The sequence below is a fragment of the Gossypium raimondii genome, chromosome 8 (genome assembly GCF_025698545.1).
Source record: "Gossypium raimondii isolate GPD5lz chromosome 8, ASM2569854v1, whole genome shotgun sequence".
In the NCBI taxonomy this organism is placed as follows: Eukaryota; Viridiplantae; Streptophyta; class Magnoliopsida; order Malvales; family Malvaceae; genus Gossypium; species Gossypium raimondii.
This window is the reverse complement of record NC_068572.1, coordinates 44,227,324-44,371,502: the sequence shown is the minus strand read 5'-3', so window position 1 is coordinate 44,371,502 and position 144,179 is coordinate 44,227,324. Positions and strand designations below refer to the sequence as shown.

The following is a 144,179-nucleotide window of genomic DNA, read 5'->3' as shown; positions in this document are numbered from 1 at the left end:
TGTCTCCTATCTGTATGAATAATGCTACTGTTTAGGCTTCTTTAAGCCTCTTTTACTACCTCCCAAAAACAATATTAACTAAAAATAGGATGATTTCAGTTTGATTGGGTTGGATTTATCAGATATTTTAAATATTCTCTTGAATCATTTGTAATAATTTGGTTCTATTCTATTTTCAGTTTCTTATGGTAATTTTATGTTATGAGATTTTAGATTTATTTTAATGAAGTTTAGAGCTTATTTGATAAGAATTTCAAAGCTATTTCATTAATATTTATGAATCTTTTTCAAGTAAGTAATATTTTTATTATTTTAATAAAAATAAAATTAATTATAAATTAAGGATGTCGATAAACTGAAAATTATAAATGCTAAATTTATATTAAAAACTTATTTGATAAATTAGTAAATATAAGTTATGAAATAAATAATAAAGCGAATAAAAATAAGATAATTAGAGAGCAAAGAGAAGCACATATATTATTAATGAATCGGATGTTTACGATGTTTCTCCAAAATTTATATTTATAAACATAAGAAAATAAATGAAAAAAAACTCTACTTTTAATGACTATTAGAGTCCTAAAGTACATCAATCTTATCTCGAGCTTGATGAATATCCATTAATGATAAGATATTCGTAACACTACTAAATATAATTCTTGATTAAAGTAAATATTGATTTTTAAAAATATTTATTTTAATTTAATCTTATTAATATAATATTTTACATTATTTTTATAGTTTTGAATGAAAGATAAAGATGGAAATTTGAATATCTCTTTTTAAAATGATAATTTATTTTAAAATTTTAATAAAATAAAATCAACTTAATATTTTATATATCTAGACTACCTACCGCTTATCTTATTTTGTTGAAAATTTTATATTAAGTAAAAATTAAAATGATTATTTTTTATGAATATCTTATTAAGTGGATGTCTATCAAGATTAAAATAAGTTTTGATATACTTTAAATTCTAATAGTAATTAGAAGTAGACTTGTACTTCATTTATACTTCTTATGCCTATAAATAGAGACTTTGGAGAAACATTGTAAATATTTCGATTGATCAATAAAATACGCTCTCTCTTTACTCTCTCATTCTCTTTTTTCTTTATTTTTTATCTTTTATTTTATAATACTTTATCAGTACAATTCTCTTTTATTTTATAATTCAATCACTCCAAATCTATTGCTCAAGTTGTTGTCGATTGCTTTCCAGAGCTATTGCAATTTCAGTCTTCAATTGAGGCCTGTGCTATGGGTAATCATTAGAGTCTTTAACCACTCATCTTCCAGTATATTTTACTATGATTTATTTATTATATCATGTTTATTATAATTAGAGACTAATTATGACAACATGAATAGATAGATTTTGATTTAAAATCCCGCATGTTTGCGATAGTGATCATGAAATAAAAAATCTAGTGGGACGATTATAAGTTCGTCCTAGTAAATCTGTTGCATTCCTCGAACTGAACGCAAGCATAAAAGAAAATAAAAACCAATATTATTCCAATATTTGGTAGTACAAAATTACTCGAAAGCTCCAGAAGAGCTAGTATATTAATATCTTGAGATGGTTAATCTATTGGTTTTAAAAGATATTCATAATGGATCTCATATTGAGATTGTGAATGAGGAAAATATTTATTTCATATGAATCAAAAGAGGATTGAATTATTGATTACTCTTATTATTAAATTGAATTGATTGTAACTATTTTTGTGATCTTATTTTGTCATTATCCACATTAAGGGATTGAAAGCAAAATATTTAACTGTGAAAGATCTATTTATGAGCAATAGAATATAATAATTATATCTAAAGCTCGTTATGGTTGGAAGCACCTGAAGTTGCAAGTATTTTTTTAAGCTGTGAGTATAACTCTATAGTATTCATAATAAGCTCTCAATTAAAATTACGTGGAAAAATATTATTGATGAGAACTTGCAAGAGAGAAAACTTATGTATGAAAAGTCATTGGTTATGTACATGTTGTACACCTAGAAAATAAGATCCACTTTCAAAGTTTACCATTAATATATTTTAATTGGATTCAAAGTTTACACTAGAGTTTAATTTGCTTACTTCTTGATAAAATCGTCAAGACTCTACGCAGCAAAAAAAAAGATTTTGGCATATTCTTTTAAACGAATATTGCATATAATTGTTTGGAATTTATATTTATTTTGTTGACTCAGTGACATAGACTTCACATTGATTTAGACATTTCCAGTAGTAAATGTCACAATAGTACTTATATGTGGATGCAAAGTAAAATGAATGACAGTAAAATTATCAATTTGTCACAATTTATATTGACATTATTAGTACAATTGAAATGCATGTTAAAGTAAACTAGAAGTTTATTAATACAAATGCATTTACTACTAAGCGTGACCAGTTAGACCATCCTAGATCATATATGATGTAAAATTAATTTAATATTCATATGGACATTTATTAAATAACCAGAAGATTCTTTAATTTAAAAAATTCCCATTTCTTGTATTTTTTAAATGAATGTGGGCTCATTCATTCACCATGTAAATAGTTTTGATATTATATGATTTTGGTAGATGCATCTACAAAATAATCACGTATGTGTTATCAACTTGCAACCTATCGTTTGCAAGATTGCTTGTTTAAATAATTAATTTCAGACCATGCAATTAAGATAGTTCATCTTGCTAATACTGATGAGTTTATATCTCAGTCTTTTATTGATTGAGTTTGAAAAACTTTTGTAAAAGTTTGTTATTTATGCGCATAATGGTTTAGAGAAATTATTGATTGAATGCATTTAATTAATATCTAAACCATTACTTATGAAAACTAAACTTCCTATTTCAACATGAGATTATGTTGATTTACGTGTTGTACGCATTAAGCCAATAAGTTATAAATACTCTCCATTACAATTGGTTTTTAGTCAAGAGCTAAATATTTTTATCTTTGAATTTTTGTATGTGCGTATATGTTCCAATTGTTCCACCACAATGCACAAAGATGAGTGAATCCTCAAAGAAAGTTGAGAATATATATTAATTACAATCTTTTGTATTATTAGATGTTTTGAATGTATTGGAGATTCAATTATGACATGATTTGTGATTACTATTTTTATTTGATAGTTTTTCCGATATTAGGGAGAGAAATAATAGTTGAATGAAATCACTACTTGTAATGAGTTATCATTATCCGGATCTTTATAGAGAGTAATTTGAACTAAAAGTTTAAAATGATAACTCACTTTATTACAAGTTAACTATTAGATGTATTCACAAACTTAATGAAAATAACCAAGTGTTATATACCATCCAATATTTTAAATCAAAGTCCCAGTAGGACAATCAGTTAGAATAAATGATAGATTGATCAGTTCCAAAGATGAAAATTCTTCTAGATGGTTATATAGTGGAGGTAGGTACTCGGAAGAGACCTAAGACATAACTAATAAGTAAAACTCTAGAAAAGATTCAGGTACCTAAAATTGATGATTAAAATAGTGAAAATAATATATCTCAATAAGTTATGTCAATTCAAGAAAATGTCGAACCGATAATAAAAGGGGTCGACAATGGTTTTGCATGCAATATTATTATTGAAATAATGAAATAAAAGGAGAATCTTGAATAAATATATTGAGAAATATAGATATGAAATAGATTGTTCAAAATAGAAAGACACAACTCAAGTACAATTAAATTTGTGGAGTTTTTATACCAATAATCCAAATACCTAAAGGTATAAAGTTAGTGAGGGTACAAATGAAGTAGTTTTGCAAAAGCGGAATTAAAAATATGAAGTTTTCCGCTAAGCCCTGGAATTGATTATGAAAAGATATAATATTCTTTTGTGGTGGATGCAATAACCTTTAGATACATTATTAAACTAACAATTCATAAAAGATTTAACTTGGTCTAATGGTTGTTAGGGTGAGATAATGGGGTGAGCTTAACAAGCTCAGTGTGAGACTAAACGAGTATTAAACATTCATACAGGCAATTTCATAGAGGTACCAATAGCACAATTAAACATTAACAATAGTAATTTTGAAATGCACATGATCATGAAAAATGCATATGTGAGATCCTACTTATACCATCCATTACACACCACGAGTTCCCTAGAACTCGTTTGCCAAAATCCAACGTATTTGAGCAATGCTCAATATGGTAAAACCACCAATAATCAATAATGCAGTGAAACTGCCAAATAAATAATGCGATATAATCACCAATCCCCTCGATACTCCAAATGCGGTGCATTGACTAAAAATATATGCGGACTTACTATGCCGCCGGTACTCCACAAAACTTTCCGTCAACCACAAAATAACATGCAATATGTCATACAAATTCATACACAATCACATTTTAATACTTTTCACATTTATTAAACATTCTCAACATGTTCTTAATAATCACATACTTTCAGAGAAAGGAAACAGTGTACCAATTTTCATATTACTATTAAGATGGTATCTATCAATATCATTCAATTCACATACTTTATGAATTTCATTATGCACAAATAGCAACCTTACATGTATATCATAGTAAATATTTCATGCATTTAAATCATGCATAAAACTAATATCTCAACATTTCATACCATTCCATCAAACATTCTCATATCACATAATATAACTATGCATAACAATCTCAATTACACATTCAGAGAGTCAAACTAGCAAATTTGCCAACACATCAATCTTTTAAGGTTCGAAACGTACTTGGTTCGGCCACTCACAAAATTAATATTTGGCTACTATTCCAAACCAATTAGCAAGCTAATTATCAAATATAACATAACATAACATTTATCATTATCAAACAAATTTTACAAGTTTAGGACCCACACCTTATTTTTCGCTTTCTCGCAGCACCCTGGTGAATATTCTAATTTTCCTTAATAAACCGTTATACGATCCTAAACCGAAATTCAGTATAAATTAAATCAATTTACCGCTTAACCAAATCCCAATTACCCACTTATGGGTTCCATATATTCGGTGTGTTCTATAAAATCTACTTTGGGCTAAGAATATGATATAGTAAACTGAAAATAGAATGTGAAATATGTTGTAAATACATGAAATACACGAGTTATATATTCATAAATTGGTTGTGGAATGGATAGTGTCATTGTTTAAATGATACATGAATAAATTATGGAAAGGTATTATATATAGCAAGTGATGACAATTGAGTATTGTGTGATTTTAAATGTTCAATTGTGCTTAACATTTTATTATACATATTTTATTGTTTTATCTTTTTTAAATATTCGGAATATAGAAATACCACTGAGTTTTTACTCAGCGTACGGATTTGTTTTTCGTGCGCAGGTTAAGTACTTAAGTTTGATCGCTGATTTAGCATCTAACAATGATCCCGAACTCAAATATGGTGATATTTATTTCTTTGTGTCGGCATGTACCTAAAGTGTCTAAATATTAGTTATTTTGTGGTTTGATTGTAAATGAAGTTATAAGGTCTATTTTGGAGAGTTTATAATTTAGATTAAAATAATGCTTTGATGACTTGTTTTGATGATATAAAATGTTTGAGATTTTTGTCTGTTTGATCTATAATCTCCGGTAATGCTCTGTAACCCGATTCCAGCGAGGGATACGGGTTGGGGGTGTTACAATAATAACCTCATTATTCTCATCCGTCCTTAGAGTAACTTTCTTAGATGCACAATCTAGACTGACCTGATACTCTACGAGCCAATCCATTCCCAGAATCAGATCAAATTCATCAAAAGACAACTCCATTAGGTTTGTCGAGAATACCATACCCTGAATCTCTAAGAGTACTCGTCTATATACCCTATCAACATGAACCAACTGACTCAAAAGACTAATCACAGAAAACTCTCTAGCAGTTTTCTCAGTAGTTATACCCAGATTTGTAGAAACAATACTAGCTATATACGAGTGAGTAGACCCAAAGTCAATGAGAGCAAAGTATGAAACATAATAAATAAATAATGTACCTAATATGACATCAGCATCATCACTATCCTCTCAGCGTCTCGCCGCATAAACCAGTGCAGGCTTTCGTGCCTTAGTCTGACTCGTACCTCTACTCAGTGCCCTTTGACCCCTACAATAAGCATTACTTCATCTGCCATTACGACGACCTCTAGGTGGTTGCTGACCTACCCTCAGGGGTTGAACAGGACCCAGAATGGAATTTTGTGCCACAACTGACGCCTGATCTGGTCGACGGGGACAATCCCTAAATCGATGCTCCACCGACCCACAATGGAGGCATGCTCCTAACTTTCTCCAACACTCGCCCAGGTGGCGCTTTCCACAGTCACTACAAAGTTGAACCTCGGTCACTAGGGCTGGTGCCTCGAATCTCGGAGGCTTATCAAACCTTGCCCGTTTCTTAGGGCAATGTCCAGAACTAAAGGGGATCAAATCCCTTTTAATTTTACTCTGATCTCTCTCATGTTCATGCCTTTCGCGCTCACTACACCTCACCACTTCCACTATCTTAGCCTTATCAACCAAGGCCACAAAAACCCGTTCTCTCTAAGTAGCTATAAGAACCCCCAGATCTTATCGTAACCCTTCCTTAAATCTCACGTATTTATCATAACCGGATGCTACTAGAGCCCGCGTATACTTGCTCAGTTACAGAAACTCGACCTCATATTTAGCCACAGATCGATCACCCTAAATCAGGCTCATAAACTCGCGTCAGCGAGTCTCTACATAACTCACCTCACATACTTGCTCTGAAAGGTATTCTTGAAATAGTCCCAATTAACCTGTTTGGGTTGAGCACCTTGCTCAACCGTCAGCCACCACTGATAGGCTTCATCTTAGAGTAGGGATACAACACCCCTCAATTACTGAATGAGAGTGCAGTCAATGTCGGTCATGATACGCTCAGTGGCCTCGAGCAAATACTCAGCAACATAGGGGCGACTCCAATAACGCCCCTGAACAACTCAACACCATTCGACCAGAGTCGTTTAGTAATTGACCCTCGACCTCTAGATCTAGAATGGGTCCTGGTGACCCTTTCCAATACCCGAATCATGGCCTGAGACAGTGCGTCGTCCCTAGCCATCAGAGTCTAGGACCCCATCTCAGCAGTAAGAGTACCAATTGTCTAGTTGGGCTCTAAATTGGGCATACTGCCTATAGAGGATGACTCCGCTTGAACTCCTCCTCATCGTTCACGACACCCATGAGTTCTACGTCCACAACTACCGCGCAAACTCATAATGTCAGTTTATCTACAATTTCAGAATGCATAAATTAGTTCAGGGTTTCCACATAGTGCCTCTACCAGTTCCTATCAAAGTATTTTACCCAATAACAGTTTAATCACTATAGTTTTACCACTATTCATGATAGTAAAACATAAATACTTATATGTTCGGTGTTAGAGGCTCGGTCATTTATAAAAACCAACTTTCAAAATGATACAGATATTCTATTTTCATTTAGCTATCTTCTAACACACATTATGAGCCCAAAGTACAGTCCGAGTGTTGACTAATCTGGCTCTAGTACCACTAAATGTAACACCTCAGACCTAGCCTAGACGTCTAAACCAAGTCTAGAAAGTTACATTAACATTATTAAGGAAATCCACTTTTATAAGTATAGTTAAAATTATTTAACAGATCATGACAACCATTAAATCCAACAGATAGTTCGAAAACTTTAGAACAGTCGTAGTACTAAGAAACACTGGAACTATATGATAAATATATAAAGGATGACAAGAAGATTGATCGAGCTTCCCCTACGCTGACCCGATCAAGCTTGTGAGTTACCTGAAATTCAATCAACAACACAGTGAGTAGAGAACTCAGTGTATAACCAATATAGACTCAACTAGAAGCATAATTTTAATAAGAAGTTCTCAAATCTCAAGTTCCAATCAGAATCAGAGAATATTCTGTATAGGTTTAACGTATCAGTTATATGGCAGAATAATTCCAGTTCAGATATAGAACAAATCAGAAACATATGCAGTTATTCCTAACCCCTATCTGCTACACCATCTCCTACCATCCCAACATACCGTTAAGGGCATTTAATACCCATCCAACCCTACACACCATATAGTGTCAGTTAAACACATTTACTGAGATGCAGACTAGCTGCTAGATCGAATTGCGACAAAGCGCCAGATTCACATATAAATCGTGGCTTAGCCACTGAATTAGAACATATTACTTCCACCTTTACATAATTCCCAACCAATGCAAATGCAGATTATAGATGTCAACAATATATGCATAGTTATTCAGACTCAATTCATAAGTAGGTGATACAGCTCAATATCATCGGCAATCATCATAATACGTATACATTAATGTAATCAATACCTCAGTCTCGGAGCATCAGATAGCACTCACACAATCTAATTTAGATTATATATACATTTTGGAAGGCCAATGTTCGTGTTAAATGATGCTTACGACCTCAGGGATAAGTTCCAGATTTTTCTGCACGCCACACAGCCTAACACGTCTGTGCGCCCACCGATGTGACTCACACGACCTAACACACGTCTGTGTCGTCTGCCTATGTGGTGTAAATCATAAACAGTGAGTCACATGGCCTAAGCACACGTCCGTGTCTCTGGTCCATGTGGTATCTAAAAATAAAAGTGAGTCACACAGCCTGGGAACATGCTCGTGTACTCATTGTCTTATACTGAGTGAGTTACACAGCCTAGACACACACCCGTGTCCTTGGCCCATGTGAACTTTGCACTAACATAACCACACACGGCCTAGATACACGGTTGTGTCCCGTGCCCATGTGGCTTATATTTAGTGAACAGTGTGTTACACAGTTGTGTGGTTCCTACGACCTACCACACAGCCTGGCACACGGCCGTATGACGTAGACAACCATGTTTTTCAGTGTCCAAAATTCGTAAAAATAGGGGTTTTTGTTACGCAGCTGAAGTGATTTCGAAGTAGTAACAACGTAGAGTGCTTTTAAAGCCTAAAACGACCACGCAATCAATCAACCTACTTTAACAACAATAATGCACAGTTATATAAGGAATACGAATGTTGAAAGTTTCAACATGAAACCTTCAACGAAATCAACACTCACTAAAAGATTAAAAATGATTACTCGAATTGACGTTTTGAGGTTCGTTACTTCCGATATCCCCGCCTAAGAGGGAAACCAAATGACTGATTATCAGAAAAATCATACAATAAACTCGAAATGCCCAATTCAGAATATGCCACAAGAACAAGAAAAAAACCATGCATTCAAATGAATTAAAAATGAAACTTACTTAATAACCTTTCGACCGACGCAACTAACAACATATAACTTCGATTAGTCTCGTATTTTCTTACGACAGTAACCTGAACGAAAAAGAATAAAAGAACCAAAAAAGAGAAAAAGAAAAAGAAAAGGGAAAGGGAAAGGGAAAGAACGATCAAAAGAAAAGAAAGAATCAAAATAGAGTATGACTAACGTTAGATCCTAATTTAGCCACCAATCAATTTCTAGCATTTAGCAAAATGTTCCCTAACGCAAACTCCGGGACTCAAACACAAGACCATTGTCATAGACAGTTGCTTAACCATTGAATCAACAAGTTTATTCTTGACACCGGTTTACCCTGAATTAAACTTAATCAGGAAATTCAAATATAGAGGTTGTTTAGAATAAAATAGCAAAACTTCTAAAGATGTGACTCAAACTCCCAACCTCAACTACATAAACAGAGCACATAACCACAGATACAAAGACTTAATTACGACAGAATCCAATATTCTAACATTCAAATTTTTTGGGCGTTACAACTTTCAAAAGAATGGTGATATAAATTTTTAGCAAATACATTCAAATAGTCATTTGAAAAACTAGTATTCAAGATTGAATGCGTAGGATATGAGAAAATATGTGATGTTTTAATAAGGGGGAGTAAATATGCATTGTACTCTTTTTCCCTTAACTGAGGTTTTGTCCTATTGGGTTTTCCTGATAAGATTTTTAACAAGACAGCATATCATGCGTATTATAGATATGTGTACTATTTTTCCTTCACTAGGAATTATTTTCCCCACAGGGTTTTTATCTTAGTAAGTTTTAACGAGACACATTATCTACCAATAGACATCCAATGGGGAGTGTTATGAATATCTTATTAAGTGGATGACCATCAAGATCAAGATAAGTTTTGATGTACTTTAAATTTTAATAGTGATTAGAAGTAGATCTCTACTTCATTTATACTTCTTATACCTATAAATAGAGACTTTGGAGAAACATTATAAATATTCTGATTGATCAATAAAATACGCTCTCTCTTTCCTCTCCCATTCTTTTTGTTTTTTATGCTCTATCTCTAATTTTATAACATATCTAACATATTTAAAATATTAAATATTAAAATTTGTAATAATTTATCAAACATACTCTAAATAAAAATAAAATTGAATTAGATTGGATTTAGGTAACCATAATTTTTTTTACTTGTATATTTCAAAAACAGTTTATTCGGATATAGAATCTTTTTTCCAACCTCACCCGAAAACACTACAAGGACAACTGTTCTTTGGACTTTAATGGAATAATAAGAGGGTGATGGTGTAGGTTAGAGGACTTACTATGTATAAAAAGTTTTGGATGGTCGACGATTATCTTTAATGCTCACTTTCCATTTCTGGCCATGGCCATCAACATCACCTGAGCTCTCAGCTATTACATTTCGCACTACAAATTTCACCTTCTTTTTTTTATGGTAGAGAAAAATCAAGGCTTAAATATTAAAAAGAATACTAGTAAAATAATTAAAAACTTAATTTGGATCTTAATTAGAAGTTAATAATAAACTATAAAAAATATATTAAGTTTTTATGCAATAATTAAATGAGTAATTTGTTCTATAAAAATTCAAGTAAATGTAAGTAAAACATGTGTTGGGCTGATTTTTTATTATTAAATTTATTAATTTATTTTATTTATAAAAAGTCTATTTTATTTTAATAATTTTTAAAAATTGATATTCTCTTAGAAATTTTCATATTTTATAAATAAAAAATCTTTTTCAGCTTGAATTTTATATGTTTATAACTTTTGAGTCTTTCAAAAAAAATTAAAATTTGTAGCACTCTTTTAATTTTAAATAATTTTATCTAAACGCTAAAAAAACTTTATAAGATAATTTTAAAAAATTAAGTTCCTAATCGAAAATCGTTATCACGTAACGAATTGTGAAAGGCTTGGACGAAAAATTGATTTGAATGACTTGATCAATCGCTAACTTATTATTAACACCCAATTTTAGTTTAATTGATTTTAATTATGTTACGAGTGTTTTAAGCATTTAAACCAAAAATCAAAATATGAATATTTAAAATAGTAGTATAACTAAGTTTATAGGTCTAAAAGTTATTAATAAAAATCAATTAATCCGCACTTAATTAAGTTGTTGTTGTTAATCAAAAAATTCAAAACATCTTCTATTAAGAAAATTATCACTAATTAAATCAATTGATAAATTACGATAAACATAACATTTATACGGAATTGATGCTAATGTGGCATATAACCACATTAGCAAATATTAAAGATTATAAAATATTTTCAAAAGTTGTAAAACATTTAAAAAATTTATGAAAAATCCATGAAATACTTGCACAATAATAATAAGAAAGGCAGAAGAGTCCACACATCAATTTTGGAGAGAAAACATTGTATGGCAACTTATACATAACTCTGTACATTTATTTGCCTCAAATTTGACATCTTACCAAATGAATAAACAAAGCTTTTCCTTTTCCTTTTAGATTTTAAACGAATGGTCTCATTCCAGTTCTAGTACTTACAATATGCTTAAATTTTAAATTTTATTTTTATATAATTTGATATTTTAACTTTTACAATATCAAAGTTAATCTTCTTTTGAAATAAAAGGTTGGCAAGCACGTGTTCGTCAATTTTTATTTTGATTCTTATATTATGTTTAAATTTGAAATTTAATCTCTATCATTTAATTTTGACATAATTTAGTACCTCAACTTTTAGAATATTATTCATGTTTATGTAAATATGTCTAAATACATAGACTTTTACTCTCCTTTATGAGATTATATAACAAAGATCAATTTTCAATTCTAATCCTTGTACTATGCTCAACTTTGAAATTTAATCTCTATAATTTACCAATCAATCTTTGAAATGTCATTAGTTAGTCTCAATACCTTATTTTGATTAAAATATTGACGTAAATTTTAAGAATTTCCAATACTATTAAAATTCTCTATTAAATTTAAGTCTATTAGATTGTCATTTTTTATTATATGGATACCAAATGAGTTTTTTTTAAATTTCAACATATCACTCCAACGAAATTAACAAAAAATTTTAATAATATTAACAATCAGGCCTAAATTTTAAATCTAAAAATGAAAATTTAAATTCCTAAAAGATTATTGAGATTAAATTTAAAATGTACAAATAGAATAGAAGTTTAAAACATATTTTAATTTTCAAATTTTTACTCTATAATTTAATAAAAATTTAATTATGATTAAAAACATACTAGTTGCATAAGTATTTTAATGTTCCAAATGACGGTACGAATGTTGCTCAAACAGTAGTGACTCTTTTAATGCACTAATATAACTCAATTTGAATAACAACTTCAGCTATATATAATATGAAGATTGGTGTAAATGCCAACACTCTTGTATTCCCAAATATTATATTAGGTGATTTCATAATACTGTATTTATAAAATTTGGTTGTACTCAGAGCACCTCGTATGATAAGTTTAGCCACATCAGTTTTGTTGTTTGAAATAAAATTTATCTCTGACACATGCTTCTCAAGTTGCAATTTCACAATCTTTAAATAACAATCATTTGCTTTTAGACAACTTGTAAATTATCCAATCATGAAATCTTTTTCTACTTTATTTCTTTTTTCAAATTTAGATAAATGTCAGATATAATTTTCTTTCCGCAAGTCTAAGAAAGAATATTAAAGAGTTTGAAGAGTTCGTAAGTCCTTATAATTGTATGTAAACCATGAAACATATCCTCCATTGCATCCAAATAACCTCGAAATCATAAGTTACCATACCTTCATACCTTAAGACGAGTTCATGACATCTACATGTCAATTAGAAACTTCAGATTAGTCCACACCTTAAGAACTTCCAATGCCTAACTCATTACTCCTATCTTACAAGCTCTCTTCACCACCCATAGTTTCTCTCCTCCCTCGAAACTTTAGGTCAAAGTTTAAGTCCTTCATCCTCAAGGAGTCTAAGAAATACGCCCCACTCGTCTCTCCCACACTTTCAAAGTTTACCTCCCTCAAATACTACAAGAATTGATAAACCTCTCGCCAACGAGTTTGGGAATTCAAAATCATAAAAAACAAAGCTTACTTTATAATAAATAAATTGAAAAACTAAAAACAAAAATTTAATATAAAAAATTAAGAATCAAATCGAATTATTATTAACTGTTAAAAGACCTAAAAAAAAAAAAAACCAATCCAACCAAACCAAAATCACCCAAATTGCACCTCTTCTGAGAAAACAAGAACTTAAATTTTTTCTTAAGCCGAAGAAACTTTGCAACTTAGCCATGTCAGTTGAATGATGTAAGTGGATATGGACCAAAATCCTTGCCAATTGTAAATGTGGGCTATGCACCAAAGTATTCTCTCAATGACCTCAAATCCCAAATCTCACTGGCTTCGAGTCAGTCTTTCAACTAAACTCTAAAAAATGTGTAAAAAGTATGATGGGAAGAACACACGCTTTTGAAAAGGTTAAAAATATGCCGTTAATCTTTGTCTTTTGGCAAAAATTAAGATTTAATCTTTCTATTTAAAAAGCTAAAAATTATTTTTTTTATTTTTTTATTTTAAAATTTTAGTTCAATTATTAACATTGTTATTATTTTTGTCAAAATTTGTTAATTTGGCATATTAATTAGGCTGTTCTCATATAATTTTTCATATGACTATCAAAAATAAACATATTAAGTTGACAAATTTTAACGAAAATTACCAATGAAGAATTAGACTAGAATTTTTTAAATTGAAAATATAAGAAATTTGAATTTTTTAACTTTTAAAATATAACCTGTTAAAACCTACATGTTTTTTATATTGTAGTGCTGTATAAAAATTGAAATGCAAAAAATCTTTAAAATAATTGTTTAGATAAGTAAGGAAATAAACATTTTTTCCTTTCAAAAGTCAATTTTGCCTTTAGGTAAATGTATGGTAGAGACCTATTTACTAAGAGTTAAATTGTATTTTGTCTTTTTAATAAAAATAGATAAATTAATCATTGTACATTAGATCAAAGAGCAAATTGATCCTTTCTGTTAAAAATTTCATTCATTTGTACTGTTAAAAACTAGTGTGGTTGACAGAAGAACCAGACAGTGACATGTGGCGTACCACATATATCTCATGCTGACGTATAGGGACCAATTTTTAACATTAGGAATGGATAACATTTTTAATAGAAGGACTAGTTTGCTCTTTGATCTAAAACGCAGGGATTAATTTGCCTACTAGAGGGGACAAAATGTAATCTGACTCTTAATACAAGAGCCTCCATCATACTTATATCTCAAAAAATACAATTTTACTAAATTGTTGATTTGATTTCTCAAACCATAATTTTAACGGTAAAAGCAACAATATTTTACTTATACAACAATTCTATACTAAACCATAGATAGTTTATCATTACTTTTGAAATTTACTACAAAAATGTGTTTTTAAAATATTTCCATTTAATATTATTGACTTGAACCAATTGTAAACATGCAAGAAATAGAATATGAGCAGAAGTGGTAGTAGAAATGGGCACTTCTTCTATATTTGTGACAGGCACAATGAAAATAGAGACAACAATATTGTTTACGCAATTTGGTTTCTTTATATCTTTGAAGCCTAGCTAAGTGAAATGAATATATTATCTTCGTAACAAATACAACCAGTGATCCTAGTTCTAACACACCCCAGTGAAGAAACCGATCACTTTTGTATCTTAAAGACTAGACCTTTCACCATTAAATTCTTCTTCTAAAAATTTAGCTTGTAAAACCAATGATAAACAAGTTTTACAATGAAAATGCACTCTCACAAATAACATTCCTTGTTGAACACATAAGTAATCTAAAAATATGTTTTATGTTTGAATCTTAGTTACATCTACTATAAAAAAATATATTAAGTTTTTATGCAATAACTAAATAAGTAATTTGTTGTATAAAAATTCAAGTAAATGCAAGTAAAACATGTGTTTGGTTGATTCTTTTATTAAATTTAGTAATTGATTTCTCATTTCTAAAACAATATATTTTTATTTTTAATAATTTCGATTTTCTTTTAGAAATTTTCATATTTTATAATTAAAAATATTTTTCAGCTTGAATTTTTATAAATCTTTATATGATTTTTTGAATCTTTCAAAAAAATGTTAGAATTTATAGCACTTGTTTTTTTTAATTTTTAAATAATATTTTCTAAATTCTAAAAACCTTGTAAAATAATTTTAAAAATTAAGCTCTAATCAAAACCACACTCATTTGTTTCGTCATCATTTAATTCGCACTATAACTATAGGTCTAAAAGTTATAAAAAAATTAAACCCATATAATTAATTCGCACTTGATTAGTGTTTTTTTTTGTTAATGAAAATTCAATTAAATCTTCTATTAAGGAAAAATTGTCACTAATCCAATTGATTGATAAAATTTATCTTTTATGTTAAGACGTAACATTCACATGAAATTGATGTTAATGTGACATATAACCCCATTAGAAAATATTAAAAAGTTAAAATTCTTAAAATTATAAAAATATTTTCAAAAGTTGTAAAATAATTTTAAAAATTATGAAAAACCCATGAAATACTTGCACAACCAGGAATGTCTACGCATCAATTTTCGAGAGAAAACATTTTATGGCAATTTTTACATATATAAGGATAAAAACTCTCTGACATTTATTTGCCTCAAATTTGTAATTGATTTGTACCTGATATTAGAGGTGCTCATGAGTCGGATCGGGTCGGGTCAGATTTGGGTCGGGTTTAAGAATAATATTAACATATTTTATATTTGTTCAAGTTCGATTCGGCCTGAAATATGTGTTTAAAATTTTGCTCAAACTCGTCCATATTTACAAAAGACTAATACAAGCCCATTTTAGGCCCACTCATATTATTTTTTAAATTTTTGTAAAAAATATTTGTATTATATTATTTTAATATTTAATAATTTCATACATTTTTTATTTATTGAATTTTTTTACATAGTCATCTTAACATTATTTTAATGTTTACATTAGAGTAGTATTATATACTTAGTATTGATTTATATTTTCAATGTGTTCTAAATTAAATAATATATAGAAAAAAATAATATAAGGTATTATAAACTTAAAAACAGACCGGGCCGAACTCGAGCCTTGAATGTTCAAGTCTGAGCTCGACCCATATTTTAAACGGATCTAATTTTTTTCAGATCTAATATTTTTACCCAAATCCTCCCAAATTTTGGGCAAACCTTCGGGCCTAGACGGGTAACTCGACCTATAAACAGGTCTACCTGACATGTAACGCCCCCAAAATCATAGGGTTAGAATTAATAAAATTATCATAAAAGTTTTTTGTATAGGTGGTAAAGAACTTAGGATATTGCCTAGAGAGGTAAGGTTCAAATCTCACTCTTTTCATTTTTTACCTCTTTTATTTTTCAGCAACTAGGAAACAAATTCAAGCTAGTATATATATTTAAAGTGGTAGAAAATGATCAAAAATGAGTATATTGGTTTAGTTGTAAGACCTTAGCATATTTTCCCCTTGCACTAAGGTTCAAATCATGCCAATTCCCTTCCATTTATATTAATTTTGGTAGAATGGTTTGATTACCAAATTAACCCTCTAAGGTTTGCTTAACCTAGCCATTTAGTCTCTTCCTAATCATAATAGAAATTTGATTATATTTTTCAACCCAATTTAGAATTTTTTTTCTCTCTTCTTTAAATACATCTTTTTTCTTTTATTTCCCACTTTTCCTTTTCTTAAATTTGCATATTCTTTTGCTGGAAATTTATTGTTGAAATCTCGAATTTGAATTACACTCCGTTCAATCCATTATTTGTATTATTTTAGTGTAACAATGTCAAAATCCATTTCTAACGTGCCAAGATCTGTAAGAATTCTTATTTTTAATTTCATAAAACCCTAGCATTTTGAAATATATAGCGTTCTTGACAATCTTTTAATCAATATCGAATCTTTTAAGAACTTTCCCAAAAATCTTGATAAATTCAGTAAATCTTGGAAATCAATAGTAATTCTTGTGTTTTTGTTAATCAAAATACCTATTGTAGGTGACTCGGATCAGATTTAGGCATAAGGATCGTCGTATGAGACCTCAGATGTAACACTCCAATTTTGGCGGATTCAAGGTTCTAGCGCGTAGTCCTAAATAGTCGATTTGGCGTGGTAGTATCCGCCCAAGTATTTTTTTTGGCAACCAGGATAGGCGCATTCCATTACATGTGAAAGTTAATGGTGGTTCAGTGTTAGACTTCTATGTTATTTGAAATAAGATGTAAGCCAAGTGAAAGGGGTAAGTATGGAATAAGTACAAATCGGAGGTGTAATGCGCCTTACTTGTCTAGAGCATTGTACAAGTGAAGTTACAAGTTAAGTTGGTTAAGAATCAACAGGATGAATAATCAAGTAAATAAAATATTAGATTTTCACTTACAGCTGTAGACCATTAATAAAGGTAATCCTGTAGGAATGTGACACATGTCTGTTTATATTTTGAGGACATAAGTCTTGTATATATATTTATTTATGAACTTAAGAAAAGGGGTTTTTCTTTTTCCTTCCTTCTTTCGTTAAAAATGCTATTGTGGTTTTCTTTTGAAGCTAACTGGAGTTTTCTATCGTCAAGCTAGATTTAAAGATCTAAGCTTAAGCAGAAGATTATTTGTCACATCCTAGAAATTGGGTTGGAAGAAATTAGGTTAGTGAAACCTAGAGGGGTCACATTGTGATTTTTAAGTTAAGATTCCGAAATTATGCTACGTAATTTGTTCTGGTTAAGTGGTTAGTGGTTGTGCTTGTGTAAGGAAGGTTCTAGGTTCGAATCCTTTCGCTTGTATTTTTTCCAATTTTCTCTAAATCCCTAGTTTTTAGTATTTGGCTTAAGAAATATTTGAGTGCATTTGTTGACAAGAATGAGCCTATTGGTTTGGTGGTAAGGTGATTATTAGCTTAGCTTTTGGTCCCGTGTTTGAGTCTTTGTGTAGGCAAGTGGAAATTGTTTTTGTTTTGAACTATGAGGGAATTTGGTGAGTGGTTATTTGTGGGACTTAGTGGGGTGTGGGTGGTTAAGAAATTATTCCAAATTGCCTCTCCCACTCTCACATTTTTTTCTTCCCATCTTCTCCATTTTTTTTCTTTTCTCCGTTTCCATTTTTTTGCTTGTTATCGTTTCAATTTTCTTCTGCATACGTGTGTAAGATTCGCTCTTAGATTGTGGTTCAAAGCATGGTGTAAGTTTGTCAAGCTATTTTTTGTTATTTTAGGTTTAATTTTGTTCTTGAATAAGATTTGAGGTATTGGTGTTTAGTTTTCATTCCACGTTGTGTTAAGTGTGTTTGTCATTTTGATTAGGCAAAAGGTACGAAAACTAGAACCCTTCAGTGGAGTATATACGGTTTCAACGTTGTTTCGGAGAAGTAACTATCTGAATTTCATATTAGGTGTTGAACGTTTAATTTATGAACGTTATTTTTTAGATGAGTTTTAATGATTAATTAGTGAGGTTTGATGAATGATTGTAGGTTTTGGAGTGCAATATTTGCGTGGTTTATCAAAATTATCATCAAGTGTGTGATTCTAACCCGAAGCGTCATTTAGAACTAAAAAAACTCAAGAAAACAGAGGCTATTTTGAGACTGTTATTCGTCATACGGCCGTCTGGAGCACACGGGCATGTATGATTATACGGTCAACTTGGGTAGGCCATGTGGGGCACACGGGCGTGTGTGATCACATGGGCTGGTTAGGTAGGTTGTGTGGGCCCATTTGTAAAAAATTTTTCACTTAGGCCTATTTGACTTAGAAATGTGTAATTAGATATGTTGTGGGGTCCGTTTGGCTTAAATAAGAGCCGAAATGTGACAGTTGTCAATATGTGTCAGTATGTGAAAAATGTAAGTACGATCTGTGTTCTAGTAACTTTGAAAACGTAATTATGTGTTTGATTATGCATGACATCTTTATGTGGAATAAATGTTTGTATAAGAACAAATATATGATACGATCTGTATAAGTTATGTGTTGTGTTGTGCTATGTAAAATATATGTTTTGGTATGCATGACATACCACCTATGTGTTATGTATGTAAGTTAATATGAATTTTCATTTTCATTGTGGTAGGTTTTGATATGATGAAGGAAGTATTTTCTAGCAGTATTACTGCAATTTTGGCGGTTAAACCGTAATATTTGTTTGGCAGCTTAGCTACATCATTACGAGTGGTATACTACTACGACTCGGTGTGATTGGATGGATGGAATCTTGTAGTCCTATTTGGTGTGATTTTTTGGATGAAGTTAGTGTGTAGTGGATGGGGGTAGGATTTGTTCTGTTCTGATATGACATTATGATTCGATATATATAAATTTCTAAAAATTATGACTGTCCAAAACGATATATGCTTCTGGATCTGTTATGAAATTTTGATATGTTATTTGCATATGTGCACATTATGAGTAAGAATCTGTTTCGAAACTTGTATATGATTATAAAATATATATATATATATATATATATCTGATTTTGTATGTGAGTATATGTCAAATCTATAACTGATAATGTGTCTGTTATTTATGGACATCTGTTTGTGGGTCGGGCCACACATTGGGCTTCTAACTTACTCGTTTGTTTAATTCATTTCAGGGTTACTTCCGACTTAGGACTTGGAGGTGACTTCAGAGCTCGGTTCACACAATTTGGTATAAGTTGATTTGGATTTTTTTCAATTTTAGACTTTACGGTCTTTCAGATTTTAACTTTTTTTGGAACGTTAAATTCTTGGTTTTGGTATTTGTTTTCATAGACATTTTATTTAAAACTCGTAAACACACCCAAGACGATATAAATAATGGATCTTATGATTTTAAAGGATAATAATTTTAAAAGTATTTTTTCGCTGTAAGGTTTTGAAATTAATTATGACTTTCTACAATTCAATTGTTTATTCATTCGAGAATTTTTTTTATAAAATTAATAAAACAAGATTACACACGTTCTTTGAAAAACTTGTGTTTTCGATAAATTAAATAAATTTATTACTCTAGAATTAAAAATAAGTTTTTTTTGCGTAAGTTAATCAAAAATGTTTTTACGAGCACTGTAACCTCCATAATCCGACCTTAACATCTAGGTCAGGTTTAGCATGTTACATTATTTCATATCCTGGTGAGCAGTAGGTGCTACTGATTTCGTGTCAGATATTCAAATCTGGGGTTTAGGTTGAGATAAGTGATCCTCAGGCGAGTCTCTACTCTGACTCTTAATTCTTAATAGATTACGTAGGATAATTTTGAAATGTCCAGTAAATGAGTAAAACATAGGAGATATAATGCAAGAATAAAGAAAGTATCTGCGAAAATTTTCATGATTTAGAAGTGGACTGATGAGTATGCAAGTGAAATCTATCTGTAGAAAAGTATGAACTTTCCAAGTGAATCCCTAAATTGATTCTTACATGCATTGCATGCCTTCTAGAAACTTCTATGCTAATTGGCCAAAGCATGAGACTGAAACTAGTAATGTATGATGTGACGAATCTGATAAGAAAAGTAAGACTCATGAATCTGAATGACTACGACATGCTTTTAATTGAAAATAAGAATGATTTTGATAGGAAGTGCATGTGTGTTTGATAAGTGTAAGAATATTTGTCATGAGTTAGTCGATGCATAATGAGTCTGTGTCTGTCTCCAGAGTCATCAAAGGGGTTCGTTGGGATTAAAAACACGAATCTCTAAAAGGACAAGTCCATAGCCATGACACCAAAGAAGACCATATCATGTAAGATTGTATCTAGTGGGTTATGACATCATATGAAAAGAAGATCATATTATGTAAGACTGTAATTGGTGGGTTATGACATCATATGGAAAAATTTAAGGAAAGTTATTACCTAATATGGTTTTTTGTGTGTCTGAGAATGATGTGGGGAAAGACTCACTAAGTTTGAGTATAGGGAACTCCCTATAGCCTAAATCACCAGGAGAAGAACAACCTTTGGGACAAAACTCTAGAAAGGTAAGCCTTTTTGGTGAACCTATTAAAGGACAACCTTTGTGGCAAAACTATGGAAAGGTAAGCCTTCGTGGCAAACCTCTTAAAGAACGAACCTCTAAAGAACTCCTTTGTGGCTAATCTCTAAAAGGAAACGCCTTCGTGGTGACCTTTATCAAAGGAAAACCTCTGTGGTAAACTCTAGATAGGAAAGCCTTTGTGGCAATCTCCGTAAAGGAAGCCTTCATGGTTATATCTGAAAGGAAATGCCTTCGTGGCACAACCTGAGAACAAGATGCCTTTGTGACAGCTCTGTAAAGGAAAGCCCTTGTGGTGAATAAAAATGAAGCCTTTGTGGCTATTTAAATAAATGAATGCCTTCACAACAAATTTTGAATGAACAGTGTGTAAGGAATTAGGAAAGAATGGCATGACCAGTCCTCTAAAGGCAAAGTAAAGATAGAACTCTGATGATATGGTAAGTGTAAGAGAGAATGTATGGACAAGTAGAATAAACTAAGTATCTAACAAACTTTGAAAGAAAGACACTGTATGTAAATAAAATGACGAACCTTGCATAATAACAAGAAAATAAATTTGAAGCTAGAGCGCTCCAGAATAGGTGGCGAATCTGATATATGTGTTATAGACATGTATAGGTAGCACCCTGAAGTAAGGAAGATCTGGGCGAATTCTATGCTAAGTAATGGGCGTAGTCTACCTTGGTCTAAGTTAGTGGTGAAATCAGTAAGTATGAAATAAGATTTTAAGTTTGCTAATAAGGAAAATGAAGTTGTTAAGGAATATGTTAAGATAAGATTTTTAAAAGGGACATAAAAAGTGATGAGATTGTAAGTATAGTACACTCAAAGGAAAGAAATGGTCATTTAAGTTTGGACCTTGAAGTTGGAGCCTAGTAGAGTGAAGGCTTAATAAATATCAAAGGAAGATAAGTCCTTAAAGACACTGAAAGGAAGACAAAGGTCTAAAATAGAAAAGAGTAATTACAGTCTGTTAAAGGAAATCTTAGTGAAGTAACCGTCAGAAGGAACATGGAAAAGTCAAAGGACACATGAAGGACATGCGAAGCATCTATGACACTTTGATATAATGAAAAAGATATTTAAGGATTATCTCACTAAGTTTTTATGAACTTAGTAAAGTTATTTCCTGTTTCAAGTTGTAAAGGAGTATGCACCAAGGGACGATGCTAAGGTTGTGCCAATGAGTGGCGGACCGACGTATTATGTACACAAAGGAAGTTAAGTGGCATGCTTAAGTTTGAGCGTAAGTTTATTTAGGTAGCATTCCAAAATGTGTTCAGTATGTCGAGAGATAAAATAGTAATCGATGAAATTTTATTATCATGAATTGTATATGTAACCATACAATGTACACTCGTAGGAGACTCTAAAGGCGATATGACCCCTACTCGAACTCATATAATGTGGGGTGGAAAGATCACCCGAAGCTAAGTTATGAGTCAAATCCTCAGTTCAATCAACTGTACCAACAAAGTCCGCCTCCAAATCAACAGTTACCACCCTCAAAGTCATCTTTGGAGGCCATAGTTGAAAGGCTAGCCAATAGTACTGAGAAGTTTCAGCAAAAAATTGAAATACATTTGTAGGAGTTAGATAAGCAAGTGGGCAAGCTTGCACTCATGGTTAGTATTTTGGAGTTCTAAGGTTTTAGAGCTCGCACCTAGCACGAGTCGTACCCACGACGCTGGTCGAGATAAGAAGAAACTTGACACAAAGGCTCCAGTGGAGTTAACATCACAAAAATCATTTGCAGTACTACATCCGTTTCCTGGAATAATAGTCCAATGCAAGAAGGAGTGAGAAGAGAAGGAGATCCTCGATACCTTTCAAAAGGTAGAAATCAACATACCTCTTCTTGATGCGATTAAACAAATTCCACAGTATGTAAAATTCTTAAAAGAGTTATGAACAAGTAAGAGGAAGCTCTTAAGCAATGAAAAGGTGAGTGTCAGAGAAAATGTCTCCGCCATTTTACAAAGGAAAATACCACCTAAATGTAAGGACCAAGGTATGTTTTCCATATCTTGCAAAATAGGTAGTGTCAGTATTAAAAAATACATGTGTGACTTAGGTGCATCAATTAATGTTATGCCTTTGTCAATTTATAAACTACTTAATGCGGGTCATTTGAAGGAAACAGGTGTAATTATTCAGCTTGTAGATAGATCTGTAGTGCATTCGGAAGGAGTGTTGGAGGACGTTCTTGTCAAGGTAAACGAACTGATATTTCTTGCAGACTTCTACATCATCAACATGGAGGATGACAACTCGGCCAATTCGTCTGAGATACTTCTTAGGAGACCATTCCTAAGTACTGTGCGAACGAAAATTGATGTTTGAAGTGGAACACTAACCATGGAATTTTACGGTGAAGTGGTTAGGTTTAATGCTTATGAGGATGTAGGACATCCCAATGATAAGTTACAAATCGTACCTTGTAGAAATGTAGATCTCGATGTTAAGAAAGAGGAATTATCGATGATCCAAAAACCAATACGTGAAGCTATCATGAAAGCTTCGAAATTATATCTGAAACCGTTTCCAGAACGTACAAGGATTTCGACAGAGAAAAATGCAAACTTGAACGAAGAAGCTCAAAGACACCTCAATCCATTAATGATAGGCGAATCCGGGAAGGGCTTCAAGGATAGTAGGCAAAGGTCAAAACTTTTCTGCAAGAACATCCAAGTGTACGAGATGGAAAATTAATTCTCAATGAGTCAAACGGATAACATTGAAGGTCGTCGAGCTAATGACGTTAAACAAAAACGCTTTTTGGGATTCAACCCAAATTTATTTTTAATTTATTAAATTTCTTTTTGAATTTCAGTTTAATTTGGATTAAAAATAAAATGAATAATAATTAGATTATTATTTAATCAGGTTAATGTGCTATTTTTAGGTACCTAATGGAGGTTGTCAATTTTCCCAAAATCAGATACTGATGGTGGCATGGGCACGTTGTGCTAAATGCTGACAATTATTTCCCAATGCTGACAACATCGTTAGAAACACATAGGAAGTATTCTTAACCTTTCTCTTTGCTTGTTGTTTGAGTTACTGAACTTTATTGCATATAAGCTTAAGGGTAAGCATAGATTAAGTAGGGGATGAAAATGGTAAGTATGCATGGATGATTGATTGATTTTTGTTTCATGTTTCTTTTTTTGCATATGTTCAATCTTATGCTAGATTTATTTGATAGTTTATTTGACATTGAGCATGTAATCTCATTACTTAGTCAATTTGGACAATTGGGTAATTTTTGAATTAAAATGTTCAAGTATCTAGATTAATCGACATGTGTGTTTTAAAGTTGATATATGTAACTTGATTTTTCATATAAATTGATTGTTTGGAAAAAAATATTTGCTTGTACATAAGTAAATAAATAAAATGAAAAATAAATAAATTAATAAAGGCTCAAGTTATGAGTGAAAGTTTAGAAAACGTGACCGAATTTAGTAACCGATGTGAGGTGTTTGGGTTGTCATCTTATCTCGCGTAAAAAGGTTCGTGTGACAAATCGAAAACTTACAAACATTCTGCTAACCGAGCTTCTAAAAAAAACTGTTTGAACTGAGTAACCGGAATAGGGTACTTGGGTTGTCATCCTAGTTCGTGTAAAAAGGTTTGACCGTGTCCAAAATTTTTTATTAATGCATGATTAATTAATAATACCTTGCAAATTTTGGATTCAAAGTCAATTTAGTGAAATGATTTAGTTTACATTGTTCAGTTTTATGACACTTGTTGATTAAACTATATATTCTGAGCATTTATTTATTTTTGCCTATGTTGTTTGCATTGATTATGGATGCAAAAAAGAGGCTCTATTTTTAATAAATTGTACAATAATTTCTAATGTTTGAAAGTACAATCTGCTTGAGGACAAGCATGAGCTAAGTAAGGAGGATTTGATAACATGTTAATTTGCATGACTTTTTATGTTTAATTCAGATAATTTTTGAATTGATCCCTACTGAATTAGTGCTTTTATGTTTTAATCTTGTCAAGGATGCAATTGGGATGCTATAAGTAAAAAGCGAGTAAAAAAGGACCAAATTGAAACACAATCAATGAAATGAGGCTGAATAAAAAATGTGGAGAAAGCCAATGACTCATCAGATTTTTTTTTTTGACTTTGTAAAAGCCAAAAATAGAAAAAATCTTATTTTATTTTTTATTTAATTTTAATTATATGTTCAAGTGGTTAAAGCCAAAATTAGTAAATACCATGTGTATAAATAGGGCTTTCACAAGCCATCATTTAATATCATTAACCACAACGAACTTAGCACAACCTAAACAAGCCAAATCACTAAATAACCTTTTTAACCCTATTACATGTCATTTATAGCCAATTTCCAAAATAACCAAATTTTACCAAAATGGATCGATAGATAGTGTGATTGTGCTCCGACACAATTCCAACCAACCGAGCTTTTTGATGACCTACAGAAACAGAGAGAACCAACTATGTAAGCAACTAATGCTTAGTAAGTTCATATAAAGGAACTTAAACTTACCAAATGCACTAATTAAACGACCATGAATAATTCCTTTTTGTCTTAGGCCAAATTTCCTTCTTCCTAAACACAACACCTCACAAGATTAGTAGGTGAAGTAATGCACATGAAAATTCAACTAAATAAGGCGTATGACATATCAAGCTATTCACATTCATTAATCAATTTCATCATATACTATGTAGTTTCATTATTATCACCTTTCACATCTCAAAATTCATATATCATACATATTATAGCATAGTAAATCATAACATATACCTAATAAGCATTTAGGTTTTATATATATCAACTAACACATATGTATATCCATTATACATTCTTCTCATTTGAGTCCAAATAGCCAATAGATAATAAGGAAACATTACATATATTAAGAAATAAATTTCATGCATATTTCATCCATCACGTGATAAATTCTCATCTTTTTCATTTCATATATGCATATCCATCTTTTCATTTCATATGAACATTAAGTTTTTATTCATGTCTTTCCATTAGCTTTTACTTACCCGTTGAACCATCTAGAATTTCATCAGATACTTGAGAATGCTCACACATAGTGTGCCTTTTCATGTAATCATAACCTATCCTTTTCAATAATGCTCACACGAGTTGTGGGTTAGAATGTTAGCTACACGATGCTACTCACATGAGCTTTGGAGAACTCGCAACAAATGCAGGACCTCAGCCATCGGTAAGACATTCAAGACCGACACCCGATACCATATAAATCCTAATGACATGTCATTTGTATCCTAAGAATTCACATAGCTCAAACAGAACCATTTTACATATCCAAGCCTTAATTGGCATTCAATATATCCTTTTCACATAAACATTTACTTTATCATATTAACATTTGAGTACCTCACCCAAACCAAAACATTAAATCATTCAAATTAATTCACATCCCATTTTGTTCCATTTATCAAAATATTATACAACTACTAATATAATCTACTTATAATATAAATATTTATTAACATTACATTCAAAAAATTACATGATAATTTAGTCCGTAAGCGAACTTACCTCAATTAGAACGGTTGCTAAAACAGAGTCAACAACTAATTCGGAACCTTAGCTTTTTCCTTGATTTAAATCCAATTGTAACGTTTCTTGATCTAAATAATATAAATTTATTTAATTAAATAATTCAAATAGCTTAAAATAATTTATTCAAGCCTATAACACATTTTAATGTGAATTTACAAAATTACCCTAATATTTTTCCTTTTATTCAATTTAGTCCTTAGACCCATAACATGCAAATTTACCATTTGTAAAAGAGAACCAATGTTAGCCGATTTTCTTACGGGTCCAAAATAGCCCACATCTTTCACAAATTCACATTATTTCCCTTGAATTTTACTATTTAAACAATTTAATCCCTAAAAATGGTGTTTCGGCCATCCCCTTCTCCAAATGAAAAAGATAATACCTTTTCATTACTTAATTTTAAGTTAAATTAGCTAATTATCATTTTACACTTAAATATTAAACCAAATTTCACCAAATGCCAAGCCATGATCATCTACTAAACTTAAAATAGGTTGAATTACTACTTAAGGCCTTTATTTCATGCTTTTATCTCCATTTAATACAAATAAAGCTATAGTTATTAAGTTTCACATTTTTTTACAATTTAGTCTTTTTAATAAATTAACTATCTAAACATTAAAATTTCTTAACCAATTTTTAATGACCTAATAACACTCGTAAATATTTAATAAAATATTTACGGGCTCGGTTTATAGAAACGAGGTGTCGATACCTCATTTTTTAAAACCACTTAACTTTAAGGATTTACCACTTGAACTTAATTATTCGTTCAAATAACATAAATTATCAAATCAAAATTTATAATAATATTGTATTTGAATCGTAAATATTAAATAATAATATTTACAGACCTGCTCGTCAAATTTGTGGCCTTGAAACCACTTTTTTCACACCAATGAAAAACAGGTTGCTACAATGTAACTCACTGACTTGGTTCATACGGCCACGTCGCAGGCCATGTGCTAGCCCGTGTAACTCACTAACTTGAGACACACGACTGTGTCTCAGCCTGTGTCTTAAACCGTGTGAAACCTCCACTAAAACTAACAGAGCACGCACAACTGTGTTGGGTGACTGTGTGTGGCACATGGCCGTGTGATAGCCCGTGTCCCAGGCCATGTGCTTCCAAATTAACCCTTAAATAAGCTAAAATCAAGCCAAAACTTTCCCCAATAAGGTACACCTAAAACACAAACCATCCTATGACCAAAACAATCAAAACATACACTTAAAACATATCAAAATTAGTAACTTAAACTTCTAACCAATGTATCATTCATAGGCACTTCAATTATAACCAAACATTACACCAAAACTTTATCCATTAACACACCTCAATTCAACTTTCATAACCAACCACATTATTATCTTCTAAACATATTATTAAAATTTACTATTCAACAATACATAACACATTCACAAGTACTAAATAACTTTTCATATCTTCTAAAACTTCTAAACTTAACCTTCTTACAACAAAACCTATATACATGCCACAACCTAAAAAGAGATACAAAAGCTACCAAAAGTAAATGGATAATGTGAGCTTTGATGTCTATCCTTCAAGCCGTCCGCAATCGTTAACTATAAAATGTCATGAGAAAAATCATTAAGCTTAACTGGCTTAGTAAGATCATAGTGTAAATTCTATTTGACTTTCTTTAAGTAAAGGAATCACTTAAAAATTATAACATGATAACTAAAAATTTTCACTTTCTTTGTCTATAAGTTTTCAAGAATTCATCAAAACTAGAATATGTCAATTCCGTAAAATTCTTCATATCATTTAATCAAGTTCATCATTACCTGGTTCACATACTTGAACCTCACTCATTTTCAGGGGGATCATAGATGCAAAACAAGGGCACCAAAGTGTAATCAGGAGCATGAGTGAGAAATCAGGGGCACTGGAGTGCATTAAAGGGCACGAATGTACTGTCAAGGGCACCGAAGTGCGTTCAGGGGCACGAATGTGCAATCAGGGACACCAAAGTGTTTACAGGGGCACCGAGGTGCAATAAAGGCACTTCAACATTTTTGTATGCATATTAGAACTCACTATAGTCTCATACAATTCACTTCAAATCCAATAAACACTACAAATAACCACTTCTCAATTTCATATATATATGTGTGTGATACTTAAATTCCTAATGATTACATAATTAACTAAATTATATTCACATGTACATGCAAAGAGATCAAATAACAAGAAAATAACAATATAAATTACGATTGAAATACATTAAGTAGCAAATAACTATGAACTTACCTACTATTCACTTCAGGTTAAAACGCAGGGACTACTCCGTAATTTTTCCTTTCCCACGGTTATTGTCTGTTTGATTAAAATATTAATATAAATAGTAATTAAATATCATATATTAATTTCATATAAAATTCATACTCAGTTTAATGCACATGACCCTCAACTTTGCATTAATTAAACATTTTGCCTAAAATTTTTACATTTCTCACAATTTAGTCCCTAATTCCAAAATTCCAAAATTATCAAAATTTCCAAATACCCTAAGCTTGTTGAATTCATATCCATATTAGTACAATACAAAACTATTCAAAATTCACAAGAATATTACCCTAAGCTTGTTGAATTCATATCCATATTAGTACAATCCAAAACTATTCAAAATTCACAAGAATACCATGTCCACTTTTATATTTTATCAAATTACTTAATCAACAAATTCATAGTCAATAAAAAATAACTCAAATCTATTATTTAACATCATGAACATTAAGAACTCATCAATGGTACATTTCAAAATCAGTAACAGTTTTAAAAACGAAGGTTCGGGATACCAGGATCTAGTTGCAATAATCTCAAAAACATAAAAGTTACAAGAAATAGGCTAAAAATTTATACCACGCATACACCAAATTGTTTGGTCGAACCTCAAGCACCTAAAAATGGTGTTCTTCCCTACAATTTTTGACACTAAGCTCCTTGGAAGATGATGACATCTTTTTGTTTTATTTGATTATAGTTTTAATTTCTAAATTACAATTTTACCCTTAAATATATCATTCAATTAAGCCAAACTTAAACCTATTACCGTCCATCATGGATAGTGATAGTCTAATTACCATTTAAGGCCCTCAAATTAAATTTCTAAATCTATTAAACCCAATTTACTAATAGCAACTAACTTTTACAACGTCTACTAATTAGTCCTTTTTACATAATTAACTACCCAAACATTAAAATTTCTTAAGCATATTTTAATACGACTTTAATATAGCTCTATAAACATTAATTAAACAATAAAAATGACCTCTCAGATTGAAACTGTGGTCCCAAAACCACTATTTCTGACACCACTAAATAATAGGATATTAAAACTCTCCCCCTAAAGAAATTTTCGTCCTCAAAAATCTTATCAGGGAAAAGGTTTGGATATTGAAATTTCATGGTTTCTTCCGTCTTACGTTGCTTCTTTTATTCCATGTCGATGCCATAACATTTTAACTAACGACACAGATTTGTTTCTCAACTCATTTATTTCCCGAGCTAAAATTTTCACGGGCTCCTTATTGTAAATCAAATTGGACTATAACTCAATTTCGTTCATAGTTAAAACATGCAACGGATCAGAACAGTACCGTCGAAGCATCGAAACATAGAATACATTATGAATTTTATCAAGTTCTGGAGGTAATGCTAAACGATACACTACAGGTCTAATTCTTTCTAGAACTTTGTACAGCCTGATAAATCGAGGACTGAGCTTCCCTTTTCTACCAAATCGTAACACTCTCTTCCAAGGTGAGACTTTCAAAAATACTATTTCACCAACAGAAAACTCGATATCTTTCCTTTTCATATCAGCATAAGATTTCTGACGATCAGATGTAACTTTCAAGTTATCTCGAATAATCCTGACTTTTTCTTGAGCTTCTCGAACTAAATCAACCCCAATTAACTTCCTTTCTATAACACCCCTAACTAGTCTCCGTTGCCAAATTAGGTTTACAGAGCATTACTGTACAAAGCATAACATTCAACTTCAATACAAAATAATAATTCAACTAACAAAGTAAATAACAATTACACAATTTAATCATGGCAATAATACTCATTTGGGACTTAAACCGAGCATTCGGGGCCCTAAAAATAAGTTGGAAGTAATGGAGGATCTATTTGAAGAAATTATAAAATTTTGAGAAAATAAAAAAAATTATGAAAATAGGGGTCACACGACCATGTGGCCAGGCCGTGTGACATAGCCCAGACAGTATGGACAATCGAAGTAAGGTCACACGACTGTATCCAGACCGTGTGTTCGCCCGTATGTATATTCGAAATAAGGCCACACGGCCGTGTCGCAGGCCATGTGTTAGACCGTGTAACTCACTGAATTGGTACACATGATCGTGTCTCAAACCATGTGCTACACTGTGTGAAACCTGCACATAAATTGAAACGTGACACACGACCGTGTAGCCAGGCCATGTGTGTCACACGGCTGTGTGACAGCCCATGTCCTAGACCGTGTGCTCCATAATTAGCCTTTAAAACAAGCCATTTTAAAATCAAACTTGCCCAACAAGCTAATTCATTTGTGCATATACTCAGTGAACCTAAATACATTTCAAACACTCATAAACATACCAATTCAATCAACCTAATTCTCCTAAAAAATATGCCATTCAGAGGCACCTTATTTATACCAAAACAACATCAATCAAAACAAAGCTATAATGCCACATCTCAAACACAAAACATAATTAAAATAGCTACCTAATGACAACAATTGTCAGTCCATTCACCATTCAAATTAAACATACCAAAATGACCATATTCATATGAATTTTAACATATACAATCCAATTGTGCCATATGTACATATAAAAATTTATAAAAGTAACAAAAACATGACAAAATTATAAATGTCAATAAACCCTATACATGCCATTTATAACCATAACCAAGATAACCACAAACTACTAAGTGATTGTTGAATAGTGTGATAGAACTCTGACAAGATTCCAACTGGTCAAGCTTCCGATGATCTACAAAATAGAGGAAAAATAATTACGTAAGCAACTAGTTCTTAGTAAGCTCGTATAAGATAAGTTCAAACTTATCGAACCCCAAGCATTAATTCATTCAACCATGCTCAATAATTTATGTAAGTATCTTTCTTTCCTATTCATAACAACTCACATAGTTAATAGATGACTTAAAATCATAACATGTATGAAACATGGTATATAGCATACAATGAATTACATTCATTACCTTTCTTTACATGTTTGATTAGTCCCCTTTTTCCATTCATTTGCACATATCACTTTCCATTTAATTTGGTCATTAACATCAATAATTCCATATACAAGCCTTTTCATTTTACTGTACTTACCCATTAAACCATCTATAATTTCATCGGATACTTGGGAATGATCACATATAGTGTGTCGTTTCATGTAATCATAACCTTTCCTTTTTAATAATGCTCACACGAGCTATGAATTTGGGCCTGTTCACACGAGCCGTGAGTCTGAATGTTAGCTACTCGATGATACTCACACGAGTTGTGGAGTATCTGTAACAAATACAGGACATTCGTCATCGGTAGGACATTCAAGACCAGCACCTGAAAACATATAACCCTAATGACATGTCATTTGTATCCTAAGAATTCTTAAGGTTCAAACGGGATTAATTAACCATCAACATTTCGAAATATTACCATATTATCAAGTTAAACTAAATCTAATATATTACAATAAATAATCACAATTCAAAACATAAGATGGAATTTTTTAATCTTTATACGAACTTACCTTAATCACCATGGTTGTTACAGCTAAGTCGAAAGCTATTCCGAAACTTTCGCCTTTCCCTAATTCGAGTCCAGTTGATTCTTTTCTGGATCTAAATAATAATTTAACTCAATTATTATAATTCCAGTATTCTAACAAGTAATTTTACGCAATTAAACCCTTTCATCATCAATTTATAATTTTACCCCTAATAGTTTAACTTTCTTTCAGTTTAGTCCCTAAACTCTTAACTTACAAAATTCACCATTTTTCTAATCAAAACATGCTAACTGGTTTTACTAGGGGTCTTAAATAGCCCATATTTACTAAAATTTCACATTAAACTCAAGAAATTTTATACTTTTAACAAATTAATCCTTAACCCTAAATTTATCAAAAATCACTTAACAAAACTTGTGTAACAACCAAGTTTAATAATCTATCAATTAACATGAAAACACATTCAAAATCAATAAAGACAAGTCCCTCAACCTTTAAAAATTTTGCAAATTAACCCCTAGGCTAAGTAAATTAAGCTAAAATGAGTTCAAAACCATAAAAATCATTAAAAAATAACAAGGGTCAAAATCATACCATGCATCAAAGGAAGCTTGGCCGAATATTTCTTAGCTTTACAATGGAGGTTTCAAAAATAGCAAAGTGAAAATAAGAAAGATGATAGCTAATTCTTTCTTGTTTAAGCACTTATTTATTAATTTATCCTTATTATATAAACTTATAAAATAACTAAATCATGTCTATCATTGTCCACCATATTTATATATGGCATATTTACTAAATAAGTCCATTAACTCACCTTGTTAAAGCTATTTAATCCACTTAACTAATAGAACTCAACTTTTGCACCTTTTTCAAGTTAATGCTTTTTAACTAATTAATCGTTTAAACTTCAAAATTTCTTAACGAAAATTTAATACTACTTTAAATTTGCCATATAGACATTAAATAAACATTATAATATTTACGCATTAGTCGGAGTCGTGGTCTCGAAACCAATGTTTCTGACACTACTAAAATCGGGTTGTTACACTTTCACTTAGCTCAGACCAAAATAGTGGACTTCAACTTTTACGCACATATAAAGCTTCGTGTGGGACCATTTTTGTGCTCATTTGATAACTACTATTATATGCAAATTCAGCTAATGGCAAATACTTTTCCTAGCTGCCCTCGAATTCAATAGTGCAACACTGCAACATATTTTCTAAAATCTGAATAATTCAATCAGACTGACCATCCATTTACGAATGAAAAGCAGTACTAAAATTCAAATTTTTAGCCTAAAGCTTTGTGAAATTGACCCCAAACCTTGAAGTAAATCTCCGATCACAATCTGGTATAATTGACAACGGCATACCATACAGTCTCACAATTTCAGAAATATATAACTCAACCAACTTCTCATGCAAGTAATCACTTCTAACAGGAATAAAATGAGCTGATTTCGTCAATCTATCCATATTAACCCAAACATAATCTTTTCTTTTTGGAGTAAGAGGTAGCCCTGAAACAAAATCCATAGTGACTTGTTCCCACTTTCATTCACGAATCATTATTGGTTTTAGCAAACCCGACGAAATTTGATGTTCAACTTTTACCTACTGGCAAACTAAGCATCGGGACATGTATTCTGTTATTTCTTGCTTCATACCAAGCCACAAATAACGTTGTTTCAAGTCGTTATATATTTTCACCCTCCCAAGGTGAATCGAGTAAGCACTATTGTAAGCTTTATTCAAAAGTTCTCGCTTTAACTCTGAATCATGTGGTACACACAGTCGATCTCGAAAATATAAACAACCATCATTCTTAATACAAAAATCATATTTTTGGTCACTTTTAACTAAGTTAAACTTGGACAACAACTCTAGATCCATTTTTTGTAATTCACGAATCTTCAATAAGAATATCGGCTTCACTATCAACTCAGCCAAAATAGAACCATCATGTTCTCATGTCAAATTTGCATTCATAGCCCCCCAAAGCAAATAAGGACTTCTGACTCAAAGCACCGACAACAATATTAGCTTGATAGTCAATTACCAAATCATAATCCTTTAAAAATTCAAGCCATCTTTGCTAACATAAATTAAATTCTTTCTGAGACATTAGATATTTCAAACTTTTATGATCAATAAAGATATGACATTTTTCACTGTATAAATAGTGTCGCCAAATCTTCAAGGCAAAAACTACTACAACCAGTTCCAAATCGTGTGTCGGATAGTTCCGCTCGTAAAGCTTCAACTATCCCAAGGCATAGGCAATTACTTTGTTGATTTGCATCAAAACACAGCATAAACCACAAAGAGATTCATTTCTATACACTATAAATTCTTTCCCAGATTTAGGTTGAGTCAAAACTGGAGCTTCAGTAAACATACTCTTCAGCTGATCAAAACTTTTCTGACATTTATCGGTCCAGACAAAAGTAACATCTTTTTGCAATAATTTTGTAATCGGCAAGGCTATAATAGAAAATTGTTTAACCAAGCACCGATAATATCCTTGTAAACCCAGAAAGCTACGAACCTTAGAAACATTCTTTGGAATTTTTCAATCAAAAATTACATATATTTTATTCAGATCAACACGGATACCATCAGCTGAAATAACATGACCTAGAAAACTGACTTCTCGCAACCAAAATTCACATTTGCTGAATTTTGCATAAAGTTGCTGGTCACGTAAAGTTTGCAACACAATTCTCAAATGCTCGACGTGGTCTGACGCATTCAACAAGTATATCAAGATATCATCAATGAATACCACAACAAATAGATCCAAATATGGTTGAAAGACCCTATTCATCAAATTCATAAATGTTGTAGGGGTATTGTCAAACCAAATGGCATTACTAGAAATTCATAATGACCATATCGGGTTTTGAAAGTAGTTTTTAGTACATCTAGCTTTTTAACTCGCAACTGGTAATATCTGAACCTCAAATCAATCTTTGAAAACACTATAGCTCCTTTTATATGATCAAACAAATTGTCAATACAAGGTAACGAGTATTTATTCTTAACGATGACTCGATTCAGCTGTCGATAATCTATACACAATCTTATTGGCCCATCTTTCTTCTTCACAAACAAAATTGGAGCACCCCAATGTGACACACTCGGTTGGATAAATTTGTGATCTAACAAATCTTGCAACTGTACTTTTAACTCTTTCAATTATTTAGGAGCCATCTTGTATGGTGCTATTGAAATTAGAGCTATTCTGAGCACAAGTTCTGTAACAGCTCATTTTCAGTGAAATTAGAATAGTGGTTTCGAGACCACAAATCTGACAAGTAAATATTTATTTATTATTATTTTAATATATTTCGAATATTAGTAAATTTGTGTAAAAATTTTGTTAAGAAATTTTAACGTTTGCATGCTTAATTAAGTAAAAAAGGACTAAACCGTAAAATCTACAAAAGTAGAGTTCTAGTAGTTAAAGGTATCAAATGGAAATGAAACTTTAATGTGAAAGGACTTAGATGGTAATTAGACCATTAATGAATTTAGTGGATGTATATGGCTTAGTATTAATGAAATTTTGATGTTAAATGAAGGTTAAGTTAGTAAATTAATAAATTAGTTAAAGTTAAAATAAAATAACCAAAAGCATCATCTTCCTAAGTGTTCATCCACTTAACTTTTGAAGGCAGAAAAGCCATAGCTAGGGTTTCATTTTTTGGTCACTTTGATAGCTTGCATGTAAGTGAAATTTGTCTCATTTTTAAAGATTTTTATGTTTTTGAAATCGTTGTAGCTTAATCTAGCTAACTCAGGGGCTAATTTTCAAAACTGTTGAAGGATTAAGGTTTTTCCATGAACATTTTTGCATGATTCTTGAAGTTTAATGAAAGATTATGAGTCTTTGTTGATAAATAAACAAGAAAGTGATTTTTGATGAAAATGTCATTTAGGGATTTATTTGTAAAAGTAGTAAAATATCATGGTTAAATTGCGAAATGATGAATTGTATGAGTTGATGTGGGTTGATAATAAATCCAGCTAGCATGAGTTAGGGATGAAAATGCTTAGATTTCAATTTACGAGTTTAAGGACTAAATTGTAAAAAGGTTAAATATTAGGGGTAAAATTGTAATTATGTATAAATATGGATTATGGATTGAATTGAATGTTTGTGATTGATTGAAACACTTAATTGAATATAATTATTTATTTAGATCAAGATAAATCTCAATCGAATCTAAACCGAGGAAACGCAAAAATCACGGATTAGCTCAATTGTACTTTTACACTCCAGTTGTCAAGGTAAGTTCATAGTATTTCTGTACATAATTGAATTTCTTATTGTGTGTTTATAATATAGTTATGTAATTAATTGCTTGTACTTAATTATTCCTTGAATTGCACATGCGTGCCTCTGTTTGTACTTCGGTACCCCTAAATTGCACATATATGCCCCTATTTGTACCTCGACACCCCTGAATTGCACATATGTGCCCCTATTTGTACTTCGATACCCCTGAATTGCACCTACGTGCCCCTGTTTACACTCTAGTAACTTTGAATTGAGTAAAATAAGGGTTTTATTTCAATTGTTGTTAAGTTTAATGTTATATTATGTTCTTACTAAGCTCTATAAGCTTATTCATTTTTTGTGGATTGTTTTGTAGATCGTTGTCGCTGAATTTTGCACGGATCGAACCTTCGGCTCACACTATCCATCGATATTGGTAGTTCTTATGTCCCTTAGGGTAGTGGCATGTATATGTGGCTATATAGGTTTTTTGCTACAATATGGAAATATACTAAACTAAGTTGTTAGGTACTTTATTAATATTGTAAATAAGTATATTTTTGGTACAATTAGAATGGTATGAAATTGAACACTTGTGATTTGTTTTGGTTAGTGAATGAATTAAGTGCTATGTTAGAAATGGATCAATGTTTACATGTTTTAGTTGTTTATGTTGGATATAATTGTGATGTGTAGGGCACATTGGTTGGTTGTTTTTAGGACATTAAAATGGTATGTTATGTTGAGTTACTTGTGGTCTCAATTATGGTATGCTTTAATATGATATTGAATTATTTGTATATATTTTTAATATGGTAACGCATATGTTTAGATAAGTTTTTTTTATTGTGATTGAGGTTCCTTATATTGCATATTGGTTGAATGGATTTGGTCATTTAAATTGGTCAATTTAAGTATGTTTTGGTATGTTTTTGATGCATTGGTAATGAGAGTAAATTTCTTGTAGGTACACATTTGGCTTGGTGATGGAAATGACTTGATTTTAGCCAATTCCATGTCCACACGGCTTAAGACACGGGCATGTGTCTCAGCCGTGTGTGACACACGGCCATGCGACACGGTTGTGTATCCCCTATAGGTTTTAAAGGCCAGGCACATGGGTATGTGAGGCCATTTCAAAAGTTACAAGGCCTAGCGCACGAGCGTGTGGCTTGGCTGTGTGACCCAAGTCAGATAGTTAGACGGGCATGGACACAGGTTGAGACACGACCGTGTCCCTATTTCGATTGTTACATGGCCTGAGATACAGGCGTGTGAGTCACACGGCCTGGCAATACAGTTATGTGACCCCCTGCAGTTCAAGTTTTCCAAGTTTTTCTTAAATGTTCCAAAAGTTTTTGATTTAGTCCCGAATTATTTCTAAAGTGTTTCTAGGGCCTTGGGGGCTCGATTAACGGACATTATGCATGTATATGTATGAATTATTTCGATTGTTACACGGCCTGAGATACAGGCGTGTGAGTCACAGGGCCTGGAAATACGGCTATGTGACCCCTGCAGTTCAAGTTTTCCAAGTTTTTCTTAAATGTTCCAAAAGTTTTTGATTTAGTCCCGAATTATTTCTAAAGTGTTTCTAGGGCCTTGGGGGCTCGATTAACGGACGTTATGCATGTATATGTATGAATTATGCCATGTTTATATAGAGGTACTAAATGTGTGTTTTAAAGTTACGATTTCACAGTAATCCTCCATAACCTTATTCTAGCGATAGATACAAGTTAGGGGTTTTACATAGTTCAATCACAAATTCAACTTCCCGAGTCGGTGGCAACCCAGGTAGTTCTTCAGGAAAAAATTAGCATATTCTCTGACTATCTGTAACGCCCCAGAATTTGGGCCTAGAAGTGTTGGGCCTTGAGCAAGGGAACGGTTAGAAACTGTGCACAAAAGTATGCTTGTTGTAGTGGTTAAGGGTCCTGAGAGGAGTTGGAAAAGTCCTGGGCTCAAACCTGGGATTTAGTAAAAATTTTGGTTTTAAGTGGATAAAACCCTTGATGATTGGATGTAAACCTTTTAAATTATTGTGTTAAAAAAATGTCATAAGGAAGCATGTGGTCTAGTGGTTATGGCGTCATTAAGGTTACAAGGGAGCTTGGGTTCAAGTCTTGGCTCTTGCAATTTATTTTGGTTTTTCTTTTAAAAGAACCTGGACTTTGGTCTTTAGACCTTTTAATTAATTGAAGACAAAATGTGACACAAAAAGAGCTTGTGGCAAGGAGGCAAGTGGCGTGAATTGGCTGATGCGAGAGTTTGGGTTTGAGTCTCATTACAAGCAATAAGGATATTTATTTTGCTAGCATGAGGCGGTAGGAGTTTGAGGTGGTTTCGAACTCTGTTGGGTGAGAGTTTGAATGGGTCTTGGAGGTTGTTATAGAGGATATCAAGGAGGGATAAGGGGAGAGATTTGAGGAGATTTTCAAGGGATTTGGAGGAGAGGAGTGTTGTAGTCGAATTCTGCAACTTCTATGTGCAAATTTGGCTAGGGGAACTCATTTGGTGCATTTTGGCAATTGGTGAGTGTATAGGTGTCGAATTTCCTCTCTAGCATTTGGGGTTTTGGACTTCCCTTTCTTTTTCTCTAGTGCCGAAACTAAAACTGACCATTCGTGCATCTTTTTGACGGGTTTCCTCTAGTTCTTTTTGTGCTACGAAACTAACCATTTGTGTTATTTCTTCGCTGCGTCTTTTCTATGCTCCTTTTCTCTTCTTGGCCGAACCTAACATCTATTTTTTCTTACCTCTTTTCTTCTGCAATCAGATTCTTTCGTAGCCTAGCCGAACCTTCATTTTCTTCTCTTTTAACTTCTGTTCACCTTCTATTCTGAGCTGGCCGTATATCATTGTTGTTAATCCTTCTCTGTGTCAATCTACTGCAAAGGTTTTGACTATCGATAAGTGATCAAAAGCTAGTCTCTGCTTTTCTTTCTCAAAACTGAATAACCTTATTGACCGATTGTTATTTCTTTTCTCACGTACTACACTCATTACGATTTAAGAGGGTTCCTCAGGAGTGCTGATGCATTCAAGATTCTTCTTTCGTTTTTCAATTGTATATTTGAAGAGGGTAAGTTGGCTTGTCCATCAATGGTGCTGCGTTTTAATATTGGGGCCTTAAGTCTTATTTTTTTGTAAACAACCCAGTCTTATAGGTTTCATTGCTCAAGAAAATAATCGGCGAGGTCATGTGATCGATTCTTATTTGACGATCCAAGGGCATTAAGCAATTCTCATTCGTTCAAGGTGAGTAGTGAGTGATGGTATACCTTGTATGAATGTAGGCCTTGACGGCGAACTGTTCACTAGATTTCGTAGTCAGGTGTGTATCTGTACAACGTAAATCATTACTGTCGTAAATTCGAAAGAGTGTGTGTAATCATACTGTCTCTTTTGTGAATCGGCAAAAGCCGAAAGGCCAGAAATACGGCGGTTGAGGCCACATGCGCGTGCGAACACTCGTGTGGTGAACGGAGCCCACGAAACATGGTGTTAGACTGTAGAGGCCACCACGAACGTTCTCGTGCTCTTGGGCCGCTATGGGTCACGTTGGGCTGAAATGGGTCATGTGGGCCCAAAGGGCTCGTGGGCCCCACACGGATAAAATCCACCTTAAGTGAAAAATACTGGACTGGGCTATGTAGTTCGCATAGTCGTGATTGAATTTGGGCTAAATGGGCCACACGAGCGTGAGGGCAAACATGGGTCGAATATGGGCCTTGGGCACATTTGCACCGTTATGACCATTTTGGTTATCTGTGTTGCTCGAGGCGACTGTAGGCCTTTGGAAAGGTTGTTAAATGACCGAAATACCCTCGAAGGGTAAAATTATTGAAATACCCTCGAAGGGTAAAATTATCGAAATACCCTCAAAGGGTAAAATTACTGAAATACCCCCGAAGGGTAAAATTACTGAAATACCCCCGAACGATAAATTACGAAAATACCCTCAAAGGGTAAAATTACTGAAATACACCCGAAGGGTAAAATTACTGAAATAACCTCAAGGGGTAAAATTACAGAAATACCCTCAAAGAGTAAAATTACCGAAATACCTCTGAAGGATAAAATTACCGAAATACCTCTGAAGGATAAAATTATCGAAATACCCTCAAAGGGTAAAATTACCAAAATACCCTCAAAGGGTAAAATTACTGAAATATCCCTGAAGGGTAAAATGATCGTTATACCCCTGGGAGATGAAATGACTGTTATGGCCTTATCCTATGTATGACCGTTTTGTTTTATGATATTTATATGACTGTTACTAAGTATGACATATTACATACACGTATGATTTATTTGACATGTCATCCTACATGGGGTTGGGTTAATATTGACGGAGGAAGTGTATGGCTTGTAGCCGTTCTATTCAAGGCTTAGTGTCTTTCTGCTTATGGCTTTTAGCCGTTCTGTCTACGGTGCCGAGCCGTTCTATTGAGTTAGTGACGCAACCGGTGCTAAGCTTGGTGTATTGGCTGGGTGGGTCAATTTTATCTCCACATGGTTTGTTGGTTGGTACGAGTGGTGTATTGGTTGGATTGGGCAGAATTTCTGTCCGCATATCTGCATCTGATACTAATTCTGTAATGGGCTTAGGTCCACCTGGTTCTGTTAATGGGCTAAGGCTCACCTGATACTATGTCTGTGATGGGCTCAGGCCCAGTATGTCTCTACATACCGTATATCTGACAGTTCGTATTATAAGGGATTACACACTGAGTTTTCACAAACTCACCCTTCTGTCTAACTGTGCAGGTAATCCCTAGCCATAGGCGAGTTGGAGCCGCGAGAGACTCGGAGGTGGCCACACGACCACTGACGCTCTGCTGTAGACTTTTTATTTAAATTTTATATTTTGGGTTTTAATTTCATTATAAGGCCTTTGAGGGATTAATTTTTTTTAAAAAGGCTTTAGATTTCCTTATTTAAAACTGCTAAACATGAATTTGCAAACATAACAACTATTTTCCAAAAACACTAACTATTTTCCAAAAACACTTAAAAACAGACGTTTTTACATTTCAAACTTTAGTAGCTTCCGCGATTGGAATAAGCTAAAGTATCAATGTCAAAGATTAAGTAAACGTTTTTTACGAGATGATTTGCTAAACTCGAGCAAAAGGATTTAAACATAGAAATGAACCTTTAACGACAAACTCAGTTTTTGATCGATGCTTTGATGTGACACGCCAGAGTCGGCCGTAACGTTTGGGCCGGGTTTGGGGTATTACACTATCGATACTTGATTAATTTTTTATTCTGCCACTTTTAAATCACGAACTTAAGCTAAATAAGCTTCACATCCTTTTCTAATTAATTTTTAAGCTGACAATACCGAAATCACATTTGTAGTACAACCGGTCTCATCTGCCCTAACACAAATAAATTCACCATTCGGACGCTTCAAACTAACTTGCTTCCTTTGCAACTCAGTATTGCATCATGTTCAAACAACCAAACCATTCCCAAAATGATATCAAAATCATCAAAAGGTAACAATATCAAACTAGCAGGAAAGTCGTAAGCTTAGGCTTTCAATGGACACGATTTACAGATCTAGTTAACTAAAACACACTAACCCAGTGGATTCATTGCCTTAACACTGTAATCGGTGGACACAACAAGCAAATTCTTTGTGTCTACTAATGCATTACATATATAAGAGTGAGTAGATCCAAGATCAATCAATGCATATACATTAATATCAAAAAGAGAAAATATACCAACAATAACATTTGGGGCAGTAGCTTCCTCACGAGCTCTGATTGTATATGCTCTGGCTGGTGCTCTCGTTTCAAATCATTTGTTCGTACCACTAGTCTTTCCTCAACCAGAAGTAGTATTTCTACAATTTCAGGTCATCTACCTCTCTGTTAAGTTTCTTCAGGTTTGCTTGTATGATTGCCCAAATTATTTTTCTATTTTGGACAGTCAAGAAGGAAATGATCAATAGATCCACAATGGAAAAAAGCTCCCAACTTTGACCGGCATTCCCCAAAATGCCTCTTGCCGCAATCATCACAAACAGGGATAGTTCTCTCGACATTCCTCACACTTCCAACACTAGTCGCTGGAGAATTACCATACTTCAAATTGCTTTGCTTCAATTTTTCTCTACCAGTGAACTCTGAAAGGATAATTGATCGATTTGCATCACCTCTGAACTTCTTCGATGGAAACATTTGAGCTGACTTAAACGACTCTCTTTTATTAAGTTCTCGAGATCTCGCATCAAATTATCTTTTACTTTTGCAATTTTTTTTATTTTCTGAGCACGTTCCAAAAGTTTTACAAATTCATGTAACTTTAATGCTGCAATAAACATTCTTATGTCATCATTCAAGTCATCTTCAAATCTAATACACATTTCTTCTTCATTTGAAACTATATTACGAGCATACTTGCTTAACTACACAAATTCCTATTCATACTCTGCAACCGATCGATTTCTTTGTTTTAGTTTAAGGAATTCTTTCTTTTTATTATCAAGAAACAACTGACTAACATATTTTTTTCTAAATTCTACTTGAAAGAAATCCCAGCTGATAAGCTCACTAGATGTCATTGTGCTCAAAGTGTCCCAACACAAATATGCTTCATCTTTTAGTAACGAAACAACACATCTCAGGCAATCTTCAAGAGTGCACATCAATTTCGCAAAAACTCTCTTCGTATTCACTAACCAGTACTCAGCTTTTGCAGGATCATCGTAAACTTTGCCTCTATATTCTTCAACTCTACATTTACGAACTTTGTCCATAAACAGTCGAGTAACTGTCTGAAGGAGGCACAATATGTGGTAGAGGCTGCAGAGTTACAAGATTTGCTTGCTTAAGTTCATTGAACCACGGGTTCATCATACCGAAAAGCAGATTTCACATCTCATCACCAAAGGAATGTGGAACCCATGCACTATTACTTGCTTCAGGATTTGAAGCTTGGACGTTACTTTTAGCTTTATTAACTACGGCCCAATTAAACTCAGCCGACATGTTGAATATAAAAGAAAATACAATATTAGAGTGGATCAAAAGCATGACACTATCATAGGGTATATGTGTCATGTATATACTAGACTCTATACACATTAAGTTAGTCCTAAAATCGACTAAACCTGGCTCTGAAACCATTAAATGTAACACCCGTATCCCGTTCCCATTACTGGATTAAGAATCAGAGTGTTATAGAACCAACAGAACAATTTATCATAATTTAGAATAAATATTCAATTAATTTATAAACATACATCAATTTATAGAATAAATAATCACATGAGCTTTAATTCGGGTTTACGAGGCCCTAAAATTAGTTTGAAAGCAATCGGGGACCAAAATGAATCAAAATATAAATTTAGGAAAAACTTGCAAATTTGGAAAACAGGCCGTGTGACCAAGCCATGTGATAAAACTTAGATCATGTGAGCATTCGAAGTAAGGACACACAGTCGTGTTCCAGCCCGTGTCATAGACTGTGTAACTCACTGACTTGGCTTACATGGCTGTGTCGTAGGCCGTCTGCTAGCCCATGTAACTCATTGACTTGAGGCACACGGTCGTGTCTCAACCTGTGTCACAGATCGAGTGAAACCTGCATTAAAACTACCAAAGCACGCATGGTCGTGTGATAGCCCGTGTCTCAGGCCATGTGCTTCCAAATTAACCCCTTAAATAAGCTAAAATCAACCCAAAACTTGTCCAATAAGGTACACCTAAAACACCAACAATCCCATGACCAAAACAATCAAAACATACACTTAAAACATATCAAAATGAGTAACTTAAACTTCTAACCAATGTACTATTCATGGGTACCTCAATTATAACCAAACATTACACCAAAACTTTATCCATTTACACACCTCAGTTCAACTTTCATAAACAACCACACAATTATCTTCTAAACATACTATTAAAATTTACCATTCAATAAATATATAACACATTCACAAATACTAAATAACTTTTCATACCTTCCAAAACTTCTAATATTAACCTTCTTACAGCAAAACCTATATACATGCCACAACCCAAAAAGAGAAATAAAAGCTACCAAAAGTAAATGGATAGTTTGATCTTTGATGTCGATCCTTCAACCCGTCCGTAATCGTTAACTACAAAATGACATGAGAAAAATTGTAGTACTCCGAAATTTACTACAATAAGAAAGTAAGATAATATTCCTGATATAGTGAAATAAGGAAATAAAGTGATAAAAAGGGTCATTTTGAGTTATGTCAACATTAAGAAGTAAATTATGACATATTAATTCAAGAAAGGATTAAATCGCAAAAGTGAGAAAAGTTTTGTTGCCCAAGGGTAAATACTCAAAATTTGAGGGGTTAAAGTGCAAATAAGAAAAATTTAAAGGATAAATAGTGAAAATATTTTAAGGTTAGAATAATCTACAAACTAAGGAAAATGGATGAATTAGGACCAAATTGAATAGGTGAAGAATTTGAGGATTAAATTGTAATTTTACCAAATTAAGTAATGACTCAAGGATAGAATTTGAAAAGATCATGAATGGAAAAATGGTCATCTAGAAGAGAGAGAAATCTAGAAGATAATGATGATGTTGGAGATATTTTAGATTAATTAAATAAATATTAGTTTACTAATATTTTAATTTGATTTTTTAAATGATATTTTATTATTTTATTATTTAGTATATATAAGTGGAAAGAAAGATGGAAAGGAACCAACCCACCATCTTTTCCATGCAATTCACGTTAGAAGAGAAGAGAAGAAAGAAAGTTTTGCTTTCTTTACAATTTGGTCCTTCCACCAAAAAAATTCACCATTTTCACTTAGAAATCAAAAGAATTTCCATAGCCATCAAGAGAGAAAGATAACAAGGAGACTATGGGGAGCTAGAATATTAAGTTGGATTCAAGAAATTGAAGATGGAGGAGAGAGAAATCAAGTTAAAGGTTGAAATCAATAGGACAAGGTAAGAACATTGAGATTTCAATATATTTTTAAGTTTGATATTATTGAAATAGCATGGAAAAGATGTTATAGTAGAGTTTTCTTATATAAATTCTTATGTTCTTGATATATTAGTGAAGATAAATAAGTGAAAGTGATGGGAAATATTATAGAGAAAGGGAATAAGAAAGTTATAAACTTAGTAATTAACATTTTGCACTAAAACAGTTTTGGACAGCTGCAGTAGGTTAAATTTGAAAAATCACCATAAATTGTGGAAATGAAATTAAAGGATGAAAAAAATATAGAATTAAAGTTTACTGAGTCTAATTTCTCATAGAAGAAACGGTGTAAGTAATAGAATTGTAAATCATGAGATATAATAGATTTTGTGAGACAAGGTCAGAATGATTTCGGTTCCCCTGTTCTGAATTTGGAAAATCATAAAAAATTGTAAAGAAATAATTATGGGTTATAATTTATATGTTTAAAATCCTTAAAGAGTCTATTTTCAGTAGAAACAAATGAGGATATCATCTGAATTCTGTACAAGGAGACAATTAAGTGTTAGTGAAGAGGGATCGGAACTGTCAGACAGCAGAATGGAGGTGAATTTAAAGAATAAACTGTACTTATTGACTAAACCAAAAATTCTAAAAATTTTATGGTAAGAAGATATGTGAGTATAGTTTCAGGTAAAATTAGCATATCCTAATTTGGATTTCTGTATCTCAAGATAAAAATAATTTAGTGGCTATGACTCAAATGGGCGCTTTTGAATAAATTTACAAGTAAATAGTAAAATCATAGATAATGTTACTTATAAGCATATTATATAAATTAAGGATGTGGAATGGAGAGGAGGAGGAGGAAAATATATATATGAATATTCAGCTAGCATGGATAATTTTCACGTTTTAGGCTCGTGGACTAAATTGAATAAAAGTAAAACTTTAAGGGTAAATTTGTAAAATGTCAAAAGTGACCAAATTGCATGAAATGAATTGATCTATTATTTAAATTAGTAAATTGAATGAAATATTAATTTAGATCAAGATTGGGTGGAAATTTTAGAAAATAGAAAATTTCCAAAATGTCCTCAATTTTAGTATTTCTCAATTTAGCCCGGTAAGTTCGTATGAACTATATTCATATAATTTTAATTAAAGTGAATGCTATTTGGTAATGAATATTATATATATGTGTGTGTGTTTTATTATTGGAATTGAATTATTATTGGTAATATGTATAATTATTTGATGCATTGAAATGATTATCAGAAGCTCGATTGAGTTGGAAGCTTGTTGGAGATATATCACATTATCCATTGGTTCTATCGATAATTTTGGATGATTTGATTCTAGTTATAATGGCATGTACAAGTGAAATTGGTTAATGTTAGCTCATTAATGTTTTGATTTTGATTGGTTATAAATATGAATGCTTGATGAAAAGAAAAGTCTGAAAATTAATTAGTAAACTCTGGTAATGCTCTATAACCCTATTCTGGCGATAGATACGGGTTAGGGGTGTTACAAAAATCATTAAGTTTCAATGGCTTAGTAAGATCATAGTGTAAATTCTACTTGACTTGTTTTAAGTAAAGGAACCACTTAAAATTTATAACATGAAAACTAAAAATTCCCAATTGTTTTGTCTATAAGTTTTCAAGAATTCATCATAACTAGAATATGTCAATTCCATGTAATTCTTCATATCGTTTAATCAAGTTCATTATTACCCAGTTCACATAATTGAATGATATTCATTTTTAAAGGCATTATAAATGCAAAACATGGGCACCAAAGTGCAATCAGGAGCACAAGTGTGCAATCAAGGGCACCGGAGTGCATTCAGGGGCACGAATGTGCAATTAGGGACACTGAAGTGTTTACAGGGGCATAGTTGTGCAAACAGGGACATCGAAGTGCAATGAACGCACTTCCACATTTCTGTTTGCATATTAGAACACACTGCAATCTCATACAACTCATTATAAATCCAAGAAACACTACTAATAACCACTTCGTAATTTCATTTATATATGTGATACTTGCATTCCTAATGATTACATAATTAACTAAGTTATATTCACATGTACATACAAAGAGATCAACTAACAATAAAATAACAATATAAATTATAAGTGAAACACGTTAAGTAGCAAATAACTATGAACTTACCTACTATTCACTTAGGTTAAAATGCAAGGACTACTCGTAATTTTTCTTTCCTCGATTATTGTATTTTTATTCCAATATTGATCTAAATAGTAATTAAATATTGTATATGAATTTCATATAAAATTCATACTTAATTTAATGTACATGACCCTTAACTTTCCATTAATTACACATTTTCCTAAAATTTTACATTTCTCACAATTTAGTCCCTAAATCCAATATTCCAAAATTATCAAAATTTCCAAATACCCTAGGCTTGCTGAATTCATATACGTATTAGTACAATCCAAAACTATTCAAAATTTTCAAGAATACCATGTCCATTTTAATATTTTATCAAATTACTCCTTAACACAAAAGCTAACAAAATTACTTAATCAACAAATTCATAATCAACAACCAATAACTCAAATCTATTATTTAGCATCATGAACATCAAGAACTCGTCAATGGTACATTTCAAAATCTATAATAGCTTTAAAAATGAAGGTTCGGATTAACAGGATCTAGTTGCAATAATCTCAAAAACATAAAAATTACAAGAAATAGGCTAAAAATTCATACAATGCACACACCAAATTGTTCGGCCAAACCATAAGCACCCAAAAATTGTGTTCTTCCCTAAAATTGTTGGCACCAAGCTCCTTGGAAGATGATGACATCTTTTTGTTTTATTTGATTATAGTTTTACTTTCTAAATTACAATTTTACCCTTAAATGTATCATTCAATTAAGCCAAACTTAAACCTATTACAGCCCATAATGGATAGTGATGATATAATTACCATTTAAGGCCATCAAATTAAATTTCTACATCTATTAAACCCAATTTACTAATAACAACTAACTTCCACAATGTTTAGTATTTAGTCCTTTTACTTAATTAATTATCCAAACATTAAAATTTCTTAACCGTATTTTAATACGACCTTAATATATCTCTATAAACATTAATTAAACAATAAACATGACCTCTCATATCGGTACTGTGGTCTCGAAACCACTGTTTCTAACACCACTAAAAAACGAGATATTACATGTGATGTATATATGTGATTAATGAACTTACGATCGAGATATTGAATTATCTTGTTAAATGGTTAATTTACATCATTTTTGGTAAGTTAAAGTTTAAGATATATGAGCTTTCTTAGCACTATTTGCTTACGTAGTTGTTTTCTTCATCTTGTAGGTCATAGGAAAGCTCAATCTGTTGAAATCTAGTCAGAGTATATTCCCATTATCCATTCTTCATCTTATATAGGATTTAGTTATTTTTTTGTCGAGTTATAAATGGCATGTACTATGATCCTTTAAATTGATTTGTTTATGATGATGTTGTTTATAAGTTAGTTTGAATAAGCTTTGTGGTTGTATATCTATGTTTGGTATCTTTGGGTTATGTTTGAGACTTGAAGTGTCTTTGGTCATTAGCTAAATGTCTTTATGATTAGCTTCATATATGGTAGATAGATGTGTTGTAATGGAGATTTTAGTATGTCTTAAAGCTAATGTCATATAAAATTTGAGTATGGGTTTGACTGGATGTTTAATTTATGGTGTCAATGGGGGCACATTGGTTAGGCACTTAGGTTGGATTTTTGGTATATTATATGTTTTTTTTTATTGAGGTTTGAAGGCATAAAAATGGTTATTTTTTGTTGTGTCATGACACCTATGAAATGACATTGTTTTGGGCTTGTTTTGGAAAGCATATTTGGTGCACAATGCTTGACAAACGAGCTGTCACACGGTCGTGTGCCATACACGACCTACTCACATGGCAATGTGTCTTATTGATTTTCAGGTGCAGGTTGGTCCACACAATCATAGAGAGTTACACGACCTTGCAACACGGTCGTTTGACCCTTTTTCGAATACCCACATGGACTGGGACATGACCGTGGATCCAGACTTTGAATGTTCATACAGACTGGGCAATGTTATACAGCCGTGTGACCCCCGTTTCAAAAATTTTCAAGTTTTTTTAGAATTTTTTATTTGTTTCGATTTGATCCCAGATTGTTCCTAAACTGTTTTCAGGGCCCCATAGACTCAATTTAAGGATCATAAGTGTATTTTTCATTATTCGATTCAATTATTATATGTTAGCATTTAATTTGTAATATTATTCTATGGTGAAGTTAAAAGTTCCATTTTGGTCGGTAATACTCTATAACTCTAATTTGGCAACGGAGACAAGTTAAGAGTGTTAAATTTAGTGGTATCAGAGCTACAGTTTAGTAAGTTCTCAGACTGAACATAACAAGTATGGAGTCTAGAAATACATGCCATTTTATAACCTATGATAGTGTGATGTCTCTTGACTCTTGTGGATTTTTTTTTTCAATTAGATAAAAGATGTCTTCCAACCAAGCTAATTCTGATGAGGTTAAGAGCAATGCTAAAGCCTTTGACCAAGGGCTGCTCATAATGTGTTGAAATTCAAGAGTCTAAAGAAAAGGTTCGCAGTAATTTTCTTAGTAATGAATTATATGTTTAATGCGAATTTGAAAGTTAATTATGTGGCTCAATGGTCTCTATCCCCTTGTCCTTAACGATTTATATGACAGAATATTCACAGGTTTCTTATTGATAAAATTCGAAAATGCGAGGCTGAAGAGTTTAAAGGTAAAGTAGTTATGATTCAGTCGGAGCCGAGTACTGGTTAGCAAACACAGAGAGTTTAAGATAAAATGTTATATTTTTCTGAAGATTTTTTAAGATATGTTGTGTTTTTATTAAAGAGGAGGTTATTCACTGGTAATCAACTTTAACTACTATGGTGTCAAAAGAACAAATTAACTAGATTTCTTCTGAATTGATTTCCAAAAGAGTTATGTCAGCAAACGAAATCTTAATAAGATGAAAAAAGAATTTCTCGAGTTGAAATAGGGAATCAAATCAGTTACGGAATACGAGTGAGAGTTTGATCAGCTTAGTAAATATTTTCATTAGATGAAGCCGATTGAAAATGGAAGAAATTTGTTATTATAAGAAACATAATGAGCGAAAAGTTTGAGACTTCAATAAACAAAATGTATCTAGAACATTTTCTACTTCCACGCCAAAGAAAATGAAAGAACCGAATAGTCATTTTTAGTGCCATCAGGGTTTTACGTCAAAGATAGAATGAAACAGAGTAGTGTAAGGCCATCGATGATTTTAGCAGTCAATGTTCGGAATATGGTTATTGTGACCAAAAATAATTTTGGAATATTTAGATTCAAAGACAAATCCTGATCTGTTTGTGGATTTCTCGATCATTTCAAGCAAGATCGCCTGATTCGAGCTGAGTTGAACAAAGATCTGAATGTAAAACTTGTTATTACTTCTACGAGAGTTAGACAATCAGAAATTTGAGACACAACTAGAGTTAATAAAAGCAAAACAAAATACATAGCGGTTCGATTTGAAGCTTGAGTTCTCATTAGAATTTATATAATCCAAGCGTACGTGGAAGCCTCAGTTCTTGATGTTATTGCTGATACCTTTCCTACCTTCAATATTACAGTATATGCATTAATTGACTTTGGGTTGAGACACTTTTATATATGCACTAAGTTAGTAACAAAAAAGATTTTACCAATTGTGTCACAGGAGTATGTTATTAAAGTAATGAACCCTTTAGGCTAAAATATCATAGTTGAACTGGTCTGCAAAGAGTATTCATTAAGAATTCAGGGTTGCACTTTTATGTTGATTTGATGTTATTGCCTTTTTAATAATTTGACATTATTTTAGGAACGGATTAGCTTACTGCTTATGATGTTGTAATGAATTGTCGATAGAAACTAATATATTTCAAATGTTAGAATGGTGAATTGATTTTTGTTGAATTTACTAAGTCTGATTGTGTTTCGAATATGATTTCAGTGATATTTGTATAGAATTTGATCTGAAAAGGTTGTCATGTATTTTTATGCGTATGTCCTGGATTCCAGAATAAAAGTTGATAAGTACAGACTGTTTTCAAGTTTACAGAGGTTTTTCCCGAGGAATTGTTGGGTCTACTACCAAAGTGAGAAGTTGAGTTTACCATAAAATTAATGCCAGGGATTGCTCCAATCTCGATTGTTCTGTAAAAAATGTCTCCAAGAGAATTAAAAGAATAAAAATGTCTCCAATCTCGATTGAGGTTTATTCGACTGAATGTATCACTTTAGGACACACTTGTAATGTATTGTGAAAAGAAAGAAGCACTGATGAGTTTGTATTTAGATTCTAGTAGTTGAATAAAGTCACGATAGAGAATAAACATATGTTGCTTCGTATTAAGGACTTATTTGATCAGTTGAAAAGTGCTTCAGTGTTCTCAAAGACAAAGTATCAATCTGGTTATTTTCAGTCGTGAGTTACAGATATGGATGTGCCAAAAATAATGTTTAGATTATGTTATGGATATTATGAATTTTAGTAAAGCTTTACAACATAACTAATATGTCTGCAGTGTTTATGAATCTGATGATCTGAGTTTTTTGGTCATGTCTCGACAGATGACTCATTAAGAATTTCTTCATAATTGTATTGCCAATGATGAAGCTATTAAAGGAAAATGTAAAATTTGTTTAGTCAAGTTAGGTAACACCCCTAACCCGTATCCATCGTTGGAATAGGGTCACGGAGTATTACCAAATAAACGTAACATAAAAACATACATTTCCAAACATTAATATAAACATAGCATAATCCATTAATTTACATGCACATAGTCCCTTAACCAAACCATTGAGGCCTTAAAAACACTTTAGAAACAAATCAAGACTAAATTGAAAACATTTGAAACATTTAAGAAAAAGTTAGAAAAATTGAACTATAGTCACACGGCCGTGTGGCCAGGCCATGTGACTCACACAGCTAAGACACCCGCCCGTGTCCCAGGCCGTGTAACAATCGAAATAGGGATACACAGCCATCTCCAAGCCCGTGTCCGTGCCCGTATAACTTTCAAAGTTAGGTCACACGGCCAAGCCACACGCCGGTGTGCCAAGCTGTGTGCTAGGCCATGTAACTGCCTGACTTACAAACCTTAAAACCTATAGGGGACACATGGCCCTGTCACATGGTCGTGTGTTACACACAGCTGAGTCACACGCCCGTGTCTCAGCCCGTGTGGACATGAAATTGGCCAAATTCAAGCCATTTCCATCACCATCCCAAACATGTACTTACAAGCATTTTGTGCATAACTTTAAAGCTTCAAAACCTTACCAAAGCATGCATGAAATGACCAATTCCATAAAACCAATATGCCATACAAGGCACCTTAAAAGCAACATACAACATACCTAAACATATGCATATTTGACCATATTTCATTCATACACATCTAGTTCAATACCTTTCCAAATCATAGCCTATCTTGACTATTTTGAAACTATTCCCTCACATACCATATTGGCTATTAAAACATTCATCAAACTTAGTCATATTAACACATACCAACAAGGCATCAAAAGTACCAAAATTACATTATCCAAAATAACATATACATACCAAACTTATCAACTAACATTCAAACATAAGTCCACCTATACATGCCATTACAACCTTGGCCAAAACATCAAAAACTACCGATATAATCGTTGGATAGTGTGATAGATCTCTGACAAGCTTCTAAACGAATTGAGCTTCTGATTATCTATAAAATATAGGAAAGAAAACTACATAAGCATATAATGCTTAATAAGTTCGTAAAACATGAACACAACTTACCATTTCAAGCATAACATTAAAATTAAGCATGATTTAATCCAACCATAAGCTTGGCACAATCCTAAGCACCATCAACAACACATGTTACTGCATTAACACATAATTCACTTGAATTATCATAAGGTAAGCTAGGTGTTCATGAACATACTACTTTTGAATTCATCCTTTTCATGACTATAGATATGCTTTCATTGTACATTTAATTTTCAAACATTTTCATAGATTCATAGCATAGTTCATTTGAACACTTACCGTTCCTTTTCTTTTCATGCCCGTTAAACCATTCAAAATAACATTGGATACGCGAGAAAGCTCACTCGAAGTGTGTTAAACATATAACCTTTCCTTTTCCTTTACATCGTTGCTCACACGAGTTGTGAAATGGGCCTGCTCACACGAGCTGTGGGTCAGAATGTAAGCTACACGATGCTGCTCACACGAGTTGTGGAGTATCCGCAATAAATGTAGGACCTTAGCCATCGATGGGACATTCAAGACCAACACCCCAAACATGAAAACCCTAACGACATGTCATTTGTATCTTACAAATTCCTAAGGTTCAAATGGAGTTCAATAATTATTGTGACAACGTTGGACTTACAGCGTTTAGTTGCAGGGAAAATAAAATATTAACATATAGATCAACATAACATTAAAATTTTATTTAATCATACAAACTTACCTCGACAAACAAAGCATAAAAACGTAGTCGATCAATCTGAAGCTTTCACTTTTCTACGATATAAATTTGTATGAGGTCTATCTTGATCTAGATAAACAAATTGATTCCATTTAATACTTCTATTATTTAATTCAGTCCATATTTTATATTTTTACAAAATTACTATTTTACCTCTAACATTTTAACCTTTTTATAATTTAGTCCTTAAGCTCGTAAATTGAAATCTAAGCGTTTTCATCCTCATTTCATGCTAGCTGAATTCACTAGGGACACCTACCAACATATAAAAATCACCATTTCATGAATTTAACTTGAAATTTTATCATTTTTACAAATAATTTCCAAAATGCAATTTTCATAAAAAAAATCTCTTTACAAAACTTGTTTAATTAACAACAACGACTCATAATCTTTCATCAAACATCAAAAACCATACAAAAATATTCATGGAAAAACCCTAAATCTTTAACAATTTTGCAAATTAATCCTCATGCTAGCTAGATTAAGCTACAACAATCATGAAAATATACAACTCATTAAAAACGGGACAAAATTGCATACCATGCAAGTGGGATTTAGTTTGGCTGAACCCTAGCATGCTCCCATGGTGAAAATCAGTTGAAGAAGATGATATGAAGATGATATCTCTTTTTCTTTCTTTTGTTTTTATGATTTATTTACTATTTTACCAATTTGCCCTTTAAAAACATTAATAATTTCAATAAACCACGTCCATAAACATTCACTATCACTTTAATTGGTCTAATTCCCATCTAAGTCCTTTGTTTTCATGTTTCATAGTTATTTGATACCTTTAACTAATAGAACTCTACTTTTGTACTTTTTACGATTTTGTCCTTTTTATTAAATTAAGCATGCAAACGTCAAAATTTCTTAACGAAATTTTTATACGACCTTTATAATATTCCATAGACATTAAAATAATAATTTTTTCATCAAATTTGTGGTCTCAAAACTACTATTCTGATTTCACTAAAACGGGTTGTTAAACATTGTTTACCTTAACGCTCCACTAAGATAACCTTGAATTATGATGGTTTGATTATTACAGATTCGAGGGTTAAACCATATAGAATTTATGAGATGCAAAGAAAATATTCGAATATATGATTTGAACGATTCTGAGTTTATACGAGACACCTTACGAGAGGCTTATTGCAGTGTTTATTTGATTTTGTCAAGTGTGATAAACTATGAAATAACTTGAGACAAAGTTACTGGTAGCTGGGAATAAAATGTGAAATTTTAATATTTGTAGTGAGATATCTAATATGTCAAAGTTGAATACCAAGTCTTGTCTAAATTGTTATAGTGTAACACCCCAAACCCGGCCTGGACGTTATGGCCGAATCTGGCGATGTCACATGGAAGTGCGTTTGAAAACAGTATCATTGCTAAAACCATTTTCCGTTTAGAACTTATCATTATCTTTCATTAATTCTCAAACCGTGATTCATTTTCAAAATGCTATACTTTGCAGAAGCTTTTAAAATAGTTTTCATGTGCGTGGTATTTTGATAAAACATTCATCTCTTTTGAAAACCCGAGTTTTACCTACTTCTAGCAGATATAAACAGAAAACAGTATAAAATCCAAATTTTAGGTAAAAGTCCATAGAGGCCATTATTACATAAAAATAGCCCAAATTAAAACTAAAAATCGTAAATAAGTATCAAATAGAAAAAGAGAAAAAAAAAGAGTTGTGTGGCCACTGCTGAGTCCTCTGCCGCACCGATCCGCCTATGTTTAGGGATTACCTATACAGATTAAATGGAAGGGGTGAGTTTACGTAAACTTAGTGTGTAATCCCCATGCAACAAACAAACAGTAATAGATAATCTAAGTTTGGGCCTAAGCCCATTTCAGTATCAGTAAGCATTAGGGCCTTAGCCCATCACAAGACAAAGATATAAAGGATGCTTATGCGCTTATAAAATCCTACCCAACCAGCCTCTAGACTCCATCTCCGTCCAACCCTACACTCCATGTGGGGATATAATCAACCCACCCATCCCTACACTCCAAATAATACTGAATGCGGCACTAAACAGTTGTTGCAGCTGAGCTGCCAATAAGTTAAGCTTGAAGTCCTTCAGTACACTTCCTCCAATCAATATCAATCCCCAACCCAATGCAATGCATCATACAGACATGTTATGCTATCATGTATAATCAGTATAGTGTATATAGCATACTTAACATACAGACATACATATCTACCCCATAGAGGCAAATAACAGACTTTTAACCGTTTCAGTCAATTAAGGTCTATGTATACTTATCGACCCTACAGTAGGTTCATAGTCGACTCGGGTGACCCATGAAACTTTAACAGTCAAACAATGAGCATGGGCCCATAGGCTCATATTGCAAGCCCATGTAAGCCCACACACTTGTGTGGCCCACACGCTTGTGTGGCCCACATGGCTCAAAATAGCCTTGGCTGGCCTAATATTCCCACACACTCGTGTGGTTTACCCGTGTAGGGCCCATGCGCCCGTGTGGCCCATATGGCCTAATTTGACCCGACCCATGAATCGCACACGGCCAGCCTCAACGATCACACGCCCATGCTCGATCACTCGGCCTACCACACGAGCGGTCCCACGCTCATGTGGCGTCGTCAGTCCTATTTTTTAGCTTTTCGCCGAGTAGCGCTAAAACCTAAATTCAACCAAAACCTAAATTCAACCAAAACATCGTTCAATCAACTACATAATTCATTAATCAAACAAAGCCAAACGACGTTGAGGAATGATCAGCAACCGAAACCCCTCACCAAAATCAACCGAAACAGCACCCTCAATTCCTTGATGATGCACCAACCAACCATTGATCTCCACCTAGCACGAGAGCCACAAAACTCTTTTGTTTCAACCTTTAATCGCATTTCACTTAACAAGTTAATTAAACCCAAGAATATACATACAACCTTTTATTTAGCATCTCATACAACGGAACAACAAACACCTACTCACTTACCAACTTTCGATTGGGTAGAGTGCAAAACCGAAATAGACAGAGGGTAACGTAGAACTTACCTTTCAATATTCGGCCAAAGAGAGGAGCCAAAATTACGCACACCCGGCTTGAAAGGAAGAGAAGCTAGTGTCAAAAATTGGGAACAGTAAGAGGGAACCGAATTTTGAATAACGGAAGCAAGTGGGGAAAAACAATTAAAACAAAACCAAAAAGGAGCAGAACAGATGGAGAGGAATACAGTCACAACAAAAAGAAAATCGAATGACACAATCAGTACCAAAGAACTTGGAATAGATTAAAAAATCAAATGAGAGAAGAAAAAACCAATGAGGAAATTCTGCAGCAACAGAGAGGTTTTAGGGGAAGCAAACAACAGTAAAATTGAAAAAAAAAAGAGAAAGGAAAAAACCCTATCAGCCACAGAAATTTTGAAACAGAGAGAGAGAGAGAGCCAAATTCTACATCCCCAAATCAAGATAACTTCCCACATCCCCTAATTTCTACTCAGACTTTTAATGAAACACAAACTCTCGCCGTCCATCTCTGCAAAAATTTAATCCCTTCGCTCATGCAAGGATTCGAACTTTAGACCTCAGGTAACAATAGCACGCCACTCATCCCCTAGACCAACAGGCCCATTCTGACATATTTCACCAACATTTATTTATAAGCCTACTGATTGGAGATAGGGATTTAATCATTTAAAGCAAAAATTTACCCAAGCTAAGGCTTGAACCCAAGACTTCTCAAACACTTCCAGAACACATAACCACTAAAGCAGACATATATTTGTGTCACAAACATACAAAAATAAATATAAAAGATTTTAAGGTGTTACAACTCTACCCCCATTAAAAAAAATTTTAGCCTCAAAATCTCACCTAATTAGAACAGACAAGGATACTACTGTCGCATCACATCCTCAGGCTCCCATGTGGCTTTCTCAGAGCTATGATTACGCCAAAGAACCTTAACCAATGGGATGGATTTTCTTCTTAGAACCTTTACATCTTGTTCCAAAATCTGAACTGGCTCACCCTCAAAGGTCAGATCTGGACTAACCTCGATCTCCTCAACAGGAATAATATGTGCTGGGATCAGAGCGATAGCGCCTCAACATAGAGACGTGGAACACGTCGTGAATTCGATCCAATTTCGGAGGTAACTCCAACTGGTAGGAAATCGGTCCCACACGTTTCAGCATGCGGTAAGGCCCAATAAACCTAGGGCTCAACTTACCCTTACGACAAAACCTTAATACCTTCTTTCATGGCGAGACCTTTAGAAAAATGAAGTCCCCCACAGAATACCCAACCTCTCGACATTTCAGATCGGCGTAGGACTTCTGCCTATCAAATGCCATTTTTAATCTATCCCGAATTAGTCTCACTTTATCCTCGGTATCATAAACTAGTGCACGGCCCAGAACATGCCGCTCGCCTAACTCAGTCCAACATGAAGGTGTGCGACACCTACGACCATATAAAGCCTCATAAGGTGCCATCTGAATGCTAGACTGATATCTGTTGTTATAAGTAAACACTACTAGCGGCAAGTAATCCTCCCAACTACCTCAGAAATCAATCACCCAACTTCTTAACATGTCCTCTAGTATCTGAATCACCCTCTCTGACTGACCGTCCGTCTGAGGATGGAACGCAGTGCTGAAGTCTAATCTTGTACCCAGAACTTCATGCAGCTTCTTTTAGAATCAAGACGTGAAGCAATGATCCCTATCAGATATTATTATAATCGGTACCCCAAGCTGTCTCACCATCTCAAACACATATAATTTAGCCAGCTTCTACAGAGAGTAGTCAGTACGAACCGGTATAAAGTGGGCGGACTTAGTCAATTGATCCACAATGACCCATACAGAATCCTTCTTAGTAGGTGTGAGGGGTAACCCACTAACGAAGTCCATAGTCACTCTTTCCCACATCCAAAGCGGAATCTGGACTGGCTGCAACAAACCCGAAGGTAACTGATACTCAGCCTTAACATGCGGGCAAGTCAGACACTTAGCCACAAATTTGGTAACCTCTCGCTTAAGACCTGGCCAACAGTATAAGTCACGAAGATCGCGATACATCTTATTTCCGTGAGGATGCATAGCATAAGGGCTACTATGCGCCTCTTGCAGTATAGGTTGCCTAAATTCAGTATATTTCGGCACACAGAATCTCCTATGGAAACAGAGCACCCATTTGCTATCCAGTCTAAAATCCTCAGTATTCCCACTCTCAACCTGTCGGAAACGAAGACCCAATGACTCATCCTCTATCTGTTTACCCTTAATTTGCTCTATCCACCTCGGTTTAACTTGAAGTTCGGCTAACAGACTACCATCATCAAATAAACTGAGGCGAGCAAACATCGGCCTCAGGTCAGTCATAGCTCTATGGCTCAGTACGTCGGTCACCACATTAGCCTTACCAAGGTGGTATTCAATAGTACAGTCGTACTCCTTATGCAGCTCAATCCATCTACGCTGCCTAAGATTCAGCTCCTTCTAAATGAGGAGGTACTGGAGGCTCTTGTGATCGGTGTAAATGATACATTTCTCACCATACAGATAATGCCTCTAGATTTTTAGCGCGAATACCATTATGGCCAACTCCAAGTCATGCATTGGATTATTTGCCTCATGAGTTTTAAGTTGACGAGACGCATATACTACCACTTTACCCTCTTGCATCAGCACACATCCTAAATTGACAAGTGACGCATCGCTGTACACAGTAAACTCCTTTTCAAACTCTGGTTGTATTAGAACAGGGGCCTCAATCAATACAGTCTTGAGCTTCTCAAAGCTCTCTTGCCGTGCGTCAGTCCAGTTAAACGGCACACCCTTACGTAGTAGTTTAATCAACGGTGCGGCAATCAGAGAAAACCCCTCCATAAATCGTCGATAATACCCTACCAGACCTAGAAAACTACGGATCTCAAATACAGTCTTAAGCTGCTTCCAATCTAAGACAGCCTCAATCCTTCGAGGATCGACTCTAATCCCCTCAGCAGAAACCATATGTCCCAAAAACGTTACTTCACGTAACCAAAACACACATTTACTAAACTTAGCGTACAATTATTTCTTCCATAGAATCTGTAGAACTACTCTGAGGTGTTCATCGTGCTCACCCTTAGTTCTCGAATACACCAGTATGTTGTCAATAAATACCACCACAAATCGATCCAGATAGGGCTAGAACATTGGGTTCATCAGATCTAAAAAAGCTACTGGTGCATTGGCATCATTAGAAACTCGTAATGACCATAGCGAGTCCTAAATGTCGTCTTATACACGTCAGCCTCTTTAACTCTCAACTAGTGATACCCTGACCGTAAATTAATCTTAGAGAAAATTGAAACACCTCGAAACTAATCAAACAAGTCACCTATCCTGGGTAGAGGGTACTTATTCTTTATGGTCAACTTGTTCAGATACCGGTAATCAATACACATACGCATGGATTCATCTTTCTTTTTCACAGACAAAACCGGTGCTCTCCATGAAGATACACCAGGGTGGATGAACCCACAATCTAGTAGCCTCTTGAATCTAGGTCTTAAGCTCTTCAAGCTCTTTTGGTGCCATTCTATAAGGGGCGATAGACACCAGAGCTGTACTAGGAAGGAGCTCAATCCCAAACTCTACTTCAATATTCGGAGGTAACCTAGATACCTCTTTAGGAAAAATATCTGAAAAATCTTTAACCGTCCTGATATCCTTAAGCGAAGAATCCCTAGAATCTGAAAGACTGATGTAAGCTAGGTACACCTCACATCCTTTACGAACTAACTTTTTGGCCCTCAATGCAAATCACATTCGATAAGTAGTTCCGATGTTCCCCAATTATAACTACCTCGCTGTCCTCCTAAGTTCTCAGTACAACCCGTTTAGTGGCATAATCCAAGCTCACTCAGTGTTTAACTAGCCAGTCCATGCCCAGTATTAGATTAAATTCTCCAAACAGAAGTTCCATAAGATCAGCCAGAAAGATAACCCTTTGTACCTCTAAAGGGACATCTTTAAATAACTTATCAACCCGGATGAATTGCCCTAATGAACTCAATACAGTAATTTCACTCGAAGTACTCTCAACCAGAATCCCTAAGTTTTCAGTAACAGAACAGGCAACATATGAAGGAGTTGATCCTATATCTATCAATGCAGTATAAGGCACATTACGGATAAAGAATGTACTTGTGATGATGTTCGGAGCATCCCCATCCTCTCGACTATGTGCAACATAAACTAAAGTCGGCTGCCTCGCCTCAGTCTGATTAGCACCTCTGTCTGGTGCTCTCTGACCACGGCCCAAACCATTACCACCTCTGACTTGACCCTGACCTCTCGGTGGCTGATGAACTACCCTTGACGACTGCGTAGTACTACTACCCAGAGCTTGTATCTGATCAGACCTCCGTGGGCACACTCTAATACGGTGCTCTAGAGAACCACACCTCAAACATGCCACAGTTCTTCTCCAACACTCGCCCTGATGGCACCTACCATAGTCAGTACACAACGGCTGTCCAGTAGCAGCAATAGGGCCCCAATTCTGATCGGCCCATCAACTCTGACCTTTTTCTAAGGCCTATGAACGGAACTCGAGGGCTCCAAATCCCTCTTATTCCTACCGCTTTCTCGGTTCTGGCACTCAGCGCGCTTTACTTCCTCGGTGATCTTCGCCTTATCAACCAATGCAGTAAAGTCTCGCACCCTCTGTGGAGCTATCACTACCCTTAGATTATCTTTGAGGTCATCCTTGAATCGAACGCATCTCTCATACTCAGTCGCCACCATACCACGTGTATAGCGACTAAATCGCAGAAATTTTACCTCATACTCGGCCACTAATCTATCACCCTAGGTCAAATTTAAAAACTCTCTCTTATGGGCATCCACGTAACTAGCCCCCACATATTTCCCCTGGAATGCGGTCTTAAAAAACTCTCAGTTCAGTCGGTCGGGGTGAGTGCCCTCCATCACAATTAGCCACCACTGATATGCCTCATCACGTAGTAACGATACAGCACCCTCTAATTTTTGCTCGGGGGTTCAGTCCAGGTCATCCATAACTCTTTCTTTGTGGCCTCTATCCAATACTTAGCCACATTAGGGGCAACTCAAGTAATACCTTTAAAAATCTCAGCTCCATTGGCTCGGCGTCAATCCGTAACCGACCCTCGGCCTCTAGCTCCAGTACTGGCCCCAGCAACCCTCTCCAAAATTCTTAACATGGCTTGAGACAGTGCATCGTCCCCAGCCGCTCGATCATGAGGCCCAGTCTCATTCACAGGTGAAGTCGGTGTCTCACTAGTTTCTAAATTAGGTAGATTGCCAGATGACGAAAAATCAGCACGAACACCTCTACAGACTCTTGTACCCCATCCGCGAGTACCTCTTGTGCTCATTGCCTATTCGTGTTAATCTGTATTAACAGCTTTATGTATCAGTTTACAATTTTAGTATTTATTGGAAGATTCTTATGATAGGCAGTATCAGAAGTGTAAAGTTTTTTTTTGCACAACACAATGTCTAATAGTGTCTATCAGTTTTACTATAGTATCAGTGTACACTATCCTGAGTGTTTCCAGTGCAGTCTATCTATAATAGTCTCTATATTAGTTTCAGTATCAATTCAGTTTCAGTTTAAAACACATGAAAGCTTCAGAGAACTTAAAATATTGGCGCCGGAGACTCGGTGCACCACACATTCAGTAGAAATGTTTCAAATCATTCAGAAATTAGTGCTTTTTAAACCAAGTTTTAAAACCCAAATCCACAGCCGAGTTTTTGTAACACCTCTTACCCATATTCGACACTGGAATAGGGTACGAGGCATTACCGGAGTTTACTAATTAATTTTCAGACATTTCATTTTTACCTAACGTTCATATTTATAACCAATCAAAATCAAAACATTAATGAGCTAACGTTAACCAAATTAACTTATACACGCCATAATAACCAGAATCAAGTCATCCAAAATTACTGATAGAACCAGTGGATAATGTGATATATCTCCAACAAGCTTCCGATAATCATTTCAAAACTTCTAATAACTATAAAAATTCCATAAATTGTTGAACTTTCAAATTATTAACATGCTTTTATAATTCTTCACAACATAAATAATGTAACATTTCCTACCAACCACAATCAAGCTTCCGATAATCATCTCACTGCATCTAATAATTGTACATATTACCAATAATAATTCAATTTCAATATTAAAACACATATCCATATAATATTCATCATAAAATAACATTCACTTTAATTAAAATTATACGAATATAGTTCATACAAACTTACCGGTGATATGCGAAATACCAAGATACAAGGGCATTTTAGTAATTTTCCATTTTTCTCGATTTTCTACCCGATCTTGATCTAAAATTAATTTTTCATTTAATAAAACAACTCATTTCATGCAATTTGGTCATTTTTGACATTTTTCCAAAATTACCCTAAAGTTTTACTTTTATTAAATTCATCCAGAGCCCAAATCATGCAAATTAACCATTTATAATGCAAACCCATGCTAGTAGAATATCCATACACTTATTTTCCTCCTCCTCCTCTCCATTCCACATCCTTAATATATATAACATGCTTATATGTAACATTATCTATAATTTCACGATTATTTATATTCATTCAAAGCTGTCCACTTGAGTCATAGTCACTAAATTATTTATATCTTGAGCTACAGAACTCCAAATTGAGATCCGTTAATTTTATATGAAACTAGACTCACATATCTTCTTACCATAAAATTTTAACAATTTTAGTTGATCCAATAAGTACAGTTTATTCTTTAAAGTCATCCCTGTTCTCTTGTCCGACAGTTTCGACCCTTCTTCACTAAAATTAATTATCTCATCGCATGCGAGATTCGGATGATGTTACCGTTTATTTATATTAAAAATAGACTCAGTAAGGATTTAAACATATAAATTTAAGCCACTAATTAGTTTTCTCCAATTTTTATTTTATTTTCCAAAGTCAGTACAGGGAACCCGAAATCATTCTGACCTTATCTCACAAAACCTATTATATCTCATAATTTACAATTCCATTGCTTACACTGTTTCTTTTATGAGAAACTAGACTCAATAAGCTTTAATTTCATATTTTTTCATCCTCTAATTCAATTCATATGATTTTTGGTAGATTTTCAAAGTCAGACTACCGCTTCTATTTCAAAACTATTTTAGTGTAAAATGTTGATAACTACATTTATAACACTTTCCTTTCCTTTCTCTTCAATATATTCATCACTTTCTCTTATTTCCTTTACTAACATAACAAGAATATAGAACCTTATATAATGAAACTTTACCTTAACATTAATTTCCTACTTTTCAATAATATCAAACTCAAAAGTATATAAAATCTTGATGTTCTTACCTTATGCCATTGATTTCAATCTTTAACTTGATTTTCTCCTCCTCCACTTCTATTTCTTGAATCTAACTTGATATTCTAGCTCCCCATAGTCTCCTTGCCATCTTTCTCTCTTGATGGATATGGAAATTCTTTTGATTTCTAAGTGAAAATGGTGGATTTTTGGTGAAAGGACTAAATTGTAAAGAAAGCAAAGCTTTCTTTCTTCCCTCTTCTTCTCACGTTAATGCACGCAAAAATGGTGAGAATGGATGGATACTTTTCATCCTTCTTTCCACATATATATATACTAAATAAATTAATAACAATAAAATAATATCATTAAAAAAAATCAAATTAAAATATTAATAAACTAATATTTATTTATTTATTAATCTAAAATATCTCCAACATCATCATTATCTTCTAGATTTCTCTCTCTTCTAATTGACCATTTTGCCCTTTATGATCTTTTAAAATTTCGTCCTTGAGTCATCACTTAATTTGGTAAAATTGTGATTTAGCCCCTCAAACTTCTTCACCTTTTTCAATTTGGTCCTAATCCATCCATTTTTCTTAGTTTCTAGATTATTCCTCCCTTAAAATATTTACACTATTGGTCCTTCAACTTTTTCATATTTACACTTTAACCCCTCAAGTTTTGAGTATTTACTCTTGGGCAACAAAACTTTTCTCACTTTTGCAATTTAATCATTTCTTGGATTAATATGTCATAAATATACTTTCCAATGTTGACATAACTCAATTACCCTTTTTATCACTATATTTTCTTATTTTACCATATCAGTATTTTCATGCAACATTCCTATCATAATGCAACCCATGTCATAATTTTAAAATAAATTTTTTTCTTGTCGAATTTGTGGTCCCGAAACCACTGTTCCATCTAGCCCCAAAATCAGGCTGTTACAGTTTTGCAACCTGGCTCTAATACCACTAAATATAACACCCCAAACCCGGCTTGGACATTATGGTCGAATCTGGCGATGTCACATGGAAGTGCGTTTGAAAACAGTATCATTGCTAAAACCGTTTTCCGTTTAGAACTTATCATTATCTTTCATTAATTCTCAAACCGAGATTCATTTTCAAAATGCTATACTCAAACCGAGATTCATTTTCAAAATGCTATACTTTGCGGAAGCTTTTAAAATAGTTTTCATGTGCGTGGGATTTTGATAAAACATTCATCTCTTTTGAAAACCTGAGTTTTACCTACTTCTAGCAGATATAAACCGAAATCAGTATAAAATCCAAATTTTAGGTAAAAGTCCATAGAGGCCATTATTACATAAAAATAGCCCAAATTAAAACTAAAAATCGTAAATAAGTATCAAATAGCAAAAGAGAAAAAAAAAGAGTTGTGTGGCCACCGCTGAGTCCTCTGCCGCACCGATCCGCCTATGTTTAGGGATATACAGATTAAAAGGAAGGGGTGAGTTTACGTAAACTCAGTGTGTAATCCCCATGCAACAAACAAACAGTAATAGATAATCTAAGTTTGGGCCTAAGCCCATTTCAGTATCAGTAAGCATTAGGGCCTTAGCCCATCACAAGACAAAGAATAAAGGATGATTATGCGCTTATAAAATCCTACCCAACCAGCCTCTAGACTCCATCTCCGTTCAACCTTACCCTCCATGTGGGGATATAATCAACCCACCTATGCTTACACTCCAAATAGTACCGAATGCGGCACTAAATAGTTTTTGCAGCTGAGTTACCAGTAAGTTAGGCTTGAAGCCTTCCAGTACACTTCCTCCAATCAATATCAATCCCCAACCCAATGCAATGCATCATACAGACATGTTAAGGTATCATGTATAATCAGTATAGTGTATATAACATGCTTAACATACAGACATACATATCTATCCCATATAAGCATATAACAGTCTTTTAACCATTTCTGTCAATTAGGGGTCTAGGTATACTTACCGACCCTACAGTAGGTTTACAGTCGACTTGGGTGACTCGTGCAACCTTAACAGTCAAACAGTGAAGATGGGCCCATAGGCTCATGTTGCAAGCCTATGTAGGCCCACACACTTATGTGGCCCATACGGTCTAAAATGGCCTTGGCCATGTGGATCACACGACCCGGCCCAATATTTCTACACACCCGTGTGGTTTATCCGTATGAGGCCCACTCGTCCGTGTGGCCTACACGGCCCAATTCGACCCGACCCATGATTTACACATGGCTAACCTCGTCGATCACACACTTATGCTCAATCACTCGGCCTACCACACAAGCGGTCCCATGCTCGTGTAGCGTCGTAAGTCATATTTTTTAGCTTTTCACTGACTGGCATTTTCAGTGATGTGATTACACACCTAACTTCGTTGAGAGTTAAGCCGCACTCCTGGTACACCAAAACCTAAATTCAACCAAAACATCATTCAATCAACTACATAATTCGTTAATCAAACAAAGCCAAACGACGTTAAGGAATGATCAGGTACCGAAACATTTTACCAAAATCAACCGAAATAGCGCCATCAATTCCTTGATGATGCACCAACCAACCCTTGATCTCCACCTAGCACGAGAGCCACAAAACTCTTTTGTTTCAACCGTTAATCCTATTTCACTAAACAATTCAATTAAACCCAAGAATATACATACAACCTTTCATTCAGCATCTTATACAATGGAACAACAAACACCTACTCACTTACCAACTATCGATAGGGTAGAGTGCAAAATCGAAATAGACAAAGGGTAATGTAGAACTCACCTTTTAATATTCGGCCAAGCAGAGGAGCCAAAATTATGCGCGGCCGGCTTGAGAGGAAGAGAAGCTAGTATCAACAATTGGGAACAGAAAGAGGGAACCGAATTTTGAACAACGATAACAAGTGGGGGGAAAACAATTAAAACAAAACCAAAAATGAACAGAACAGATGGAGAGGAAGACAGTCACAGTAAAAAGAGAATCGAATGACAGAACCAACATCAAAGAACTTGGAATAAACGATAAAAATCAAATGAGAGAAGAAAAAATCGAGGAAATTTGGCAGCAACAGGGAGGTTTTAGGGGAAGCAAACGACAGCAAAATTGAAAAATAAGAGAGAAAGGAAAAAATCCTATTAGCCACAGAAATTTTGAAATAGAGAGAGAGAGAGAGCCAAATTCTATATCCCCCAAATCAAGATAACTTCCCACATCCCATAATTTCCTTCTAAAATCACTCCAGCCTTCCCACTACTCAGACTTTTAATGAAATACAAACTCTCGCCGTCCATCCCTGTAAAAATTTAATCCCTGCGCGCATACAAGGATTTGAACTTCAAACCTCAAGTAATAATAGCACGCCACTCATCCCCTAGACCAGTAGGCCCATTCTGACATATTTCACCAATATTTATTTATAAGCCTACTGATTGGAGATAAGGATTTAATCATTTAAAACAAAAATTTACCCAAGCTAAAGCTTGAACCCAAGACTTCTCAAACACTCCTAGAACACATATCCACTGAAGCAGACATATATTTGTGTCACAAACATACAAAAATAAATATAAAGGATTTTAGGGTGTTACATATAATTTGTTATAGTTTTGATAGGATATAAAGGCGAGTCGATGGATTCTATATCTAGACTATCGTTGTCATTGAGAAAGGGAGAATCGGTCAGGAATATTATTGTCAGACTAATGAAAATGACTCATTTTTATTTCGGCCAAAACAAATTATTCGTTTGAAAGTTAATCGAGTTGTATGTATCTAAAATTCACGAAGCTATGGCACAAGCAGACGGACAGTCGAAACGAGAAATTCAAATTCTGGAAGACATAATACAATTATATATCATCAAGATCAATGGCAATTTGGAAAATGTTTGCCATTGGTTGAATTCGTTGATGATAGCAGCTATCAGTCTTGTATTAAAACGATATCGTTTGAAGCTTTTCAAAGACAGCAATGTAAAACCCCGTTATACTGGTCAAAATGGAGTGAGAACAGGTTAGTGGAGACAGATTTGATTTGGAAAATAGAAGAGTCTTCCAGAAATTAGTAACCAAACTCATTTCAGCTAAGAAATTTTGAGAACGAAATTTTCTAAAAGGAGAGAGTTGTAACAGCATATTTTTTAGTGGTGTCGGTAACAATGGTTTCGAGGCCACAAATATGATGAGTGATTCCGTAAATATTGTTATTTAATACTTACGAGTCAAATAAAAAATTACATTGAAATTTGATTTAATGATTTTTGTTAATTGAAATAATAATTATGTTCAAGTGGTATGTCCCTAAAGTCGAGTGGTTTTAGAAAATAAGGTATCGGGACCTCATTTCTATAAACTGAGCCTGTAAATAATTTATTAAATATTTACGAAGTATTATTAGGGTCATATTCAAATTTGGTTAAGAAATTTTAATGTTTAATCGTTAATTAATTAAAAGGACTAAATCATAAAAATTATAAAAGTTAATTTCTATTAGTTAATTGATCAATTTAAGATAGGTACAGGGGTTTATATGGTAAATATGCCATATTACAAAGGTAGGTACGGTTGATATTGTTTTATTATGTTAAAATATATGTTTTATTAGTTAAAAAATTAAATTAAGTTATAATAAAAACAAAAGTAAAACAGGTTATATTTTTATGTTCTTCTTCCTCTAGCCGAAAGACACCACCGTTGAGTCAAGAAGATTCAACCAAACTTCTCCCTTTGCATGCTTGTGTGTTTTTGAGGTCCATTTTAATGATTTTTATGTTTTTGTTATCATATTAGCTTAATCTAGTTAGTCCGGGGATCAATTCGTAAATTGTTAAAATTTTAGGGACTGATCATGAACTAATTGAAAGTGTTTGTGAATTTAATTGATAGATTATTAGGGTTGGTGGTTAAATATAGGAATTTTGTTAACTGATTTTTGATGATTTTAATGTTTAAGGATTTATTTGTGAAAATGGTAAAAGTTAAGGTAAATATTATGAAATGATGGGAAATATAGGTTGCTATTATCTCTATAAAATTCGCTAACATGAATTTTTGTTAATTGTGGTTAATTTGTAAATTTGGGATTGGGGACTAAATTGCATAAATGTTAAAACATAAGGAGTAATTTTGTAAATTCACAATTGATGTAGTTATAGACTTGAATTAATTATGTAAGCTATTTTACTTATTTAATTGAATGAAAATTATTATCTATATCAAGAAACGAATCAACCGGATTTTAATCGAGGAAAAGTAAGGTTTTGGATTAATCATCGACTTTACTTTTACAATCGTTGTAGTCGAGGTAAGTTCATACTACTATTCCTATATATATAATGATTTTTACTTATTACATGCTTTATTATAATTAGATTTAATGTTGTTATTTATCTAGTGAATGATTAGAAAATAAATAATAAATGAATATAGCGAGTGCGTGATGTACCTGAATAGCAGGCTTTGAGCCGATGAGTATTTAGCTAGCCTTGAGACGGTGATTACTTAGCAGGCTATGAGCCGATGATTATTTAGCAGGCCTTGCTCCGGTGATTACTTAGCAGGCTATGAGTCAGTGTTTATTTAGCAGGCTTTGAACCGGTGTTTATTTAGCAGGCTTTGAGCCGGTGAATATTTAACAAGTATTATGTACCGGTGATACAGGCCGTAATGATGGCTTGAGATCCTGCATGTGTTGCGCATATTCTGAAGCTTGTAAGAGCAGCATCGTGAGTTGGTTAAAATTTTAAAGTTAACTCGAATGAGTGTTATCCTTTAGATTATCTAAAATGAAATGTTATTATAATGATGACTTGGTTTATGATCATTTATCATGTGGAATTTTAATGATATGAATTATCTAGGTCTAAATGTTTTGAAAAGTTGAAACGATGTATATTGGCAACAATTGTTAGTTTCATGCTTTGTATGTTTTATAATTAAGTATAAATGTTATATGATTTATATATATGAGTTTGAATATGATGGTATGAACACTTTAAATGGAAAAGTGATGCTTATTTGTTATGTAATAAATGAAATGTGGACATGGCATATTTATTATTACAAGATCTATTATATGTTGGAAATTGTATATTTCATTGTTACATTTACAAACCTTATGAGGTTTGTGTTCTATAGAATAGTAATATATATTAATGAATTAATTTATAAATAATGATTATGTGATAAATGGTTTTATGAAACGACTATATGAAATGTTTATATAAAAATAGATAAATGAACGGTTATATGAAGAGTTTATACGAAGTATTTATTGGAATATAAATATGTGAAAATGGATAATTGAAATGAATACCTGAAATAAAGATAATAAATGTTAAGTGAATATGTGAGGGATGAGTTATGTACCCAACGTGTTTTGGGGCATATATGTGACAACAGAATCAAGTTACATTTATTAAATATGAACTCACTAACCGTGTGAGATTTGTGATGTGTATAGGTGATTAATGAACATACGATCGAGATATTGAATTATCTTATTAAATGGTTAAGTTACATCCTTTTTGGTAAGTTAAAGTTTAAGATTATACGAGCTTACTAAGCACTATTTGCTTATGTAGTTGTTTTCTTCGTCTTGTAGGTCATTGGAAAGCTCGATCAATCGAAATCTAGTTCGAGTATATCCACACTATCCATTCTTTATCTCGGAAGAAGATTTAGTTATTTTTTTGTCAGGTTATAAATGGATATACTAAGAGCCTTTAAGTTGATTCATTTATGATGATATTGTTTATAATTTAGTTTGATTAAGCTTTGTGGTTGTATATTTATGTTTGGTATCTTTGGGTTATGTTTGAGACTTGAATTGGTTTTTGTCATTAGCTAAATGTCTTTTGTGATTAGCTTGATATGTGGTAAATGGATGTGTTGAAATGGAGAATTTAGTATGTCTCAAAGCTAATGTCATGTAAACTTTGAGTATGGGTTTGACTGGATGTTTAATTTGTGGTGTCAATGGGGGCACATTGTTTAGGCACCTAGGTTGGATTTTTGGTATGTTATATGTTTGTTTGATTGAGGTTTGAAGGCATAAAAATGGGTTTTTTTTTGTTGTGTCATAACACCTATAAAATGACATTGTTTTGGGCTTGTGGGAAAGCATATTTGGTGCACAGTGCCTCAGACATGAGCTGTCACACGATCGTGTATGGTCACATGGCTATGTGTCTTATTAATTTTTAGGTACAGGTTGGTCCACATAATCATAGAGAGTTACACGACCTTGCAATACGGCCGTGTGACCCTTTTTCGAATACCTACATGAGCTGGGACACGACCGTGTGTCCAGGCTTCAAATTTTTAAATGGACTGGGCTATGTCACACGGCCATGGGACCCCTATTTCAAAAATTTTCAATTTTTTCCAGAATTTTCTGATTTGTTTCGATTTCATCCCAGATTGTTCCCAAAATGTTTTTAAAGCCCCGTAAACTCGATTTAAAGACCATAAGTGTATTTTTTTCATGATTATATTCAATTATTATATGTTAGCATTTAATCTGCATAATTGTTCTATGGTGAAGTTAAATGTTCTGTTTTGCTCGGTAGTACTCCATAACCCTAATCTAGCAACAGAGATGGTTTAGAGGTGTTACATACATGGCCTAACACATGGTCGTGTACGCTCTTTTAAAGCTAGGGTTTTAAAAAAACTTCTTGTGTTTCTTCATACCCCGTGTGACCAAACCCTTACCCTCCTAACCACCGTCAAACACCCCCACCACCGATTCATCTTTCTGTCGATCGTTGTTTCCCCCCAAGATGCCTTTTACCACCTCGTCAATACCTCTCGCCGCCAACTTCCACCCTATTTTTGATTCCTATTCCACCTCCGTCCCTCATCGCACCAGCCAAAAGATCACTGTCCCCTAAGCCACAGTCGTCCCATGCCCCTAAATCCACCATCTTATCCCATAGCCAACCAACTCTCAACCTCCTTCAACAGCGTCTACGCCCTTGCCGTCATTCATCTAGTATTCCTCTTCTTTTCACTTTTTCCCATCTCAAACTCACGATTATTTTAACCCCATAACGGTCCCCTCCTTTCCCCACTCAACCTCCATAATCGTTTACTCTCTACTTATCATCTTCCCTTTCGCCACTCAACCCACGCCATCGTCAGCCTTTTTGCCGTCCTCTTCGCTATCAGTTACCCCTCTAGTTACCTTACTTGTCGTTGACTGCTTTTCTACCGCCATCATTCACCACCATATTTTTAGTATTTTTCTTAAATTCTTATTATTAGCTATTTTTATTTATTTACTTTATTTCATTTCATTTCCTATATAAGTTATTTGGTTACTGCATTCGAATAGGTAATTTGTTTTGTTTAATGTGTTTGTTGTGATTCGTTCATGTGTGGTTTTATGTTCTTATTAGTATGGGTGTTTCATTGTTGCTGGTAGTTGTGCTTTAAATTATTGTCAATGTTGAATCAATTCCTTCTAGGACATGTTGTAATATGATTATTCACTTGTTTCTACCGGAATTTTCTACATAACTGTTGGTTATATTCATTTTTATTCTGTTGACAGTTTTATGCTCTATTGGCATTTTGCCACCACTGGATTCGCTTATTCTCTCAAGTCTTGTTTCAATTGACCTTCTATTGTATTAATTTTCATGTTGACTTATTGGTACGTACCAGAAACTGATACATTTTATTACCACTCTTATTTTAGGTACACAATGACTAATACTAGAGGAAAAACCAAGGCTATAACAGTCCAATTTTCAGTGGTGTCGGAAATAGTGGTTCGAGACCATTAATCTGATGAGTGAGTTCAAAAATTTTATTATTTATTTACGAGTCAAGTGTGATTTTAGAAAGATCTTTGAATTGATGATGTGTGTTTTAGAAGGATTTATTAAGTTAAGTGGTTTCGAAAATGAGTTATCGAGACCTCGATTTCATAAACCAAATCGTAAATATTTTTAAAAATATTTACAAAGTGTCATTAAGTTAGTATTAAAGTTTCATTAGAAAATTTTAATGTTTTGATCGTTAATAAATTAAAAAGGATTAAATTGAAAAAGGTGCAAAACTTGCTAAAAGTGATAAAATAGCCTAAATGTTAAATGAGGAAGGACTTGAAGGGTGAATAAGCCTAAAACAAGAGGCTGGACGGCATGAGTGTAGAAAAATCATGAATTAGTGTGAACAAAGGGTAAAATTGAAAATGAAATAAAATTTAATAATTAAAAATATAGGATTTAATTAAATATCTAGACATTTCTTAATAATTCTTAGCCAAAAACACAATTGAAGAACCCTTAAGAAGTTGATTTTTCATGTTTCGCTACGAGTTCAATTCCTGCTCTTTTCTTGAAATTTTTGTATTTTTAAGACTTTTACAATTAGGTCCAACTATTTATTTCTTTAGTTTTTAATTCTATGGGTAATTTTGAAAGTTACCATTGATGAGTGCTGGATGTTTATGATGAACTAACATATATTTGAAGCTTTAATTTTGTTATATGATGATTTTATCTAGTGATTTCAAGGAAATTTATTTTAGGACCAAATTATGAAAAAGATTACATATTAGGGTTTGGTATTAAATCCTGTTTATAAAAGGCTGTGTGATAGCTTACAATATCTAGAAAAATTTTTAATTGAGAAAAAATTTAGCTTATTTGATAGGCTAATTGGTGATGGACTAAATTGCAAAAATTGTAAAAGTTAGGGTAATTGTGTAATTTCAAAAATTGAATGGTGTAAAATTGTGAAGTGAATTAGAATTGAATAAGATGCTAATGAATGAATAATTTTATATTTTAGATCAAGAGCCCGTAGATAATCGTGAAAAAGGAAAATTAGTAGAATAGTCCCTGAACTACTACAAATTTTACAAATCTACGGATGAATGGTTAAATTTCAAATGTTATATGTTAAATTGATGAATGGTATTATAAATTCATTCATATCATTTGTGAAAATAAAATTAATGTTAAAGTTATGAAAATTAAAGTGAACGGAACGCGGAATTGAGTGCAATCGTTCAGTGCAAAAGAGGAATTGACGGAAAATTACCCAAGTAAACCGGGGTTCAGCATTGCGAACTTTAGTGTTTACTTTCTGTTTAGCTCTCATGAGCTTCAGTTAACTCATATGAGTTTCAATTTAACCTTAATAGGTTTCAGTTCAACTCTTTCAAGCTTCAGTTTAACCCTTCTGGGTTTCCGTTCAGCTCTTATGAGCTTTCGTTCAACCCTTATAGGTTTCTATTTAGCACTTATATGCTTCTGTGCAGCCTTCGAGCTTCCGTATACGATGTACTCATATCTATAAGGCATTCACTGATTTGACAAAGGTTGGTAATTTGGTAAGTGATATATGGAATTAATGTTCGTAGACTCAATGATGTCTTTGATTTTGAGATGAAATAAGTGAATTCATCAATTAAAGTTGTGGTTGACAGGAAATGTGTAATGAATGATTTACTTAAATGAATTGTTATAGTATGTTTGGTAAGATTTATGTTTAAAGCCAACGAACTTACTAAGCTTCATTAAGCTTACTTGTATTGTTTAATGTTCTTTGTAGATTTACGAGAAGTCGGAAGGTCGGATCAACACATCGAATCACACTATCCAACTTGCCGGTAGATTTTGCTAAACATATTATGTTTTATATGGCATGTATAGGGATTGAAATGGTTGTGTAAATATTAAGAATTTCATTTTGGTTATGTTTCAAGTTAATTTATATTTGACTGGTTTTTATCATGTTTGGAATAGCATTAGTGTAGCTAGTGGATGATGGTAAAACATGTTAATAAAAATAGTTGCATGTGGGATTTGTTTGTGTTCTAGTTTAGATTGTTAGAATACATGTGATAATGTTACTATAATAATGATAGGAATTGGTTGTTTTGAAGATCTTGTTATGGCCTATTTGTATGAAATTTGAGATGTGTAGGTTGAAGTCAAGAATGGGCGAGAAAAAAGGCCATAAAATAGCCTATTTTCGTCCACACAGGTAGAGACACGGGCGTATATCTTAGCCGTATGTGACACACGGCCTGGCACATGGGCATGTGGTCTGGCTGTGTGTCCCCTGCACCTTAAAATTTCGAAAAAGAATACTCAGGTTTTAGTACATGGCCTAGCACACGGACGTGTGGCTTGACCCGTGTGACCCATGTATCTTGCACACGGCCTATCACACAAGCGTATGTGTGTTTGTGTGATCCAAGATAGAGAATTACACAGGTAAAGACACGGGCATGTCTCTTGGCTGTGTGAGCCACACGGGCGTATGTCCCCTGCTCCTAAGAAAATTTTTGAGATTTTGAGAAAAATTCCCTAAGTATTCGGTTTAGTCCCGATTCACTTCTAAGGTTTATATTAAGCCTCAAGAGCCAATATAAGGGACAATATGAGTGTTTTATGATTGGTTCTTGATGTGTATATTAAATATTGTGAAACATTAGTATTTAATCCATAAAGTTCAGTAATACCTTGTAACCCTGTTTCGACGATGGATAAGGGTTAGAGGTGTTACAAAGGTCATTGTCCCTGCCTCTAAAAAGTGGAAGACACCGAGTGCATCTTTGTCTTTAGACCCGACCACGATCACCAGACACCTGTGTCTCCAATTTGGTATGGGTTCACATAAGGACCAGTATCAACAACTGAATGAGTGACCCTTAAGAGTGGGTCGATACATTAATTGGGAGGCTCTACAAGTGGTCCGTTTAGCTGCCAGGGTTTAGGTATTAATTGACACGGCACTGTGGGACCAGTTCTTTACCATCGTGGAGCACACATATGCCATATTCACACTAGAGTTCTACTCTACCTTTTTCTTACAACCAATGATTTTCACGATGGGATGAGCCATACACTATTTCTTTTCGCCTTAGGGGTATGATGCATTACTTGAGCATCTCGGGCTTCAGAGCTGCCCTAAGATTATATTCTAAGGATTTTATAAGTACCCCCTGAGTTTCCGGCACTTTCTAGGCACATCAATCGACCGGCCCCACTTTGCTGGTCTGGTATTACAGAAACTAAGTCACAGTATAACCCAAGTCAATCAAAGGTAACATACTTACCTCCAACTTCGTGCTATATTCATGCCATTTTAGCCCATACATTGACTAGTCAAAAGGAGAGTACGGAGGTTTTTAGTACTTCAGACGCCTATTTTTCATGGAGCATGGAGGCACGCCACTTGATCGATGTCGCTTACTTCGTGGCTTATTATTGTTGCCACCAGTTCGCTCGTCACAAGAAGTGTAATAGCCCGCCTGGTGAAGTCTCTGTCTTTGGCTACTGTTTGGCTTATAGTTGGTAAAATAATGATAGATATGAGTAAGAAAAGTGTTGTCTTGGCTCAGTATAGAATTTTGTGTATTGTACCATTTGGTGAACTCCTTATTTGGTGAGCTCTAAGGTTTGGCGAACTCTTCAGTTAAGTATCCGTCCAACCTAGAGGCTTTAGGTGAACTCATTAAGTTAGCAGCTATTTAGATTTGTTTATTTTTTTAATATGGTAATTCGGTCAGTTAAGTTGAGATTTAGTTAGAACAGAACTAGACTACTGTAGATGATAAGACTTAAATTATGTTAAGTACACTTAATCGTGAGAATCAAGAGTGTTAGTAAAATTATCTGATTTTTCCACTAATCTTTGTCTTTTTGCTTAAGTATATATGGATAGCGATGATCTTTCTAAAAACGTTTTCTTTCTTGATTTCTTCTAAAACTTTCTAAAAACTTAAGTTTAGAAAACTTCTTTAAAGTGAAGGTTCGCAGTATTCAACTAACTTATATGTTAGTACCAGCTCATTGGTAATTACTAATGAACCCTAAGTTATCCTCAAAGTCATTTACATGTTTTTCGTTCTGCATACATAGATGTTAGAATGGTGGGTGAGGAAGGAAACTTCCTGATTCTAGATTAAGTGTTATTGATTCTTTCATGCATGGTCAGATTTGATAAATTGATGATCTGATATATATATATAATTATCTTTTTTTTAGCTCAAGAAGATAACGAAGGTCCAAGTGATAAAGGCAAATGACCTACTTTGTAGATTTTGCTAGAGTTTCTGGTGAGTTCGTTCTTACTTCCATGTGTTGTAGTTTTATTATTTATAATTCGTGTAAGGTAAGTATTCTTCCTCTGTAATGGATGAAAAGAGTATGTGTTAATAATGGTTATCCAAAGTCATCAGTCTAAGTTTTGTCTATGATATGAAGTAAGTGTCATCATTCATGTTTAAGCCATTACCACATGTTTCTGATATGATCAGATATGTGGTGATGAAGATGAGGAGATATGTGTGTGTAGTCTCTGATAGGGTAGCTATATTGCAAACAAAACTGGCAAATCACGATAAAACATATTATTCTGAATGAAAATGATATGAGGAGATAAGGGGGAGAATGTATGTGAATGAAATTGAATGATATGCTTCCGATTTGGAAGTATGGGTGCGTGGTTGGCATGAAGATGGGTTGTCTGCGTTATTTTAAGTTGGCGTACATTATACGCCCAAGTGATAAGTTAGTGTATTGAGTTTGTTTGTATTCTGTATGCGCCACTGGGCGTACTATCTTTAATGTGTGTAAGTCCCTCAGAAAGGTTCAGTTGTACTATTAGTAATATTTTGTATGATATTCTTTTAAGTCCCTCAGAAAGGTTCAGTTGTACTATCAATAATATTATGTATTGTATTCTTTTAGGAACTCACTAAGTTTGTATGAACTTACTCTGTTACCTTTTCCTTCTCATGTTTGCTGACTGAAAGATGATTTTATTTGAAGGACTAGAGTTCTACTTCTTGTAAGCTAAATGTTTTATTTTGTATATTGCATGACTCATGGGGGTGGCATATAAATGTATTTTGGAAATGATTTGTATAAAGAAATTTTGTTTTGTTAAGACTCTGTTTTTATGAAATCTTTATTAAATACCAAAGTTTAGACTTAAAGTTTTACCTTTTTTAAGTGAAATTGTTCTATCCGAACTTATACGCTATATGGGTTGAACGTTATTATATATTGTTAATGATTTCATTTAAACTTTAGTAAAGCAATAGTTATAATATGTTTTATATCTATAACTTTGTAAGAATTATATAAAGCTTCCGCCAAAAAATTTTGAAGTTAGTTTGATTTGAAGTAGTGACACATCATGCTTGGATCCAAATATTGGGTCGGGTTTGGCGTGTTACAAGAAGGGTCTTATTTGTATGGGCCCCTACGTGACTCATTCAGCAAAGTACTTCGGGCTTCTCGACACTTCGGAGCAAACAACACCCTTCACTCTGGCTGGACAGATGGCCCCCAAGGGTTGTCTATCATGACCCACATGCGAATGATTCGGCTTCAGCACAGAGCGAGTCCCAACCGGTATACATTGCTTCATCTGGATCCTTAGGATAAGCATGAAGAGCTCCTAGACGATGACCCTCCTCAACATGGGGACCCAGCTTGATCCACTCCTCCTGCTAGTCACTCCATTATTTCATATACAGTTACGCTTGAGGACATCTATCGCACACAGTATTAGCAGTCCAAGCAGATTGACCTCCTTGAGCAGCGGCAGTCAGAGCGAATCGACCGCCTTGAGCAGTGGTAGTTAGATCGGCTCAATCACCTTGAGCAATGACATTCAGAGCACTTTGGCCAGCTTCAGTGCCAACAAGATCGCATTAAGGCCTATCTACAATAGATGTGCCAACATTTTCATATTTCTTCACCCGAGCCCCTTAGTTTACCTACGCATCTCGATCCTAACATCCCATACGATGTCGATCAATGACTTTATTTAGTTTTATGTTTTATTCATTTTTCTTTTTATTTTTATTTTTACTTTTATTTTTTTTATTTTCCGGAGTTATATGTTTTATTTTATCAAGCACTTTACTGTTAGTACGTTTTCGACTATTTTTCTATTTTTTGTCACTTCTTTATCTTATTTTATTTTTGTTTTATTTTCTTATTAGTGTGTTCGGAACCATGTACTTAATTTAGGAAATCCTACACTTCTGAATTTCTCTATTCCGGCTCAATCATCCAAATTCAGGGCAGTTTCAGTTCTCTCCCTCCCTTTCTTATGATACTTTGCTTACTATGATTATATTTTTCTGTACATTGAGGGAAATGTACATCATAAGTGTGGGGATAATTTTATATGTTTATGCAATAGAGTCTCTGAATTGTTGTTTGTGTTTAATTACTTTTCTCAAACCTAACATTAAAGTTATTTTTTTTAATTAGGAGTTTTTATTAATTCTATTTGGGATTAATTTATGGATTTTTGTGCATTGTTTGATTTATACTTTAAGACACAAGCGAGTTAACCATGATAAGCCATATTTCAAAAATTATTATTTTAGGTTGTCTCTTTGAACTGAATCATTATTTTGAAATTTTAAATTTACAAGTTTAACATCAAAACCATAATTTTTTGTGAGCTTTTTAGCCTATAGAGCATCTATTATTTCGTGCTCATTTTATTTTTGGTTGTGAGTATGTCAACTTGATTTGTTATTCTAAAACTTGCTTCAGTTATACATTTTGAGACCACATTATTGAATTGATATGCTAAGATGATAGAGGCACTTAGGATTTAACCTACTTAACCTTTAACACAACTTAGGCACTTAGGATTTAACCTACTTAACCTTTAACACAACTTACCTATTGAATTAACCCCTAGTAAACCCCGTTGATCCTAACACTTTTTTTTTCTTATCACCCATTCATGTTAACTTGTAAACCACATTAATTTTGTAAATCAAACTTTTTATTGACTCCCTTTTTGTCGAGATTCGATTTGGTTAGTTGTCTGACTATATTTTATCATTTGCATTGCTGAATTTTACTTTGTTCTTAAAAAACACAATGAAAAAAAATTAAAAAAGATTGATTGAGCTTGAATTGTTAGTCTCATATTTTGTATACAAGCTCATATCCACTCTTTATTTCTTGTTGATGTAAATTCTTTTAATCCAGCAACTGATTTTTTGGTTTTATAACTTATCAACTCAATTCTCGATTGTAACCAACTTTTAGGACATTTTCCGTACCGTTAACCTAAGCTCCGTTACAACCTCGTAAAGACCTCTTGATTGGTGTGTCATCTCGTTATATAGTGGTGGACATTTGCTTTTCAAGCAAGCCTATTTCTTATTAGGCTATTGAGTGCACATTACTTGAACCTTAAACACCTTGAGTGCTGGAGTGAACCTTAGTGAGGGTGTTAATTCTTGTTAAATGTAAATTTTAGGTAACTATTGAGATAGGGGAGATGCCTAATGTTTTTAAGCCTTAAAAATTTTTGCTTGGATTGCTTGTGTTCTTTAGTGTCGTTTTAGTTTAAATTTCCAATGCATGATTATGTGTAAATTATCCTAAGACATTACCAGTAAAAATAATGAACTGAGGGATGTTTTTATTTTCAAGCATGAACTAATTTTCTAAATACCTAGGGGAGATGAACCATATGATGGATTCGGTAGTTTGATTTTTACCTTACACAATAAATACTTAGTTTCTTGTTCTCAATTATGTGTACTTAATTCTTGATTTAATATTTCTAGATTATTGATCCATGTTTAATATGCTTAAATCGATTGTTGAATAGCCCTTGTCTAAAGGTAGATATTGCTTAATTGAGTGGAGTTGCATGCAATCCCAAAAATAGGACAACATAAATCTACCGGATTAGAGTGAAATAAAATAGGGGAATCCATAACATGAGTTTATGTGATAATAAGGGTTTTAATTAGAAATGAATTTCAATTAATAAATCTAGGGTCAGTTGCTCTTATGCTCGAAAGAGATATTAGCATAATTTAGGGATTTCTACGGATCAAAGTGCTAAGTAAAGAAATTGTGTAATTTAGATTGATAGTGACAAATGAAATCTAGGCGGATTCTTTCCTAGGTATTGTTTCGCTTCTTGATTGTTACTCTATTATTTTCATGATTTGTTATTTGTCGTGTTCGTTAGTTAATTAATTTAGTTAATTTTAGTTTTTAATCAATCATTCGAATTATTCAATTAAATAATAGAAAGACGGTACTTACTAGTATTTTTAGTATTCGTGGGAACGATATCTTTACTTATCGTGGTTATACTATAAATTGATAGATGCACTTGCCTTAGTCAAATTTTTAGTTAGTTCGTGACACATCATATATATATTATAGATGTGTTTCTAAATAATTTAGGGTCTATTTGATTAATTATTGAAAATTTTCCATTAATTGAAAATAAATTTCCAATAATTTAAGTTTTTAAATGTGTTTGCTAATTACAGATACAAACTATTTATTAGATTTTTTAATAAAAAGTGTTGAAAATAATAAGCAGATAAGAACTACTTATCACTAAATGAATAATAAGTTAAGTTGATTTATTTTATTTATTTATTTATTTTCAAGAATATATTATCCTTTAACAATTTTGAAGATTATCTTATCAATTTTATAAACATTTAAATTAATTAATTTGTTTAAGATATAAAGTTGGAGGGCTAAAATGTCATTATGCATTTAAAAACAAACCAATTGAAAAATCGACTAGGGACCAAATCTTAATTTTATTCAAGTATAGGGACCTCATATCTAAACTTTAAAGATTAATATTATTATTAGTAGTATTACTTTAAAGGTGTAAAAAACTCTCGAACTTTTTCAAAAGAAACAATTAAGCTCTTGTTTTTTTTTTTTTACACTCAATTGGGTAATTGAACTGCCAAAATGCATAAAAAAAGCCCTTTGACCTTTAACTTTAACAGTTGACTGTTAAAGTTAACCGCCCTTAATTTTTTCAATTAAAGCTACCATGTACCACAACCACGGCGTGACATGGGGCAATAAAAAGATAAAAAAAATCAATAAAAGTTATAAATAATATTTAAATTTTATTAAAAATTAGGAAAAAAATATAAAAATAATAAAAATAAATAACTGTAAAATTTTATAAAATTATAAAATATATAGAAATATAGAAAAAATTTCTAAAATTTTATAGTCATAAGAAAATTATAAAAAATGTAAAGAAATATAAAATTGTAAAAAATTATAAAAATTATCGTACCAATAGAAGCATTTTATATTTTTTCTATAACTTTTATTGATTTTATTTTTATCATTTTTCGCCAAATGGCATGTCGTGTTGCAACACATGATATTTTACTATTTTTATAAAAAAAATTCTAATTTTTTATATTTTATTAAAATTTAATAATTTCTATAATTTTTATTGATTTTTCTTTTTTATAAATTTTTGCCACATGTCACACTATGATTGTGTCATGGGGTGACTTTAATTGAAAAAAATTAGGGGTCGTTAACCTTGCTAGTGAAAGGGTCTTTTTGATGCATTTTAATAGTTCAACTATCCAATTGAGTATAGAAAAAAAAGCAGGGGTTTAATTATTTTTTTTTGAAAAATTTTTAGGGCCTTTTTGAGGCATTTTGAAAGTTCAAGTGCCCAATTAGGTGCAAAAAGAAATACAGGGGCCTCATTCCTTTATTGGAAAAAGTTTGAGGGCTTTTTACACAATTAAACGTTAGTATTATTATTATTTGGATTGAAAGAGCTTGATATAAAGTTAAACGAAGTCCTATCAATTTATTAGGCTTAAAAGAAATTTTAAGCCCCTCCTTTTTTTTGCACTCAATTGATCACTTGAACTTTCAAAATGTATCAAAAAAGCCCTCAAATTATTTCAAGAAAAGCAATTAAGCCCTTGCTCTTATTAAAAAATAGAAAAAATAATAAATAATAAATTTTAGAAAATTATTAAATTTTAATAAAAATTTAAAATTTATTTAAAATTTTATATTTTTTATAAAAATCATAAAAAAATAAAAAAAAATGTAAAATTTTATAAAAATCATAAAAAATTAACGACCCTATTTTTTTTAAATTAAAGTCATCATGTGCCATAACACAATGAGACATGTGACGAGAAACGATAAAAAATAAAATAAATAAAATTTATAGAAAAATTATAAAATGCTTCTTTTGGTACGATAATTTTATAATTTTTACTTAAATTTATATTTCTTTACATTTTGTATAATTTTCTTACGATTTTATAAAATTTTATAATTTTTACATTTTTATAAAATTTTACAATTTTTATACTTTTTACGATTTTTATATTTTTCTAATTTTTAATATTTTTTAATATTTTAATTTTTTATTAAAAGTTAATAACATTTATAGCTTTTATTGATTTTAATTTTTATATTTTTCTAATTTTTAATAAAAATAGGGCTTAATTACTTTTTTTAAAAAGTTTAAAGATTTTTTTGTATTTTAAAAGTTTAAATACTAAATTGAATAAAAAACTTAATTACTTTTCTTTAAAAGATTTGAGAGTTTTTTTGCATCCTTAAGCTAATTTATTAATAAAATCAGTTGGTCCCATGCTCCCAGCCAGACTGGCGATGGAAACGACATCGTCCATGTCGGCTACTTGACGTTTTTTTCCCCTAAAAAAGAGTAATTATCTCCTTCTCTCTCAAAGACGCGAGAGCGAAAAGGATAAAAAGAAAGAAATTACATTACAAACAGCAAAAAAAAAAAAAAAAACAAGAAAAGAAAAAGCCCAGTCCCCAGCCGAGATTGAAGTTCACCTCTTTTAACTTTAATCGCCATTATCGCACACTCCCTCTTTCTTTGCTTAGGGCAAAATCCTAATTAACGCTTTCTTCATCTCACTGCATTTGCTTCTCTGCAAACGCTTAAAAAAAGTCATCTGATTAACGCTTTATCTGATGATTGATTTGCTATGGATTTTCATTCCTGCTGCTAGCTTTGATACGGATCTGCTGTGCTCTCAGTTTCACGAGATCTCCTCACTGTTAAACTCGTAATTCTCTTCTTTTTTTCCCGCCTTTTGATTCTTCGCTCTTTTTTTGTTTTTGTTTTTCTGGATGATTTTTTTTGTTGTTCTTAGGCTTTGATTGCCAATGGCGTTGAAGCGGGGGCTATCCAGTGTTGGCGTCCACAGGAACAGAAGTTCTGGATCTCGATTCCCTATCGTGATTCTCGTTCTCTTCTCAGTTCTCGCTCCGCTTGTTTTCTTTGTCGGTCGTGGACTATATAAATCTGGTTCGCTCTTTTTTTTTTATCTCTCTCTCTCTCTTTATTTCCACCCGCATTTAAGTACTTATTTTGCAGATCTCACTTTGGTATTTTGCTATTTGCATTTCAGAAAATTAGTTTCGAAATTATATCATTTAATTCGTTTGTTTAATTGATTGATAAATGTGTTATTTTGCTCTCATAAAAAATTAAAATGCCGTAACTTTTTAGTGATTGATTCTGTTATTTGGTTGGTTATTTCTTTCTTTAGTTTTTGACATGTGATTTGATTATAAAAGTTTAAGATCAAGTGGTCTACTTTAGTTACACAACATTTATCGCAAATTTTCGTTCCTAATAGGTTTCGATTTTAACTGAAACTTGTTGCTGCACTTAATGTAAATTTAATGTTCGCATTGATAGAACTTTTAACCTTTCCTCAAAAAAAAAAAAAAACTTTTAACCTAGAAATTCAGCGGATTTTTAATTGAACCTTAGTCTTCATCTAATCAGCTCAGCTAATCTTTGCTGAATTTGTTTTGTTAATCTAAATTTGAGATGTGAATTCAATTGTGTTGTTATCCATGTCTGAGTATCTTGCCTTTTTAATAACTTTGGTGTTTTCCAATTGCTTGCATCTGATCTTTCCACCGATTATTGTTTCTTGTGCAGATCAAAATAATGTTCAAAGTGGTTATACCAAGCAGGTTTCATCTCAAGCTTTTCCATTTACATTGCTGATATAATGACCGACTCACGTGGCTTCTTTATACTCGTTATATATGGTTTTAAAATGGTTGAATTTTGCAGACTGTTGATTGGAGGGAAAGGCTGGCATTGCAATCTATCAAAAACCTTTTCACTAAAGAGGTAAGTTCATGGCGGAGAATATTCCATCTGAATTAATTATATTTCTTGCTCTAACAAGGGATAGGTTCAAAATGTTGATTATTTTTTTGTCTGGTGATGCCTTACTTGGATCGTTTCTAGGTTATTGATGTTGTAACTACAAGCACAGCTGATCTGGGGCCGCTAAGTCTAGATTCTTTCAGAAAAGGCAACTTGTCTGCATCATGGGAAGTTGTGGAGACATCAGTTAAAGATGATGCTACTTCTCAGGTTGGTTTCATATTAATGATGAACCTCACCGGTCTCATATTTTGAGCTCTTTTCTATATTTAACAGCCTTTACCTTCTTCTTTTTTCATTTTTAGTTTCTGATTTATTGATGTATATTGGATTCTCACATGTTCTTAGCCAAACCTAAAGGCTGCAGAATTGAAACAAGAAACGTCCAAAGATGGAAAGCTTCTAGACGGTAATCTCACCTGAAATATATGCATAATGCTCTAGACATAATTTTCTTTCATTCTGACATGCCTGTCTCATGCAGATGATCGTTCACCTGATGCACCTGCTAAAACACTTCGAAGGGTAATTAACATCTTTTGATGCACCATATGCTCTAGTGATATAAAAAAGTAAATTATAAATGCTACTTCCTTGCAGCAACTTAGAGATAATAGACGTGCAAAGCGGGCTGCTGAATTGGTGCACCAAGATGATGAAGCTACTTTGAAACTTGAAAATGCTGCCATTGAACGATCCAGAGCTGTGGACTCTGCTGTTCTGGGTAGATACAATATATGGAGGAGAGAAATTGAGAATGAGAACTCAGATTCCACAGTGCGCTTGATGAGGGATCAAATTATAATGGCACAGGTTTATATAGGCATAGCAAAAATGAAAAATAAGCTTGGTTTGCAACAAGAACTGAAGATCAGGGTCAAAGAGAGTCAGCGTGCTGTAGGCGAGTCAACAGTTGATGCTGATCTACCTCACAGGTAAAGGAATGGTATATCTGTAATCTCATTGACAATGTGCAGTCTATGTTTCCTTCTGTTTTCGCTCTTGGTGATTCTTGCAATTTCTTATTCTGTGTTCTCATTCAACTTTGTTTAGTGCACCTGAGAAAATTAAAGCAATGGGCAAGGTTCTATCAATAGCAAGAGAGCAATTGTATGATTGCAAGTTGGTTACTGGAAAGCTCAGAGCAATGCTTCAGATATCAGACGAACAAGTTAGGAGCTTGAAAAAACAGAGCACGTTCTTGAGTCAATTGGCTGCCAAAACAATTCCCAATGCGATCCATTGCTTGTCTATGCGTTTGACCATAGAATACTATCTCCTTCCCTTGGAGAAGAGAAAGTTCCCTAGAAGTGAGAACTTGGAAAATCCAAACCTCTACCATTATGCTCTCTTCTCTGATAATGTCTTGGCTGCATCAGTTGTTGTCAACTCAACTATCATGAATGCCAAGGTGATACAAGCTGCCTTATCTTGCGTAACAGTCTTGATTGTTCTTCCCTTTTGCACTTCTAGAACAGAACTGATTGTAAGATCTTTAAGAATTGAGGCTTGGCAGCAGTCTTGACTAAATCTTCCCTTCGTGGTCTTGCAGGATCCTTTAAAACATGTTTTCCATCTTGTTACTGATAAACTTAATTTTGGAGCAATGAACATGTGGTTTCTGTTAAATCCCCCTGGAAAGGCTACCATTAATGTTGAAAATGTTGATGAATTCAAGTGGCTTAATTCATCCTATTGCCCTGTTTTACGGCAGCTTGAGACTTCTGCAATGAAGGAGTATTACTTCAAGGCAGATAATCCAACCAAGTCTGCATCTTCAAACTTGAAGTATCGAAACCCAAAGTATCTATCAATGCTAAACCACTTGCGGTTCTATCTGCCACAAGTATACCCCAAGTTAGATAAGATCCTCTTTCTTGACGATGACATTGTTGTCCAGAATGACTTGACCCGATTATGGTCTGTGGATCTACATGGGAAGGTAAATGGTGCAGTAGAAACTTGTGGTGAAAGTTTTCACCGCTTTGATAAGTATCTAAACTTCTCAAATCCTCATATTTCACGAAACTTTGATCCTAATGCTTGCGGGTGGGCATATGGAATGAATATGTTTGATCTCAAGGAGTGGAAAAAGAGGGATATCACTGGCATATACCACAAGTGGCAAAATATGGTGAGTCGATGGAAAGACCATTTATCTGATTTCATTTTATTTATTTTCTCCTCCTTCATCCATGTATATAGATAAGTCATTTAGTTGTTTAGAGGTCGAATCAACGAGTTCTTGAATCACCTTGTATTATTCTAGCTGACATGTTGCTTAAGTTATTCATGTTATTAAATTGCAGGATAATTGTTGTATGTTCTGATTTCTTTTCTTTTTTTTTTTTTTTTTGCCCTTTAAACTGTTGTATCAGAATGAAGATAGAGCATTGTGGAAGCTTGGGACACTCCCTCCTGGGTTGATTACATTTTACGGTCTCACACATCCGCTTGAGAAGTCATGGCATGTACTCGGTCTTGGCTACAATCCAAGCGTAGACAAAAAAGAAATTGAACATGCCGCAGTTATCCACTACAATGGCAACATGAAACCCTGGCTCGAGTTGGCGATGACCAAATATCGATCATACTGGACCAAATACATCAAGTATGATCATCCCTACCTTCGCAGCTGCAATCTTAGTGAGTAAACCTGATTAATTAAAGCATTTCATTTTTTTCCTTTTTGGCTTTACTCCCCCCCTCCCCCCCACATTGATTATTCTTCTTTGTAATTCATTAAATTCATCCCCTTGAGGACTCGCCCATTGGAACGAGTTAACTGTGTACGAATGTTAACCTGTGAAAGACACACTATGATCCTTTTTTTTTCCCCTTTTTGGATGTAAGTTCAATTTTAGACAGAATATGGAAACCTTATATGGAAAGTAGTCCACTGTATTTTTTTTCTTCAATAAGGGCTCGTTTTTGCAAGATTTAATATGTATGAGCATTTATGTTATGTGACTCTAATTTCTTTGATTTCTTTAAGCGGTTTTTTCATTTTATACTTATTACTGTCTACTATCATGCTGCCATACTATCATGCTGCGAAGTAAATCTGTATTGTTTCTTGTATAGAAGAGAAAAAATGCATTGTAGTTGATCTATTTTTCACGTAGTGAGTTTTTACTTGACACTGAAGTCGTGCCATAATCTCTCCGCTGTCCATTATCATCAAAGAGTTTGAAAATATCTTTTGTTCAATGTTGTATTTGATAAAAATCATAATTTTGGTGTCTGAAGATGAAGGTGTTAGTTTTTTAGTGTTTAATTCAAGTTTTTAAAGTTAATTTGATGGAATGTTATAATTAATTAATAATATTGGTGATTAACTTTTTAGAACCTGAAAAAAATCTGAACAATTAGTTTGTTTTTGATAAATTAATTCACAATTAACATTAAATTCATTCTATTAACAAATTAAATATACAACTTTTGTGTACTTGGTAATTTTGTTTGAATCGGATTGGACTAGCCGATTAGATTAGTTAGATCAAGAACCAACCAAGGTAGCGGTTTGAAGGACATTGAATTGGTCAAGAATCGGTACGGATTAATTGAAGGGATTGGTATGGATCAGTTAAATTGGATAAAAAGTTGGTTGAATCATATTTTTAATAAGTTTTATTTTTTTATGAATTTTTTAATGATTTATTTAATTAAACCGATTGAATTGACGAACTGATGGTTTAATCGGTTCGACCACCAATTAGATTTAAAAAAAAAAATTGGTACTAAAATGTATACACTAAAAACTACATATTTTTAAAAATAAAATGTCTGCAATTTTTTTCTATGTTATTTGAGTATTTCAAAAGTAGTACTTATTTTTATAATAACAGTTAGTGTGTATCAAAAATAGTTTGCTAAAAACTATAAACCATAAAATTAGGTAAAAGTATTATAAAGGCTCATGTATTAAGAGTTGGTTGTATTTTGCTCTCTTTATTTAAAAAATTGGCAAATTAGTCTTTATATGGTCGATCAAATAACAAATTGGTTCTTCTGTTAAAAGTTTCATCTATTTTTGCTGTTAAAAACTAATCCATGTATGTCAGCATGAAGTACACTATTTGGTTATTCTATCAGCAACGCCAAATTTTAATAATATAAATTGATAGAATTTTTAACAAAAAGAACTAATTTGTAAAAGTACCAATATATCTATTTTTTCATAAAAGTGGACAAAATATAATATAGAGAACTTCGTCATATTTTTTACCCGTAAAATTATGAATTGCACGACAAATTTGGAAAATGCATGTGACTCGATTTAAAGAGTTTATAAACTATGGAGTCAATATCATACCATACATTGCCTTTCGTAGATATATATATGTTTGCACGTGAAACACTCAGTTGATTTCAATTCCAAGAAACCTTACATTCAAATAAACTTAATTAAAATTAAAATTTTATCTAGAGTAAAATTCAAAATTTTTAAATAGATGACATAGATATCATTACATATAAATCGGTATAGGAATAAAATAAGTATATAGATACTATATAATTTTAAAAAGGTGGTTGGAGATATCAATTAAGTTTAACCACCATTTGTTTTTGACGGGGCAACCATAAGGAGGTCCTAATTGCAAATTGCTAATTAGTAATTAGTGGCTAAATCCACCTCCTCTCCCGCGTCCATTTCGCCATCCTTTCTCTCTCTCTCTTCTTCTTCGTTTCTCTCTTTCTCATTTTCTGAAACTACATTTTCTTTTTCTTTTCTTTTTTCAATTTTCTTCAATTTCTCTATTTCTTTTATGTTTCTCATTTTAATGGATTAATCCAAAGGGATACTTCAAATTTGAACCCGACCGATCCATTTTTCACACAGGTAAGTTCATAGTCTTTTTTACATTACACGATTACATTTTCTTTGTCTTGAGAATTATTCATATGAATGACCGGTAAACTGTGATTAGGTTGGTTATTTGGATCGATATTCTCTTGTTTCCTTCTTTCATCAATATTAATTTTTGAACTTCTATGCAAGTCGATCGATTCGTCAATGTGAGAACGGATCATTGTTTATTTATTGTAATTCGGAGAGTTTATATCCATTATTGTATTTTCGAATGCATTATCGCTTCATGAGCTAGATCCCGGACTGCTTGTTATGTCCTACTATTTGATTCAAATTAGATTTTTTTTTTTCGTCTGCACGGTTAGAGTTAGTTGGATTCTGCGGGGGAAAATGTAATGTGGCTTTCACTAATATGTAAAATTTTATATTCTGTATTTAATTTCGTAAGTATTAATGTTGAAAGTGAAACATAAGGTTATATTTGGCTTAGTTCATGAACGGTTTTATCATTAATTCATCAGTCTATGTTTTGTGCTAAAAGAGTAATTTCTCATGGTTTATGGCTGTGCATCTTTAGTGCTAGATTTATAGTTTCAAGAATTGACTGGAGTGGCTGTTAGTTCTCATCTTATTTATTTTTGTTTTTACAGGTGGATTTGGGTGTAAATAATTCAAATGGATATTTTCTAGGTGTTCGAAGTAATAATGCAATGAAAGAAGAAGAAGAAAAGAAGCTTGGTGAAACTTCAGTAAGGGGTTGCAGTACTCCTGAAGTAGCTTCTGTTGTGAAGGGCACGATAGAAGCTGCTGTTTCTTTAGAAAATTGAGATAAAGGTGCTGCACAATCTCATGGTAATCAGGTGGGATCAAATAGATCCTTAAATTCAGACAATGAGAAATACTCTTCTGGCGGGTTTGAGGAGTACTCTCAACATCTAGCAAGCACGTGGGGGATGGAGAATGATTATTCCTCAACTTCTGAACTGCGGCATGATTCTGATTACTCTTCTCTGGGTTCACCTATAAAGCCTAAGCCAAAAGCTGATATGCCAACTGTATCTTCTGAATTATTACATTTAGTTGATTCTGCCATTATGGGGAGGCCTGAAAGCTTGGAGAAGCTGAAGAATATTGTAAGTGAGGCTGAGTCTTTTCGAAGTAGGGAAGATGTGGATTGCAGTCCGTTTTTGGTTGTCGATTCACTTATTGCCACAATGGGTGGAATTGAAAGTTTTGAAGAGGATGACGAAAACAGTCCTCCAAGTGTGATGCTAAACTCTAGGGCTGCAGTTGTGGCAGGTGAGCTAATTCCTTGGCTTCCATGGGAAGGAGATAGTGACATTGTCATGTCTGCCAGGACACGGATGGTTAGAGGCTTGCTGGTTATATTAAGGGCCTGTGCGAGAAACAGGGCAATGTGCTCTATGGCTGGCTTATTAGGAGTTCTTTTGAGGTCAGCTGAGAATATTTTTACTCAGGATGTTGGCTCAATAAAGCAGATAAAATGGGACGGAACTCCCTTATGCTATTGCATCCAACATTTGGCGGGGCATTCGCTTAGTGTTATTGATTTGCACGGATGGTTTCAGGTCATGACAAGAACAATTACTACCATTTGGGCACCTCACTTAATGCTTGCACTAGAGAAGGCAGTTTGTGGGAAAGAGTCTAGGGGACCAGCATGTACTTTTGAATTTTTTGGTGAATGCTCTGGCTTACTAGCTTCTGGGGACAGCCGTTGGCCATTTACCAATGGATATGCCTTTTCAACATGGATCTATATTGAATCATTTGCAGATTCATTAAACACCGCTACTGCTGCAGCTGCCATTGCTGCTGCTGCAGCAGCCGAGTCAGGAAAGTCATCAGCAATGTCTGCTGCTGCTGCTGCAAGTGCGCTTGCTGGTGAAGGCACAGCACTTATGCCTCGTTTATTTAGTTTCCTATCAACTGATAATCAGGGAATAGAGGCATACTTTCATGCACAGTTTTTAGTGGTTGAAAGTGGGAATGGAAAAGGAAAAAAGGCTTCTGTACATTTTACTCATCCTTTCAAGCCACAGTGTTGGTATTTTATTGGATTGGAGCATGTATGCAGGCAGGGACTTATTGGTAAAGCAGAGAATGAATTGAGATTATATATCGATGGATCCTTGTATGAAAGTCGTCCTTTCGAGTTTCCTCGCATCTCTAAGCCACTTGCATTTTGTTGCATTGGAACAAGCCCCCCTCCTACAACGGCTAGCTTACAGAACAGTCAACCTCAATGCCCTTTATTTGCTGAAATGGGCCCAGTATACATCTTTAAGGAACCAATTGGGCCAGAAAGAATGGCACGTATGGCTTCTAGGGGAGGGGATATGCTACCTTCTTTTGGTAATGGTGCAGGGCTTCCTTGGCTAGCCACAAACGATCATGTGCAAAGAATGGCAGAGGAAAGTTCTCTATTAGATGCTGAGATTGGAAGTTGCCTATATGTACTCTACCATCCCTGTCTTCTTAGTGGGCGATTCTGCCCAGATGCTTCTCCTTCTGGTGCTGCAGGTGAGCGGATTCATCTATTTCTTTTCTTGTCTTTTCTTTTTTTGAAGGATGAATATGTTCACCTTTAATTCCAGTATTGACATGACCTTTTAGCATGTGACTTTTGGTTTATAGATTCCAATGAAGTGTCTGAGAATACTAAGATCTCCTTGTGTGGGTGTGCTTGGTTCTTATCCTATGCTCTTTTCTATTTATCCATGTTCCTGAATCAGAGTATGCTTTACAAGATCGAGTAGAGAAGGGAAAACATTTATCTTATTTTCTTTCTTCTACCTAAGCCTGTGTGCTGTTTTAAAGTTGTATAAGCAAGCTAGATGCTTCTATTTCTAGGTATTGATATGATCCTGGTAGCGGATCAAAAGTTCAATACAACCGATGATTGGATCCTGCTAGTGGATCAGAAGTCCGATATAATCAAGTTTGAGGATATAGATAAGCAGATCAAAACTCACAGGTGCCAATGGGTTCAAGTACAAAAGCACAAGCTGGAAGATACAAAAAGTAATCTCTTGCTTAATTTAATCAATTCTTGGAGATGAAGTCACTTGGATGAATTGGATTATAGAACCAAGGTGGTTAACACGTCGCAAGTTGGAGGAGGAAGATTGTGACAAAAGTGATTTTTATTCACAAGAGATTAGTTGTATCATACTTGTTTGTTTTCCTGTAACTTTTCTCCCCTCTTTATTAGTGCATGCATGTATGGTGAAGGAACCGTCGATTGCTGGGTGGATGATATGTCAGTTTACTAGAATGTGCATGTAAATTCATCTACTGCTCATGCCCTATCTTTTTCATGTATTACATTGGTTTGCTTGACCTTTTTCCCTTTTTGAATAAATTTGGTTGTGGACCTTGCAATATATTTACCATATGTGTGGAGAAAGAATTATCTGTTTATATTAGTTTCTTCAATCATGTTTTTTACTATTTTTCCTTCCTATTTGTCTTCTGCATCATATTTATACTTGGAATTGGTTGCCTTCTTTTCATTCTTTTGCATTCAAGAATTGGTTTGTTCTCGCTAAATTACCTATTTTTGGTGATTCAGGTATAGCGCGCAGGCCTGCTGAGGTTATTGGACAAGTCCATATTGCAACGCGGATGAGAGCTGTGGAGGCTATCTGGGCATTAGCTTATGGAGGTCCCATGTCTTTACTTCCTCTGGCGATCAGCAATGTGCATCAAGATAGCTTGGAACCAGAAAAGGGTAGCCCTCCATTGTCTTTGGCTACAGCTTCCCTTGCAGCACCAATTTTCAGAATTATTTCAGTTGCCATTAATCACCCTGGAAACAATGAAGAGATATATCGTAGAAAGGGACCTGAGATTCTGTCTAGAATCTTAAACTATCTCTTACAAACTTTGTCTTCTCTTGGTGCTGGAAAGGATGATGGGGCGAGAGATGAGGAGCTTGTTGCTTCTGTTGTTTCCATTTGCCTATTTCAAAAGCATAATTACGCTCTTAAAGTGCAGCTCTTCAGTACACTGCTTTTGGATCTTAAAATTTGGCGTTTGTGTAGCTATGGGCTCCAAAAGAAACTCCTCTCATCACTTGCAGATATGGTCTTCACAGAGTCATCAGTCATGCGAGATGCCAATGCTATGCAAATGCTTCTTGATGGATGCAGAAGGTGCTATTGGACAATCCGTGAAAAGGACTCCCTAGATTCTGTTTCCCTAAATGGTGATATGCGCCCAATGGGTGAAGTGAATGCTTTGGTTGATGAGCTCTTAGTTGTCATTGAACTTCTAATAGGAGCAGCACCACCTTCAATGGCCGCAGATGACGTCTGTTGTTTACTTGGATTCATGGTTGATTGCCCACAATCCAATCAGGTGAACTTATGTTTTCTAATTTCATTTAGTAGTGCCTTTGAAGATGCACAATTCACTTCTTTTTAATAATTTTTAGATAAAAGTTGAGAGCATTTTTGTTACAAATGTTAGATCATATTGAAGCATGGGTATCTTTGTGATGGCTGCCTATCTTTCTGATTTAATTAAGCTGTGAAAGCACTTAATTTTTAAAGATGTAAACATTCTGATGGGGATACTTAAAATTCTTTTATTCTCTGTCATGAATTTTGCTTTTGTAGTTTCCTTTGTTGGATCAGTATATGATGAAGAACAAGCTGCCGTTGTGGCTATGAGCATGGCTCATACTTCTGGCTGATATTGTGGGTTATCTTGTGTGTACTATTTTCTTATTGTTCTACTTGAAAAATGACTTGCTAGTATTTCTTTTAGGTTGCTAGGGTGCTACATTTGATCCACAGGCTAGTGGTACAACCAAATGCAACCAGAGCTCAAACATTTGCAGAGGCATTCATTGGTTCTGGTGGCATAGAAACACTCCTTGTCCTCCTGCAACGAGAAGCTAAAGCTGGTGATCACCACATTCCTGAAACTAACACTAAGGCTGATGAAAGTTCATCTGTTCAAAGATCTGAACCAGGAGATAGTGGTGGTGGGGTTCCAGGACAAAGTCAGAATGAAGGATCTCTGAAGGAGAGAGATCAAACTTCTGAAAAGAAAGATTTTGAATCTCAACCCCTTGGTTGTGGGGTCTTTTCTCCTAGTACGAAAGTGGAAAGGATTTCATCTGTTTCTGAAAATACTTTTATGAAGAATTTGGGTGGAATAAGTCTTTCAATTAGTGCTGATAATGCAAGGAATAACGTTTACAATTTCGACAAAAATGATGGAATTGTTGTTGGGATCATTGGGCTGTTAGGTGCTTTAGTAGCACGTGGGCATCTGAAATTTGGTTCACCTGTGTCTTCAGAGATGACAAGCAGCCTTTTTGGTGCTGAATTAAATGATGCAGGTGGTGGTATGTTTGAAGATAAAGTTTCTCTTCTGCTTTTTGCTTTGCAGAAGGCTTTGCAGGCTGCTCCTAATAGGCTTATGACGACCAATGTGTACATGGCTTTATTGGGGGCTTCGGTATGATATATATATATATATATATTTGCTTTAGTAATATCTTGCCCTTTTTGCTCAATGATAATTTTTCTTATATTTTCTTACAGCTTTTGTTGGTTGAAAAACTTATTGGTCCATTGTATTGATTTTCTACTTTTCAGCTTGGATACACTGCCTGTGATATTTCAACTTGCTTAAGTAGAAAGATTATCTCCACTTCGGAGCTATGTTAGCTTCTTACAGTGCCTTGCACTTGCATGTAGCATTGAATTCTTATGTCCTATATGCTTCTTGTTTCTTTTAACTTCCACAGATCAATGCTTCTTCGACAGAGGATGGGTTGAACCTATATGATTCTAGTAATCATTTTGAACATTTGCAACTTTTGTTGGTTTTGTTGCGTGTGCTGCCACATGCACCTAGAGCTTTCCAAAGCCGCGCACTACAGGTATGCTTGTCTGAATTTCTTGGTTGTTTCTTTTGTTTTGTTGTTCTTGAATTAGTAGAAAATAAGCTTTAATTACATTTTTTTTTTCTTATGATAGCAAAACATAATTTTCAACCATTGTCAATTTCTGTGTGTATATAGCATTTCTCATCCTGAATTCAACTGCGTTCACATATTGGTCTGTTGCCTTTTGTTTTCACACTTTTAATTTTCCTTATTATGGATTTTCTGATTTTCCATTATAATTCCTGAGCAACTTCTTTTCTGTATGATTTCAGGATCTTCTGTTTTTGGCTTGCAGTCATCCAGAAAATAGAAGCAGGCTAACAAAAATGGAGGAATGGCCTGAGTGGATACTAGAGGTTCATATCTCTAACTATGAGGTAATTTTTTCCAACTTCAAAAGCTTTTATCTTTTCTCTATGCTCGTGTCCTTCCCCTTTTTATCTTTGATTGCATGTAAATCTAGCAGTTGGTGGGGGTTGGAATTAGAATTTTAGCATTTTCCAATTACCATTTGACCTTAGTAAATTTGAATTTAATTATACTCCTAGTGTTTCCAGATGGATGCAAGAAAACAGTCTTGTTCAGTAAACTTAGGAGACATAGAGGACCTCATACACAATTTCCTGATCATCATGTTGGAGCATTCAATGCGCCAGAAGGATGGATGGAAGGTTTGTCTTTATCCATCTTTTCCACAGTGTATCTTTAATTATTCATTGTACCCCTTAATCTTAAGCATTCCAATTCCATTTGAATTTTCCAGACATTGCTTCCATTTTACAGGATATTGAAGCTACGATTCATTGTGCAGAATGGCTCTCTATCGTGGGTGGATCTAGCACGAGGGATAAGAGAATTAGGTATCACTCACTAAATCCTGTTTCGTGGTTTTCATTTCTTTTGCTATTCATATGCAGTTGACCTTAGTTGCTTTCCCTGTACTGCCATGTAAAAAAGGCACATGTCTATGTGAGAACATCCTCAAGATGTTTGTGCAGGGGATAATCAAGTTAAAGGACAAATGTCAATTTTGTATTTACACAGATAAAGTAGTCATAATTTCAATCTTGTGGAATCACTGAGTCATTAAATTCTGTGATTTTGACTGCCTTAAGGGAACAAAAACATTGATGTTTTGACTTCAATATGAAGTGCCAAATGTGGAAACTTTATTTGTTTCTTTTCTATTCTCTAAAAATCATGCATCGAATAAAGAATTGAACATATTCCATATATTTGCATAGGATGCATAGATGGCTATAAAACTGCATTGATTAAGTTAATCTAAACTCACTGATTAGTTTACACGATATGCTCTTCATGGAGCCAATAAAAAGTGTTAGTTCTGTATAGTTCTTGAATAAGTCTGCTAAAACACTCTTAGGTACAGTGGTTGTTTATCCTTAAAGCTATCATTCATTTTTTTTCCTGATAAATAAGTATAGCCCTTAACATATTCTCATTTCCTATGTGGTTTTATTCTGAAGGCGTGAAGAATCTTTGCCAATATTCAAGAGAAGGCTATTGGGCGGCTTGATGGATTTTGCTACCAGAGAACTGCAGGCTCAGGTAACAATTAGTCATTACAAATTGCAGTTTGACACATAATTGATAGCTTTTATATATTTTTTCATTTTAAACTAGTGAAGTATCCTAGAAAATGGAATATCTATGTAAGTTGAGATAATCGTAAAGAAAGAAAATGAAAAATCAATCTTCTTTCAACTACCTTCTGCCGTTTTAATGTTCTCATAACTGGTTGCTTTCACTGAAATTTTTGTTTGTTTTCATCATTGTTATTCTACAAAGTCTCTCATCACTAGATGTAAAAATTTGTGGTAGTCCTTCATTGAGCTTTTCCTCTGTAGCAGACTCAACTTATTGCTGCTGCTTCTGCTGGGGTCGCAGCAGAAGGTTTGTCCGCAAAGGATGCTAAGTTGGAAGCACAGAATGCTGCTCAGCTTTCAGTGTTTTTGGTAGAGAACGCAATTGTAATTTTAATGCTTATTGAAGATCATTTTCGGTTACAAAGTAAAATTTCTAATGCCTCACGGAAAGTTGATGGTAATGCATCTCCAGTTCATATCGCGTCTTCCTTAAATAACCACTCAAATTCAACAGTATCAATCAGTAGAGAATCATCTGAAGCTGAGGATGATGATATATCTGTAGATTCTGGCGGGCTCCCTTTTGATGTATGTATATTGTCTTCTCCACACCTGTATTGCATACCTGAAATTGTACATAATTTATTGATTTAGGTTTATATGTAGGTCTTATCTGTTAAACTTCACCATATTCTGTTGTTGCTTTATTTGATAGAATGTCTACCTCGGTTTCATAACTTTTGGCATTGGACATGTGATAATTCTTAGGAATGATGTTTTTATTGTTCTTTTAGTTAAAGAAAATGTATATTTCTTGGAATGTCTAGTTGAACATTGCTTTGACTTCCTCTCCCCTATCCCTTGCTTTGATATGTGTTGTTTCTACCTTTCATGTTCAATTACTAAACAAGGTCCTTTCTTCAATTGCTGATGCCAATTGGCAGATTTCTGCAACAGCAATGGAACGGCTTACTGCAGCAGCTGCTGCTGAGCCTTATGACTCTGTGTCCGCTGCTTTTGTGTCATACGGTAGTTGTGCTACGGATATAGCGGAGGGTTGGAAATACAGGAGTCGTTTATGGTATGGTCTTGGCCTATCTGAAAAAGAAGTTGGCATTGGTGGTGGTGGCAGTGGCTGGGAGTTGTGGAATGCTGCTTTGAAAAAGGATGCCAACGGAAACTGGATTGAACTTTCCCTAGTGAAGAAGTCTGTAAACATGCTCCAAGCTTTATTGTTGGATGATTCTGGGCTTGGTGATTGTCTTGGTATGGGTGGTGGATCAGGTACTGGGATGGGAGGAATGGCAGCACTTTACCAGTTGCTGGACAGTGACCAACCATTTTTATGCATGCTTCGCATGGTACTTCTTTCAATGAGGGAAGAAGATACTGGACAAGACAACATGCTCACAAGGAACGTAGGCATAGAAGATGGAATGTCGGAAGGAGTAAATCACCAAGGAGGTAACAACATGTCTTTAGATGACAGTGCTCAAATCGCTGTTGGAAAACCATGGTCCTCTTTAGTGTGGAGGTAAGTTAAATGGAGGAAATTGTAACCAATAACATGATCCATATACATTTCTCTGCACTTTGCTTTGTTGTTTATGTTAGTTAATCAGAGGAAACCTGAACCAATTGCCACATATGGGCCAAAACTATAAATTTCTGTGAGCTTTTGTTTGTTGTGTATTTAAGTTAATCAGAGGAATTGTAACCAATAACCACATATGACACATTAATCTCTTTGCTTTTCCTATAATTTTCTCCTGCTTTTATTTTTCTTCTTCCAAATAGGCATGTACACATCCCACTAAATATATTTGTGCTATTCGACTATGTAGTCCAATGGTATTGTTTCTGCTTCACTTCCAAGATTCATACAGGAGTTTTTGAATTTAATCATTTTAATTTCATGCAGTGTGCTTTCCCCTATTTTGAACATGCCAATCTCCGACTCCAAAAGACAAAGAGTTTTGGTAGCATCCTCTGTCCTCTATTCTGAGGTTAGTTCTAACTGAATCAACTTAGTGGGAAACATGAGAAAACCTTTTAAGCGTTTAGCTCCTCTTGTTTGCTTCTTTATCAACATTTTTTGTGGCATAGAAATATGTTTTCTTCTTCTTCGCTAAGTTCTCTTCTATTATCATATTCATGCTATTATCATCATGTCATAAGCAAACTATCGGTTGTTGATCAGTATGTATGCTGCAGGTATGGCATGCTGTTGGGAGGGACAGAAAGCCACTTCGTAAACAGTATCTTGAGGCCATTGTACCACCTTTTGTTGCTGTTTTGAGGAGGTGGCGACCAGTTTTGGCAGGAATTCATGATCTTGCTACTCCTGATGGTTTGAATCCTCTTACTGTTGATAATCGCATATTGGCTGCTGATGCACCACCATTAGAGGTTCTCATTATCATTCTTATCTCCTTTCTTTAAATAATCCCTTCTCGTAAGGTGTCAATTCTGTCTTTCCTACTGCCATTAGTGCTAATTTCCTATTCTCAATGTATTCACACATGCTTCTCGATTTTGCCTGAATATCTTAAAGGAGTCTGCATTTATTCTCAACAAAGATTTTGTTATTGTCAACCTTATTCTACATTATTTGAGGTTCTCTAATTTTCTTTAATTTTTTCTTTTCAGGCAGCCCTTGCAATGGTCTCCCCAGCTTGGGCTGCTGCTTTTGCATCACCACCAGCTGCTATGGGATTGGCAATGATTGCTGCTGGTGCTAGTGGAGCAGAAACTCCTGCTCCTCCAACAACAGCACATCTTAAACGTGACTCCTCCATGCTTGAGCGCAAAACAGCTAAGCTGACCACTTTTTCTAGTTTTCAGAAACCTCTGGAGGTTCCTACCAAAACACCATCTCACCCAAAAGACAAGGCAGCAGCAAAGGCTGCTGCCTTGGCAGCTGCACGTGATCTTGAACGCAATGCAAAGATTGGTTCTGGAAGAGGTCTCAGTGCTGTTGCAATGGCTACTTCTGCACAGCGGAGGAATGCTAGTGATATGGAGCGGGTGAAAAGATGGAATGATTCTGAAGCCATGGGAGTTGCTTGGATGGAATGTCTGCAACCATTTGATACAAAATCAGTCTATGGGAAAGATTTTAATGCTTTATCCTATAAATTTATTGCAGTCCTTGTTGCAAGTTTTGCTTTAGCAAGAAACATTCATCGATCAGAGGTTTGGTTACTGCTGGTTGTCATTATTGTTAATAATTTCCGAAGGCAAAAAATAAGAATTGTTTAAATAGATTCATCTACTTTGCTTTTCCAGACTGATAGGCGTGGACAAGTTGATCTAGTTGCACAATATAGGTTATTCACTGGGATACGTGCTTGGCGCAAACTTATTCATTACTTGATAGAGATGAAGTGTCTCTTTGGCCCATTAGGGGACCAATTTTCAAGCCAGGCACATGTAAGTTTTGAGACTTACTTTCCTCCTGTAATGCCATAGTATATGTTGCTAGATAATGGATTTGATTTCTTCTCCCCTTGTCTAACATTTTTCTTTTCCATTTATGGTATGTGTAGATTTTCTGGAAGCTAGAGTTTACGGAAAGCTCTTCAAGAATGAGACCATGTTTGAGAAGGAATTACATAGGGACTGATCATATTGGTGCTACTTCTAGTTTTGAGGATCAAAATGATGTGAAAAAGAATCAAGAGAATGTCATAAGCTCAAGTAATGCCGCTATTATAGCAGCTGAAGCAATTTCAATGGAGTTAGTGAATGAAGATGAACAGCCAGAAATTGATAATTTAGATAACGGAACCTATAAAAACGGCCAAAATGGGGAAGATCCACCAAGGCTGTCTAGAATAACTGAGCAACCCTTGCAGAAATCAATAGAATCTGCTTATACTAAACTTGCCAGTGTGCAAGACTTAGTCCAAAGTTCATCAGCAATAGCTCCTGGGTATGTTCCTAGTGAACATGATGATAGAATTGTGTTTGAACTTCCTTCTTCTATGGTTCAGCAACTGAAGGTTATGCAAGGAACCTTTCAAGTAAGTTTTTAAAATCGAATTAAAAATCCTTGCAGATTATATGCAGTGATCTTGTTGCTTGTTAATGTGATTCGTTCTTTGATGGTGATGTTCTTAACTTTAGTGACTTCAAATTCTATAATCTAGATGATAAATTCTGATGCCCCAGATTCCAGAAAGTACCGATAAGATTTTCATTAATTAGGGTGACATCTGCATTTAAGTCATAAAAGGACTGGCTGATTACAAGAACTAAGCAGCTTTTCTTGAATCCTCAGAGAAGAGTGACTTTTTTTATTTAGCATGCTGCTGATTTTGGGAAAGAGTGTGAATTTAATGGTAATATAATTGTTAAATGCCTTTAAACGAGAACTATGCTGCTAACTGTTATATCTAATGATAATTTGTATGAATACACTTGCGTGTGTCTATATTGGAGAGGGCTACAAGGACAGACAGACCCCAGGTTAGAATCTTTAGCCCAGAAACTTCCCCTGTAATGTTTTCTTCCAGTACCAGCTGGTTTGGCCACTGATTATGCTACTAAACATCTTTTATGATCCTGGCTTTCTGTACAAATTGTTAAATGTGAAAGCGGAAGTTTTTTCGTGATTAACATAGAATCCTGATTGGTGATGCTGTCCCCTTCTGCCCTATGATAATTGACTTTGGCTACTAGTTTTCTATGATTGATCAAAGAGAAATTATCTGCATTTTGTTTCCTAAAACATGATGGAGAGCACAATTGAAAATTTAATGCAAAATTGTCCTTACTCTTTCATATTTGTTAACTCATACAAGAAAAGAAGGGTTTTTTTATGAGCTATTCACCTTTTTTCAGGTAACCACAACGAGAATAAATTTTATAGTTGATAACACTGAAAGCAGCATAGGGCCTGATGGTTCAGAAGGAAACTCTGAAGTAAGAAATAATAAAAAAGATCGTTGTTGGCTGATGACTTCTCTTCATCAAATATATAGCAGAAGGTGAAGTTATAGTGGTGATATTATGTTAGTTTTTATTCTCATTTTTGTTCATGCTGATTTAGAAAATTTAAGTATGGTTGTTACTTTGTGCTACAACTTTTTTGTTATTTGACATCCTAAGCAGTGTATTGATCATCATTGTCTCACAAAATAAGCCTAGATATTGCCAACAAACCTTGATTACATATGAGCATGCATGCATTCCTATATTTGTAAACAAGATGCATGCCTAGAACATGAGAAGAGAAAGAAAAGTCTTCTGGCATTTTTTGTGACACTGTCTTTGTTTCTCTCATTGTGCCTGTTAACAGCCAGAAATCTTCTAGAAATTCCTCAATATTCTAAACATGTTGATGTGAATTTCTTCAGAGAGCACTGCAGTTGGATATAACCTGCATAACAGAAGTGTCTTTAGACTGTAAAATCCAGTAAAATAGAGTGAATTTTAAGTCTTCTCTCTTTGTGCTTATTGCTTATTAATATTAGCAGGAGTTTAGAGGTATACTTTATTTTAAAATTGGCATTGTAATCCATAGCTAAATATTTCTTGCTGCTGCATTCAAAGATCTTTAGGCTTTAATCATCTAATGCTGCTTTTGCTTTAGCATCTGCTGTTGCACCTCATTTTGCTAGTTTATCTTTTCCATAGGTATCTCCTAAGAAGAAGTGCTCTGGAGCTGTTTCTGATTGACCGTTCTAATTTCTTCTTTGATTTTGGGGTATGTTCCTATAGAAAAGATGTATGCTTTTTACGGTTGTTGATCTATTGTATGCACCTCTTTTTTGAATCCTTGGCTTTGTTATTCTTCTTCGTTCTTTTATTTAAAAGATAATACTTGATCCAGAGTTCTGACGACCGAAGAAATGCCTACCGAGCTATTGTTCAAGCACGACCCCCTCATTTGAACAACAGTTATCTTGCAACTCAGGTTTGCACTTTGCTTGGAGATTTTTTTATTTTGAGACCTAGAATGTGCTCATATATACATATGGAGAATATAATTTGTATTTAAAACAAAAAGAGTGGAAAATTTATGGATATCTCTCTTTTTTTGAGGGAATTTGAGGATATCTTATGTTTATAAAATTGGGTTCATTTGAAGGTATCTAACGGTGTAAATGTTAACTGCTTTTAACTAGGACTCATTTTTATTCCTATTCCTGAACTAATATATATATATATATTTATGCTGTAGAGACCTGAACAACTCCTGAAAAAAACTCAGTTAATGGAGCGCTGGGCTAGGTGGGAGGTATGAATTACTGTGCACATATATAGCTCACATGTATTGAATAAGCAGCATAATTATTGTCTGAATTATACCTTCTGCAGATCAGCAATTTTGAATATTTAATGCGGCTAAATACACTGGCTGGGCGTACCTATAATGACATTACTCAGGTCAGTGTTTTCTAGAGTGCACTCTAATGGGTTAGTACTTACTTTTTGCGGGCAGTTTTGTATAATATCACTTAGATACTTTTTCTGCCTCTCTCTCTTTCTTTCTTTTTTTTTTTTTACTTACAGTATCCAGTATTCCCGTGGATTCTTTCTGACTACAATTCAAAGAGTTTGGATCTTGCTGATCCTTCAGCATTCCGTGATCTTTCAAAGGTGTTTTGACTTTAATTTTGCTGGCACTTTGTCTCTGCACTCTCCTTTTCTGCCATTATAACTTAATCTGTATTTGCAGCCTATTGGGGCACTAAATCCAGACAGGCTTAAGAAATTCCAAGAGAGATATGCCAGCTTCGATGATTCAGTCATCCCCAAGTTCCATTATAGCTCACATTATTCAAGTGCTGGAACAGTAGGTTTCCTCTTCTGCTTAAAATTTGTCGTCATACTGTTGTGGTGGTTATTTAAATTGCTTCAAATAGGAGCACTGTTGGACACTTGGATGTATGCCTGCAATTCACAAACAAATAAGGCCATTGTTGGACATTGTATGCAATGTCGTTTGTTGCCTGTTGAGTGTTTTTCTTAGGAAAACAACTTACATTCTGTACTATCTTCTGTTAGCCTTACAAAATATGTTTTGCAAGATTGACTAATTCCCTTTCTGGGGCCAACATGTTTCTTTCTGTGCCGCTAAAAGCTGTAGTTTATCTCCTTTAGCATGTTGGTTTCGTTCAATGAAATTTTGCAGTTGCATTGCACATCTTCCATTTCACTAGGTAGTATGTTTCATTTTAAAGGTAATTCACTACTATTTCTTTGATTTCAGCATCATTTGCATTGTCCTCGGAATTATTTGCTAGGATTTATTTGAAACAAGTTGTAACAAAATGGATTTCTTTGCCTCTAATTCTTGTATTCTATTTTTTGACCGAATTATTCCATTAGTTTCTATCCAAATTTCTATATTTATGCAATTAGTCAATTAGGTGAATTTTGATATCGTATTATAATTTATTTTATTTGTATCTGGTCTTCTTGCAGGTGCTATATTACCTTGTTAGAGTTGAGCCATTTACATCTCTTTCAATTCAGATGCAAGGTAGAAATTTTGGTCAGGCAGACCGTGTGTTTTCAGATGTTGCTGCTACTTGGAAAGGAGTCCTTGAGGACATGAGTGACGTGAAGGAATTGGTATGTGTTTTTTATTTTATCTATGAGAAAATCAAACTTCTCTTGTGCAAAGAACGAATAAGATTTTATCTTGTACCTTGTAATTGTTGCATTTACATGCATTTGTACTTCAATAGATTATCAAAAAAAAAATTATTTGTTTTTATTTTATTCTATTTATATTAGGTTCCTGAGCTGTTTTACCTACCTGAGATGTTAACCAATGAAAAATCAATTGGCTTTGGAACAACACAATCAGGAGGAAAGCTTGGTATGTACTACCCGAGTATCCTCTTTTCATTATCCGAAGAGAAATAAATGCCAGTTGTGCTAGTTCTGATTTTTATTTATTTATTTCCAATGTGCAGGTTCGGTCAAACTTCCACCTTGGGCTGAAAACCCTGTTGATTTCATTCGTAAACATCGAATGGCTCTTGAAAGTGAGCATGTGTCTGCACATTTGCATGAATGGGTTGACCTTATATTTGGGTCTGTTTTCTTTTGCTTTCTCCTCTTATTGGATTTTTTCAATAGTAATTGTTCATTGAGATTCTTGTTTCAGGCAATCTTGAATTTATTAGAATTTACTCGAGTGAACTGGAATGTTCAGGTATAAGCAACGGGGTAAAGAAGCTATATCGGCAAATAACACATTCTCTTATATTACATATGAAGGGACAGTTAATATTGACAAGATCTCTGATCCAGTAAGTTGTTTTACTATTTTTTCCCCATTGTCTGCTCTATTTGGAAATTTCACATTGCCTTACACATTTATTATATAAATAACAGGTAAAACAGCATGCCATACAAGACCAGATAGCTTATTTTGGACAAACTCCATCCCAGCTTCTTACTGTTCCTCACATGAAGAAGATGCCACTTTCAAAGGCTCTCCATTTGCAGGTAGAAATTTCATTCTTGGTTCGCCCTTTCTAATTTTAGCTTTGATGCAGTGTTATATACAAATTTTATCTGCAATTACTTCCCTTGTGATCTGAATAACGTCCTTAAAATTGAATATGCTAAAACTGATTACAGTGAACATTTTAATGTCAGACAATCTTTCGAAACCCAAAAGAAGTCAAACCATATGCTGTCCTGGTCCCTGAACGGTGCAATTTGCCTGCAGCTGCTATTCATGCATCTGAAGATGCTGTCATAATAGTTGATAGAAATGTGCCAGCAGCTCGTATTGCACGACATAAGTGGCAACCAAACACTCCTGATGATCAGGGAAAACCATTTGTATTTCAGCATGGACAGGCAACGGCAAGCTCTGCTAGTGGAGCACTTACAAGAATGTTCAAAGCACCAGGAGGCTCAGGTTCTGATGAGTGTCAGTTTCCCCAGGCACTGGCATTTGCTTCATCTGGGATCAGAAGCTCGTCTATTGTTTCCATCACGTGTGATAAAGAAATTATCACAGGTAACCTATTTATTTACGTTGTTTTGCCAACTTTTAGTTTCAGTTAAATTTAATGTCTGATAAACTTTCAACACTTCCTAGGCGGACATGCAGATAACAGTATCAAGATTTTGTCACCTGATGGAGCAAATACACTAGAAACGGCTTTTGGACACTGTGCTCCTGTCACTTGCCTTTCTCTATCACCAGATAGCAACTATCTCGTGACAGGATCACGGGACTCTACCGTATTACTTTGGAGGATATATAGGGCAAGTACATCCGGCTCAAATAGCACACCTGAGCCACCTGCTTCCCCTCGCAGACCACCCTCACCTGCTAGAGCTAATTTAGCTAAAATCATAGCAGATAAAAGCAGGCAACATTGGATAGAAGGTCCCATACATGTCCTTCGAGGTCACCACAAGGAAATTCTTTGTTGCTGTGTCAGTACGGATCTAGGTTTGGTTGTTTCATGTGGCCTTTCATCAGATGTTCTTTTGCATTCTATAAGAAGGGGTCGCTTGATTAGACGGCTTGCTGGTGTGGAAGCTGATGCTGTCTGCCTTTCATCCGAGGGAATCATTTTAACATGGAACCAATCAAAACGAACTCTCAGCACATTCACTCTCAATGGAGTTCTGGTTGCAAGAGCACAACTTCCTTCCTTGGGTGGTGTTGGCTGCATGGAAATTTCCATGGATGGTAAGAGTGCTTTAATTGGAATGAACTCAACTTTGCGCAATAACAGCCGGGACTCGAGTTTGAAGAAAGCCGTAGTTGATGATTCGGCTCTTGAGTCAGAAGAGAACAAAAGCAACAAATTGGATATACCGTCACCTTCCATTTGCTTTTTGGATCTGCATACTCTCAAGGTATACAAAAATGTTTAAGCAGATTCTATTATGCCTTAATCCCTATCTGCACCTCCTGTACATAAATCAATTCGGCATGTTTTTGGTTTTGGCTTACATTAATTTTCTTTTCATGTGCCAACTTCTCATTTGCAGGTGTTCCATGTCTTGAAACTTAAAGAAGGTCAGGATATTACAGCTCTTGCTTTGAACGAGGATAACACAAATCTTCTAGTGTCAACTGCAGATAAGCAGTTGATCGTTTTCACAGATCCGGCCGTAAGTTGAACTTTTTCCTTTTCTCCATTTCTTGGTTCTTCTTCAGTCATTTAGCCTAAGTATTAATTACTTTTTAAATGATCCTTGGAGATAATATTTCAAAAGAAAATGGCAGAAGCAACATAGCTTTAAAACTACTAATCTTAAACCAAAACTGTTGAATTAGAAGTGTTTGAATTCGTATCGTTTCATCGGATGTAGTTGAGCAAGAAAAGTGGTGGATCAGCTGCTTAAGCATAGTTTAGGAAGGTGAAGGGCTCAGCCCTGTTATAAATGTCGTGGTCTTCTATGCAGCCCTTGAGTTCTTCGATTGGCTAAAGAATGAGTATAGAAGATGCACTATTGATGCCACCAGGATCGATTGTGTAAAGAAGAAATCAAGCGAATAACAAACACGACTTAACCGCGCCAGCTGCTCTTCGTGTATATAAAATATAGTGAAACAACCCTAGAATGATATGATTAACAAACAACTGGGTTCTATGACTTGAACATGAGTATCAGATACGGGTAAGTTCAAAGAATTTCTTTAAACCTTTTGTTTTTTTTTTTTTTTTGATGTATTTGGATGGTTATATCTCATACCCCATGTGCCAAATCCATAAGCTACTCCGAGGCTTGTTGAGATCTTCAGCATTGTTTATTTGTTATATTAAACTATGAGAATGAGAAAACGAAAGCAGATCATCTTCTGTTGTATTCATTGTCCCTCACTTTTTGAAGCTTGTTTGGAATTGGTCTTTGTACGTTTAAAATGAGAAAAAAAAAATCACTATAAGCTAGAGAAACAAGCAAAATGGACAATTTTTGTAGTAGTTAAAAAAGTTAAATTTAGGAGAATGATGTGGCATTATTTTTAAGTAATCTGGTAAATTCATTTAACCTGCATTTAAACTACCTTGATTATACTTTATTCACCGATTATCGTTGTAAAACACAAGGACTAGAATACCCTTGGTCCTATTAGAATTCATTTACATAATAGTCCTAGGAACAGCGTAAAGATGAAGACCCTCCTTCATATGAAGCGTGAACATTGTCCTGTAATTCACTGCTTTCGCATCATCTACTAATTTTAATCGGAAATGTCGAAGGACCGCAATTGATACTATCTTCATCTGTCGATATGCAAAATCTTTGCCTAAGCAAATTCGAGGACCAGCCTGTCAAAACATTGAACCAATTTTACACAACGAACTAGAAAAGACAATAAAATCAACCAGCAACCAAATTAAATGTACTAACATGAAATGCTACGAATTTGAAAGGCGATTCAGGCCGGAAAACTCCATTGTGAAGCCATCTTTCGGGTCGAAAACAGTGAGCGTCTTCTCCCCAAAGCGTGGACATTCTTCCCATGGCGTAGGCCATGTAGTACACTCCATCACCTTTCCTGACTTTGTGGCCATCCGGTAGAATATCATCCTCCATTGCACACCTTCCATCCTTTGTTAACATCAAATTAATTTCGAATCGAATTTCAGATAAAAAGATGTCAAACTATTTCAACTCACTCAATCATGTTAGGGTTTTTCTTTTTTTTTTAAAGTAAGTTTGAATTTACATTTTTTAATACTAGTTAAAAGTAAAAATATTTGATTAAATTTGTAAGCTATTCAAGTCAAGTTTAAAATACTCAAATTCACACACTTATAACCTAAACTCTGGCTATAATTGAATTAAATTCAAGATTTTCTCTTTAAATGAAACTTTAGTAGCTTAAAATACAAATATCTCTCTAAATTAAATTTAAAACTTTGAGAAAAGCCTAGCTATTTCCTACATAAATGCTAAGAAGAATGTTTGTAGAATATAGGTTAAATTCTGGCTTTTGTCCCTATACTATATTCAACTTTGGGATTTAGTCCTCTATTTCAATTTGATGTTCTTATTACTAATATTGTGCCTTACTCTCTAAATCACTGACACCATTTAAAAATTCTATTGATCGGAGAATGTGATTTTTTAGATCATTTAAACGATAAAATTGTGATTACCTATAAAAAGAAAAAAACCGATTAATGAAAATTTTATACGGTGCTACTAATTTAGATCAAAGCATAACATTAATATAGAAAATGGAAAATGGGATGGAAAATGTTTGTAGAATAAAAAGTTTTTGAGTGAACTTACAATTGGAACTGCAGGGTAAAGCCTTAAGGTCTCAGTTAATGCAGCTTGAAGATAATGCATTTGGTCAAGGGTAGCCTCGGTTATGTTGGTCACGAAATCATCGACATATTCATCTTCTACTTCACGACTGCTGATGTCCCTCACTTCTTCTGCAATTTTCTCTTGTATCAATGGGTTCTTACACAGCATATAGAAGAACCAGCTTAAAGTATTTGCAGATGTGTCTTTTCCTGCTATTATGAAGTTCAGTATTATATCCCTTAGGTATTTGTCATTCATCGTTTCTGGATCCTTCTCGCTTTCCACTAAAAATCTTGAAAGTATATCTTCTTTCACATTCTTCAAATAAATAAATACAAACTATTAAAAACCATATAATATAATCTAAGTTGATATCTCCTTAAATCATAAATAAATTTCAATCTTTATAAAAAATTTGATTAAATTTTCAAAGTAAATATATATATATATATATTGTATTACCATTTGTTTGAACTTTGAGCATATTTAAAACACATAAATGAATTGCAAATAAGTATATCTAACGTGTTAAAAAGAAATCATCCCAAATTTTAATGACACATTAACATTGTCTTTTTATTTTTTAACACGTGAACTTCAAATTGTCAATACGGTAAATATACATCTATTCACAAATGACATGTAATGCCTAAATTGATGGTTAAACTAATAGAATGACATTATTGATACAAGACAACTATTTCAAAAACTCAATTAAAATATTATAGAGTTTAAAATTTTGAATCATAATTTGAAGTCATTTAGTGCAATTAATTTTTTTTTTAAAACAATAAGGTGATATAATAACAAAAAGGAAGTTGATATCCAAATTTATGGCTCACCAATTCTGGGTTCATGGGGAGTAGTTTCCTCTTGGTGCTAATAACATTGTGGACGAAATTGTGAATGATTTGGATATTGTTTTTGAGGGCAGCTTCGGAGCCAATGTTAAGAGACCTTTTAAGCTTCCAAAAAGGGTCAACGTAGCGCCAGTACACCATCTCATTGGCATCATCGAAAGCCTTCATAAAGGTGTTCCCTTCTTTACTTGACCCATCCATGCATTTCAGATCAATCCCAAACCCAACTTTGAACATCGACTCGAGTGTGCTTTTCATTAACATCTTCTACACATCACCGTGCAAAAAGAATTAAATAAAGGATATTATTTTATACACTCACCGTGTAAATTTTTAATTCTGTAAGTATGATGATATATATAGATATATTGAATACCTACTCACGGAGATTACCAAATAATTGTGATAAAACTAAAATTGTTATGAAAATTTAGCATACAAAGCTACCATTTCTAAAGAAATAGTTTTCAAAATCAAAGGGCTTACTTGCATGTCAAAAGCTTGGCCCGACACAGCCAACTCGTAAATATTCCCAACAAGCTTAGCAGCATCTCCTCTGAAGACAAAGCAGCTAAAATCTCTAAGAATCCTAGTCGAGAACTCGAAACTGGCAAGCTTCCGCTGCTTCCGCCACTTAACTCCGTCCACCGCGAAGATCCCTTCTCCCAAAAAATCCAAAAATATCTCTTGATTCCGTTTACCTTTGCAGTATCTATCAAACCTAGTTTTCAATACATGCTCCACGTTTCGTGTATCGATGGTGTATATTTCACTCTGTTCTAAAGCCAGTAGCCTGTAAGTTGGCTGTTCTTTGGCTGCTTCCGCTTGATAGTCGTAGAGATAGTTTAGATATAAAAGCTGATTAAAAACGGAGCCCTTCACCGGCGGGTAATCGGGATCGTTGATCGATTTTCCGGCGACGGTTTTGATGGCGAGGAATAAGAAGATCAGCAAGAGAAATAATGGTGGCAATGATATGAGGAAGAAGATGGTAGCGAGTATAATATCCATGTTTTTTTTCTTCTCTTTGTTTTAGTGAAATGCTTTGAAGTTGAAGGCAATAGATATATTGTTGAATTATGTTCCATTCTTCTCTATCTTTCCCAGAATCCAATCAGATTTTATCGTTTAGAATTTTGTCATTTTTATGGGAAACGTAAGTATGAATCACACATGCGCATATGATTGATTTTCCCTCCGCACACTTATTTTTCAAAGATAATACAATTATTAATAAAATAATTTTGCCATTCAAACCATTTGATTTTATCTTTTCTAGTGGTAAGTTTGGATTGGCGGTGTTTTTACTTGCCGTTAATGTAAAAATAACGGTGACGGTAAAATTAGATATTATAGCATGAGATAAAAAATAAACTAAACACATCGTACCCTACTACCCTTCCAGTTGTCACTTTTTAAATTTGTAAAAATAATTTTAACCCTCAACATTTATATATTATGTCAATTTAGTCTTGTTTCTAAAAAATCTAACCTCAACATTTACACATGGTATAATTTGCTCTTTTTTGCAATCTGCTTTTTTTGTGACCCTTTCACTTAAAAATATAAATAAATAAATTTATTAGCTAAGTTTGATTGAAACACCCAAAATTGAAGTTAATAATTCTAATCTTTTCTAATTTTTTAAAATTAACTCTCAATATCACAAAAAAACGCAAAAAAGCCAAATTATAAAATATGTAAATGTTAAGGGTTCAATTTTTTAGAACAAAGACTAAATTGACATAATTTATAAATATTGAGTGTGTCAATTTTAAAAGTGACATTGTTAGCCCGTTTGTGATAAAAAGGAAAAAATGAATAGTTGGATGACCATTTTGTAACTTCTCATAATCAATTAACCAAAAAGAAATTTACTAGTAACTATGTGATAATTTTGTAATTTTTCATAATTAGGTGATAAAAAATTATTAATAGTAATAAATTTTTGGGCGTGCTATTTTTTTAAATCGGATTTCAAGATGAAACTATTTTTAATTGAAATTTTCGAAGCTGAAATGAGGTACAATTCGTCTGCCCAAAATATTTACTAAAATACCATTCTTAAAAATTTTATAACTACATTTTATATTTTTAAATTATATTTGTTGTAATTTTATAAGATTTTATAACATATTTAATTTTATAAATATTTTATTATAACATTTTATAAATATATTTGATTTAATTTTATAAAAAATCAACATAATACAAAATATTTTGTAAAATTTTAAATCTAGTTAATGTGGGATTAAGAAAATCATTTCGAAATTGGGAACATTCCTATTAAATAATTCAAGTATTTATAAGTGAAAAGCGGATTAAGGTTAGGGCTTGCAAAAAAAACTATCATAAATCGTTGTATGACACGTCCCACTCATTATGCATCTTCTTCAATGCCTTTTGCTTTGCGATCCACACCATGCAGCACGATGACGTGCAATCGAACTGGCTACGGATATTTGTAATTAAAATCGGCACAACAACTTTGAGACTCGCTTTCACCATAGGTAGTATTATATATGCTATCATCTCTGAATCCAATTTCGAATGATCCAGTGAAATACCTACGACAAGACGAGTATGTTAAAATTAGCAATTCAACTCTCTAAATATAAAACAGTCTTGATGTAGTACCCGCGACAACATACGTATGTGGAGAAGTATATTTCTTTATGGTCCACAGCCTCGTCTTCTTCTTAACAAAAATCATGATTTTCCATACACATCTATTGCCTCGCATTGAGCAACTTGTCAGATCGGGATTTAACAATGCGGAAGTTTACCTTATTCTTGATATTGTATCACTTCACTACAGCGACAAAACCATCTTTAGAGGAAAACTCCTTCCCCACTTCTAAATCACCCGAATCCAACGAAGAACTCGCATGGCCCAATCTTCTGTGTGGTAATTCTGTAAACTCCGGCCCATTTTCTACTGATAGGTTCACATTATGCATGTGGGTTAGAGGTGAGTATGTCATAAATCGTGGATCTTCTTTGGCATCTTTGCTCAGACCTTCACCGTATGAACCTCCATCTTCTGGTTCATAAGATAATGCAATTTCTAAACCATCAACACCGGGATCTCGAATTGGATTGGCATCAGATTCAATCCCCTATTCATTCTCAACCCTACCAACATCTCCAGGGTTGGATGTCCACTCGCCAATGGACGTCGTAGGGAGTACATCATCCCTTCTTGTATAATTGTTGAAACAACCAAAATCACTTGCTAATTACCAATCGTTGGAACTTGATATCATTCCCCTGTAAGTGTTCTCAGCGTTGAACATCGACTGACCGAAGTTTAAATCAAAACCATTAACTGAGTGTCATGTAGGGTCTAATATTTTGTGTTACCACCAAACCTCAATTGTTCGATGTTCTACCTGTCGCGGTTAAAATCTAGGACCGAAACAGATGAGTGTTTTCTCATTGATGATTCTGGGATATCATAACGAGAACTTTCTAACAAAATGGTGAACCCACCACACAACTGTATCGTTGGACTCTCGGCTTGTTCTTCCATTCCGACCTCTTGAACTGGAACATATGTTGACCTTCGAGGGCCTTCATTTGTCCTTGCAAACTCCGCATATAACTCGAGAAATGGTGATCCACTGTCAATATGCGTCTGCACTATCACCTTCAACCCCCTCACACCTCTAATATTGAAAACATTGACCGAAGTACAAAATCGATATTTAAGTGACGATATTCTTATTTGGTTGGATCTGACGATTTTTTGCCTAACTCTTCCACGCAGCTCCAGCAATTGTATGTTTGGGTTAAAAGCCAACCGTGTTGTGTTCTCTGAAAAAAACGATCTCATTATTGGTGTCACGCACTTCACGTCATAATAAACAATAACATTAATTTGTCCACTCATTTTCAATGAAATAACCTATTCCACATGTTCGAAACAAAAACATTATGCAAAAAAATAATGTTGCAATTAAATATGAACAACAAAAATCGATCATTACTTGATGCAAATTGCGTGGTAGCTCCAAATTATGCCTTATGTGCGAACTTCCTCTTCTTCTGATTCTTCTTACAATATTTTTTGCTCATAAATGCCTTATGTCACTCAATGCTGAAAGCCACCCTTTTATAGAGTCGGGGTGAGTGGCTATTGATTTAGAAAATTTTCTCAGGTGAGTGGGGAGTTGAAAGTGCTAGAGGGAAAACGCTACACGTAGAACGCGTTTTCAGTACATTGTCAGAAAAATGCACTGAAAGCCCGTCCAACAGGATACGTTTTCAGCTGACATGGCATGAAAATGCGTCCATTTGAATGCGCTTTCAGTGCTTTTTTTTTCTGACAGTGCACTGAAAATGTGTCCTACGTGGAGCATTTTCCCTCTAGTACTTTGAACTCCCCACTTTCTCTCACTCTCCCATCAGATATCTTAGGATTCCCGAGATATATTTTCTGAAGAAAAATGCACTGAAAGTTAAAAAATAATGCATTGAAAAATCTAATCGACCTCAACCTCCCATAAAAAAAACTAATCAAAACTCAGTTGCATTCAAAAAATAAAAAAAAATTACAAACTAAGATTTAATCAAATCGGGTAGTTCGAGTTTTGATTATGAATCGAATTGAATTTTATAATTCAAATTATTCGAATATACAATTGGTGTAAATATGATGCTTGTAAATATCTAAATAATTATTAACTTTACATCTCAAAAAATTATAAAAAAACTAAATAATATATAATTAACTTTAAAAATTATTAAAAAAACTCAAAACCATAAATCTTAAAAACTGCAAAACTCTAACCTTAACCTAGAGGTGCTCATGGGCCGGGCCGGGCCGGGCCCATAAAAAATTTTAGCCCGGGTCCTAGGCCCGGGCCCGGCCCGAAATATGGGCCTGGAATTTTGCCAGAGCCCGCCCGTTTATTAAATAAATACCAAAATTTATTTTAAAAATTAAAACAAAAATTAAAAAGTATTTTAAAAATATTTTAAAATTAAAAAATTTAAAAGTATTTTAAAAAATTTAAAATTTAAAATTTAAAAAAGTATTTTAAAATTAAAAAATAAAAATAATAAAATATTTATTATATTCGGCGGTAAAAGTGGACTCGGGCCAAAAAGTTGTGCCCGAGGCAGACCGTTTTTAATCGGGCCTCTTTTTTGCCCAAGCTCATATTTCGGCCTATATTTTTACCCAAACCCTCCCATATTTGGGCGGTAGTCGAGAGGCAGCCAGCCGCCCGGCCCATGAGCACCTCTAAGCCTTAACCCTATTTTAAAAAACCTAACACTAAAAAATAGAACACAAGGAAAATCAGCTGAAAGCATTTTCGTTCTTTCAGCCTAATCCCGTCATTTTTCAGAAAAGCGACCTAATCTGGTATTTAAAAAAAACATAGGTGTTTTTAGAAATTCAATCTTGTTAGTCTCTATACTAGAATGAAAATTGAGATTAGCCCTTATAAAAAACATTATCTTAATTTTTCAATTTAAAAATTTTAATCCAATCTTCCACGTTAGTATTTTCCATCAAAATTTGTTATCGGTATATCTATGCAATCATACGAATCATAACCTCAATAAATTTTGATAGATGCAATCATAAGCAAATTATTATAAACACAATAAATTATTATATAAAATATTATCATTATTAACCAGTGAACTATAATTTTTTTAAAATAAAAAAAGATAATTTTAAGAATAAGAATAAAATCTCAAACATTACTTTATGATTAAAAATGGATGAGCATAACTTTGAAGATTAAAAGCTCACCTTATAACCACGCAATTTCTGGTCCAAGATGATGAATTTGGAAGTTAGGCGGAAGAAATTGATTGATTTGGTAAATATTATTATATGAAACAACCATTTAGGCCCATTAAAAGCTAAAGGCCCAAATAACATGCGCGGTTTCTAAATATTCAAATTTCATCATCTTCCCCAATCACTTACACTTGTGATTTTCTATCAACCATTCCTTCAATCAGGTGAAATATGATTTCTCGAAGCGAAGAAGGAGAAGGAAATTCAAAACGAAAATGGTCCTTACAAGACTTCGAGATCGGTAAACCCCTCGGCAAGGGCAAATTCGGTAGGGTCTATCTCGCCAGAGAAGTCAAGGTATATTTATATTCCCTTTTTTTTTCCCATTCCATTCACTGTTTGTATGGTTTTATTTACGATTTCCAACCGAATCGAGATGCATATGAAAGGGTTTTTTTTGTGTGAGGGCAAATAATTCCTTAAACAAAATGATTAATTGATTCGGTTGTGCATTTTTTTTTTTTGGTAGAGCAAATACATTGTGGCATTGAAAATCATATTCAAGGAACAATTAGAAAAATACAGGATCCACCATCAGTTGAGGAGAGAAATGGAAATTCAAACCAGTCTTCGCCACCCCAATATACTGCGGCTTTACGGCTGGTTTCATGATAGTGAACGTATTTTCTTGATTCTTGAGTATGCTTATGGGGGTGAGCTTTATAACGAGCTTAGAAAACATGGTCATTTCAGTGAGGAACAAGCTGCTACAGTAATCGCCCAATCTCTTTTTTTTTTTCCCTCTGTTTCAATCGCACTTTATTTTATACATTTTTTTCTTCTAATAATTAGAAATGCTCTGAAATCTTTTTCAGTACATTGCTAGTTTGACAACAGCGTTGGCATATTGTCATGAGAAACATGTAATTCATAGAGATATCAAACCAGAAAATTTGCTGCTTGATCATGAGGTAGGCCGATGCATTTCTTTCTTCCATTCTTGATTTGGCATCCACTTCTTTTGCCTAGCTGTGATCTACTGAGAAACCCATTTTAGAAGTATAAATTGTCTTCAACAAGAGAATTTTTGTATGTAATCATATGTTGGGTTTAATCATTAATGTTACCTTCTTGAATTGTGTTCGAGTTTGCAAGTAATTCCATTATGACTATATATATGTAGGGTCGGTTGAAGATTGCAGATTTTGGATGGTCGGTACAATCCAGAAGCAAGAGACACACAATGTGTGGAACTCTGGACTATTTGGCACCAGAAATGGTGGAAAATAAAGCTCATGATTATGCAGTGGATAACTGGACTTTGGGTATTCTTTGTTATGAGTTCCTCTATGGTGCTCCCCCATTTGAGTCCGAGAGTCAAAGCGATACATTCAAAAGGTAACTAGGAATAGGGTGTTTTCTTATGATTTAATCTAATGTGGTATAATCATCAAGCTGTTGTATTACAGGATTATGAAGGTTGACCTAAGCTTCCCATCCACTCCTAATGTCTCAATGGAGGCTAGAAATCTCATCAGCCGGGTAACAATATGCATTGGTTATGAAAAATCATGGTCAAATTCTATAGAAGGTCTTGTATTATACATTTTGGAGGATTTAGCCCCTTTATTATATTTGATAACTTCTAGTCCTCTACATTTTAAATTGTGCATTTTCAGTCTTGAGATCAACTTTTTTCTTCTAATTCTGTTAAATAATTTAAAATTCCTTTTAACATATGATGATGTGACATATACAGGATAATTTTTTTTTTAACAATTAAACAATTTTTTGCACATTTTCAAAAATGAAAAAAAAAAAAGTATTGTATTTATCGAACTGTACCAGAAAAAAATGCCAAAGGTATGTTTTCCATATCACCATATGTTTTACAGCATTAGTCATGTTAAGTTATTTGATGAAATTAACATAAAAAAAGTTGATCTCAAAACTAAAAATACACGTTTTGCAAAGTAGAGACTAAAAATCACAAATTCTAGTAGAGTGACTCACTAAATCTGTCCAAATGCATAGTACAATGACCTTCTACAGAATTTGACCAAAAATTATTGTAGAAGTTGACATCTGAAGTTCTGAATAAAGTGATTGAATGTTATTTGCAGCTTCTTGTTAAGGACTCCTCAAAACGGCTCTCTCTTCAGAAGATCATGGAGCACCCTTGGATTATTAAGAATGCGAACCCTACGGGTACTTGCAAAAAATAGAACTTGTAGTATTTTTAGATTCAATGTTGTAAAAGCTGTTAACAGATTGCAATTCAGCTGTGAATGTATTGTTCAAACTGGGATGATAATCATCACTTTATTCTCTTTTGTGATGAATTAAGCTCTACTTTTGTCCATATAGGCGTTCAACTATTAATCTGATTACATAGGATTATAGATGTATTTTCTCTTCTGGGTCAATTTCTGCATATCTTTAATACGTTTGAGATCTCGAGCAAGTGGCCTCTAGAAGGTGTCGATGCAAACATACGACTAGGAAGGATTACAATTCCATAATTATACCTGTTAAATCATTTATTTGAATTATTTCAGATACAACTATTCAGAATTTAAATAATTTGGGTTTGGATTGGTTTTGATTATTTGTTCGAGTCAATTTTAGTTTGAATAATTTCAAGATCGAATCATTTTAGGTTTTAAATGATAAATCTTAAAATTATACATGAATATTGGTCTAATGTGTAATTTTATATATGAAAATTTGATTTTATCCAATTCTCATAAATTATTAACACAATAACATAATTTTATGTTTATATATTATATACACAAATAATTATATTTATCCAATTTAAAAATAATTTGATTATTTGTTTTTTAAATGTTTATGATTAAATTGAAATGAAAGTTTTACATATTTGAACTACAAGCAAAATTTTATGTGTATAATTGCACCATATCAAAATTCAAATTAAATTAATGTTTATATATAATTTTGAGATTCACCTCTAAATTTTAATTATTTTGAGTTTAAATCATTAAGTTAAGTAGATTTAAATTATTATTATTATTATTTATGATTAAATTAAATTAAATTAAATTAAAATTTGAAGTTATGTAAAAATTATATGCCCGAAATTGTTGAACCCCCAACTCCCTCTGGTTATTAAACTAAAGTTGCGTACCATAGAACCAAATCTTACGCATAACATGAATTTTATTATTAATATATATATATATAGGCATAGTTTCAGAAAAGGCCTATTTCCGAAATTATTTACTAAAATGGGCTGCTTCAAAAAATAATAACTGGAATAGACCGAAAACACTAAAACGCACTAACGTAGATGCATTTTCAGGGGAAAATGCAGAAAAGCACACTAATGAGGACACATTTTTTCTTGTGTCAGGCAAAAGCGTGCTGACGTGGACGCACTTTAGTAAAAAGCGCTGAAGGGGATGCGCTTTTCCCCGTATTTCCCCCTAACAGTCATCCCCAACGGCAGTCTAAAAATTTGACCGTTGGGGAAAAAAAATATAAACCCCCACCCATTCTTTTCACATCAAATTTCTCTCTAAATTTCTCAAAGAAGCTCTCAAAGCTCTCTCAATTTTTAATTTTTGTCTAAATTAGTATTTTTTTTTATAATTTCTAAGAAATTTGATCGTGTTAGCAATGGCCCGACAATTAATTCGTCTCAATGATAAATATATCTTCGTCGACCAAATGAAAATGGTAAGGGAAAATTTTATTTTTTTAATATTATTTATTTCATTTTTGCATTTTAATTAATATTTTTTATAATTTTTTATAACAGTCTGTAGATCGAGTGTTACAATGTTTTATTCGTAATATACCTGGTCCTCCATCATCGTTGATTAAAAATTACTTGAGGAAAGCAGGTTTTTGGCACGTGGCCAATATAGGTCGGGGTGCAAGTTGGACCGAAACTTATCAGTGTATTTGTGGAGAGGTGGAGAATCAAGACGCACACAATTCATATTCCATGTGGGGAGTACCATCACTTTAGAGGACGTACAATTATAGTTGGGGTTACCAGTGGATGGGCCCATACTCACCAGGTCCGCTCAATCTGCTGATTGCGGAGTCATATGTTACGATCTTTTGGGTGCGATTTCAGATATTATTTACAGAGGTCGGATCAATATGGGTTGGTTACGAGACATATTCCCAGTATCAGGGGATGATTCGATTGAAGTACAAATAGTACAATACGTCCGGACGTACATCCTTCAGATCCTCGAAGGTTATCTAATGTCGTACAAGTCACAGAACCTCGTACATCTGAGGTGGCTACTGAAACTCATCAATTTTAGAGCAGCTGGCGAACTCAGTTGGGGGTTTGCCGTGTTGTTGACATTGTATCGAGAGATATGTCAGACGACGCAACCAAATAAAATCAAAATCGGAGGTTGCCTCTCGCTACTACAATCATGGGCTCAATTTCGCTTTCTATTTTTACGTCCTCGAGTGGACCATCCGTATACATTCTCACTCTTTACAAGATAAAATTTATATTAGATTTTATAATTATTAAATAGATTTAAAATAAAATTTTATACTAAAATTTTATTTAAATAGGTGGAACTATTTGCCGAGTTACAGGGGAATACCTACTGTTCTTGAAGATATACGGCTTCTATTAGACCAACAGTTAGAAGCGCATATAAGTATTTATTTCAATTTGAACTATATATACATAACATAGTCGATTTCATATTTAGTATTTTGTATTATGTATATAACTAATATTTTTATCACGCTTATATAGTTTCAATTGACACCATACGAGGATCCGATAATTCAGGCAGTAATTCCAGATAAATTCTTACAAAATCCAAACATCTGGCACGTTAAGGTCCCATTGGTCAACTACGCTACCGTCGAGATGCACCAGAAGAATAGAGTGTTGCGGCAATTCGAATTTCAACAACCGATTCTTGTGGCACCTGAGGTGCTCGATGATGAGCACAAAATTGACTTACGGCGACCAAATACACATTAGCCAATCTTCCACTCAGAATATATCGAAATGTGGAAAAATCAGTAATATAATATACCTACTCGCGAGCCGATTATCATTCTGGAGTTAGCGTACAATCCAGATTACATGTCATGGTTTAATATCCATGGCAAGAGATATTTGCTCTCGGAAGAGGAGAGGCGTCAGTAAATCCGTGTCGAAAGGGAACGACAACGCCCTTTAAATCTAAGGACAAGGGATGGCGAGACAGGCCCATCAGCAATATCCGCGCAATTACTGACCCCAACGGAGCAAGCGATAATGCCCATACCACAGCCCCTTCAGATTATGTCAGATACGTATCCTAACCCTTATATGTATCCTTTTTCCATTCCTATACAAGCTTGGAATGTATGGCTCGGTGCATCTCATTTCCTAATGACTCCGAGTCAACCGATAATATATAAGCCATCGTCGCAGGAGGGACCGTAAGAGGCATCGTCAGGGAGCTAAACTCATTTTCAATCCTCATCGCTTTATAGGATTCAAGTTAGTTACGCTCATTCACCGTAGGTGATGCAAACACCTCCGTAATCTTTGTTCTATCAAGGTGGGTCATCTTCCCAACACCCACAACCAGAAGCTGATCCCGAACAACCATAACCCCGGCCAAAAGCTGAACCAAAAAAGAATCTATCATGTAACCGTTGACCACTCCTATGTGACATTGATTTCGACCGGTACATGCATAGATTTATTTTTGAATATTTTTGTACAAATTATTTTTATATTGTTTCATTTAATAAAATAGAAGTTCTTTTGAATATTTTTGTACAATTTATTTTTATATTGTTTCATTTAATAAATTAGAAGTTATTTCTATGTGGACATGTTGACATTGTATGACTCGAGTTCCTACACCACTCGCATAACTTCTATTGGTTCGTTCTTTCCCGGATATCCATATTATCACATATTCTTTTTTTTTTTGAAGGAACATATTCTAGTCAAGCACGATCGACCTTTTGGTTTGTGATGCAATTATCTATCCAATAACAACTTAAATGGAGCAAGCGATATAGACGACCACTTATGTTTATTTGGGACTGGTGGGAATACGTGTCTCCACACGTTGTATATGTATTCTAATTTGTACACTTCGTCGACATAGCTCATAGGATCTAAATGAAGATTCTGACAAGCTGCAATTACATGAGCGCATGGATAACGAAGTGCGTCAAACCTCCCACAATTGCAAGTTCTATTTCTGAGGTGTACATAATATTGTCTGCCGGAAATACCTTGGTTCGGTCTATCGAACTCCGTCACACGAAACCATAGGTTGTTGAAATCGTGATACACTGTGTACATGGAGTTGGCCCACGCGTTGGCCTTATTACTTTCTTACACTACCTTTCGGCACCATACATGATCTCCTTGCATTTGGCTTTTATAACTCGCTACTCGCTTTGGAAATAGTGTTGCCAAAAAAAAGTATGTCTCCCGCACAACAGAGGTTATTGATAAATGACGCATTCCTTTTAAAACAAAATTGATGCATTCAGCCAGGTTTGAGGTCATCTGACCATATCGTAGGCTGCCATCGTATGATTGTGTCCACTGGTCGAAAAGTATGTTACAAAGGTAGTTTGCACCTTGATCGTTAATTGACTGCAAAATCACTAACATCTCATAAAAACGATCTTTATTGATCTCATACCCTTTCAATATAAGTGAATAGATAATTACATACCACTCTTCCATTCAGAACAAATTAAATATTACAAACCAAATAATATTGGTGGCGATTAAATACCCATGTTGGTCACTTTTCGTCGTTCAGCAGTAGACCGATATTGCTCGTAGTAGTTGGAAGCAACGTGCCTTAGATAATACGATGGTGTGTGTAATCGTAGAGGCTTCCCTGTCATTTAATTGCGGCTAGTATTTTAGTGCCCGATATAACGCAGATATTAGGTTGGAGGTAGACATGCCTCCTCAACCTAAAAAGAAAAAATTTCAGTCGTCACTTGACTCCCTCGGTGTTATTGCAAACGCAATTGGAAGGATCCTCCTATCACCATCCTGTGCTACAGTTAGCAATAGTGGATGGGTATATCAACCTACATAAAGGTGCTGTCAACTTGTACCAAAGGCTTGCAGTACTAAAATGCGTCCTGGTATTGCGTAAAGTTCTAAAATAGATGCTTGAACGCTTGACATCCATGTAGAAAGTGGTCGTTGTAGTATGCATGAACCATTTCAATGTCTGTTATGCAACTTGGGACGTACCTTTCCAGTACCTAACACCACTGCCACACCTCATTGTATGAAGTGTCCCACCCATTATGCATCTTCTCCAACGTCTTCTGCTTAGTTATCCAAGCCTTGCGGTAAGAAGGCATGTACTTGAATTGGCTATAAATATTGGCAATTAAGACCGACACAGCAATCTTAGGATTTGCTTTCACCATCGGTAGTATTAAGCTCGCTATCATCTCTGAATCCAGCTTGGGATGATCTTGTGAAACACCTGTCAACCCATGAGTACGTTAAATAATGCAACATTAAATAATAACAGTAATATTAAAAAACCCTAAACATACAGTGATACTGTACCAGAGGCAACACACGTATGCGGACCGATAAACTTCTTTATCTTTCACAACCCTGTCCTCTTCTTGACCGAAGCCATGATTTTCTATGAACACCGTCTCGCACTACACACTTAGCCTCAAACTTCTTGAATTTGGATTTAACCACATAATAGTTAACCCCATCCATGATGCTATATTGCTTCAATGCATTGAGAAAACCATCATTACTGGAAAACTCCTTACCAACTTCCAATTCACCCGAATCCAACGATAAACTTGTGTGGCCACGCCTCCTGTGTGGTAGATCTGGAAACTCCAATGCATCATCTGCTGATAGATCGACATTATGCATGTGGGCTGGAGGCGATTATGCCGTGAATCGTGGATCTTCTTCTCCTTCATTTAAACCCCTTTCATCGGCTTTAGGTTCTGTTGGAAAAGGTTTCAGTTTAAAAAATAATACCACTTTTGCACCATCGGCACTGAGCTCCCCTCGCCGGTGGACGTCGTAGAGAGTATATCATCCATTATTGTGTACGTTTTAGAACATCCCCAATCAGATGTGGATTGTAAACCACTAGAAGTTAATGTTATTCCCTAGTAAATATTTCCAGCAATGAACATCGACCAACCGAGGTGCATGTCCTATCCACTAACGGAGTGCCATGCAGGGGTCGTGTATTCCTCTCGAACAGTGATAGATGTTGAAGTCACAAGTGCTTTATTTGGCGTTGAAAATTCCACATTTAACTTAAGATAGGGTGATCCACTAGTGATGTGCATCTGCCACGGGCACATTTGATATCAAATGAGTTATATGTCATGAGATCAGTCGAAGCACAAAATCGATACTTAATAGAAGAAACTCTTATTAGCGTCGTTCGGAAGATTTTAATGTCGTTCTCGGTGTCACGGGCCTCACCATCGTAGTAAATAACAATACTAATACGTCCACTCATTTTCAACTAAATTATCTGTCAAAAGAAATTCAAAACAAAAAACATTATGCAAAAATATAATGATTCGTATAAATATTAACACAATAAATCAACTTATACCTTCTCAACTTCTTCAATTTCTATTATTCTGAAATTCTTCAATTTCTCTTGTTGTAACTTATGCAACAAGAGAATAAAATTTAGGTCATTTATAGCCTAAAGGATAGTGGGATGCACTGTCACCTACACTACTAAAAAGAACATCTGCTGAGAGCTTTTTCAGTACTTTTGCTGACAGTGCATCATGCTTGAAGTGTTTTTCAGCCCCAACTATTTGGTTTCCCTAGAATCTCGGGATATTTTTTCAGAATCATCTTCTCAAAATTATTTTTTTAGAATCATCAGTAAAAAAAAGTCCAGCTGGAAGCTTTTTCTGTACTATTACTGACTGTACAAAAATGACAACAAATTCATCTCGTCAAAATAATTTTTTCAGAACACATCACGTCAAATTTATTTTTTCATATCCCATATTGTCAAATTTATTTCTTCCAGAACAATACTTAGCAATTAAAAAAATAAATCATAAACCGTAATTTATTTTTTCTTAAACCTTAAACAAACACTAAACCCTAAATCTAAGCCTTAATTTGTAAATAACCCAAAAACCCTAATCAAACAGGGGGAAAATGTGTCCCCGTCAGCGCTTTTTACTAAAGCGCGTCCACGTCAACAAGTTTTTTTGCGGTTTCCCCTGAAAACGCGTCCACGTCAGCGCGTTTTAGTGTTTTCAGTCCATTCCACTTATTATTTTTTGGAGCGGCCCATTTCCGTAAATAATTTCAAAAATGGACCTTTTTTGGTACTATGCGCTAAATAATAAGATATTTATTAACTCCAACCATAACCTTTATATATTTTTAATTAAATTTATCCTTCAATATTAATTTTTTCTATAAAGAGTTGAATTGTTTTTTTGTCTAAATTCTTTTGTGGATTTTTATAAACATTTTGTTAGGGATCGAACGTGAGAAAATAAAAGTAAAAGTAGAGAAGATCAAACACATATATATTTACGTGGAAAAACTCCTTTTAAAAAGAAGAGAAATTCCTCCGAAGATTATTATTCTAAGTTACAACAGCCCCTTTTATAGGTTAAATTCGTAGATTAAATATGACTAAAATAACCTAGGTTAATCAAAGTTTGAATGAGAAACAGTAGCAGAGTTTAACTATGAGAAGAAAATCTAATTGAATTGGGGAACACGTCGTCACATCGCATGTTCCTCGTTGGGACACCGTTCTTCGTGTCATCGAGATGTGGCCAAACTTCTCGTTGGGACGTCATGGTCATTTCGTCACGGCGTCGGCTCTTCCTTGTCGAGACGTCGGCTTGTAAATACAAGACACACTCCACAATTTTATATATTTTTTAACTTTGAATTTTTTGAAAGAAATTTATAATTTTTAAATTATTTATTAAGGTTACATATAAGACAAACAATATTGCGTTAGCTAGCATGAAGTACACATTAACATTGTTAATAAATTAATATTTTAGTCAACATTTTCATTAAAAATGATTTAACTTTTTTAAAAGGTTAATTGTCAAGAATAAGTACCAAATTAATTGACAAATGTAAACATAATGATTAAATTTATCATTATACCAAAAATTAGCTTAAAAAAACAAATGTAAATAGAATAAAAATTAGGGAGAGTTATAAATAAATATAATTAATTTTATTTAAATATAATTAAATATTGATGAAAATTAATAATTTTCTTCTATTTAAGGTTTAAATTTTATAATTTAAGAGTTAAATTAGTTTCGTGATTTAAATTTAAGATTTAATGTTTACATTAAATTTTAATTTTCAAATTTATGTTTAAATAAAATTATTAATAATTATTTATAAGCTTTTGGTAATTGAATTATGGAGTAACATTAACACTAATAATATGTCAACAAAATAAAACTATACAAAATTAAAAGAAGGAAATAAAACATAAAAGAAGTATAAGATAGAACAAAAATCATAATTTGATATGAATTGTTTATAAACAGTTTGAGAAGTGTGGAGATTTAAAAAGTCACAAAGGATTAGGAATAACTTCTAACTACTTATGAAAATTTGTTTACTAATCAATTATGAGGTATGATGCGGTGGTTATTTACTTTGTTATTTAATTATGTGGTTGAAAGTTTAATTCCCATTTAGGGTGGTGGAGTACATTTTATAACTAATTGTTCACTTTTTCGGAGAAGCAACATAATGGCTCTTAGAATTGTGATCGAGAAAGCATTAGATAGGAAGACCTAGATTTATCCAATGACATTGAACAAATACGGAACAGACAAAAAGAACTTCAAAATTGCTCGTTTATCCTGAAATTAACTGTACAACGAATCTCCTTTCAAAATTAAACATTATGGATGAATCGAGCTTCAAACAATTTAACGACTCTCTAATGCCTGTATGCGAACTAAGATTTGGGTTAAAAAAGAATTTAGATTTGGATTTGAAAATCCAAATATTTTTTATTTAGATATCCAATAAAAAATGTTTTGGATTTGATAACTTTGAGTCTAATTTCATAAAATTAAAATTTGAATTTTAAAATCCACTTTAAAACATAGAATTTTCAAAATCCAAATAAGAAATTTATTGTTATAATTTTTAGTGGTTTAAGTTTAGATCTTAAATTAATAATTGTTTTTGGGCTTAAGATTAACTTGATGTATATATTACTGTTGTAATATTTTTCATTTATATATAAATATTTTTTAAAGAATAAAATTTAAATCTAGTTAAAATTCAAATCTAAAATTGAATTATTTAAACAATTAATTTTATTTATTGAAAATATTGAATTTGAAATATTTTAATTTCAAAAGAAAAAAATAAAAACAATGAAATTGCATATTATAAATTTTAAATTAATCTAAATTCAAATTTCAATTAATTTCAGTTCCACGACATTACTCAAGGAACTCGAAAAACTCTACATTTGATGTTGAAAAAACGATTGTACATGTATCAATTATAAACAATAACAATAAAATAGTAGCAACATAATAATAAAATGGTAGCAAAATAGGAAGAAAGTAACAAGAAAATAGCATTAAAAAAACAGTAGATTTTTTTGTCTTTTAGTGAATTCGGGCCGGGCCTAGGCCAAAAATAGCTTACCCGAGGCTTGACCCATTTTTTAACCGGGTTTTATTTTTTTGTCTAAGCCCATTTTTCAGGCCTATATTTTTACCCAAACTCTCCCACGTTTCGGGCGGGCCTTCTAGACGGGCAAGGTGACCAGACGCATATCTTTCCAAAAGGACCTTCCTCCTTAAGACGCATGGCACACACACAGAGGCTACTTTTCTATTTCTTTTTCCTTTTATGAAAAAGGCTAATTTTCAATTTTGGTCCTTTAATATACTTAAATTTGAGATTTAATCCTTATACTTTAATTTTTAAGGTCTTTATATTTTTATTAATTAAATCATATAGTTAATATTGTTATAATTTTTAAGGTCTTTATATTTTTATTAATTAAATCATATAGTTAATATTGTTAGCTTTTCAATTAAAATATTATGTGATTATATATAATTTGAAAGTATATTTTTAAATCCATAAAGTTGAGAGATTAAATTCTTAAATGTAAAAGTTGGAAGACTAAATTCCAAATGTACTAAGTGTAGAGACTTAGAGTCACGATTGTTTGAACCGGTTGGGACACCAGTTTGGACTGGTTGACTTGCAAATCGGTACGAGTTGGTAGAACTAGGTTAAAAAACCGATTAAACCGTTTTTTAAAATATTTTAATGATTCATTTATTCGAACCATACAGTCCAGTGGTCTGACCAGTTCGATCACCTTTTTAGTTTTAAGAACTTTGCTTAAAATGTATTTTATCTTTAATTTTTTACTCTATAATTTAACATAAATACATAATTAAATTAGCGTGGAGTGTAAGTTTACTAGACTTGTTAAAAATAATTGTAAGAAAATCAACGTAGTCTTGTAAATCTTATAACACTATGTCGAAAAAATGTCCTCTCTTGTTGGTTGATTTTTTATTAGAATATTTCATCTAAAGAAAAAAAAAACCAAGAGATTTAGATTATATAAATAATAAATAAATTAACCAAATAATCAGATAAATATATTCAATATTTAGAGTGCCATCACTAATTCCATTCTAATCCAAACCCAATAGAAATGGTTTCATGTTGCAAATTTGCATCAGCAATCCATTAATAAATTAACGAAAAGTTTAAGGAAGGAATTAAAAAAAAAATAAAACAGAAATATGCAGGATTTATTTAGTATCACAATCAATACCTTAATAAGCTGGACCACCTTATGATTCAATGAAATCAAACCAACCCAAGCCTTGTTATAAGGTTCAGTCCATTAGACTGGATCCTCACCATATAAATAAATAAAAAAATACTACGACACCTTCACACTGGATTCAGGTTTAAGCAGGGTTTTTTAAGTCGAGAATGCACAGATCGTTGGTTCGGCCATTCATGGGGGCGCGTGGGTTTTCCTCAACCTCCGAAAAAATTGTGGCGTCGGTACTGTTCGAGAGATTACCCGTCGTTATTCCCAAACTGGATCCTGTGGTTTATGCATTTCAAGAGTTTTCGTAAGTTTTCATTCTCGCGAGAAAATCTGGGAATGTTCTATCTAGGATACCTTAGATTTCTATTGGTTAGCTCATTGATGCAAAAAGGAAGGAGAAAAGATACAATATTTTGATGAAAACAACATGATTAGTGGTTTATGGCACGAAGTTATTAGCTTTTTTAGTTCAATTTTTCAGCTACTAATTGGGGTTTTATGGAAGTAGATGAAACTCTTAGGATTTATTTATGTAATTGCTTTTGTTTTATGCAGCTTTCGATGGAGGCAGCAGTATCGACGCAAATATCCTGATGAATTCTTGGACATGTCTAAATCTAGGCAAGTTATATATTTGATTCAGTTATATTAGGGCGACTTATTTGTATGTTGGGTCTTTTTTATCCAACTTAAGTGGTTACTGGCTAAGTATAAAAGTTCTTTATTTTATGCATAGCAATTAAGAAAAAAGGAAAGCAATTGATTTATCCAAATGAATGATTTAGAGTCGTGATTCCTCTGGAGATCTGATTTGGGGAAAACAATGTGGAGTGATTCAGGCTTCATTGTTTTCAATTGAAAAACAACAGCCTCAAAAGTAATGAAAGTCATTCGTTTGGATACATTATGTATGTTATGCTCCTCCTTGCTTTGCACTTTCAATGAGTACATCCATATATGACTTCAGATTTGCACATTAAGAAAAAGGTGAAGTGCAACAAAGATGATTTTAATTTTCAGCTAATGAAGTGAAATTGTTGTATAACCAGGGGAAAAGGTGATTACCAAATTGACTACGTTCCAGCTCCAAGGATCACTGAAGCTGACAAAACGAATGACAGAAAGTAAGTGGTAGATTTCATATTGCTCATTGGAACTTCATTACCAGGAGACCATTCTTTGTTTGAAATAGATCGGATATGTGTTGTCAAGAACTAACAATCTTTGGGAATAACCGGCCTGAAATCTGCATTAATAATCTCTAGGAAGCTGACAAAACGAATGACGGAAAGGAAGTGGTGCATTTTATATTGTTCAGTGTAACACTTTTACCGATAGGCTAGTCTTTGTTTGATAGTGATCAGATATATGTCATGCAGAACTAACAGTGTATAGGAAGAAATGATCAGAATTGGATCTCAAAGTGCTTTTCTCTTCTAGTTAAAGTATCTGTCTCCTTATTTATACATAAGAGTTATGTGAAGGCACAATAAACATCATTCTTAAGAAAATTTTTTCTTCCTGTCGGTGGTTGTGGCCTTGTGTGGATAAAAGGTGAAGTTAGTACATTTGAGCGACTATTAGTAGTTTAGTACAATATTCTGATTGCGAAAGGTCTGAACTTTGTATTTGTCAAGGTCATTGCAGAGAGCACTTGATAGAAGATTGTATCTTCTTCTATACGGTGACAGTAATGCAGCTCCTAGCAGGAAACCCGTGTGGCATTTTCCAGAAAAAGTTTATGATTCAGAGGAGACGTTGCGCAAGGTAATGGTTTTTACGCGTCTTGTTTCTTTTTATTTTTTGTTTTATCAATATGATATAAATATGAAATATTTGCAGTGTGCAGAGTCTGCCTTAGCATCTGTACTCGGAGACCTCTCTCACACTTACTTTGTCGGAAATGCTCCCATGGGGCACATGGTTATACAGCAGATGGAGAATGTGCCTGAACCATTTAAGGTATTTCAAGCAAAATGGTTGTATTATCTACCTCCTATATTGATGTATTAATTGTCTTTGCTAGTCTTTTTAATCAAATGTCAATCTTGTTTGGATAACATACATGCACTTCACTTTTTCCTACCTTGTGCTTTTTCTTTCTGTCAGCGATTTTTTTTCAAGTCACAAGTGATTGATACCAACAAGTTCAATATCCGGAAGTGCGAGGATTTCGTTTGGGTGACCAAAGATGAACTCTTGGAGTATTTTCCTGAGCAAGCTGAATTTTTTAAGAAGATGATTATCAGCTGATGGCAAATTGCTCCATTCGGTTTCCAAGCATACAAGTCTTCATATAACCCAAATTTGTGGTTTACTTGTAACTTTGCAGTAGAGAGTTTACATCAGAAGTTCAAGCCGAGACTAGAAAACCAAACATCCGAACGTGAGTCAATTAGGCGAAAATAACGAAAACCTCATTGGCTAAGGATGGATTGGATTGTCCAATACTTTTAGTTTCTTATGTTGGCGACTATTGATGCATGATCTTGTTTTATTTTATTACATATTCCTCTCATCTCTGCTGCAATAATGGTTGCATGATCTAATATGTATGTGTGCCCTTGATCTTTGGTCTTGGTAGGGTAAACTACACAATTTAACTTTGGGTTTTATGCAGTTATAATTGGCTGAACAATTCCAATGTCTACCTTCCTGGATAGTGGGTAAATGTAGATGACTTGATAACCCTATTTTGTTCCTTTTTATGTAGAGGGTACTGAAAATGGTATTTTGACCACAAGGCACACATGTGAAAGATGGAAGTCTAGCTGGTGACCTAATTAGGACTCCTTCCACAATGCTGACTTGAATTAAAGGAGCATCTCTGCCCTAATCAATTAAACTTACACTTATTATTGGAATAAAAGTTTGGCATCCATTTTTCCTTTTTACGCTCTCCTCCATATATAGGAAATTTTGTTCATCTGTCGTACCCCCAAAAAGAAAAATCATTTGCTAGTTTGATGTAGTTGGTTCAAATTTCAATTAATTATTTTTATTAGTTTGAGATCTGAATTTCAATATTGGTAATTTTATCCTATTTTAATATTAAATTCTCAATGTAAAAAGGAAAGATGAATCTTGTTATTTTTAATTTGGTTATTCAAAATATGAATATTGTATCACCTGGGTGATTCGGTAAATACTACAGTGTCAAATCCAAAATGAGACCGGTTACAATGTAAAACACTTAACGGAGACATTTAATATAATTAACCATTTCGAACATGTATATAAACGTATGTGTATATATACACAGACACATGCTTGGGTGATAACGTGCTGAAAGTATCAAGAATGGGATTGGGCAGACGTCTCTCATTACTTAAGCGGGATGGGGAAAGGCAGTTGAACAAAAGTAGGTGAAATGTTGTTGGCTTGACCAAGCCTGCAAGATAAACTGGAATTAATCCCAATATATATATATACACATATAGTCCCCATTCCCGAACTCCAACAATCCCTTCCCCGTTCTTCTATCTCTATCTCTTGTGTTTGTGGGGGCAGTCCAACCTCTTCCACCTTCCCACCACTTTCTCAATCATTCTCAGTGGATCCCTCAGAATTATAGCAATTCCCATCAGATCATATGGATGGCCAAGAACTTATTAGTACCCCACCGCCTGCAGCGCCGCCACCACTCACCGCTCCTTTCTTCTTTGCACCTTCCACAACTCCATCTTCCTCACTGCACCCTCTTCCTCCTTTAGAATCTCAAATCATCCCTGATATTGATTGGGTTAGCCTCCTCTATGGTCAAGCCTTGCTGCTGCAGGGTCATGATGAGAGCAAGCCAGTGACTGAAACAGCTTCTTCTTTGATGGCCGAAAATGGAGGTTGCCATCAGATTGAGAATGGCAACCAAGACAAGAGGAAAGGTAACCGGTTCAAGAAGACAACCCGACCGAGGTTTGCGTTCCAAACCAGGAGTGCTGATGATATTCTGGACGACGGCTATAGGTGGAGAAAGTACGGCCAAAAAGCTGTGAAAAATAGCAATTATCCAAGGTTCGTTCGTTTATCATCAAAATCGCTCTTGTTTTCTCCTTTATATATACGTTGCATGGCTTGTTTGTAGGTTCGTAACTCGTCATGCATACACAAGCAAAATTTGCATGGAATATATAAACAATTTCTTCAAGCATACTTAATTGGTAATTTCGATCCATAAACCTAATTAGCTTTAGGGTTCGTATGTTAGACAATTGACACGCACATATATACAATACAATATGTTTTATAACTTTGTTGTTATAATTGAAATAGGAGTTATTACCGGTGCACACATCACACATGCAATGTGAAGAAACAGGTTCAAAGGCTGTCGAAAGACAGCAGCATCGTGGTGACGACATACGAAGGGGTCCACAATCATCCTTGTGAAAAGCTAATGGAAACCCTAACTCCTCTTCTCAAGCAAATGCAATTCCTCTCTAGGTTTTAAGATCCAATTTCTTTCATTCCTCCTAATCACTTAATATCCCCAACCCCGACAACAAATAATTTCATCTTTATTTTTCCATGTAAAAATATTGAGTATGTTTATATCTTAAATGTTCTTTATCTTCCATTCATGTTTAAAGCCTCAACGTTATTATTAAGTCATTGAAGATTACTCGAAATTTTAATAATTTATTTTTATAGTGAATTATTAAATATACATATTATTTTTATATTTGAGTTCTCCTCAGGTGAATTTAGAAAACAAGAGAACTATTTTCTAGTTTGAGCAAAAATTAGTGTAGATTGCCTTAATCAGTTAACTATAAAACATTTACTTTCCTTTTGGTTAAAATAATTAATTTAGTTAGTGAGATCTATAATTGAATTGATTGATTTCATCAACTTTAATATATATATATATATTTATATATATATATATATTATTTTTTATTGGATAAAATATCAAAATAGTCACTTTTGTTTACCTCAGGTTTCATTTTAGTCACTTATGTTTGAAATGTTACGTTCTTACATTATCACTTTGTAACATTTTAGTCACTTGCCGTTAATGTTGTAATGGTAAGCTGGCGTGGCACGTTAAATCATCATTTCAAACAAAAATTTTAGGTTAATTTATACAATTGGTCCCCATATATTTTTTGTTTTGAGCAATTTAATTTTTTTTATGTTATTTTAACTTTTTTTTTCTTTTTCTTTTCCATTCTCTTCTGCCTCTCCCTCTGTTTTCCTCCCTTCTCTATTTCTTTTAACATAGTTTTCTATATTTTCTATTTGTTAAAATTAGTCCCTATACTTTTGTTTTTTTTGAACAATTTAATTTTTTCGAGTAAGACGAGCTTGTGGACTAGTTTTAACAAATGAAAAACATAGAAAAACTACGTTAAAAGAAATGGAGAAGGGAAGAAAACAGAGGGAGAAGCAGAAGAGAATGAATAATAAAGAAAAAAAAGGAAAGTTAAAAGAACATTATAGAAAAAAAATTAAATTACTCAAAATAAAAAAAAATATAGGGGCCAATTATAGAATTTAACTTGAAATTTTCATTTGAAATGATGATACGTGACACGTTAGCTTACCATTACACCGTTAACGACAATTAACTGCTCAGTGACTAAAATGTTACAACACGATAACGTAAGTAGGGGTGTAAATGAATAGAACGTTCGATGAATTGTTCGTATAATGTTCGTTTATTAAGCTAAATACACGAGTATGAACAAAATTTTTATGTTCGTTTAATAAACGAACGAACACGAACAGAGGCGTGTTCAGTTCGTTTATATTCACGAACAATCTCGTTTATAAGCTCGTCTATTGACTCATTTATGACTCTTTTATTTATTAATGATATTTTCTTATAAAAATTCCATTAGCATATATTAATACAACTATCTTAAAACTCGTTTATTCTTCCATTAATATATATTAATAAAATTATCTTGATTTGTATTTTTTTCATTTATAATATAATTATTAATATTTATATTTGACTATTTTATATCTAAACAATATATGCGTGTATTTATTGTTTGTTTATTATTTATTAACATTGTTTGTGAAAATGTTCGTTTAATGTCCATGAACATGTTCGATTAAGTTAAATGAACATGTTCGTGAATATTAAACAAATGAACATGAACACATATAATTTTAAATAAATGAACATGAACAAAAATTTGAAATTCTTAACGAACACAAACTTAACACGGACAAGCTTAAAAATAAACAAACGAAAATGAATAGAGGTTTGTTCATTCAAGCTCGGTTCATTTACAGCCTTAAACGTAAGTGACTAAAACGTAACATTTCAAACATAAGAGACAATTTTGATACATTACCCTTTTTTATTTATTTGAAATATATTTAATATAAAAAAATAAATACATAATATATGATTTAAATTAATCAAATTATTTTACTTAATTCTATTTAGTTCTGTTGAGTTTTGAAATTTGTTAATTTAATCTTATAATTAGTGTTTTAAAAAAGGGATACATTTGTGTTTCGCCCCTCAAAATTTTTCGAGTTTTTTTAAAGTTTGATTTAATTTATAAGATTTATAATTTTAATGATAAATTTAGTAAATTTCTAGTTTAATTTGGTAAATTAATATAAAGTAAAGGTAGCATTCTTAATTTGGTAAGATAAAGTTTAATAATTCTAATATATAAGTATAAATAGTACCTAAATATTAATTAAATAAAAATAAATTTAAATAATTATAACATATAATACAAATTAAATATTTAACTTATTTTTACCTAAATTTTGGTGATTAAGATTATCCTAAATTTAAAATACTTTATCAAAATAGGCCCAACCCACATAGGTTGGGTCTATTTTGAACAAAAATATTTTATATAAATATCTCGGCCCCCCTTATCAACAATTCGAACTTTACCCGTGGTTGGAACATTTTTAAAATATATTGTTTCAATAATTGCAAATGAAAATTATAAGTAACAAATAGTTATATCATTTGTTATTAACAAAGATTTGTCACTATTAAAAGTAATGAGTTATGTAATTTGGTTAATTAATAACGAATTATAACGATTCAAGTACATATCCATTGAATAGCTTGAATAATTGTGTACATTGTTAATAAATGTGACTATCCAAATAGGCATCTATTAGATACTTATGTCTTTACGAAAGGGAACGATACCATGATGCTGGACGTGCCGGTGAAGGTGCCGCATAGTGTACTGGTGAGCTTGGTGAAAGACATTTGCAGAGACTGGGACATTGACTATGAACTCGACTTGGGACTCATCATTGATCTTCCGGTCTTCGGAAACATCACCATACCGGTTAATCAGAAAGGCGAGATCAAGCTTCCCACTCTCAAAGACTTCTTTTGATTTTTTCAGCAATCGTGTCATGTTTATGTCCCTCTTTTATGTGTTCTAATATGTTTTTAATTTGTCTGTCATTATATTATGTTTTTTTTTTAATTCAGTGAACCTCTCTCTAATAGTTACATTTTATTATAATAATAGTTAAGTTTATAGTATAATCGATTTTTATGTTGTATTTTTCTATAACAAAAATCATAAAGTGTATCAAATTTTAGTAAAATTAATTTTATTACTAATTGAAATAAAATTATAAGTTTTAGTTAAGTTATTATTTTAAAAAATATTTAAATTTTATGTAAAAATATATTAATTGTTGTTTATTAAATGAAATTTTATTAAAGATATAGTTTGATACTCACTATGTACGCAAATTCAAGTACATGTTATATTTAAGTAATAAAACTTTGGGAATCTGAGGTTGATCGGAAGTTGATTAGATTTTACAATGTTACAAAATGCTAAAACAAATGTTTACTACTTAATTGTGGAATGAGTGTAGAAATATTAAAAATGAAAGTGGGTGAAAAAGTACTAGAAATAAAATAAAATAAAAATAATTGCGAGAGATAAAATAAAGATAATAAATAAATACTTGGAGTAAAATATGCTGAGCTTTGAAGATTCACTTGTAACCATTTAAGTCCAATGATTAAATATATATATCCATAAGTAATTGTATGTCCATCAAAAGAGTGTCCGATATGATAGTCTAATGTTAGGACTGACTCGATTAAGCAATAAGTAATAAAAAAATAGCGGAATAAATTGAAAAATTGAATACACAAATTTAACGTGGAAAAACCCCTCCAAAGAGGATTAAAAAACTATGGGCAAAGATAATTTTACTATAATGGCAAAAGAACGAAGAGTACAAAAGATGGAGATAAAAAACTAAACCCCGAAAAACCCGAAAACAAAGAACCCTCAAAACGTAAACACAAAATTCTCTAAATGTGTTATGAGTTCTAATCTCTAATGGGTGTATATTCTAAGGTTGTAAAAGAACCTATTTATAGGCTAAATTAGTAGGTCAGATAAACTATGCTAATAAATGCTAAATATATTATACTAATAAATACTAAATTTTTAGAAAGAAAATATATTTTGTTTAACTTGATTTGCAAGTAATCTCTTAGAATTTGGGTCACACAACTCTAACAATTTACCAATTCAAGTCCAAAAGTTTAGCAAATAAATCCATTAAATAAAGGATGGTGTAATATGAAAGTTCAACCGTTTAAGTTCAGTCTAAAATGTAACATATAATATTATACTCACTTGACAACTTCAAAACTTATAAGAAGGTGCAAGTATTTATTGTGCCAATTTTAGATTTCTACAACAAATCAATGTTAATTTATCCAAACATTCATTGTGTCATCTATTGTCAATAATAAATCAAGACTCTACTGCTTTGCAAGAATGACTATAACAAGTGAATGATAATTCATTTTAGCTCAAGTGATGAGTATGAAATTTACCTTAGTATTTTCCAAGATTTCGTCCTTTCATCTTAGCATAGAAAACTTAGATTAACATAACAAAATTAAACAACTCAAACTTAGATGAAAAAGACATATTAGATATAATAAACTTAATATTTTATTAGGATAGTGAAGAAAATGAAGAACACAATAAACACTAATAAGAAAATGGTCTTGATCTTAACTCTAATATATCTTTCATACTCAAAACATAAACACTAACAAGAAAATGATCTTGATCTCAACTTCAATATACCTTTCATACTGAAAACTAAAAGTTATTTATAGAAGTTTAAGAAGAGCTAAAGGACGATGAATAATCTTGATAGTAATCAATTGCTAGGCCACTTTATCATTTTTTGGAATAATTGTATACATGCTACTTGATGGCTTCTTTGAACCATGACAACGACGGAAAAGGCCAAAATAATTGATAATACATTCATCTTGTTTATTTACGGTAGAAATTTCAGTTCCAAACTCCAAATATATTACGAGATATGGTCCAAACACGAAAATACGTTAAAATTATCCATCATTTTGAAACTTGTAACGTTCTCTGTACTTTTTCCTAATGCATTTTGATATTGATGTTCCAATATTTGGATAGAACTTCAAATTCCCTTTTTGATGATATAAAATATACCCAAAACGGAGTTCTAGAGTCTAAAATATGATCTGAACACTGAAAAGTGTTTAGGCTAGAAGTCCAAATTATCTATCATATATTATGATTTGAATATCTTTGATATTTGTTTTGCAGAAACATAAGGTTAGTCCACTTATTAATTACAAAGAAGAAGTGGTTAGTGGTTGCCTCTAATTATGTTGATGATGTTGATGTTTATCAATTTGCTTATGCCACCATTGCTACCTTTGTTGAATATTACTTGATTCAATCGTTAGTCTCATCAAACTGGGCAGAAATGCAAATTTCGATATTTTTCGATCTGGTCAAAATTTTTTTTTGTAAATATTAAATCTCGAATTTAAATTTAAAAAATTTATTCCACTGCCCTATAGAAAAAAAAACATTTAATATAATATTTGATACTGAATTTGACATTTTTTTCTTAATTTGGCACCTAAATTGATTAAATGTTATATAAATTTCACAAAACACTAACAATGTTAATTTTGTTTTGTTATGCTACAAAAATTTTGTCAGTGTTAGAGGAAATTCATGTTTAAAAAGTAACAATTAATATTAAATAAGAAAAAGAATTTTAAAACTCAAATTAAAAGAAATTCATTATTTTAAATTAATAAAATAATTAATTAAATAAATCTAAAAGTGATTGAACATATAAAAAATCATATAATCTGTCACATGTCGGTCATACATTGATTGTTTTTGTTACCTCATAAAAAAATAACATTGTTAGTATATTGGGTAAAACATTTGACAAGTTAAAGTATCAAATCAAACAAACAAAAAAAAGATTAGGTACTAAAGTAGGAAAATGATTCAAGTTCAAGTACCAAATTGGACCGCAAAAAAGATTAAGTACCAATTTAAGAAAAAGTGTCAAGTTTGGGCATCAAATTGGACAAAAAAAATTTAGGTACCAAATTAAAAAAAAGTGTGGAGTTCTGATACCAAAAAGTATATTAAGCCAAAAATAAAATAATAAAAGTGATCGTGCAAGGTTAAATTTTCATTATCTCCTATCTCTTTTCTAACTATGAAAAAAATTGGGAAAGCAATAAATACTGTCTCCAAATTCAATGCAACCCAAAAAAAGGAAAAAAAAGCTTTAAGTCAACACAGAGCAGCTTGAGATTTGAAATCTTGTGTAGGAACACAAACAACAAATTTATGATGCCTCAAATGCATTAAAATGAATCAGAAAGTCCTCCACTTAAACTTGGACTCACCAACTAAAACATTATTATAAAACCACAAAATGAGATCCCCTCCAAGATTTCCTAATCATCCTTCTTCCCTATTATTCTTTCCTTTCCCAAATTAGCTCTTTTAATCATGGAAAGGGATCAGGCAAAGCCTCTAGCACCGGTTTCAGACCTTCCGAGTAGCGACGACGGCGAGGCAGCTTTGCATCTTAATCAAGTTCGATGCAAAAAAATCGTCAAGTGTTTGGGTTCTGTTGCAGCTCTAGCGATCATCCTAGCTGTGGTGATCATAATTTTGATTTTCACAGTGTTCCGAGTCAAGGACCCGATCATCAACATGAACGGCGTCGCGGTTATGAGGCTGGAGCTGATCAATGGCACAATCCCGAAGCCAGGTTCCAACATCTCCGTGATAGCTGACGTTTCGGTTAAAATCCCAACGTAGCATTGTTCAAGTATAGGAATACCACTACAACGCTTTACTACTATGGCAAGGTAGTAGGGGATGCCCGAGGCCCTCCGGGCTGTGCAAAGGCCCGTCGGACTGTGAGAATGAATATTACCATTGATATTATCGTGGATCGGATCTTGGCCTGTCCGAATTTGGTCACGGATGTTCGGTCCGGGACGTTGACCATGGTTAGCTACTCAAGAGTTGGGGGAAGGATCAATATATTGAACATTATAAAGAGGCATGTTACTGTGAAGATGAATTGCTCCATGACGGTCAACATTTTCAGCCAAGGAATTCAACAGCAAAAATGCAAGCGGTAGGTTGATGTCTAAGCTACGTAGAGTGTATATGTAACATTATGAGAGATATTATATAGTTTATGTAGTACGATTATAATTTTGGATTTTTTTTCTTTGTATATTATTACACATTGCTAGTGAACTATATGATTTTAAAATTTAATTTGGGGTAAATTAATACACGGCAGAATAGTACATGTACTAAATTGAATTTTTTTATTTATGTACCACATCACACATTGAGTGAAATTCAGGAGCCAAATGTGTTATTAACCCCTATATTAAAGATGCATAATATGTAAATGCTATAATTTTTTCCATGAACTATATTATTGGAGTTTCGATTTAATTCAAACTTTGGTTTTAACAGCTTTATATTTTTAGCTGAGAAGTAGGCCATCAATTATAATGGGATGGTTTACATTTTGGTCTAGATTGTAACTGAAAGGCTAAGGGGGACCAAAATGGCTTTAATACTAAGCAAATTATTTAAATGAAATTTTCTTCAACAACTCTGTTTCAGTCTTTTTCTTGCATTGATTATTTGAGTAATTGAATTGCTATATAAATGACTAGTCATAGGCCACAATCAATGCAAAATAACTTTCTTTGAGAACCAAAAAAGAAAAAAAGGTCAAATTTCGAAACCATAAAGATCAAACTGCAAATTTGTTGTAGTTGGGTAGCATTTGGTTGGTAGTTAATTTATTTGTGTTTTTTTAGGTGTGTTGAGGAGAGATTCGACTCTTATTTAAAAAGTCTTCAAATTTTAAATGGGTTGTTGTATAAAAAATTGATTAAACTTGAAAACAAAAAATTTTAAAAATTATAAAGGTAAGGTATTTTAGAGAAATTTTTTGAAAATAATTTATTTCCTCTGTTTTAGAATACAATCTCTAACAAATCATAATAAAATTTGGAGAACACTCTTGAAAGTTTTTTCTCTTAAAATTGAAACCAAAATTTATATATAATACACAAATGAATGACTAAATGCCTTTTATGAATGATTACAACCTCTCATATTAGATCATCATTTGATGCAACGAGTTTGAATTGAATGTCAAGTTTTTCCATAAGAGCAACGATACATATACATATAGGCACTTTGTTGGTTTTATGTTGTATATAATTCTTTCTTTCATTTCTATTATACAGATACACATGATATATATATGATTGTAACATCTCTAGCACCCCTAAGATAAAAATAGTGTTATTTCGGGATTTGTACGTATTAGAATCTTTGGAATAAATAAAATAGGAATCATCAGCGTTAGTAAAGAAGGTAGTTGGATACCATAGGGAATTAAAAAGACTCTTGAATTGAGAGAAATTAATTTGAGGTATTGACTAAATTGTAATAGTGTGAAAAGTGTTGAGGAAAAAGTGTGAGAATTAAAAATAAGAATGGTTAAATTGAAGTGAAGTGAGAAAGAGAAAAGACTAGAAGTGTAACTATACCATAAGAATGTCATGAAGCAAAGATGGAATTGTAGAGATTGTTAAAGGGTAAAATGATCTTTTCAAAAATAGCTATTTATGAGGGAAAAATCTCATAAAATGTTGAAGAATTATGAGTCTTAAGATCATGTTGGAAATTGAGAATGAATATGTGCCACTTGATGAAAATGACAATGTTTGGATTTTTAAATTATATTTTATTATTTTAAAAATTAAATCAAATAGATTTTTGTGATAGAAAATATAGAAATCTCCTTATTCTTCATCCCTTTTCATGTTACTCTCATTTCTCATGAGAATAAACTTTCATTTTATTCCATCTTAGTCCTTTCCATAATTTTCAACTATCTCAAGCTTAAAACTTCAAATTCTTCCATGGATTCTTAGTGAAATCAATAAAGTAACCTCATAGCAAGCTTAGTTTCTTGCTAAGACAACTATTGCATACATTAGAGGAGAAAGGAAAGTGAAGTTAGGGTTTGGGGTAAAAGTTTAACATAAGGATGATAAGGTTTCATTGCTAATTTCATGAATTAGTAAGATGATGATGTTTGTTTCAAGTAAAAGTGTATGGAAACATTATTTTATTATTGTTTCGATATTGAATATTGTATATTCTTTTTTATGAAAATGAAGAAAAAGAGAAGAGGGGTGCATCTCAAGTTGGTAACAAAGGGAAAGAGGTAACTAAAGATTGAAGGAAGAAGAAGGAAGCTCATCCAAGCACTTTGTAACACCCCATACTCGATTTGATTGCTGGTTTTCAGCTATGGAATGTCACAACCAATACCGATAAAATTAGCATCACATAAGCATCAAACAATCATTCATACATGTAATTAAGTAGAAATCACATTCACTTTAAACTATATATGCAACAACCCGATTTACAACGGTGTCGAAAATAGTGGTTAAGGGACCAAAATTTCGACGATTGAGTCAATAAATATTATTTATTTATATTTACTAGTCCATTATAATGTTTTATTAATGTTTGAATTGGTGAATTCGATCAGCAGGTTAGAAATGAAAGTGTATAAACTAAATCGTAAGAATTAGTGAAAAGCTAGTCAAATGAGTTTAATAAAAATTGTTCAAGGTTCAAAGTGGTAAATAACCACTCTTGCATGGTAGTAAGATTGTGTCAATGTTTAGTGGAAACACCTATTAATTTCCATTAATGATGAAATTAAGAGGTTAAGTGTATAGGTTGAAGTGGTGGGAAAGAGAATCTCATTCTCATCTTCCTTCACCAGAAACATTGTTCTCTGTAGAAGAA

General features: G+C 33.4%; 7 protein-coding genes and 1 pseudogene across 10 annotated transcripts; 6 read left to right on the top strand and 2 right to left on the bottom strand.

Moving 5' to 3' along the window:
- Positions 1-61,142: 61,142 nt before the first annotated feature.
- LOC128043051 (uncharacterized) lies at positions 61,143-62,390 on the bottom strand. The gene is made up of 3 exons (XM_052634854.1): positions 62,190-62,390; positions 61,597-62,082; positions 61,143-61,382 (listed from the first exon to the last, which is right to left on the bottom strand). The coding sequence occupies exons 1-3, from the start codon at positions 62,388-62,390 to the stop codon at positions 61,143-61,145; spliced, it is 927 nt and encodes a 308-aa protein (XP_052490814.1).
- Positions 62,391-84,519: 22,129 nt separating this feature from the next.
- LOC105791571 (polygalacturonate 4-alpha-galacturonosyltransferase) lies at positions 84,520-88,918 on the top strand. 2 transcript variants are annotated; one of them, XM_052634750.1, is made up of 11 exons: positions 84,520-84,829; positions 84,917-85,071; positions 85,717-85,751; positions 85,855-85,914; positions 86,035-86,163; positions 86,314-86,362; positions 86,438-86,478; positions 86,554-86,888; positions 87,007-87,364; positions 87,506-88,087; positions 88,332-88,918. In XM_052634750.1, the coding sequence occupies exons 2-11, from the start codon at positions 84,930-84,932 to the stop codon at positions 88,605-88,607; spliced, it is 2,007 nt and encodes a 668-aa protein (XP_052490710.1). In that variant the 5' UTR covers positions 84,520-84,829; positions 84,917-84,929; the 3' UTR covers positions 88,608-88,918. The 2 variants fall into 2 exon arrangements, with proteins under 2 accessions (XP_052490710.1, XP_012475139.1); XM_012619685.2 differs by having other exon boundaries at positions 86,302-86,362.
- A 1,665-nt stretch (positions 88,919-90,583) lies between these two features.
- Positions 90,584-109,106, top strand: LOC105791567 (BEACH domain-containing protein C2). The gene is made up of 32 exons (XM_012619677.2): positions 90,584-90,796; positions 91,417-93,310; positions 94,362-95,149; positions 95,561-96,259; positions 96,552-96,686; positions 96,965-97,069; positions 97,241-97,363; positions 97,476-97,552; positions 98,180-98,261; positions 98,564-98,887; positions 99,244-99,833; positions 100,221-100,305; positions 100,514-100,708; positions 100,949-101,494; positions 101,588-101,731; positions 101,848-102,324; positions 103,145-103,290; positions 103,940-104,009; positions 104,136-104,219; positions 104,487-104,543; positions 104,624-104,692; positions 104,819-104,905; positions 104,985-105,101; positions 105,734-105,883; positions 106,049-106,133; positions 106,231-106,351; positions 106,473-106,569; positions 106,655-106,768; positions 106,922-107,291; positions 107,373-108,145; positions 108,281-108,403; positions 108,605-109,106. The coding sequence occupies exons 2-32, from the start codon at positions 91,720-91,722 to the stop codon at positions 108,635-108,637; spliced, it is 8,457 nt and encodes a 2,818-aa protein (XP_012475131.1). The 5' UTR covers positions 90,584-90,796; positions 91,417-91,719; the 3' UTR covers positions 108,638-109,106.
- Positions 109,107-109,280: 174 nt separating this feature from the next.
- LOC105791569 (cytochrome P450 704C1) lies at positions 109,281-112,519 on the bottom strand. 2 transcript variants are annotated; one of them, XM_012619681.2, is made up of 5 exons: positions 111,904-112,519; positions 111,400-111,681; positions 110,537-110,875; positions 109,649-109,849; positions 109,281-109,566 (listed from the first exon to the last, which is right to left on the bottom strand). In XM_012619681.2, the coding sequence occupies exons 1-5, from the start codon at positions 112,426-112,428 to the stop codon at positions 109,378-109,380; spliced, it is 1,536 nt and encodes a 511-aa protein (XP_012475135.1). In that variant the 5' UTR covers positions 112,429-112,519; the 3' UTR covers positions 109,281-109,377. The 2 variants fall into 2 exon arrangements, with proteins under 2 accessions (XP_012475135.1, XP_012475134.1); XM_012619680.2 differs by having other exon boundaries at positions 111,400-111,684; positions 111,904-112,517.
- A 4,822-nt stretch (positions 112,520-117,341) lies between these two features.
- Positions 117,342-119,537, top strand: LOC105791570 (serine/threonine-protein kinase Aurora-3). Its single transcript, XM_012619683.1, has 6 exons — positions 117,342-117,532; positions 117,705-117,947; positions 118,051-118,146; positions 118,359-118,573; positions 118,645-118,717; positions 119,299-119,537. Exons 1-6 carry the CDS (start codon positions 117,407-117,409, stop codon positions 119,398-119,400), a joined length of 855 nt encoding a protein of 284 aa, XP_012475137.1. The 5' UTR covers positions 117,342-117,406; the 3' UTR covers positions 119,401-119,537.
- Positions 119,538-130,114: 10,577 nt separating this feature from the next.
- Positions 130,115-132,535, top strand: LOC105791566 (54S ribosomal protein L17, mitochondrial). The gene is made up of 6 exons (XM_012619675.2): positions 130,115-130,321; positions 130,573-130,638; positions 131,067-131,141; positions 131,655-131,784; positions 131,860-131,979; positions 132,127-132,535. The coding sequence occupies exons 1-6, from the start codon at positions 130,176-130,178 to the stop codon at positions 132,268-132,270; spliced, it is 681 nt and encodes a 226-aa protein (XP_012475129.1). The 5' UTR covers positions 130,115-130,175; the 3' UTR covers positions 132,271-132,535.
- Positions 132,536-133,460: 925 nt separating this feature from the next.
- On the top strand, positions 133,461-134,642 carry LOC105793653 (probable WRKY transcription factor 43). 2 transcript variants are annotated; one of them, XM_052634156.1, is made up of 3 exons: positions 133,461-134,028; positions 134,099-134,174; positions 134,287-134,424. In XM_052634156.1, the coding sequence occupies exons 1-2, from the start codon at positions 133,610-133,612 to the stop codon at positions 134,169-134,171; spliced, it is 492 nt and encodes a 163-aa protein (XP_052490116.1). In that variant the 5' UTR covers positions 133,461-133,609; the 3' UTR covers positions 134,172-134,174; positions 134,287-134,424. The 2 variants fall into 2 exon arrangements, with proteins under 2 accessions (XP_052490116.1, XP_012477968.1); XM_012622514.2 differs by lacking the exon at positions 134,099-134,174 and having other exon boundaries at positions 133,463-134,028; positions 134,287-134,642.
- A 5,940-nt stretch (positions 134,643-140,582) lies between these two features.
- LOC105793652 (uncharacterized) lies at positions 140,583-141,785 on the top strand (annotated as a pseudogene).
- Positions 141,786-144,179: the final 2,394 nt, after the last annotated feature.

Coding starts and splice junctions, on each gene's coding strand:
- LOC105791571 (XM_012619685.2), top strand. CDS start 84,930: ATGGCGTTGAAGCGGGGGCTATCCAGTGTTGGCGTCCACAGGAACAGA. Junction 86,889..87,006: donor GATGCTGATCTACCTCACAG/GTAAAGGAATGG, acceptor AACTTTGTTTAG/TGCACCTGAGAAAATTAAAG. Junction 88,088..88,331: donor ACCACAAGTGGCAAAATATG/GTGAGTCGATGG, acceptor CTGTTGTATCAG/AATGAAGATAGAGCATTGTG.
- LOC105791570 (XM_012619683.1), top strand. CDS start 117,407: ATGATTTCTCGAAGCGAAGAAGGAGAAGGAAATTCAAAACGAAAATGG. Junction 117,948..118,050: donor GTGAGGAACAAGCTGCTACA/GTAATCGCCCAA, acceptor AATCTTTTTCAG/TACATTGCTAGTTTGACAAC. Junction 118,147..118,358: donor ATTTGCTGCTTGATCATGAG/GTAGGCCGATGC, acceptor ATATATATGTAG/GGTCGGTTGAAGATTGCAGA.
- LOC105791567 (XM_012619677.2), top strand. CDS start 91,720: ATGGAGAATGATTATTCCTCAACTTCTGAACTGCGGCATGATTCTGAT. Junction 97,364..97,475: donor GCCAGAAGGATGGATGGAAG/GTTTGTCTTTAT, acceptor TCCATTTTACAG/GATATTGAAGCTACGATTCA. Junction 104,906..104,984: donor CATTCCGTGATCTTTCAAAG/GTGTTTTGACTT, acceptor CTGTATTTGCAG/CCTATTGGGGCACTAAATCC.
- LOC105791566 (XM_012619675.2), top strand. CDS start 130,176: ATGCACAGATCGTTGGTTCGGCCATTCATGGGGGCGCGTGGGTTTTCC. Junction 131,142..131,654: donor GACAAAACGAATGACAGAAA/GTAAGTGGTAGA, acceptor GTATTTGTCAAG/GTCATTGCAGAGAGCACTTG. Junction 131,980..132,126: donor ATGTGCCTGAACCATTTAAG/GTATTTCAAGCA, acceptor TCTTTCTGTCAG/CGATTTTTTTTCAAGTCACA.
- LOC105791569 (XM_012619680.2), bottom strand. CDS start 112,428: ATGGATATTATACTCGCTACCATCTTCTTCCTCATATCATTGCCACCA. Junction 111,685..111,903: donor GCCAAGCTTTTGACATGCAA/GTAAGCCCTTTG, acceptor GGTGATGTGTAG/AAGATGTTAATGAAAAGCAC. Junction 109,850..110,536: donor TTTACCCTGCAGTTCCAATT/GTAAGTTCACTC, acceptor ATGTTAACAAAG/GATGGAAGGTGTGCAATGGA.
- LOC105793653 (XM_012622514.2), top strand. CDS start 133,610: ATGGATGGCCAAGAACTTATTAGTACCCCACCGCCTGCAGCGCCGCCA. Junction 134,029..134,286: donor AAAAATAGCAATTATCCAAG/GTTCGTTCGTTT, acceptor TAATTGAAATAG/GAGTTATTACCGGTGCACAC.
- LOC128043051 (XM_052634854.1), bottom strand. CDS start 62,390: ATGGTGGCGACTGAGTATGAGAGATGCGTTCGATTCAAGGATGACCTC. Junction 62,083..62,189: donor ATTTGGAGCCCTCGAGTTCC/GTTCATAGGCCT, acceptor AGGTGCCATCAG/GGCGAGTGTTGGAGAAGAAC. Junction 61,383..61,596: donor TTAAAGATGTCCCTTTAGAG/GTACAAAGGGTT, acceptor AGGGCCAAAAAG/TTAGTTCGTAAAGGATGTGA.